The sequence below is a fragment of the Anolis carolinensis genome, chromosome 2 (genome assembly GCF_035594765.1).
Source record: "Anolis carolinensis isolate JA03-04 chromosome 2, rAnoCar3.1.pri, whole genome shotgun sequence".
Taxonomy (NCBI): Eukaryota; Metazoa; Chordata; class Lepidosauria; order Squamata; family Dactyloidae; genus Anolis; species Anolis carolinensis.
Genome location: NC_085842.1, coordinates 141546333 through 141690511, shown reverse-complemented (window position 1 = coordinate 141690511; position 144179 = coordinate 141546333). Strand labels below are relative to the sequence as shown.

The window sequence follows — 144179 nt, the reverse complement described above, 5'->3', positions numbered from 1 at the left end:
CCTGTATATAGTCCCAAAATAATTAATGACCAAGAAATTGAGCCATACTGGTTTAAAGATGGACCAGTTTGTGCTCAATTCGTTTCCAACAGTGGATAGCTTAATTGTTTCAGGAAAATTGCAAGCATGACACAAAACAGCCTTTCTCTACTGTTTGTTTCCAGCATCTGATACTCATGAAGGTTCCCTTTAGCAGACATTGCCAGCAGACACTGAAAGATCCAGTGCTTTAGGAAAAGGTAGGCTTGGGGAGTCTGGAAGGTGTAAAACATAACTTCGTCACTACAGTTTGGATCGATATGTTCTTTGTATGTAGCACATTAGCTCCAATTTTCTGGGTAGTTCAGTTTTTTAAAAATAAAATAAAGACAATCCAAGCATAACACTGAAATACAAAATCAATACAATGAATAAATCAATTATTATAGACTATAGCAACAAGTATTAATAAGCCTTTAAAATGTTAAATACTCTTTTGAAAGTGCAGTAATAAAAATAATCTTGACCACATGAGCTTTTCTAGGGAGAGAATCCACATTTCTTATTTGATAGTCACTCCCTTCACTCCATTTTGGGGGAGACACCACACCATAGAACAATAAAGGAGACCACAGCAGCCAATAAAATCCCTTGCCAAGCAGGAACACTTAGGCCCCTTCCACACAGGTGCATAAAATCCACATTGAACTGGATTATATAGCAGTGTGGACTCAAAGCAGTTCAAAGCAGACATTGTGGATTATTTGCTTTGATATTCTGGGTTATATCGCTGTGTGGAAGGGCCCACCATCAAAGCAACCCTAATAGATAGCCATTCAGCCTCTACTTAAAAACCGCCAGAGAAGGAGACTGCACCACACTCTGAATACCTGGCCGCTCTAAACAAATTCAAGCCCCCAGGGCCAGATCAACTACAACCAAGAGTATTGAAGAAACTAGCAGAAGTCATTTTGGAACCACTGGCAATCATCTTTAAGAGTTCTTGGAGAATGAACAAGTACCAGCAGATTGGAGGAGGGCAAATGTGGTCCCTATCTTCAAGAAGGGAAAAAAGGACAACCCAGTCCAGTCAGCCTCACATCGATACCAGGCAAGATTCTGGAAAAAATCATTACGGAAGTGGTCTGCAAACACTTAGAAATGAACATAGTCATTTCCTGACTTGTTTTATCAGAAACAAGTCAGGAACAAGCCCTATGAGGAGCGGCTTAAAGAGCTGGGCATGTTTAGCCTACAGAAGAGAAGGCTGGGAGGAGACATGATAGCCATGTATAAAGATATGAGAGGAAGTCATAAGGGAGAGGGAGCAAGCTTGTTTTCTGCTGCCCTGGAGACTAGGGCGCGGAGCAATGGCTTTAAATTACAGGAGAAGAGATTCCACCTGAACATTAAGAAGAACTTCCTCACTGTGAGAGCTGTTCAGCAGTGGAACTCTCTGCTCAGATTGTGCTGGAGGCTCCTTCTTTGGAGGCTTTTAAGCAGAGGCTGGATGGCCATCTGTCAGGGGTGCTTTGAATGTGTTTTCCTGCTTCTTGGCAGGGGGTTGGATGGCCCATGAGGTCTCTTCCAACTCTATGATTCTATGATTCTATGAGGCAGCATATTCCACTGCCATAGCTTACTATCAGGACATTCTTCCTAATGTTTAGGTGGAATCTCTTTTCCTGAAATCTAAATCCATTGCTCCATGTAGTCTCTACATCAGCAGTTAGTAAGCTTGCAGATTCGTCAATGTGACATCCTTTCAAATATTTAAACATGGCTGTCATGTCCCCTTTCTGCCCTCTTTTTTCCAAATGAAACATACCTAGCCCCCTAAGTCTTTCCTCGTAGTGCCTAGCTTCCAAACCTTTGATCATTTTGATTGCCCTTCTCTGGACACCAATTAAAATTAGACCTTGTAAATCAAAATGAATTAGTTGATGAGTTAACTCACACATTATATGAAGAGAAACAACACCCCATGAAAAGAAAATAATCTTACTGCCACTTGTAGTACCAATAAATGTGCCAACAGTGTGTGATTAGCTTCCACTCAATCTTTAGCCACAGGTGTGGGTGTTTGTGCATGTGTGGGTGTGCACACATACATACTCCCTTCGAGAGAGATCAGTTAGCAAAGAGTAATGTATCTGAGGGGTTGTTCCTTCCACTTGGGAGCCTTCAATTTCATGGCAGACTCAGGAGAGAGTGTTGGTGCAGCTGTGATAACACTTTGTAGATGGGCAAGCTGAGACTCTCAGCAAGGCAAGGGCATGACTGGATCCACAGAAGACTGGGAGAGGGAGGAATCCCCCCACACTGCTGGTGAATATATTGGAATATATTTAAATTTTGTAGCTGTTTTTCTAAACATTCAGAAATTAAATATTTCATGTCTGTAAGCAAATGAAGGCCAGTTCTCCCTTTTCTGGAAATTCAAAATCCAGCAAACTCTTAAACCTGGTTTTTAAATTATTTTTTTCTGCTGCTGCCGCTACTTCCACCATTGAGGAAAGGCGACTAGCTCAAATCCAGCATCTGTTGGGTTTTTCTTAAGGAGTTCTTGTTGCACTATTGTCAGAGTTCTAGTGAGGGAAAGGAAATAGTGGAAAGGACTCTGGAGTTTGAAGCTTGACTTGCACAAAGGACCTGTAAAAAGCAGTTGTCAGGAGAGGGAAAAGTCTGGGTGATGTGGACTTAGGGAATTTTGGAAAGCTCCAATTGTCTAGCCAATCCAGGACACACTCATCCTTCATATCCCACACAGCTATTTGGCTAGTGAGAGGAAAAGTGTGATATGGATTGGCTGGGCAGCTGGAGCTTTCTAAGATATCCTCAAAGGTGGAAGTGGTGGCAGCAGCAAAAAGTTTACAAGTTTTGTAAGCCAAGCTCTTCTCTCCTGGTCATGAAGGAGAGCACCTGGTGACAGCCATGAGCAACCCTTGATTTCTGTGACCATCTTTCTGTAACAATGGGGACAACGTGGACTGAATCCACCCCCTTTTCCCTGTGGTAATGAGCAGGGAGCCAGTCTACTGTCCACGCTGCTCAAAGTGTGGGGCTGCTCTGGAGTTTCTCCAAAATTCCAGAGCTATATTGACTTCTCTTAATGTGGGGCTAAATCATTGTATGTTGTGTGGACTTTCAGGAATGACTTCTGGTCCACTTTAGTTTTGGTGGCTCATGTCTTGAATGACTAGGGATAATCAACTTTCTCTGATGGGAAGATTCAGACCTTCCTTGCCTCCAAAATCAACCAAGCACACACTTTTCATGTTATGGTTGTCAGGTCACAATATGGACACATTTCTTCCTTGTATAACAGATTATCTATGGTAGTAGATGAAATAAATAATCCTACATAGGAGGTGTTAAACCCAGAAACTACAGGAAAAGCCTTAAGGAATTCAATCTTGTTTTGAAGACCCAGTCTCACATACACATGCTTCATACAGTTGCTGTGTAGGATGAAAATATATGTTGCCAAAAATTAGGATTTCAACAGTATGTGCTATCCACCCCACACAATAACAGTGTGGTGATTTGGGTGTTGGACTGGAACTCTGATTAAAAAAAACAACCCTGTGACAGGTTTGTCTTGGGAGCATCATAAGACAGAAATGATTTGAAGACACATAATAACTATACAACTTCTCCCTCTGACAGTTTGAGAGAGTTGTGAAACCATTCTTTTGACTTACTCTTGGTTATAACTGTTGCTGAATAAATCTAAGGATGAATCAATCATACAACAGAGTCAGCCAAGGGGCATAAATATTACATGAATTGTGTTAGGTCCTTGCATTCTTCATCACTTTGACAAAGGGAAAGACAAACCCTTATGCCTGGCCAATATTGGGTTCACGCAGTGAAGTCTGAAATTTTCATTGTGTTAGAGGGTATGTAAATATGTTTTTCATGCTGAAAAATGATTTTTAGGGGCAAGTCTTTTTTGTGGGGAGGGTATGCTTTTTGCAAGCTGGTAGGAGTCCCAAGGTTCCCACTGGATCTTTCTCCCCTCCCAAAATACAAGTAGCCCCAAAACATCAAATTTTTCTTCTTTTTCTTAGCTTTGTCTCCTGCCTTTTGAAAAAAAAAGAGAAAGGAATATGCATTTCCATACAAAAATATGTATTTCCTGATTCGTACTCCCTTTTGCTCACACCTGCCTTATAGTTTGCAGGTCTCAGAAGCAGGGCACTGGGTCTTTGTCAGTGGCAGCTGTTTCCTCCAGGTACATTTCAGCTGTGGAGATCTGTTTGCTTTCTTTCTTCACCATAAGTGTGATGGTTTGTGTTGATGATAGCATCGAAAAGGACAGTGTGTGTGCTCATAGAGCATGTAGCTCTTGGAAATATCACAGGCGCAACAGCAAACAGATGTCATCCAAGGGAGTTCATCAATTTTTGATGGTGAGCCATGAACCATGCAGCAAAAGAAAAGCACCACAGTTGCCCACCGGAGCTGCTGACTGTAGCTAATTGACTTGCCTGAAAATGTAATAGCATTACTGACAGTAGGGCAGAGCGTTGTTTCTAATGCTGTAGTTAGTTTGCTTTCCTGGGGCTTAATCTATTATTTGGAGATGAAAAATTAAAACAAAACAAAACAAAAAGGAAATGGATGTGTAATATTCCTGCCGTTCCTTACTTATTGGTGGTGTTTACGTGAGACTGCTAATCTTCTAACTACATCAGCACATAAGCAATATGGGATGCATACTCCAATGAGCTGTATTTATGGAAAATATATGACAGTGCATAATCAGTAATGGGCATATGCTGTGCAAACTTGGTAATGGAACACCAGAGAAGGAGTAGTCATACTAAAATATCCTGTGGCAAAAATCCTACAAGACTCAATAAACCCTGGTCTCCTGAGTCACAGTCCAACACTCGTCTCTGCAATACACCAGTATAACATTGTCTATGGTACTATCACACTGACAGGATGTTTTGTTGGAAGAAACAATGGCTGATCTCTGGAGATGAGAGGACAGCTAGAGAAGCATTTTGTCTTCCTTTTGCATCCTCTGTAAGTCACCTATCCCAGTCCCGTTGCCAGAACTTTTTTTGAGAGAGAAGTTGAAACTTTTTTCCCCCAAGATGACTTTTCAGGCCCGTGTCTCATGATCCAGCACGAGATCTCAACATGCCCTGAAATTACCATCATTGTGCAAAGGTTCTTCATAGGTAATAGATCCTGAATCATTGCTCCCTCTTTAAGTCGGTTCTTGTTGGCTAGAAAGGACAATAGTTTCCATAACAGGCAGAAGTTTATTTCTGTTTTCTTTTGCTTTCTTTTTATTTCTTTTATCATGATGATGGGTTACATCAAGACCACTGTGAATTAGCAAGAAATTATCAATAAAGCACAAGTTGTTCTGATGGTACTCTGTTTTGGTGCCTATTGCATGTTTCCATCACACCAATGGTTTAGCAACCAATGTACAAACCTTCTGATGACCACCCTTGCCATGACTTCTCCTCCAACACCACACCATACTTACAGAGCGCACCTTGTACATGAAATAAGTAGGCTTACCAGGGAAATCTGCTGAACCATTTGGGTTGAAATCTTAGATGGATCTTAGTGGATTTTGCACTAATTGGGCTTTCATTTGGTCATCAGAAACAGTCTTGTTCATATAATGTTCAAGTTCGAACACTGACACAATTTCTTGTCTTTGCTCCTGTTCCATGGTTTCTTTGACAGGGCTTGGATTAGATGAACCAGTGGTGGACACCCCAGTTTCCACAGTTTCCTCAGTTTTCATCTGCAATCCAGGTCAAATCCCCCCCCCCACCCTGCACCTTAGGCTTTGCCTGCCAGCTGTGGCCAATTTGGTCACTTATATTATGTCAGCTATTGCTGCTATTGCAATGTAAATTGGTAAAAAGGTAAGTAATGATAGTGTGAATAATAAATACTTGGTTGGGATAGTGTCTGCAGTTCTGTAGGGACACTAATTTTTGCTTCTCATAGACTTGTCATGGGGATTTGGTTAACCAGTGAAATTTCATGAGTAAACCAGGTTTTTTTTGTTACTTGAAAATGTTTGGGGTGGTTTGAACCTCTAGACCTCCTCCTTGGCTACAGACGTGATCTAGCCCCAAAGTGCAATGGGCAGATAACATTGCTGCAACATGTTTTCCTCCCATCTCCCCCACCATCCTAATATGGGCTTTTTACTATGACCCCATTATAATGCTAATGGAACTGCATTATATGATCAGTGTAGACTCATATAATGTGATTTAACTGCATTGAATTGGATTATATGACTTTATAATGCATGTCAATCTGTATTATGGGACCTGTGACTGGAGTTAAGATTCTAGAAGGCCCTTCATTCCAATAGTGTTTCCTCGCTATCAATTCCATCTCACTCTTTTTTGGTGGTAGCAAGCTTGCAGTGGAATTCCCTTCCATTAGAGATCTGATCATTTCTCAAACTCTCGTAATTTATTTAATGAATTTATATCTCACCTTTCTTCTTTCACAGGACCCAAGATGCTCATTAAAATATAACTATCTGTATAAGCTTCTAGAAAGTATTTGATTGATCTTTAACTGATGCTTCATTGCACTACTTTTATTGTATTGAGCTGACATCTGTCATTTTTAATACCTGTAGCTTGTGATTATAATTAGTGATGTAACCGTATGGACTTTTTAATGTGGATTTTTAGATGTACAGGGTTCCTAGGAGGAAGAATAAGATATAAAATGAATGAATACAACTGTTACTATGATAACAGATGGCTACGTTGATCCATTGCTTGGGAAGATATAGTGGAATTTCCATTTTCCAAAATGCTTGAGACCAGAAGTGTTTGAGATTTTTGAGTTTTTCATATATCTAGGATATTGGATATAATTTATTTACACATAGCCAGAAGGTATTTTTATACAATATTTTAATAACATTATACATGAAGCAAGGTTTGTGTATATTGAAGCATTTGAAAGCAGAGATGTCATTATCTTAGCATTCATGTGGGCAATTTTGGGTTTTGGAATTCCAGATAATGGATATTACAGCTTTCACTAGGCCCTTAAACTGGAAGAAGATGGAAATAGGGCACATGCACACATGCGGAAGATTTTGAAGCTCAGCCACATCTCTATTGAAACAGAGACTAATCCCTATCACTACAATGTCCCCATCTACATAGGCAATAAAATCCATCTTAAAGCCAGCCTGAGGTTGGGATGTCCAGAAGACCTCAGTGTGATCTCCAATTCACTTTCAGCCAGAAAAAGTGGGACAAAAATCTCACCCAAAATCCCGACTCCAGATAGAAAATCCAAGAAATTCCTCCCGTATATGAAGTAAGCACAGGAAGGAGCTGAATGCAAAAAACAGAATGCTCATGTAAATAGCAGTGAAAAAACAGTTGAAATAAAATGCATCTGCATCACCCAGCCAGAAGGAAATGAAGCCTCCCACTGTAAGGACACATTTTCCATGGGAGTGCTCAAACCTATTGCCTTCCTTTGCAGAACTGTGAAGGAAACTGTTTACCAGGAGGTAAGGAAAAAAGAAAAAGAAAATATTGTGGTTTGATGGAGGAAATTAATATGGATCAGAATATGGCTCAAGAGGTCCAGTGGAGCCTTGTGGACTGCCATTGAGCTTTCAGACGATTCTTGGAGTGCTTGCACTCCAGAGTGAACTGCTCTCTTAAATCCACATTCTGATCTGAATTAAATGAAGCAGCCAAAGTGATACTATGAATAAAATCATTTGGAAGCAGAGACTTTTTTTTTTTTTTTGCAAAAACTCTTCACAAATGGTTGCAATATTCTTAATGCCAAGAAACCATTAGAAGAAGAACTCTGATCTGGAAAAGAATATTTGCATTTTGGGACTTATTCTGCGCAAAAATCACACATAACTCATTTGCTTATAAAACATTTTCTGAGAAGATACACAAAACAACCACATGCAAATTTTGCAAAGAACAACCATCACACAATGCAATGGCATGGCCCAAAGAAAATGTTCAGTACTGTTCTGCTATCTGGGCAGAGGCCAAAAAGAGCCCTAGATAAAGAAGAATAATCCATTTACCAGGGGGTAGGGGGTTTCAAGGAGTTAAACCCTGTTTTCCTGTTATTCTTCCCATCCTTGTCATCTTGTCGAAACAATAGTAGTTTATGGCATGGGAATCTCTCTGTCTTGGTCCCCTTTTGGAGTCTGCCCAGATAATGGAATAGTACCAAGTGTTGAAAAACTGTGATTTTTTGAAGACTTTCTTGCAACTAAAGAAAAATAGTTGTTTTCCAAAGAGTCAGCTAAGGTTTTACCATTAGATTATGTTTCTGGTCTTCCCAAAATTTCTTGTAACTTGACTCTGACCATCTTCCCAAAAGACTGCAATAACCCAACACGAGTGTATTTAATCCCTCAGAGTTTACTCAGTGCTTGGCTTAAAAGAGCTTTCATCCATTAGCCCTCAATGAATAGCAGTGCTAATAATCCGACTCTAGCAGCACTAGATCATGTACAATATGATGACTGTTTGCACAGATCCCAAGAGGCACTTGTTCTACTTAAAGATGTGAGAGTTCTACCCTGCAGTCATATTCAGCAGCCAAGAAGTGCTACATTTACATGTTTGTTTTGTTTTTAGAAATCACTTTTTTGTTCCTGTGTAACAAACAGCATTTCTCTTCACAACCCCCATCCTCCTCTTTCGGCAGCTTGATTTTTGTCAAACATCATTATCCATCTGGTGGAGCCGATTAGCGGATTGCTGTGGGGTCGCAATTTGAGTGTAATTAATTCTGTTTTGAGTGTAAGTAATTCTGTTCTGGATCCCAGTTTAGCTGTGCTAAATAGCTCTCTGGTCCTTCTTTCAGGATTTCATAGAAAAAGGTGGCCAGTAGCAAAATTTAATCAGCAGATGATATCATTCGAAGAAGCCTTGCTCCACTCCTTCACCAGTATTTTGTTCAGTGGTGTGCAGATTTCCTCTATATTCATCAGGAACTTGGACTTTATAAGGATATTTAAGGCTGGCTAGATTAAATAGTTAACAGGACTGACATATATTTAATAGTTGTGTGAAAGTGGGGATTTTATCAAGTTTAGCTTGTCGTGACAAGCTATATTTGCTGAAAACCTCTCCTAGTTATTTTTATGTCATTTCCATTTTATGGTGAACAAACGTGTTATGGAGTTTTATTGGCAATATTTTTTCATAGAGGGTTTGCTATTGCCTTTTCCTAAGGCTGAATGAGTGTGACTTGCCCAAGGTCATCCAGTGGATTTCCATAGTTAAATGGAGATTTGAACCCTGGTCTCCCAAAGTCCTAGTCTAAAATTCAAAGTACCGCACTATGCTGGCTCCCCACAATGATAAAAGATGAAAAAGTTTTGTTCAGTTTTGGATCAGGCCACCCTAATAGTTGTAAAGTTCTGTGTCCTCTGTTGCTGTTTTTAAAGAAAGGCTGCACTGAATATATCTGAGGTTTGATTTTTGGTGTGCAAATTCATTTGCTCATTCCTTGGTCCCACTAAGAGAGATCTTGAGTGCTGAGAGATACAGAAGATAAATGGAACCTCCAAGGCCTGACATGCTCACACTGCTAGAAAGCCAAATATTGTTGTGGAGGTAAAAGAAGAACTGTTTGAGGCATAGGACTGAAATGGCATCTCCCCAAGAGAGAAGATGGTAGCAAAGGATAGTGTTATAGGGGAACCCTGGGGTCCAGAAGTACCAACCTTGATTGACAAATTAGGCTTAGGCCAAGTTTTAGCTTAAGGTCTATGTTCACTATCATTGCAGAATTCCATTCCTTGGTACAGCTGCCATTTTATTATAGATTTCAGGAGTTGGATTGGAAGATGTGGTTATGTATCCAGCGCAGGATCTCAGCTGTTATTGGGTTCATTAAAAATACCTTAAAGAATAGCGCATGAATATTCTCTGAAATGCATCCACCCTAATCTCTTTCTAAATGATGCAAACATAATATGTTTATGAAAAAGAGAATAATGTTTCAGTTATTTAAAATATCCAGTAGCAGTATTTGGAGTTCCAAATCTAGATACAAGTTAAAAGAACTGGGTCAAAGAGAATTGGTGCTGAATTGCTCTGAGCAGAGTGTTCCATCATCCAAAGCACTGGATCCAAGATCAAGAGGAATTGTGGCAGCTTTCTTTCCTTCAGCTTACAGGAGGTGGGTCAAATTCTCCCAAATGATATTATAAATACTAAGGTGTATCCAAAGGTATGCCTGTCTATGAATGCTTGGAAGACAAAGCAGAATTTCTAATTCACAAACAGGCAGTTCTAAGAAGGCTATTAAATGGCACTGTTTAAATGGTTAAAAACATTACAGATATGATAGGAACTGAAGCATAGATGTAAATATATGACTAGAACCACAGATTATTATTTTTTACAGACAAACGATTGAGAAGGAATTTGCCCACCCTTCAATGAAATAACGAGACCAGATAACTGTTTTGGGATAAATATGGGCAAATTTTATTAAATTGTTACCTATTTAAACTTTCTTCATGAACTGCAACTAGCTTAAGTGGGGTTTTGAACTTGATGTTGTGTAAGCAGTGGCCATCCCGGACCTACTCCTCAGCTGACATTGGACGTTATGTTCCCCACATAACTCACCATGAGTCGTAACCAGGGCAATTGCTTAGGGAAGTACTCAAACCCCAAGTTGAGGGACTTCAGTGATTAGAACTCCCCTGCAGCTCCAAGGCCATTTCTCTTTGCTCCCACCTTGGTTGAGCAAACCTGCTGGTGTAGGTCCCTGTTCCTGGACTTCACCAAAATGTGTGCCTTGGGAGCACACCGAGGTGTAAATTGTATCCCCATATTCTACATGACAGCCTGTTTAATGGCTCCACCTAATGCCAATTACCTATTAACCTCAACAGTATAGGAGAAGCAGAAAAAAACCCTATTAAAGGGAGGGGGGAATTCCTACCCCATCCTGAAGTGAGCTCTTGGTACACTGCTGTAGGTGGGAGGGGGGGGGCAATGTTTGTTGCTCTAATGCTGGAGCTGGGAGGGGGTGGACATCTTAAATGTTGTCCTCCACCCCTAAAATGGTCCAAAGTGTTCCACAACTGTATCCAAAATGCCCCCACACCCTCTATAAAAGAATTTTGGGTGGAGATGTTCTTTAAATAATTTAACTTAGTCTTTTTGTTTGGGTGGGCAAATAGCCCTCCCATCCAGGCATGACGGGAAGGGGAAACCCAATTATCAGCTCTTGCTGGTGCCTTTCTAAACCAATCTACCTAATAAATAGAGTAACATCCCATCATACATACCAGATGGGTGTGATTCAGCAACACCTATGCCAAAGCAGAACCATATCTGAAGTACAGTAGAGTCTCACTTATCGAAGATAAACGGGCCGGCAGAATATTGGATAAGCAAAAATCTTGGATAATAAGGAGGGATTAAGAAAAAAGCCTATTAAACATAAAATTAGGTTATGATTTTACAAATTAAGCTCCAAAACATCATGTTTTACAAGAAATTGACAGAAAAAGCAGTTCAACACACAGTAATGTTATGTAGTAATTACTGTATTTACGAATTTAGCACCAAAACATTGCAACATTTACTACAAAAACAATGACTACTAAAAGGCAGACTGCCTTGGATAATACAGAACTTTGGATAAGTGAAGCTTGGATAAGTGAGACTCTACTGTACTACAATATATTATAGAATTGGAATAGAGCACAAGGATCATCCAGTCCAGTCCTCTCTCACTCAGGAATACACAATCAAAACTCTCTGTTTAAAAATTTCCAGAGGAGGAGGCTCCACAACAGTCCAAGGCAGAATATTTCACTGTCAAACAATTCTTGCCATCAGGAAGTTTTTCTTAATGTTTAGGCAGATTTTTTTCCTGTCGTTTCAATCCATTGCTACATGCCCTAGCCTCTGGAAAACAAGCTTGCTCCCTCCACCATATGACATCCTTTCAAATTTTTCAACATTTAAACATGACTATCTGTTGCCTCTATTTTCCAGGCTAAACATATCCAGCGCCCTAAGGTGCTCCATGGGCATGGTTTCCAGAACATTTACCATTATGATCACCCTCCTCTGGGTTGCTGACCTGAAAGCTGCCAGGTTTGAATCCCACCCGGGGAGAATGCGGATGAGCTTCCTCTATTAGCTCCAGCTCCATGCAGGGACATGAGAGAAGCCTCCCACAAGGATGGTAAAACATCAAAACATCCGGGCATCCCCTGGGCAACGTCCTTGCAGATGGCCAATTCTCTCACTCCAGAAGCAACTCCGGTTGCTCCTGACATGAAGAAAAAAAACCCCTCCTCTGGACATGTTCCAGCTTGCCAATATATTTTTTGTATTTTAGTATCCAAAACCGGACACAGTATACAAAAGAGATAGTGTTGAAGAGCCTCCAGACCAGTGGTTCCCAACCTTTGGTCCTCCAGGTTTTTTGGACTTCAACTCCCAGAAATCCCAGCCATGTCACTAACTGTTAGGAATGGTGGGAGCTGAAGTCCAAAATGCCTGAAGGTTGGGAACCACTGCTCTAGAATGATGTAGCTGATATGCTAATGGGTGCATGATATCAAAAGCATGGCAGGTTGATTCTAGATCTCTGGTGACCTATTTGTTTTCTCATTTAAATTCAAACTGTGCGTTTTAGCACCTTATCACCTGGGGGACCCTCCTCCCATTCTGTTTCACCAGCAATTGTTGTGAAACAGCTGGTGAAAGGAGCAAATTTGTCACCCCATGTGGAGCCAGCACAACACAGGAAGGCCTCCATGTTTGGGGAAAAGCATTCAGGACACTTCAAACCCGGTTGGGAGCGGGGCCTCTGCTGGAAGCCACACAACATTGTGTGATGGCTAGCATGGGGATCCATCTCTGAAGAAGGCTCGAAGCTTCCTAGGATGCTTATTTAAGTATGATGAGTTTGTTAGTCTTCGAAGCCCTAAACAACTTAATGCCTGCCTATCAGGAGGACCACATGTCTGGCTATGAACTTGTACAGCTGTCCAGAACTGCAGGAGAGACCCTCATAGACACAAATGAGAGTGCTTTCTTCTATGTTACTTGTGTGTGTGGTGACTTTCCTTCAGACCTATGAATGGTCTCCATGTCCTGGCTGCATTTTGAAGAAGCATCAAGATAAATTGATGTAGCCTGGGTTTTTTAATTGTTTTATTGGCAGCAATGTCCCTATCATTGCAGTTTTAACTATTTGCCATTTCAATTCATTCATTAAAAGGATCTTGGATTTGTTAAGTGGGAACACTGCCTTGGTGGTTCTGGGTAATACTGCAAATGTAAACAAGAAACCAAACAAAATTAGGAAAACCTACTTCGCAGATTTTGAGAAGTAATTGTTTGCATTTTAAATTATCATTAGAAGTACATAATATATTTTTTGTGAGTGTTGGGAGGAATAATATTTTAACACTACATGTAAGCCAATCATAAGTAAGCAAGAAATCAACTTTATTTTGTGTGTCTGTATATATGTGCTCTGTTTACTTCTGGCAGATACAATTGTTTTTATTATATGTTGTTTTGCTGTGTTATATGTGGTTAAAGAAATGTGGACATATGTCAATATATTCATGCTTTATTTTTACTATAGTAACAAAAATATTAAGGAAAATTATCTACTTTCAGAGGGAAAGGGGTATACATACTGATCACAATGTACACAGAATGTACCTATCAGAAAAATATGCATTAAAATACATAGGAATTTTGTGAGGACTTTTTTTAAAAACCACAGCAGATCGAGAAATTGGACTGTGTGAATGTAATGGTGAAAAAAATTGAACCTTAATAGAATCAAAGGGAACAGATTAGTCCATTTCTATTCACAACATGAAATCAAACTGCCATACCAAATTTGCAGCTTATATAAATCAATAGAAATGGAATAACTCTAAGTGCAGAAAACATTATTACAACCGATGCAATGTTTCCCATTCCAGTGAGCTCTAATGGCAGGCTTTCTCATTCTGAGCTCATTTGTTACTGGCTGGCTGTGTGATAAAGTTGATCAAGAATCCTGTTCCTGTAGCATTCCTTGGTGGAAAATGTAGTTTTTTCCTAGTCTTAAGAAATTTTTAGTGGTAGGGATAGAGTTAGGTTGGGGTGTTTCTTTGTTTCTGGATATCCATGTTTCTTAGCACTATTTGTAACTATTACTGTGTCCTAGGAATGACTCTCTCAAGATCATGATGTACCTTGGCTAGTATTTTGATAAAGCTAAATGTAATTCAGCTCATCTCAACCACTTTAAAACTCGGTCTATATCTTTAGTATAGGAGTGGCAACTGTGGGAGGCTAGAAAGCTTCATTAGTTTCCCTGCTCCCTATTCATTGTGTGGTGACCAACTTCATAGTGATACAGATATACACATTGGAACAGGCTTGAAGCCTTGCCAATTTAAGAGAACCTGCCAGAGTTTGTGCTCCACTAGCATAGCTTTTGAGAGCCTTCAATGTCATGAGACAGAAAACATCAGCATTATTGTTACATATAATCAACAAAAAGCAATATCATAAAGTGCTTATGAATTAGAAAAAACAGTATGTGCTCTATATTTGAGGAACCTGACCCTGCTGTTGGTGCACAGTCTTGGATTACATAGGTACCCCAATAGTAACATTTAAAGGAGCACCAAGCTTGGGTAGATGGTTTTCCTTGCAACTTCATTATAATTCTTTTGCAGTGTTTGCTGTATATGCAACTTTGCATTGTGAATGAATGGAAGCGGAGAGACTAGGAAATTCCATCATGCTGACAACAAGGGATGGGTGAGGAAGGAAGGAAGGAAGGAAGGAAGGAAGGAAGGAAGGAAGGAAGGAAGGAAGGAAGGAAGGAAGGAAGGAAGGAAGGTAATGCGGGGAAGGGAATGAACCAGGAATTGTATGGGTAGCAACGAGTCCAACTAGAACCCCAGAGCATATGCATTTGCACAAAAATACCTTGAATAAGTTTCATACTTGGGAAAAGATTCTAGTTTCAATTCTCACAGTGGTCTTAGGGAAGTCACTTTTTCAGCTTCCCTTCACCTTTTTGGGAATAATCAGAAATCAGATTTAAGGATTACAACAAAACAATGTGTATGGCCAGCTTTGGGTGCTATATAACAGGGCAGGCAATGTCTGACCTTCAAAATGTTTCTGGACTGTAAATAGCATTAATCACAGCCATTGTGCCAGTGGTGAGGCATGGCAAGACAAGAAGATGAAGAACATCTAAATATCCACAAGTTGTCCATCTTTGTTGCAATGCAAGTATAAGTAAGTTTGACCCACTATAGACTAGACACAAGCCAGCATAATAAGTGATGATGGATGATGGAAATTATATTCCAACACATCTGGAGTGCCATATGTTCCCTGTTCTCCCCTACTATAAATTCTAAATGCTGTGTTACTCTTCCATTGCTATTCTGTTATTACAATCCTCTTCTATTTTAAAAAAATACATGCTTTGAGGGTTCCGGTCTCAGTCTGATAAGTATTTTTTCCAGAGTGATTCTTTAATCTGTTATGTTTTCTCTAACACAGCATTATTTTCAATTTCAGATGATAATTTAAAGCCATTCCTTCTTTCAGTATTTATCATAATTTTGACCCATACTCAAAGGCACTGGCTATTGAAATAACCCTTTGTGATCCTTTAGACTAGAGCTATCCTGTTACCTTCCAATGGACTATTTGTGTGCATATTAAAAGCAAGAAAGTGGAGCTGCCTTGGAAGAACTGCACCTCGTGCTGGTTCTTAAAATTAAAACACACACAAACATATGTGCAAAGATTATTGGTTAGTGTTATGTGTGCTGTATGTGTGTGTGTTAAAAGTGGCACATCTGGCAAAGTGAAGAGAGGTCTCTCTGAAGTGACTCCAACCTTCCCGCACACCCTTTCTCAACCACTGAGCTGTGACTCATTGAAACACTGGCCATTGATTCTCATGCAAATGGATGGATGATGTGAGCAGATGTGAAACATTTGATTCTGTTCTTGCTGGTTTGTAAAGAAATAATGCAAGTGTGTATGTGGAGGGAGAGGTGGCGTGCACAAGGGGAGCGGTGGGGAGGGGGAATATTAGAGTGTCGCAACAATGACTTTCTCCCTTGGTGGCCCAGAGCAATGAAGCCAATGTCAGCCTCTGCCACATTCTTCATGCTAAGCCGGTGGGACCGGTAGCGGCTGCATCTAGGTACAGCAGGCTGCACACAAATATTATAAACACTGGGAAGAGTAGGAGCTGCCTCTATCCAGAGGGGAATCATCAATCATTTCCTTCCTGTCCTGAGTTTATAAAGCAGTTCCTAACAGCACTTAAATGGTTTATTCAAGCAGCAGAGAAAAGGCTGACGGCATGCTCCAAGTATGTTGCCTTTGCAACAGTAGAAATGTGGTGGGGTTCTGCTGGAAATGACATTCTCTGCACCCTGTAGAAAAGCTCTGGGGATTTGTGCACAAATGAACATTATAATTCATGCCTTAGTCCTATTCCATGCAGCAATAACTAAATTTACCTGTTGATAATATTTAGTCCCATTCTAGATAGCAGTTAAAGGGGATTTGCCAGAGGTAGGCAGAAAAATGGTCTGGGTGATGGGAGTCAAAGGAAACAGCTGCAGCCTACTTGTAGCATAATGAGGTGACAGATGAGGGAGACCCTGAAGTAATATTAATGTATTGCTTGAATGAATCAATAATGTATACAAATAACAACAGCAGCAGAACTAAAATTAGTGCTTCTGTTGTGTGTGCTGAAAACCTCAAAGCACAACTCAGGTTATTTATAATTGCCACCCCCTTGTCTCTCACATACAAGCTGGTTGTAAGACACATGTTCCCAAGCAAAAAAGTGCCCTAGTGAGAGAACACTTGAACCCAGAATCACTCCGAGCAACACATCAAAAATGAATCCACAAATTGAATGATTTGCTTGAATTTGTTTCCTGTGAACCTCAGCTTTATACAGGATCTATGGTAGTACTAGTTCTCAGCAAGTAATATTCCCAAGAATGTGATCCGATGCATGTGAGCTCAGAAGAAAGACTTTCTGCATTTAGTGGGACCAAGTCTCAGGGATTGGTCTTGTCAAAATCTAAAGTCAGCAAAAATGGAGTAACAGGTGTGTAGTACAGTGTTGTCATCCAGAAGGGTAACTGATGTTGTAATCCTTATCTATCTCTTTCTATTTGAAGCTATACAGAATCCTTTGTAAAATTTTTGTACTACCTTAAAACTGATAAATCTAATTCCCAGATATAACTAGAAGTAATGCCAAAATCAGCAACTGTAAAAAAATTAATCTGCAACAGACACAACAGTACAAGTTTGCAGTGCATGAGAAATGAAACCTGTAATTTGAAGCATCATTGTAATTGGGTATAATGACAGATCTGATTGGAGTGCAAATGCATTACAATATTCAAAAAGTAAATCAACAAAGAGTTTTAGCTGTGTAGTCATATTGCTACAGTACATGTAATGAGATTTTATGCAAAATGTTTTCTTGGTTACAACTAACTGCAAATATATTTTTATTTTAAAAATAAATAAATTTCTGCTCCAACACCACACAAAAATGTTGTAGGCAATCATTTTGATTTGTCCTCTGATGGTATCACCACAACAGTCTATGGACCCTCCAGCCAGTTAGTAATGCTAGTAGTTTAAGGAGGCAAAATCTCCAGGGTTCATGTCTCTCAGAGTCCAGGCATTGAAGAAACATCAAAATATATTCTGACAGCTCAGGGAGTATGATGTAATGCTTTGAGCACTGGGCAAGACTCTGCAAGATTGGTGTTTGTATCTCTGTTCAACACCACTTTAACTGCCATGGTTCAATGCTATGAAATCCTAGTAGTTTCACAAGGTTTTTAGCTTTCTTCTTTCCCAAAGTTTCCTGGAGCCTCACCGACTACAACTCCCAGGATTCCATACCATTGAGCCATGACAGCTAAAGTGCTGTCAAGCTGCATTAATTCTACAGTGTAGATGCACCTTCTGCCTCAGCCTAAAAGGAAGAAATGATTAACATCCTCAGGCAAGTCACTCTGTCTTAGCCGAAAAGGGAGAAATGACCAATCTGCCTAGAAAATCCTATAATAGGGTCATAATCTGGAGTCAACATGAGGGTGCACAACAATAACAATAAGAACAGGGAAATGAAACAATTTTGACTATATCAGACTCCAAAATATTTTTGCCCAAATCCTGAGTTTCCCCCTTTTAAGGGCATATATTTGCTGGTACTGGATTAGTGTTGTTGCAGAAGCTTTCTAGTTATGAGACTTCCTGCCAATGTAGCAGAGGCTTTCACATCCATGTAATAACTCCTGATGGAGGTCAGAAGATGGGTACCTTCACTGAATCCTAAAACCTTCAGCTGCCAGTATAAAGGGCTTAGAATTGCTCCTAAAATCTTTACATTTATGAAGGTATGAACTTTTTAATCTCACATGGTACAATATAAGATTATGTTTTATGAAAAGAAGGGGAAAAACTGGCAGTTGTGGAGGGTAGAAAAAGGGGGAAAGACCAAAAACCATATAAGAAGCACAGGGAACACCAGGGAAAATCATTTGCCTCCTCCCCTCTCCCCGACCATTCAGGTAAGTGCTTACCCATCCATACAGGCACATTACAATCTTTGTGAGTTTATTTTGTGAAGCATTCAGGACCAGATTTTCAAAACATTCAGTGGGCAATTGCCTGCACAAATCGTCCAAATGAACACAACGTCATGGATGCTGCATATGCAAATCAGGCGTGAAATTGCATCGACAGTTTGTTGCCCTAAATGGTTGAACTGCTGGCCCGAGACATTTCTCCAGTAGACATCCAGCCCCTGAAGAAGACCATTTAATCTTGGGGTGGCTGTGCTTAAATCTTGGTGTGGTCTGTTTCCAATGACAGGGAAATTTGATTGCACTGGGGAGAAAAGACCTTTTGGGATTTACTGATGGAGAAAGGGCATAATCGCTATTGCCTTTATACTAATGATTTGTTTCTCATGACACATACTTCTTGGTAGGAGAAATTTTGTACGTTTAAACATCGGACTTCAAATAACTACCAAAATGTATATCTCAAATGCAGTGATGCCACAGTCTCATGAAAAGCAAGAAATATTTCATGCTATTGATGGTTTGCTCAAGAGGCTGATGAGTTGTTTGCCCTAGCTCAGCCCAGGGGAGGTTTGCCTGCTGAAGACTTGCTGAATGAACATAAAAATAGAAAAATGTTTCTATGGTCAATATGTTTGTGTCAAAATGTACTCAAGGCAACTTTAAAAATCAAACAAATAAAAAGTTAGAATACTCATACAAAACTTTTTAAAAATCACATCCATTACATCATCCAGACAGAAAACAGCAATCATGGTAGAATAGTGTTGGTATAACAAGCCAGGATTGCAAATAATTAGTAAGAAAAACATTTTAGAACAGCAATGGGAAAGGACTGATATTAAGATGATAAGAAAAGAGAAAATGTGCAGGCAAGGCTGGATGGCCATCTGTTGGGGGTACCTTGAATGCAATTTCCTGCTTCTTGGCAGGGGGTTGGACTGGATGACCCATGCGGTCTTTTCCAACTCTATGATTCTATGATTCTATCAAGGTTTTCTTGAACAGCAATGTTTTGATCAAATATTCTCAAGTTGTAGATTCAGTATCTGATAGTTCTTACTTGCAACATCATTTCCATAGCAATTATCAGCTCTCCATTTGCTGATATCAAAATCAGAAGGAAGACTTCTTCCAGATCTGAGATATGACTTCTTGTTGTTGTGTGTCTTCATGTCTGTTGCACCCCTAGGCTGAGTAGGCACCTCAAAACCACACTGGAGCCCTAAAATATAAGCAAGCAAGCTGTTTATTGAAGACTATATGCAAGCAATAGCAAATCAAAGTTCAAAGTCAATAAAATGGGTTTGAATCCACAAGAACAAAGTACTGAAAATCTTGAAGCAAGAGTCTATAAAAGTCACTCAAAGAACATAGTCCACACCAGATATCAAAGTAAGTCCCAAGAAAGGTATCACGAATAGTCCGAACAATATATCAAGGACTAATCCAAGGCATGAGTCAAACTGGAAACACAGGAAGCAAAACTGGAATATAAGAATAAAACTCCAGGTTTAGTCCAAGGTACAGAGTCAATGCTGGAACACAAGGCAAGGGTCTTGACTGGAACAGAAATCCAAACTGAAAAATTACTGGAACATTCAACTGGATACACAGAAACAAGAATGAAGCAGAGATCTTCCTCTCTTAGATAAGCAAAGTTACCACCTCTGACTCTGTCAGAGAAAGCAGCCCTTCTTAAGGGAAATTCAAGGTCCCTTCACATGAGAAGTCTGCTCATTATTTCGTTTCAAAAGCAATCGTTTACTCCTTCTGACATACTCCCTTCCTTTCCTCTGTTGAGATATCACCTTCCTTCTGTCAACCTCATTAGCCCTATCCACCTTATCACTTCCAGAATCCGAACTAGAATGTCCATCTGGCACCAGGAGATACGACCTTGACTGCTTTGAGGAATGTGGTTCAAGCTGCCTGCTTGCAACCATTATGTCTCTGGTCCCAGAATCCACTGGGTCAAACTCTGGCTGCATCTCAGGCCCAAACCCAGAGTCCTCTGACAAGACAGGTGAAGGGACAAACTCTGACTGCATCTCAGGGTCAAACACAGAGTCCTTTGCAAGTGCAAGGACAATCACAGGCTGAACAGGCCCAACCTCAGGCTCACCTGACAGCTCAGATGGAAGCTGGGCTACACAATGTCATTTGCCATTTATGGCAACCCTAAGGCAAACCCACCATGGGGTTTTCTTTGGCAAGATTTGTTCAGAGGATGTTTGCCTTTGCCTTCTTCTGATACTGAGAATGTGTGACCTGCCCAAGTCACCCAGTGAGTTTCTGTGGCTGAAGAGGGTTTCAAATCCTGGTCTCCTAGAGCCATAGTCTAACACTCAAACCACTACACCATATTGGCTCTCATGACTTCTAGGCAGGTTTAATAATCCACAAGTCTGTGTATTGTTTTAACATATTAATTTTCAATAAAATATGAAGAAGTGGGTTAGCTGTATAACATTTGATGGATCAACTTCTGATCAGGGGTCTGCTAAAAACTACATTGTTAATCCATGTTATTCATGATAGATAGCTACTCAGGCTATTTGTAAAGCATTTTTGTTATTTAATATTTGATAATATAGAAGATAATTTGTTTCTTCAGTATATTCAACAGGAAAGCAAAGACCCCTTGGGCATGCTCATGGCAACTTTCCATCTCTAACTGCTTAAGTGACAGGGCCACAGAACTGAGTGATGCAGCCACAATTTGAGACAGTAAAAAATGAAATCATGTTCTGAAGGTGGAGGGTAGGGCAGGGCATTACTTCCCATATGTTTCTTAAACACTAATCCCCATGGTCCATGCAGTCTGAGGCTGATGGGAGATGGAGGCCAACAACACCTTTGAAGGTGATTAAATGTTAGTACATTAAATGTGCACAGTTGTTACACATTTATTGCACATAGCCAAAGATATCTTTTCTCAACAATATCAGTTGTTGATGAAATTGAATTTTTTCAGCCATGGATTGTATTATACCTTGGGGTATTGTGTCAGAAAAATATCTTTCCTTATACTACCTGGCTTTATTGTTAAGACCAAGGACCCCTTCTCCACCTGCAGCAATGCTCTGCCAAGTTTCACTATGTTTTCACTTTAATTTTTTCACCCTAACTTTGCTACCATTATTAACAGACTACGTTACACTTTGTTGTTGTTACTCTATGCCTTCAAGTTGACTTTGACTTATGACAACTCTAAGGGGTTTTCATGGCAAGATTTATTCAAAGGGAGTTTGCCATTTTTTTTTCCTCTGAGGTGATAACGCTATGCTGGCTGTTATATTGTACTACGAGTCTTTGAGTTAGGTGTGGGGCAACATCTCATATCAAGGATGCTAACCTATGTGAACTTTGTAAATTATTGGGAACAGAACAATGGTGGACATAGCAGAATGCAAACACACACACACCCAGTTTGGAAGTGAAATCTAACAAACAAACCATCACTCAAAACAAAATTGTTGCTATAGTGAAGAGTGAGCAAGTAGCTGCCTCTCATTAACACATCTTTTCTCTTCAGGAGTCTTGGAAAGATTACTAGTAATGGAGATGCTTGGAAACATCAACACTACACAGCTATAGCATTAATGTTCCACTTTTACTTTTGTGGCAACATCCATGGAATTCTAGGATTTGCTGTTGTGCGAATGGGTGATTTTAGAGTTCTCAATTAGGAAGTTCCTTTGGTGTCTCTGACCAAACTGTAAGTCCAAGGATTCCATTGGGTTCAGCCACAACAGTTCAAGTGAGAGGGAAAACACTTTATGCAAGGAGGAGGCACTTTAGAATATGAAATACCAATTACTTGCGACAATTCATGAGAAAACAAGATCCATATAATCATGAGTGCTTTAGTGAAGAGTAAAAATGTATCTGCCTCCTCTTCGATCTTTCTATGTCTGAAGGCTGAGGAACAGGTGGCACTTCTAAGTGTTGGACTATAAATCCTGGCTTTTTTAAACAGCTTAGCCAATGGTGAGGGGTTAAGAAAAATGGCTGCTCACATCAGTATCCGTCCACATGTTGCCCAGCCCTGTTAGTCTCTGCCTTCAAGGTGTGGTGTTTCCGCCAGAGGGCTGGAAGAAAAAGCTGGATTTGAAGGAAATGTCAAGGACTCTATTTGTATATTCACTTGAAAAGCCTTAAGATCATTCGAAAAAGGGGAGGAAGTCATCTTCTCAAATATGTGGACTATTGTGCAAAGCATAGGTGGACAACTGCATGCTAAGTGGGGCCCAATTTTCTGTGTTTTGTCACTCCCAAGCAGGCTACAGAATCACATTGCAGGTAATCATAAATGACATAATTTCATCTCCAGCTCCATGTTTGGGTAACAAATTAGTGATTTGTGGAACTATTTGGGGATTGGGGGGGGGGGCAAATGTGGTTGCAGACAATTTTAAGCAATTTGCATTGTACAAAATGTGCCATGATTTAGACAGTTTTAAGGAATTTTAAGGCAACTTTTCTAATTAGGGACTAGAGCACTGCAGGGTAAAACTTAGGTGTGTAAGCACTCGACAAGCCACAATTTTCCACCATAGCATGAAAATTCAAATTTATTGCCTTGTTAAACATTTTGTAGGTTAGATAGACTTTCCTGAAATTGTTTTGCTATCCATTTAACTATTCTTTCAAGCTTGCCACAAAAGGTGCTCAAAATTTGCTCCATGTTGGCACTGTCTGTATGATCATGCTTTTTGGACACAGTCCACTACAAATTTCTCCAGTGAACCATTATAATATAATAAAACTTTATTTGTATACCACTCTATCTCCCCGGAGCCCTGGTGGCAAAGTGTGTTAAAGCATTGAGCTGCTGATCTTGAAGACCGAAAGGTCCCAGGTTCAAACCCCAGGAGCGGTGGGAGCGGCCGCTGTTAGCTCCAGCTCCTGCCAACCTAGCAATTCGAAAATAGGTACCGCTCTGGCGGGAAGGTAACGGCGCTCCATGTAGTCATGCCGGCCACATGACCTTGGCCGGCATAGACAAGGCCACATGACCTTGTCTATGGACAACGCCAGCTCTTCGGCTTAGAAATGGAGATTGAGCACCAAACCCCCAGAGTCAGACATGACTGGACTTAATGCCAGGGGAAACCTTTACCTTTACCTATCTCCCCACTCTATCTTTTAATCATAATTGTAAGCAACAATAACAATATTAAGAGTACATAAAAGGCAAATATTTCTACTGACTGTAACTGAGTAACAAAGTTTGCTGATCTGTTCTCCTCCAGATATTGCTGTTGTTCAATTACATTTGGATGGACAAAATTTCTTCACCCCTGCCCTTCAACAAGGTGCATTTGCACCAGCGTGTCAGATTTAACAAAAATGTGCTGCAGTGTGCTCTTTTCTTTAGCTTGATTGATATCCAAATTCTTCCTATTATAATAACCTCATCATTATAATTAAGGGTGGGTACTTTACTGACAATGCTGTTGACCTGGAAGAAAGGCAAGTAACTATGTCAAGGAAACGTGGTGTTTGGGTGACATTAGAAACATACCGGATATTGGCTTATAAATCTCCCTAGTTGATGTGTCAGGGGGAGTGATTTTCTTGTTGGATGCATTAGTTTATTAGACCTATAAATTCTTGGTGCTGACTTGTTATGAGAAATTGCACCAGTGGATAGAAAAGTAATTGGCAAAAATGTCCAAAGACCGACGCTTAACACTGGCTGAAATGTTGGATAAACAAAGGAGAAAGGGTGGCCCATTAGACAGAACTGTCTCAGGTCAGAGGTTTTAAAAGAGGGTAGGTTCATTCATGCAACAAATTTAGATATTGCTCTTAAGTCTCCTCTAGGTGTTTTCTTATACATATTTATACAAAACATAGCAGGAAAAACAGGTCTGCTTATGCTGATTTCCTGCTCACTTTTTCCCTAACTACCTTTCATGTATCAAAACTGAAAACCTCTGGGAAGATTCTTTACTGGATTCCAAACAGATTATTTTTTTCCAGGGAATAAGAAAAAAATGTTTTAGTGTGCTCAGATGAACACCAATGAATGCACAGTTGTTTACGGGATGATGGGTGGGTAAAGAACGAACTAACATCTCCACCACCACCGAACCCAAATTCATTGAAGACTAAATGTGCTCAATATCTCCCATGAGTGACAAGATGTTGAAGAGTCAGCTGGAAAATGGAAATTGAAAATGGGTTGGTAAGAAATTGTATCAGGAGCATTTTCACCAGTGTGTGAGGATGCACTGTGTTTTTTCCTGCAGTTTCACCTGCACTAATAATAATAAAACCATTTTGCATTTGCACTAAAACAAGCCAGAAAATCTAACTCACCAGGTCAGGCAGGTCAGTAGAATTTGTGGCCCCCCAGATTTTGTTGAACTCCAGTTCTCTTAAGACATAGTCAGCTTGGCCAATGTTGAGGATGGGGAGAGAGGTAGGTCATTAAGATCCAGAGAGCAAAGGATTCTTCACTCTTGAGACAGAGACTGAGAATAGGTTAATCTGTCCATACAGTTGTCAACAAGTTGGGAGCTATCCTTGGTACTGTAAATTCTGCCCCATCTCCTGGCTGATATTTGACACCTGGCTGGCCTTTGACATCTGGCAGAGCTCTCGATTGTATGGACTGTTCTGGAGAGTATTAGAACTTTCCTTCCTGGCCATCTGGCCACTTTCAAACCTCTTCTAACATGGACACCTTTTAAGGTGCCCACAATGACATCTGAAAGTAACCTCTCAAAACAAAAATATTGTTTCTCTTTTAAAAATGCATTCATTTTAATTTATCAAAAATATTCAGTTAACCAAATTACATTTTATCCAATTAGAGGATAACTCTAGTGATAATAATTTCATATGGTCTGGTCAGTATAGTGATCTATAAGAGAGGTTCCCAGCCTTGGATTTCTAGGTGTTGTTTGGCTACAGCTTTCAGAATCTCTTAACAATAGGGCTTTGGAGATTTAAAACCCAACATCATCAAGTGAGTCACCTTTGGGAAGGACTCACATGTAGCATATATTCAGCAGTTGTTGAGGTTTTATGGGAACTCTTCAGCATTCTTAAGTGGGTTGACAGCTTTCAAAGAAGGGAGCCTCATTCTCCCAGTTACTGCTTTGCTCAAATAAAAAGTGATGGTTCTGAAGAAGAAGCCTCCTCTGTCTGCAAGAACTCTCAAGACAATATGCAGGAAAGCAAGATGTTTTGGCTTCTGTGGAGATCATTCTTTTCAGTTGCATTACTTTTGGTGTATGCAAAACAACAGTGAAGAGGGCAATTCTAAAGGCTTCTCTGCTATGGTGAGTAAGCAAGAGAAGAGGAAGAGAAAGATGGCAGAAAAGAGAATGCCTCTCTCCATGACACCACCCTTGTCAAAACAGCTATCAGAAAAACAGCAGCTAGTAATTGGGTGCATAAATTCTTTGGGAGTTGGTGAGCAGCTTTTAACATCTTTAAACTCAATATTACAATCTGTAAGGAGGCATTATTTGCCTTCTTCTGAGATTGAACATAAACACAAAGCCAAAGAGAGTTCATACCTGGGGGACTCTTGTGGTGCTCTATGGATTGCACTGTACAGAGAATTCACCACAGCAATAACTGAATATTGAAAAGCTGCCTGGTGGCTTCCAAATATTGTTTCCATAATCTTTGACTGATGGCCAACTCTAGTGGTATCCAAATAAATTGAATCAGTTTTCAGCGCCGACAGCTGATAGCTTCCATCAGTGGAACCATCAGTCAGTTCCCTGTTTGAGTTCCGAATTTTAAAAAATACTGCCCAGGGTTCTGAATCCTATCATGTATCAATTTCCACTGGTGCACTGGGATTCAAACTTTAAAAAGCATTAAACTATCGAAGTCTAGGCATGAATAAGATTTAGTTTATTCCACATTTGAATATTTAAACAAATATTCTAAACTTCCCACTTTTCCAAATATAGAGAACATTTTGATCAATTTTCATTTTAAAATTCATCCTGGGTTTGAGAGCCACTGTTTTCTCAAAACAGTATTACAATATTTGCAATAGAAAGCAAGATAGTTGAGTCTCATTTTGGATACATGAAAGGAAAACGCCTAACAGTTGTTCTCTGTGTTTATAGCAAACAATACCCTTTTTCCATTTGATAGTTCCTTGGGAAGAAAAGGAGAGGAGTGCATTCCAACTGCCTCGCCTCAGCCAAGAAGCCATCTGGGAAACATGTGCCACCAGAACAGGAGAACCTGAACATGAATTAATCAAAGACAGTAAGAAAAGAAGTCTGAATGGGATAAAATGTCTGTTGTGATCCTTGATACAGGTATTTCCTTCTCAGAAAACCTTAGTACAGTGCTCCACAGTGTTATCCTAAAACGTAGGCGAAGATACTATGAAGAAACATAGAATTGTGGGTTTGGACATGGAAAATCCCCACAACAGATCAAATTCACATAAGTGGAAGGGAGAAGGAATATGGTTCTCGTTTCTATATTATAAGATAAGCCATTAATAACTGAATGGAAAAAAGTGAGTGAATGGTTTACAAGCTTGATATATTACGGAGAAGAGGTGTTGGTGGTTTCCCCTGTTTTCAACCTGAAATAAAATGGAAGAAAACTGGGTGGGTGGTGGTGGTGGGAGATGATAAAGGTCAAACATCAAGGAGAGAAACCACATATCGTTTTCTAACATGCAACTCTTTCAAGAAGACACAAAAACAACCAGAATTGCAAAACTAGTTCTAGAGGTGCCCAAAGAGCTTCAAATCCAAAGATCAGATAGTGTTATAGGATGTACAACAGAAGACATGTCAAAAGAAATTATATGGATAGAGTTGGTATGAAGGTACACCAGAAAGAAGCTTACTACTAATGCAAGCTATTCTTGTTAAGGCTTACATAAAATGGACATTATAAAGTTAAGGAAAAGGGTTTGCATGTTTTGTCAACCATTAGTGAACACAAAAATCAAATCAATTTGTTGGCTCCTTCCAAAGTGTTCTTGGAGGAGTTCTAGTTGCTTTCTTCTGGTACTTTTCAGAAACATACAGATCCCATATTCTTCTGCCTGGAGATGGTAGGATTTATAGTATAACAGATCTGGAAAGTGCCAGCTGGGGAAGCCTGTCCCAAAATGTGGTAACCAAACAACCTAAACAACCTATACAACTATGTGTTCTTAGTAGTTGGCTGCCCGTCTTTTTGTCTTAATAATACCCATACACTCCCAAAAACATATACACTGTTCATTGATTGAAAACTGGGGGAGAGGGGTAGTCAGACTTGGAAAATGCCTGTGACAAGATACTTTAAACTTACTGGGATGCAGGACTTACTACACTAATGTGATGACTCATGGGCCTTGTAGTCCTGTTCCTAGTAATATTGTGGCAGACGAAGAGGAAAACATGGGATTTTTGCCGGTTCAGCCAGAGCCGGAGCCTCTCCACCTGGAGGATGTTTGCCCTCAAGAATTCAGCCAAACAGGCCTTGGGCAGAACTCCCCCCCGTTTTCCCGGAGGGACAATTATACTAGAGATAGAGAAGTCAGAGAGGCTAATCACCGGAGCCTGAGAATCACTGCCAAACAACTAGCTGATTAGGTCTGCTTCCCTTGGGAAATTCTAAGGAGTCATGCATCTGGACAGAGTTGGGTTTCGCTTCTCGTTCTCTAGGGAAAGTGTTCTGTTGGCGGGAAAACGAGACCCAATATAGGTGTTTGTCGCAAGGGGAACTTTGCGGAGTCAATTGATCAGCTTGAGGAGAGAGATCGTGTGTGGACTTCGTAACCCCAGTTCCTTGCTTCCCGGATCAAGTTTCAAGCCTGCCTTGTTTCACGTTTTGCCACGGACCTTGTTTCATGCTTCATGTTTGCCTCGTTTCAAGTCTTTGATCTAGCCAAGAATCAAGTTTATTTTCCAGCCTTGTTGTCAAGCTACATTGGACTTTAAAGACTCTGTCATTTCCCCACACTATTGCTTGGCAAAGTGTGTGTTTCGGTCAAGTGGATTAAAACTTTGAACTCTAATATCTTATATTGGACAATACATTTCTGGACTATATTTGACCTCATCTGAAAGGTCTGCTTCTGAACTATATTCTTCACTTGTTTTTATTGACTTTATATATTTCTTTAATAAAGATATTAGATAGATTCTGGCCTCTGTGTAAGGTTATTGGTGCTCTGCGGCCTGGGTCCTGACAACTAACATGGGTGATTCTGTTGTAACTTGTTACTTTGCTATGCCCTCACTACATTTGTTTAAAAGAAAATAAAGTCTTACTTAAGTAAGGATTAACAATTGCAGGGAGTAAAGGACCAATCTACACTCCAACTCACCTGTTGACAGTATTCCTCAGTAGCACTGCTCCAAATACCCATATCTTCAACATATTTATTCCCAAAATGGCAACTAGAAATAATGTTGCTTCATTTCATCACCACTTTGAGAAGGACTTCATTGGAACTAAAGATATATGAAGAAGAAGAAGAAGAAGAAGAAGAGGAGAAGGAGGAGGAGGAGGAAGAAGAAGAAGAAGAGGAGGAGGAGGAAGAGGAAGAGGAAGAGGAAGAGGAAGAGGAAGAAGACATAATTTGTATTCCACCCTATCTCATCTAGGGGACTCAGGGTTTTCTGTGTGATGCTTTTAAGAGGTTTTCCACACTGCTTGGGTGAAATATCCAACATTGCACCTTCAATTTCTTTTTTTAGGAATTAGAGTCCTGAGCAACTGATAAAGCTGCTATTCCCCCATGCAAACCAATCCTGGCATGGATCCTAGCTAGCCTATTTTCTGGACAATCAGGGGAGGGGGTGGAAAGTCTGAATAGCTATCAGAAATGTATAAAATATCTTGTATTTCTCTGTATGTTTATACTTGTACATTTTGCCATCAGCTGTACATCCATCCTTGCTTGTCTTCACCTTGGTGAGTGTATTCTTATCCAGAGGAGGTCCAACCATAAGGCGAAATAGGCATTTGCCTGTGGCGCCATCATCCCGGGGGCACCATCGTCCTGGGAGGAGGGCACCACTCTCCACCTCCTTGTCTTTCGGGCCTTCCAGCGGCCGCGCTGGGCCTTCCGGCCAGCGCAGACCCACCTTCGCACCACGCAAGCCCACCTTTGGGGCCTTCAGAGATTGTGAGGTCTGTAGGAACTTGGAAGCTAGGTATGTGGGGTTTATATATCTGTAGAAGGTCCAGGGTGGGAGAAAGAACTTTTCTTTGAAGCAGGTGTGAATGTTGTAATTAATCACCTTGATTAGCATTTAATGGCCCTGTGGCTTCAAGGCCTGGCTTCTTCTTGCCTGGGAGAATCTTTTTTTGGGAGGAGTTAGCTGTCCCTGATTGTTTACTTTCTGGATTTCTTCTGTTTTCAGAGTGTTGTTCTTTATTTATTGTCCTGATTTTAGGGGTTTTTTTTAAATACTGAGGGCTATCTGGGTTATCTAAGTCCACACTGCCCTATATCCCTGTTCAATGTTTAGTGCTAAATTTGCAAATATAGTAATTCCTACATAACATTACCATGTATTGAACTGCTTTTTCTATTGATTTGTTGTAAAACATGATGTTTTGGTGCTTAATTTTTAAAATCATAATGTAATTTGATGTTTTATAGGCTTTTCCTTTATACTTCCTTATTATCCAACATTTTCGCTTATCCAACGCTTTTATTTTTCAGTGATTGGTTTGGGGGGGCGCCAAAATTCTGTTCGCCTACACTTGAAAAATACCTAGGGCTGGCTCTGTTCTTATCTGAAACTTTGGCCTGTTTGCGTAAAGGCTTGCCAGACATGAACCCTCCATATCTCCAGTTCTAGTCTAAATTCAACCCCAAACTGCCCTTATTATCAAGAAAGTTATCCTCATGTTCCATAAAGATTTACTCTCCTGTAATGTAAACCCACTAGACCTGGTTTTCATTTCACAGGCAGCAAAAAAAAAAAAAAGACGACCACTTCCTCTCTATGACATTCCTTGGGGTATTTAAAGAGTGTATTTATGTCTGTCCTTAATATTCTGTTCACTAAGCAGAACATGCTCACCTCCTTCAACCTGTCCTGATATGTAGTGTTCTCTATTGCTCTCATCACCTCTGTTGCCCTTCTCTGAAACCTGCTCCAACTTGTCTATATCCTTCTTAGAAGTAGGAGGCCAGAACTGAATGGAGGACTAAAGGTGAGGTTTAATGAACATGGAAGATAATGGGAATTTATTTCTTTTGACTTGGGACCCTATAACCTAGAATATCAAGGCAGATAACCCAGAATATCAAGGTAGAAAATCCCGCAATATCTGCTTTGGACTGGGTTATCTGAGACCACACTGTCATATATTCCAGCTCAAAGCAGATAATGTGGAATTTTATTCAGCTGTGTGGAAGGGGCCTTGGAAAACACACTTTTACGAATGAGAGTTAGATAGCATTCACCCTTTTTGCTGAAGCATCACATTGCTGGCCTAGGTCCAATTTATGATTAATAATAATTCTAAGTTTCTTTCGCCCTATCCATAAATAGTGATAAAACTGTCCAGTCAGAATGGATAAAGTACTTCAATGGTAATCACATTAAAGGGTTTAATTGGAATAGGAAAAACAAAAAAAATGAGGATATTTCTAGCAAAAGTTATTTGACATCAAAAGGTGAAAAAAAATATATCTGTATCAAGTATATTAAAAGAGTATTCAAAGTTTTAAGAACAGAGCTACGCAGTGGAAATAACTGAGGCAATCAACCCCTGGACCATACCAATTATCTAATACGGTGCTAGAATTTTGGATTGGATTCAAGCAAACCTTGAAGCTTTAGACAGAAAACCTGAAAAATAATGGCAGCAAACCTTGTTTTACACCCACAAAGGGATATTTGAGTCTGTATCTATTGCACAATATTGGTGGCCAGAGAGTATTTCAGGTGAAACAAACTGCTGAAGACAAAATCCTGAGTGACTTTATCAAAGAAAAAGTGCTAATACATATGCATAAATAATGTATTAAACACTGAAGATGGCCATGGAAAAGGAAATATTGAAATGCTCAATATACCACACAAAAAGCAAAATGAGGACAGAGAACATCTAGAAACTGTTACAGAATAGGACAATGGGGAAAAAACATTTGTGGCTCCAGAAGATTCTATTTTTGATTTTAAAACAAGTTTTCCAGCCATTTAGTGTTATAGAAAATATTTTTTTTTGGGGGGGGGGGATGCTCTGGACAGTAAATTTTGTTTATGCAAGAACAACAAAAGTAACTATGGATAGTAAATTTCTGTTTTAAAAACCCTGTTTATTACTGTCTTAGTTCATGTACTTAGATCATCCAGACTGAATTAAAAAATGTCATGATAAGGATACAATAACTCCAGATTTTGTTAACCTTCGAGGTAACAGGCAGGGTAAAGTCTAAAGTCATGCAATGAGTTTGTATCTGAGGTTACATTTTATCTGAAGACTTTGAACTAATTTAAACTGTTAGCAACTTTATGTGAGCTTAAAATGGATATTAATTTTAATGCAATATTAAACATTAAGCATCGTAATAAAGCTGAAATATAAAATAGGGTGCCTTAAAAATAAATTACCTCACTAAGAATAACTACCAGAAATAAAAATGGAGGAGATAATAAATTTATCATGATATTTTTAAAAAGATGCCATCTCAAACCCTGTTTGCATTCCCATATCCTTGTTTATTGTAATATACAGTATGACACACACACCCCAAATATCCCTAGTGAGACATTCCCAAATTTTGCATGGAATACTCAAAATAATAGATGAGAGACCCTTATTGGAATGAAGAATTTCTGGCTCAAATTGCCATAGAGGCACACTGGAGGATCTAAAAATTGCCTAGTAGGGACATATTTTGATATTATGTTAAATAAATGAAACCGTGACTATGTGGATCATACTATATATATTGAAAATAAAAAGTCTTATATCACTTCCAAAAGAATCTAGACCTAATAAAGTTCTGCACTGTAGAAATGGAGCAGGGGTTTGTCCAAACTGTACAGTTATAGAATTTAATGCCACTTTAGCGTCCATGGCTGCATCCTGCAGCATTCTAGGATGGGTATTTTGATTTAAAATGTAGAACATTCTTGTGAACTCCATTGAATGACAGTTTTAAAGTTCTCTGGCAAAAATAATAAATACAAATCCCAAGATTCTTTCAATACCTGCTAAAAAAAACAGTAAGATGAAGGTATAAGGAAATAACCTTCATCTTACTGTTTCTGCACAATTTTTTTCACTTTCACTGTATATATTACTTAAAACACAATAAAAATTATATATTTTTAAAAAATACCTGCTAAAGAGAGGAGGAGGAACCTTTGCTATATATTTTTCATATTAGGAGTGACTTGAGAAACTCCAAACTGCTTCTCGTGTGAGAGAATTGGCCATCTGTAAGGATGTTTCCCAGGGGATGCCCCGATGTTTTACCATCCTGTGGGAGGCTGCTCTCATGTCCCCGCATGGACTTAGCAGGTATTGAAAGCTGACAGACAGGAGCTCACCCCACTCTCAGCAGATTCGAACCACCGACATGTTGGCCAGCAGCCCTGCCGACACAAGGGTTTAACCCATTGCGCCACTGGGGGCTCCACCTTTGCTATTGAAAAAACTATACAGTTTCATCTCTTGAATGAACAAGAACTTTAGCAAAGCCAATCACATTTCATCCTAACCAAAAGGAAGGTTTATACCCACAATGAAGTGCCTGCAGTGGACAGAATGTGTAGAGAAATGTAAAAAAAAGTCTTTTTAAACTTTTTCTGCCCTTCAATGACCTCCCAAACTGTTAAAATCCCAACTCAGACATGGATGGGATGTTGAGTAAACCAGTCCAAGTGAGACAGTCTTCTTTGGGGTACAGTGAACTTTTTTGCCATTTGGAACAAAAGGCCCAGACAGGCTGAATTGAGGGCAAAAGCTTGACTTCAAAGAGCATCAAAGAGAAGAGGGACTGGCATGACAGCATTCCACTCCTGAGATCTCTACTTCTTGAAGCTCTTTTGGGTAGGTCATCCAGGACTCAAGTGGGACCATCTTGTTACCAAGCCAACGGATTTAATCCACACATAATAGAAAGATACACACAGCTATTCCACCCTCCTCATCCCTATCAAAAATCCTTGAACTTTCTCGTTAATTTCAAGGAGGGATTCCCTAAAAATACCCAGTTCAATGATGGATTTGGCTAAAACAGGGGCCTCCATTGAGTTCCTGGGCTCTCCGATGCTGCCACCGGCTCCTCCTCATTCACTGCAATTGTTCCCATTCAGTCTCCAGGATGAAGGGTCTTTTGTTAGACAGGCCCATGTGGGGTCAGATAGCCCTTTGCTTATCAATCTGCCTTTCTCTCCCCTTGGTAACCTCGGCTACCCCTCCACTCCCAAGGCACACAATGTCGTGTTTTCTTCTGGTGCTGTTTTCAGGAGCGATTGCCTTTGGCTTTTGACCTTGTAATCAGTTGTAAGGATGCATTAGCCTCTGTGCCCTTTCTCCCAAACTCCCCGTTTAACCTCTAGCCCTGCCTGAGATGATGGAAAAGCACCAAGTTGAGTTGAGCCTTCCAGTTTCCAGAGGAATGCCACAGATGGAAGGCTCTCTTCATAGCATCTTTTCTGGTCAAGGCATCTGTTATTCACTGGCCTGAAATAGCAGGGTCTTGTTCCCAAGCAGAAAGGGAAATAGCATCCCTCCTCTCCCCAAGAGGATCACAGACAAATGGAAGAAAGAGACAAGACATGCCATGGTTTTTAAAGGTGTGCAACAATCTTCACTCCTGAACTGAATCCTGGCTGTATCTGCATGCCTCAATTTTGTCTTCACTTACATTCCTGCATTTTGGAATATCAAAACCCCGATGGGTATTTGAAGCTGTATTGGGAAAAAAAACACCCCACAGAGATAAAGCTTAAAAAACTGATCAGCTACTTTTAATCTGAGCAGATTTAATAGCTCAATTTGAATAAATGGGCCAAAGTGCAAGCCATCTTGTGGTCATGCGCTCCAACTTATTAACAGTGGATCATGAGTGATGTGTGCAGGAACAGGGCATATGGTATTTTATATGGGGAAAATATCAGAAGCTCAGAATACTTGCATCCCTGTTCCATAATTAAAACAAGGCTTTATATTGGGGGTTGAGTATTTCCATGTACTCTGTTTCTGGTGCAACATGCAGTGTGCCAGCTTGCTTAAACTACAACAGGTGATTGACTAAATGAGTGAGGAAAATGGGAAATGGTCCCTTGCACTGTTTTGTCTAATATAAGGGAGGTAGTGGTAAGACCACAGGCATTTCTTCCCTCATCACGTGGATGATGGGTATGGGGTAAGGGCAAAGACATCATGTATAAAGCATTTTATGAACCCTGACATCTAACACGTCACGTTAGGCAAGTTGTTTAACAAGTTGGACCCTGGTCTATGGTTTTCTATATCATCTCTCCCATGCCAGAGGGTGGGACATAGTTGTAGCATTATTGATTCACGGTTCAGTGTGGACAAATTCACAGATGACATCTTTAAACAGAGCTTGAAAAAGTTTTTATTTTTTGGTTGAGAAGTGGCCATGCTGCTTGGGAAATTTTGGGGCATGTCATTTAAGAATATCCTTTTTAGTCTCTAAGGCCACTTAGGCTAGATCTACATACACTGTCGTATAATGCAGTTTGGAACTGCATTATATGGCAGTATAGATCCAGCCCAAGTGGGGCACATGAGCTGTGATAGCATCGAGCTGTGTAGCCCTAAAACAACTCTGCGCCCACAAAATAACCCTGACCCTGGTGACCACATATCCAGTCTGAATGTAAGAAGAAGACTTTGAACATAACAATTGTACTCTTAGGGAGCTCCAGGTGATCTGGGATCCTCTTCCATCTTTTGTGTGTGTGTGTGTGTGTGTGTGTCAGGAGTGACTTGAGAAACTGCAAGTCACTTCTGGTGTGAGAGAATTGTCTGTCTGCAAGGACACTTAGATGGTATTCTCTGCACCTATAGCTGTACATACAAAGGCTTCCTTCTCCCCTATAGATGCACACCAGAAAAATCATGGATATTGGAGGTAGGACCACATGCTAGTTGTGATGTTGCATAGAAACACAGGCATCATTCCAGCTCACCAGTGCTTCTAAGTGAAACAGACTTCTCTCTCCATCATATTTCAAGGAAGATTGTTAGTGAGGCTGGCTGGTGATAGAGTTGCTTATATTGTTCAAAAGATGTGGAAAGGGCAAGTTAAACTGAAGCATAATGAAGAACTACCACATTGTAAAGGGAAATTGGACAAATCACTGTATATAAGACAACCTCAAACTGAGAGCAGGTTTTGGAGTCAAAATTGTGGATGTTGATATAATCCCTGGATAGGCTGGGGTCATTCTATGGAACAAACACAAATACAATCTCAGCGGACCAGCCACCAATAGCCACTGTTGCCATTTCTCCACTAAGGCATTCAAAAAGCCAGAAGGGTTGCCACATTTGAGAGAATAAAGGATTGGTGCTTCTTTTAGGTTCTCCTAGTTCATACTATTCTCTTGCCTTTTGCCATTCTACTCAGTGAAGGGTGTGGTTTCTTTTCTTTCTTTCTTTCTTTCTTTCTTTCTTTCTTTCTTTCTTTCTTTCTTTTTTTTTTTACAATACTTACATTGACCCATGGAGAAGTCAACCCAATTTTGGGGGTCAGTTTTTGACCAAAACTTCTAGACTTACAAGAGTACCTAAGGACCTGGCAGTATATCTGGAACTGATTTCAAAGGGATTTACTGCTAGGATAGTGTACACTTGTTACAGCTCCACTGCCAAGTTAATATGTATGCAATTGTAGATGTATGTATGTATCCAAATCTACCATTGAAATAGACTGGACTTTGACAGAGACCCCTTCTACATTGTCCATATATCCCAGGATCCTATCCCAGATTATATGGCAGTGGAGACTCATATAATCCAGTTCAAAGCAGATAACCTGGGATCACGTCCTGGGATATAAGGACCGTGTAAAAGGGGTCAGAGTTGCAGTACCACTCTTTGCTTGCTCAGTCACAAAAGAATATTGAATATATTCTTCTAAGTCAGTGGTTCTCAACCTGTTTGGCCTACAATACCCAGAAATCCTGGCCAGTTTACCTGCTGTTAGGATTTCTGGGAGTTGAAGGCCGAAACATTTGGGGACCCACAGGTTGAGAACTGCTGTAAATCAACAAAGTTCAGCATTAGAGCTAAATTTAAATACCAAATAAACACGAGAAGATCTGAGTCAAATGTTTTAGAGCAGTAGGCACCATTTGTCTACATCTCTCAAAGCAACGAACAGCATTTCAAGTGAAAACGACTTTCCCGCAGGCTATGAAATAATGATGCTCTTACTATGAGGCATTTGAGGATGAAATGCAAAGAAGTTACATATTATTCACTTTCTGAGAAAAACTGTTGTGATGAGAAAAAATTAAAAAGTGTAGGCATGTGTATCCATGTACACACTGGCTTTCCAATATAGGCATAGTAGTCTGTGTAGGAGAAAACATGTCTCAGAAGTGCAATTGCTCTGAATTTCCATCTCTATGAAGAGGAATGCCAGAGAACGGTAAGTGTGGATCAGCTGTTGCAGAATTTACAAGGGAGATTCTTGAGCAATATAATACTTGCATGAGAACAACTTGCAACTCAGCTCATAGGTGTTGTGTTGGGAATGAATGTGGGAACTGGAAAGCAGTGAAACCTGTAATTTGCATGAGGGATGAATGATTGTGTTGTCGAAGGCTTTCATGGCTGGAATCACTGGGTTGCTGTGAGTTTTCCAGGTTGTATGGCCAGGTTCCAGAAGTATTCTCTCCTAACATTTCACCCATATCTATGGAAGGCATCCTCAGAGGTTGTGAGATAACCTCTGAGAATACCTGCCATAGATGTGGGCAAAATGTCAGGAGATAATGCTTCTGGAACATGGTCATACAGCCTGGAAAACTCACAGCAACCTACTGAATGATTCTTTGTACTTGTTTTAAGTGTGTATTTTACAGAGCAGAGCTCAAGCTTGTTGCTTGTGAAAATGTGCATAAACTACTTTCAACACTGCCTATGCAATTGTCTGTTTCATCCTCAGGTTGTCACCTTTTCTTCTGCCATAACCCATAACTCTATCAAGCAAGCTTTTTAGCTGTGATGAAAATGCTACACCAATTGGCTTTATTCTTCCTTTCCTAACAATGCTTAAAGGGAAAAGAAGTCTGCTGGGAAGCTAGGTGACAATCCAATTTCTCCTTTTTCTTTCTCTTTTTAAAGCAAACCATAACACGTTTGTTGTCCTTGCAGACGGTTGTATAAAATCCTATAATTCTGATTCACTGTGCAATTTCAGAGGACAGTTACAAGAGGACTATAATAAACTGGAGGGTGAGGGGGGATTATTTTGCTGTGGGATTTTATCTGGCAATTTGTTCAAGAGATCCTGTGTGTTCTTTTTCTACTTCCCTACTTATATTTCAACCTTCAAGGCAACTGGTGTTTGTTTTTTTGTTGTTTTTTTTGCTTGACTTATTCACTTTCCTTCATTCCAAAACAAGTGGTCACCAAGCCACAGAAAAGGGTCTCCTATTCCAACAGTGTGAAAGAAGGAATCCTAGCAGATTGCAGATTTGCTCATTATTGCATGGCAGACTGGGGTCCTGGAATGCTGTAATACTGACCATGAGGAATCTCTGCCTGTCTTCCCATTCGCAGGGGGATCTTGTAGCACCTTTGAAATGAAGCACTTGGTAGCATAAGATTTCATTGACTTAGGGTGCATCTACACCATAGAATGAATGCACCACTTGAATATGTCATGGCTCAATGCTTTGGAATCCTGGGGGTTGCCCTTTGATGAGGCACCGGCACTCTCCGGCAGGGAAAGCAAAGAATCTTCTAAACTGCAAATCCCTGGATTCTATAACATTGAACCACGGCAATGCTATGGAATCCAGCAATCATTCTACAGTGGTGTCAAACTGTATTCATTCTACAGTGTAGATGCATCCAGAGTCTACTTCATTAGCATGCATGGCCTATTTAGACTTAATCTAGTAATGTTTTTGCTACCCAATGTCTTCCTCTCAGTCTCAAAGGTCCTACAAAATTCCTTGACAGGTCTTGACAAATTTCTTGAAGGTTGGGTTGTTGTGAGTTTTCTGGGCTGAATGGCCATGTTCCAGAAGTCTTCTCTCATGACGTTTTGCCCACATCTATGGCAGGCATCCTCAGAGGTGTGAGGTCTGTTGGAAACTAGTTTAGTGGGATTTATATATCGGTGGAAAGTCCAGGGTGGGAGAAAGGACTCTTGTCTGAGGCAAGTGTGAATCTTGTGACCGATCACCTTGATTAGCATTTAAAGGGTTGTTGTGAGTTTTCCTGGCTGTATGGCCATGTTCCAGAAGCCTTCTCTCCTGACGTTTGCCCACATCTATGGCAGGCATCCTCAAAGGTTGTGAGGTATATTGCAAACTAAGCAAGGGAGGTTTATATATCTGAAGAAGGTCCAGGGTGGGAGAAAGAACTTTTGTCTGTTGGAGGCAAGTGTGAATGTTGTAATTGATTTGCATTGCCAGCTTCAAGGCCTGGCTTCTTCCTGCCTGAGGGAATCCTTTGTTGGGAGGTGTTAGCTGGTCCTGATTGTTTCCTGTCTGGAATTCCCCTGTCTTCTGAGTGTTATTTATTTACTGTCCTAATTTTAGAGTTGTTTTTTTTAAAAAAAATAAATACTGGTAGCCAGATTTTGTTCATTTTCATGGTTTCCTCCTTTCTGTTGAAATTGTCCACCTGCTTGTGGATTTCAATGGCTTCTCTGTGTCGTCTGACATGGTGGTTGTGAGAGTGGTCCAGCATTTCTGTGTTCTCAAATAATATGCTGTGCCCAGGTTGGTTCATCAGGTGCTCTGCTATGGCTGATTTCTCTGGTTGAGTTAGTCTGCAGTGCCTTTCATGCTCCTTGATTCAAGTTTGGGCAATGCTGCGTTTGGTGACTTGTCCATATATATATCTATATATATATAGATATACGGTATACGGTAGACTCCTGCAGAGGTGAGAGGATTCCTCTTGTCCTTCGCTGATTGGAGCATTTGTCTGGAGAGAGCGTTGGACTCCCGCTTGAGCGCACCTTCCCGGGAGGGAGCCTCCGCCGCGAGAGGGGGCGTGGCCCAATGAGTCCCCGCCCCTCTCTCCTCTCCCTCTCTTTATCCAGATCCCAAACTGAAAGTCCGACCTGACCCGCCTCCCTTTCCCCTCCCGCGAGCTCCCATTCGCTCTGGAGACGCCACTCAAGCGGGGCGGCGCCTTTTGGCGAAGTTTTTGCCACAATCAAGAGCTCCACGTGTGGCAGCCGCCGGAGCAGCGAGGAGAGGAGGCAAGCAAGGCAAGGAAGGAAGGAGGGGATCTCACAGCCAAGGGGGCAGCCGGGCGGCCAGAGGGAGCCTTTCATTTCCTGGGCGAGGAGCAAGAGAGTCAGAGGAAAGACTCCCGACCAGGCGCAGAGCTGTCATCCAAGGGAGGCGATCTCGCCGGGAGCCTTGCGCCACGGAGATGCGCCCCAAGGCTGGCTCGGATGCCCCCTGAGGAAGACGAGGAGGAGGAGGCGAGGGGGGAGCAAGGGTGCTGAGCGGCAGAGCCGAGGGGCCATGGGTGCCTAGCATGGCCCGGGGAGGGGCGCCCCCCGCCTCCTCCTCCTCCTTCTCCTCGCCTCCTTCTCCTCCGCCGCCGCCTTCTCTTCTTCCTCCGCTCCTGCCGCCGCCTCCCGGGCCGGAGCCCTTGCCCCGCCGCGCGCTCCGGAGGCTGCTCCTGCTCCTGGGCTCGCTCCTCATGTCTCTCTACGGCAGCTACTGCCTGGCCGGGGCGGCGCGCCTCCTGGCCCGAGACCCGGTCCCGGTCCCGGTGGCTGTGGGCGCCGCCGCCGCGGAGGAAGAGCTCTTCGGGGTGGCCCCGCTGCCCGGCGGGGAGGGCGCCAAGCGGCTGCCGCAGGCCGTGATCATCGGGGTGAAGAAGGGCGGGACGCGGGCGCTGCTCGAGTTCCTCCGGGTCCACCCCGACGTCCGGGCCGCCGGCGCCGAGCCCCACTTCTTCGACCGCAACTACGGCCGGGGACTCGCCTGGTACAGGTACGCTCTATGCAGGGAGAAGCGGAGGGGAGGGGGCCCTTCCCCTTGACTGACCTTTCCCCACCGCCTTCTCCTCCCCTTCCCTTCGCTCCCGTTCATTTCCATCCACTACTCATTTCTCTTCTCCTTTCCTTGACTTCCCTCCTAACCCTAACCCTTCTCATAAACTTTTCTTCACCTAAAAGCTTTCCCTCCTCCTCTTTCCCTTGGCTTCCCTTTCACTTCCCTTCTTCTTGGAGTCCTCCCGGACAACTAGTTAAACATGAGCCAGCAATGTCATGCGGAGCTAAAAAAGCCAATAGGGTTTTGGCCTTCATCAGTAGCAAGCAATCTAGTGTCAAGATCAGGTATGAGCAAACTTCGGCCCTTCAGGTGTTTTGGACTTCAACTCTCACAATTCCTAGCAGCCGGGAGTTGAAGTCCAAAACACCTGGAGGGCCGAAGTTTGCCCATGCCTGGTCTAGATCCAGGGAACTCATGCTACCCTTCTATTCTGCCTTGGTCAGACCACACCTGCAATCATGCTGTGTCCAATTCTGAGCACCGCAGTTGAAGGGAGATGTTGAGGAGCTGGAAAGCATCCAGAGGGGGGTGACTAAATGATCAAGGGTCTGGAGAACAAGCCCTATGAGGAGCGGCTTGAAGAGGTGGGCATGTTTAGCCTGCAGAAGAGAAGGCGGAGAGGAGACATGATGAGGACCATGTATAAATATATGAGGGGAGTCATAAGGAGGAGGGAGCATGCTTGTTTTCTGCTGCCCTGGAGACTAGGACCCGGAACAATGGCTTCAAATTACAGGAAAAGAAATTCCACCTAAACATTAGGAAGAACTTCCTGACTGTGAGAGAGAGCTGTCCAAACTGGAACTCTCTGACCTGGAGTGTGGTGGAGGTCCCTTCTTTGGAGGCTTTTAAGCAGAGGCTGGATGGCCATCTGTTGGAGGTGCTTTGAATGAGATTTTCCTGCTTCTTGGCCCATGGGGTCTCTTTCAACTCTATGATTCTTCTCCTTTACTTCTCTTTTCCCTGCCTTTTCTTTCTCCTTTCCTTTCTCCTTCCCACTCTCTCTCTCTTCCTCCCTTCCCTTCTGCTTTTCCTTCCCTTCACCTTCTCCTTCCCTTTTCATTTCCCTAAACTTCCTTTCTCCTTTTTTCTCAGCTCCCCACCTGATTCCTTCTGGCAGACCAGAAGAGAGCTGGGATTAGTCCTTTTTTTAGAGTTCCTCCAAATGCATCCTGGTTGCATCTCCACTTTCGAATCAGTGGAGTTTGACACTATTATAATTGCCATTGCTCAATGCCATGGGATGCTGAGAATTGTCGTTCTGTATGGTCTTTAGCTTTCTCGCAAATACAGTAGAGTTCCAGTTATCTGACTTCCAGATATCCGACCTACTGTATTATCCGATGTGCTTGCAGGAGGGATGAGACTCTTCCCTTTGGGAAGCACCCAGCTTAGGTTCGTCCCTCCGGCCATTGCCCACACTTTAGAGAAGCCGGGTGCGTGTTGCCTAATAACGTTCACTGGGCTTCCTTAAACCCGGTGGGCGCTGGCCAGAGGGACTTGGCTTGTCCCTCCAGCAACCTCCCAAGCTTGCCAGGAGGGGATAATAGGGCCTCCCTATTATCTGAAAATTCCAGTTATCCATCATTCCTCCTGCCCATTTATGTCGGATAACTGGAACTCTACTGTAGTGCTATTGCCTCACCAAACTGCAGCATTAAGCCATGGCAGCCAGGGGCATAGCCAGAAAAATGGGGTGGGGATGGGGTGGTGAAACTTTTTTTTAGCAAATTATGAAGAATAGTTCCATAATGCAAAATAATTTATTTCTTTATTTATTTCATCATTTCTATCCCGCCCTTCTCGCCCGAAGGGACTCATGGCGGCTTACAAAACTGGCAGAATTCTATGCCAATATACAACAATACAAAAGAATAAAACATAAGCAATTAAGAACTGATTTAAAATAATACAAAATACTTGAGCCATTCATCCACAAAACCTTGTACATAAACCTTAGTCCAGACCGAGTCGAAGCCAACAAAACTTATTCTTTGAATGCTTGCTCGCATAGCCAGGTCTTCACTTTCTTTCTAAAACTCAAAAGGGATGGAGCCTGCCGGATGTCACTAGGGAAATTTAGAAATCAGGCTCCATCAATAAACTTCAGTGGACATTCAAGACAGACAAACTTCAGTGGACACTCAAGTGAATTTGTTTAACCAGTTAAAATTTATGAGTAAACCAGGTGTTCTTAAAAACCTGCATTTGGGGGGGGGGGGGGGTTTAACACCTAACCCCACCCCTCGGCTACAGCCTTGATGGTAGCCATAGATCAGTGGCCCAATCTGTATATGATTCATAGTGCACAGATATAGATTGGCCAGTGTTCATGCTTTAGGTGATTGCTTGTTTTAAGGATAGCGAGACACCTGCACAATATATTATGCTTCAGAAGCTGTTACTCATTCCTACTCAGCCTCCCTATAGTATGTTGGGAGAGAAATATTTTGTGCATGCTCAGGATTTTCATTACTTATGTTAACCTTCCCTGTATCAGCACTGGATATGTTGAAATATTTGTGTATCCCCAGGCCTGCATCCCCAATCCACCCTGCCCCCTTTTTACTTCTCCAAAACTATAAAGACTGTGACCCTTCCTTTCCCACCTTCTCTTGGGCTAACCACAGTTCTCCACATCAACTATAAACCAAACCTTGATGTCCAAATCTCCCTGGAGTCTATTTTCTCACGTTGAAAAGTCTTGGCATAAACCAGCCGTGAGTTCCTCACAGCTTCTGTAATCTTCTCCGGTACCTTGCCTTTCGGGATAAGGTCTTTAAATTTCTACAGGAATAGCTAACGTTATACCCATCTCTCATTCTAGGTTTTCACTCTATTTTTTTGGTCCTTACAAGAAAATGTAAAGAAGGGAATCCATAGAACTTCTTTCACACAAACCTAGTTCCAAATTCTTGTGTAAAAAACCAGCAACTGCAAGGTTTCAACTCAAGAGAATGAGCCAAAAGCTGTTCTTTGGTTTAGATTGTTTGTTTTTCCTTCTAAGAAAAAATATATGTAAAGTGCTTGCCATTCTAAACTCCACCTTTTAATTTCAGCCACCACCCCCAATCTGCAACTGTACAAAGTACACTTCTCACCCACACACTGTTTCAGGATAAACTAGCACTGAGCTCCAGTATCATATTTTCTATATATCTGTCCTGGGTTGTATCTACCGCAATTAAAATTTCCCACCTTTGCCAAAAACAAACATCTCAGATCACTATTTAACACTTAAATATTGTGTTTATTGGGTCCTTTGGGCAACTAACGTCTACTGTTTTATAAATTCTTGTGTAAAAAACCAGCAACTGCAAGGTTTCAACTCAAGAGAATGAGCCAAAAGCTGTTCTTCAGTTTAGATTGTTTGTTTTTCCTTCTAAGAAAAAATATATGTAAAGTGCTTGCCATTCTAAACTCCACCTTTTAATTTCAGCCACCACCCCCAATCTGCAACTGTACAAAGTACACTTCTCACCCACACACTGTTTCAGGATAAACTAGCACTGAGCTCCAAACATCTCAGAGAACCATCCCTGAAAAAGTATCTCCAGCTCCTTATTTTCCCAGATAAACCCATTATTTCTTTTTCGATCTGGTGCCAGTATCTTCTCATGTGCACATAGTGATGGCTATTGTTACAAAACATCTTAACACCTTGATTCTAATTATGTCTACTGGAAGTAAAACAGATCTTATTGATTCCAACAGAAATTTACAGAGTCAAAGGTGTTTAAGATTGCAGCCCTTTACAGGAGTGCACATGCACCTCCCAGACTCTGGTCAGGCTCTTTTCCAGATCTCAGTGTTCCCCTATAAATATTATTCCTTGTTGTTAATTGCTGTCAAGTTGGCTTCAACCTTTGGCAATCATATGACTGAGAGCCCCTTAAATAAATATTATAAACAAATCAACTTGATTTGTAGCATTGCCCTGTCATTGTAAATAAATATTAATCTTCACACCTTCTCTGAACCCATTAAACCTTCCTGCCATCAATCCCATTTTCCATTGCTGACCTTTATCATTCCACCCTTGGAAATCACCTGGTATCCATCCTGGAGCCCTTTCACCTCTGCCTTCAGGGTTAAGGAGGAGATGTGTGAGAAGGATCAGGAATACCCAATTAATCAAGACATCCATTGGGATGAACGAACAAGAAGAAGGGAGAGGCCCTTGACAAACCCCAGTTTGGGGTATTTGCAGAACTAATCCCATATGTGCTGCAAGAAAGCACGTTGACATGACTTGATGTAGGACTTAAAGTAGAAGAGAGGCTGTTTCATATTGAATGTTTGTTCTACTTAGATGTATATAAAATCCACATTTCAGGTGTGGAAGAAGTATACTTCAGATTAAGAAAATAAAGTCACTTGATAAAAAAACCAACAGTATACAAGGGGATCATCTCTGCAAAAGGACAAGCAATTTCACCCCAGATGCAGGCTTGAAAGAAAGTCTTCACTGCTTTTAATGTCGTCTTCTTCCTCAGGATGGCTGGTACTATTAGCTGTTAAACTGAGTGCTTCTTCTTCGTTACTAAGTGGATTGTGCATAAAAAAACATGTGTGGACAATAATTTTGACAAATGTATTTAAAATTCAAAACAGGTATCAGCGAGAAGGCAGCAAAACCATGTATTCACTTCACTCTGACAGTCTTTCTTTAAACTCTTAGCAATAATCTCCTATTTTACTGATGGTGGGAAATTTGAACTATTAAATACCTCTCTGTTCTTGTAAATACTTCTGCCTTTTCATTTACTCCATTGTGGCTACATTTCATGCACTCAGAGCATCCGTAGATCTGGAGCCTTTGACAGCAAATTTGTCACACCCACTGTCTAAAGGGCTTTCAGAAAATTCTGGGCCCAGCTCAGAAAAAAGTTTTGTTGAGTGTAGTAAATCAGAGTTATATTAGCCACATTACTCAATGGGGCCAACTTTCAGTTAATTTCCTTTAGATGGGGACATATGAATCTTACCAATAAAAGAGAAGCTGCTGTAGGTTTTTCTTGCTATGTGGTAAGAGCCCACTCTTTTAGAGTCAAAGGGAAATGTTTTAAATGAGTCACACATAACTCAGTGTTGCTCACACGAGGGACTGGAATCTGTAGCCTTTCAGGTAATTTCTCTCTCACAGTTGGTTGTCGTTGGCCAGAAATCTCTGGAAGGCCGCCGTGTTGACCACACTGAGTGAGAATAGCTACCCAAGGTTTCAGATAAAATGTTCTTTTTTGAACCTTTCTCTCTCTCTCTCTGCCTTCAAGTCACCTGTTGACTTATGGTGACGCTATGAATTTCATAGGGCTTTCTCAGGCAATGAATATTCGTAGGTGGTTTTGCCAATTCCTTCCTCCGAAATATAACCAGAGACACCTGGTATTTGTTGACAATCGTCCATCCAAGTACAAACCACCAGGGACTGAACCTGAAATTTTCTTCAGGCAAGTAATGAACCTCTGTGATGAGCTACAGTTCTTCCACTGACTTTTCTCAAGGATTTTTATATTCTCTCCACTGTATGAGTGGTTCATCTTTTAATCACTTTCAGCAAAGAGGTATTTTTTTCCCAGAGAAGAAGTTCATGTTCATGTAACACAGGTTAGTTCATTATAAATCTGTCCAGACAAGATGGAACTGCATTGGCCTCTTTGCCACCGCCACTGCCACCTGTAGTTGGCTAGTGCTCACAGAGATCTATTGGAGTGCTTGCCGCCACAGTCACATCTGCTGATGTCTGAATGGAGTGCCTGTGTGATCAGCAAGATGTAGGGGTTTAACTGAAGGTTTCAAAATGGTATGAAACAGTATTTGAACACATAATCTGAAATCATAAAATCAAGATACTATATTTATGTTATCCTTATGAAAGATCGCAGTCAGAAGTGCACCAAGATTTGCCAAAGGTTGTGGGGATGTATATCTTCTACTTGGATCTATAAAATAAAATATATGTGATATCAAAGGGAGGTATATTGAAATATACTATGAAACTTTACTCTAATTATTTCTTTCCCCTTTTAACTATGTAACACAAATAAGAAAACCGAATAATCTTTTTTTTAAAAGGGAGGTATATTGTACAAAGGAATACAATTGGTTGTTATTCATTTTATGTCTATGATTACCATAACATTTTATTGAGGTGCATTTTAGGGTTGATTGATTTTATTGTGGTATTGTTATGTACTGATGATGTGAATTATGTTTCCCTTTGATATTTATGTATCTATATTTATTGCACTGTATGTATTGTTAAGGAGCCTCCAGTGGCTCAGTGTGTTAAAGCGCTGAGCTGCTGAACTTGCAGACCAAAAGGTCCCAGGTTCAAATCTGGGGAGCAGAGTGAGCGCCTGCTGTTAAGTTCCAGCTTCTGCCAACCTAGCAGTTCGAAAACATGCAAATGTGAGTAGATCAATAGGTACCGCCCCAGCGGGAAGGTAATGGCGTTCCATGCAGTCATGTCGGCCACATGACCTTGGAGGTGTCTATGGACAATGCCGGCTCTTCGGCTTAAGAAATGGAGATGAGCACCAACCCCCAGAGTTGGACTTGACTGGACTTAACGTCAGGAGAAACCTTTACCTTTACCTATGTATTGTTACATTACAAGTGCTTTGTAAGCCTCCCCTAGTCCCTTTTAGGTAGAAATAAATTATTATTATTATTATTATTAAATCAGGTGTCATCATACCAAATGTCCTGCAGCCAATGGTTGTAGAGCAGAGTTTGTGGCCTTTCACACTACTGAGTTATATCACTGTGATTCCACTTGAACTGCCATGGCAGCATCCTAGGATTGATGGTTGTGTGCAGAGTCTTTGAAATTCCCATCCAGAGAGCTCCTCTGGTGTCTCTGGCCTAACTATATACTTCCAACTACAACTATATGATGTGAGAAGGTCTGAAAGCATTTCCCTGCTTTATGCTTCAGTGTCTGTTCACAACACATTTTCTACTTTTTTTCCAAGGGCAAAATTATTGTTTGAATTGTGTGCGTGCTAGTATTGTGCTAAGATGAAAAGCTTTTCACAGCGGTTCAAATGGACAGAAATTTTGATATTAGCTGTTCTGTGAATCTGGTATGAGTTTTGGTCTGAATATTAAAGGAGCTAACCAAAGTATGGAACCTATTCTGGGGATGACACTCAACACTTTGGAGATCTCATTTAAAGCTCAGGCTACAGCCCAGAGTAGAATCTCCTCTCACAGCCATGGAAGCTACCAGTTGCCACTGGGCAAAGATGCCATCACATGCCAGATGCAAACAACCAGCGTCTACCTACTGTCTCTTGTGCCTGTAGAAAATCAACAGAGGCTGGTTTTTTCCTGATTGAATTGGGATTTTTGTTGGCTGACTGGAAACCAGGGAAGAGTAAAATGAGAACATTCCTTTCAATATGAATTATGCCCCCTTCAGTTTTTTCTTCATCCTTGAATTCCTGGCACTGAAAAGAGTGATACACTGGACATCATTTACACCTAGACTTCTGTCTGCCCTTTTCTTTGGAAGCCTAAACTATATTGATAAATACTCAAGTGGAGTTTTAAGTTACTGCAGTATTAGAAATTTGCAGAGTGAAGGTGTATTTTAAAAGTACTGTAGCTGGGAAAGTAAAATAGCCAAGGTTTAATTGAAACTGCCAAATCAGGGCAGAAAACTTTCCATACTGTGGTTGTACTGTTGTACAGAGGCCCCATCTACACTGCCATATAATTCAGTTTCAGGATTCAGTTTAACTGAATCCCATCCCCACTCAAGTGTAAGACATAGTAACATTTATTTTGGTCCTCAGTTAAAAATGATTTCTCAAAACATTGTGAAACACTATTGAAGAATGTTCAACTATTGACATGTCCATAATACAGTGTGTCCTAATAATAATAATAATAATAATAATAATAATAACTATTTTTCTACCCCGCCCCATCTCCCCGAAGGGACTCGGGGCGGCTTACATGTGGCCTGGCCCGATAAAACAAACAAATAACAGTAACAAAGCAATAAAACAATTATCCCAGTAAAAAACATCAACATCAATAAAAACAATCATTAAAATCAACAAGCAGGATACAGTGTTAAAAACAGGAGACTAAAAATGATTATTGTAGGTATTGTTTATGTCCCATCTTTCCCCCAAAATTGGGAGTCCAAAAAGTCTGCAAATTCAGAAAATTGTAATGTAATTGTAAACTTGCAAAAAGCCAACATTAAAGCAAAATGAAACAATTTAAAATGTACACTTGGAAAAAATTAAACAATACAGAACCCACATACAGTCCTTTCCTTGAAAACCATTAGTCATTTTAGGATTGTGCTCCATCCCAGAGTTCAAGAGAAGTAACAATACATACTCCATGAAATGTAGAGTTAGAGCAAGAGTGATCTTTAGGCCACTCAGGCCCCTTCCACATAGTTGTTTAAAATCCACATTGAACTGGATTATATGGCAGTGTAGACACAGATAATCCAGTTCAAAGCAGATACTGTGTATTATCTGCCTTGACATTTTGGATTATATGGCTGTGTGAAAGGGCCCTATGAGTAACCACAAAGCTCCCAAAACCACCAGATTAAAAAAAAAAAAAGGTTATTATTTGCTCCCGAAATTGTTCCAAATGTTCCCAAGCCATCGTTTCAGCCTGTGGGATCTTTGGATTTACAGTTACGTTGGTGTATGGATGTTCCTTCATACTAGTCAATGTATGGCAACCTCATAAGTTTTATTAGGTAAGGAAAACTCAGAGGTAGTTTGCCTCTTTTGTAATGCTCCCATTAGTAGACAAGCCTGTCCTTACTTATCCTCCAAGATTAGATGGAATCTGGTGCTTTCTGAATGTTTAGTTGGTGAGGTACTTTGAATTCTCCCCATAAAATCACTCAAGTAGACTAGACTTTTCTGTCAAGCAATTTTAAGTCTCGCATCATAGTACAAACAAACCCCAGGATTCTGTAGGAAGAAACCATGGGAATTAATGGTGTAATTTCTGATTTCTGGTAACTTTAAGGTAATTCTGTCATGCGGCTTTCTTAGCAACATTTGTACCGAGAAGTTTTTGTCATTGCCTTCCTCTCAGCTGAGACAATATGACTGGCTCAAATTCCCAGTGCATTTCCATGTCCAAGCAAGGTTTCAAACTCTGGTCTTTAGGATCCATGCCCAACACCAAAACCACTACACCACACTGGTTTTAACCATTTGGGACACTTTGGAATAAGCGGCCTATTTTCCTATCCACAGTTCCATACCATTTCAGCTGTTAAACTGTTGTACCTGTGACAAAGGTGCCTTTGTATACAGCACATATCCACAGGACCAGTTCCTGTGGTTTTGCTTATTCACATGCAACAATATCTCTAGACATTTTCTAAGTCCTCCAATGTATTCTTTGGCCATATGCATGTCATTTCAATAAGGTTTGATATTATCCATGGTTTTGTGTATTCATGTGAAGTCCAAGAACATTTCCCCTTCAGATACAGAGGATGCACACAACAAATGGTGTTGTATTCGAATTGTGACTTCTCTTCTTTCACTTCCTCTTCCAAGTTCTTCCATTTTTATTCCCAGAAGAGAATAATTTCATAAAGGAGGAAATAAGGAACAACTTCTGCTTGGTGGCATCAGGAGCCATCCATCTGGGATCATCAGTGAAAGTGCTTGTTATGCCCTCCTTCCAGACTTTTACTGATTCTTGTAGCCTCTCAGTCAGTGAAGTTTTATTATAGAATTGTGGAGCTTATTTCCAAAAGGTACCAAATCCATCTGAACCAATTTTTACAGGAATTGAAAAAATGTGCTGTGGATGTGCATTTTTTGCTGCAAAAATGCAATTTTCCCAGTCCTGTACTGAAGAGATTTCATGCACTTCAATAGTTTTTATCTGTAAATTATATTCTACTCCTAGCCAATAATGTGCTGCCACCTATAACTCATTTTTCAATTTGGGGGTGGGGGGGGGGGGTGATGGTACCGTTTGGCAACTAACTCCACAATTGTTCCCATGTTTTCTGCCACATACAAATGAGAGAGGCAGAGTTGTGGAAAGTACCCATTCCTGGCCCTCATTTATTTAAATAAATCATTTCACAACAGTAACATTTGGAGAAATCTAATAAACTCTGGCTATAAGAAGTACCTGCAAAGACGGCTTTAATCAAGTCCAATCAAATATTTTTAATGGAATACATTTTTCATTCATTGGGAGCAGACCTCCCCCAAACACACAAAAAGAAAGAAAGAAATGAAAGAATCTACAACATTGTGAAAATAAACATGAGAGCCATAGGGCAATTGTCTTGTTCGCAATTTGCATTGTTTAGATAGTTCTCCCATGTGCGTCTGTCATTTAAAGTTAATAAAGTTGTGTCCTCTGGCAAGTTAATATGAAAATAGCTTGTTGGCTCAGCAAGCAATTTGTCTTTGTTCCACAGCATAAATGCTTTGTTTCCTGTCAAGTACACAGGAGTGAAACAAAGGGCTCTCAGGCTGGGATCGGTGTACATTTAGCAATAACAAGGATGTCCAAATGATCATTAGCAGCTTTCCATCTTAGGCGTATGTTTTAGACTGGAGCACAACGCTTTGCTAAAGATCTGGACTTGGCTGAAATTATGAGTAGGGACAGGTGCATTTGTTAAATTTGCTTTCTCTTCCTCCCCCTTCTTTCTTGACATCTCTTTTATTGTTTAAAATATACAAAAACAGTTTTTCATATAAAAATGAACAAAAATCAATATATCACCCATCTGTCAAGAGTAAGCCGCTTAGGATTGTACTGTCCACTTCTTTATCATCCTCTAATGTTGTTTTGCCTTGTAGCTAGACTTGTTAACTTCTGGAAACAGTGAAGGCAACATTTTATATATCTACTGAGAAGTAAATCTGAATAAGTTTAATGGAATTTCTAAGTATGCCTGTAGAGGATTGCAGACTTAAACATTTTGAATGCACCGTAATGGGGACCCTTCTGAAGGAGGTGGGCAGCATTGTTTATCTTGATATCAACTTATTCACCTTTAATCTTAAAGATTCCATGGTATGCAAATGCCTTTTCCCTGAGAATAAAGACTTTCTATTCCTGAAACACCAAGCTGCCTGTTGAATGGTATTTTTTAAACGGTGCAATTTAGCATGCCTTGAAAGAGGATCGGAAAGGAAACATTAAAAATTCTGAGGGTTTTCATTTTTTTAAAAACACACATTTTTCTTGACTTTGAAAATAAACACCTGACTTTGGGGACAGCGCATGACCATAGGGGTCTGGCTGCTATTCAGGAATCTGTGGTCATGATCCTAAAGGGACTTGGACATAAATTCCTCTGCAATCCATGAAATGTGTTTGGGAGGAAATGGTAGTGCATAAAGTCCCAGAGTTCTTGCCAATATAGCTGTTAAGAATACAGAAACAGCCACATGTACCCTGTTTCCCCGAAAATAAGACAGTGTCTTATATTAATTTTTGCTCCCAAAGATGCACTAGGTCTTATTTTCAGGGGATGTCTTATTTTTTCCATGAAGAAGAATTCACATTTATTGTTGAACAAAAAATGAACATTTATTATATACTGTACAGTAGTTGCCATCACAAACCAGCATAACCAGACAAACTGTGAATCCTATCAAGACTTTCTTGTTACAGTAGAGTCTCACTTATCCAACACTTGCTTATCCAACGTTCTGGATTATCCAATGCATTTTTGCAGTCAATGTTTTCAATACATCGTGATATTTTGGTGCTAAATTCGTAAATACAGTAATTATTACATAGCTTTATTGTCTATTGAACTACTTTTTCTGTCAAATTTCTTGTATAACATGATGTTTTGGTGCTTAATTTGTAAAATCATAACCTAATTTGATGTTTAATAGGCTTCTCCTTAATCTCTCCTTGTTATCCAACATATTCGCTTATCCAACATTCTGCCGGCCCGTTTATGTTGGATAAGTGAGACTCTACTGTACTTCCATTATTTCCATGTACACGAATCTATGGTACATACTTTGTATATCTTACTTTCAGGGGAGGCCTTATATTTAGCAATTCAGCAAAACCTCTACTAAGTCTTATTTTCAGATGATGTCTTATTTTCAGGGAAACAGGGTATCACTGCACAATACAAATCTTGGGATGGCAATGAAATTTCATAAATAAAGGAAATGTTTTGATATGTTCATAGTATCTGTCTATCATATAATTTTGGGATGTGAAATCTATGCAACGAAGAAGAATACACAGGCTAAGAGAAGCTGCAGCAGTTTGCTTTTGCCCGAGTCTACTGGGAAGGGAAAGATCCCTCCTTTCTTCTCCTCTCTCTCCTGTTAATTCAGTGAAAATTACTCTTACATCTTGAAATCAGTTTGCAGCATGGGAATAAGCTAAGAACAAAAGGTGAAACTGGGAGGTAGAGAGAGAAACAGGGACATTATTAAAGCATCTGAAAAGGGGAGGGCAAAAATGATAAACAATTAATTGAGATTAACCCTGCCAAATCAGGGCAGTTGAACTGTGTATATTGTTTCATTAAAGCTGTCATCATTTCCTATTTCTGGTCATTTTATATTTAGTCAGCCCCCATTCTGCTAAGGGCTACCATGTGAGATTTCTGTGGGGGACAGACAAGATTCAGCTTCTTCTAATTGTGAAATTATACTAGGAGTGGAGACAGATTTGTTTTTAAAATTTCTTTCTTTCTGTCCTTCCTCCTGTTTGTTCTATCTTACCATGGTTGCTTGAAAGTGACTTAACAATAAATAAACAAAAACTAATTAAAAAAACTATAAAATGGGAATAATTCCTCTCCCAGCTCAGTGAAGTCAGTTTAACTAATGAAAATGAAAAAGAACTCAAAAATCATGATGCAGCAAAAGAAATTTCACTTGGTATTGCAAGGATGGTAAAAATGGCCATGCAACTTACTTTTAAGAAGGAGTTTCATTGGTTTGAGCACTATTACAACAAGTTTTGCTTGCCTATAGTCCTCTAAGGGCTCATCTATACAGTCAGTCTGGGACCATTCCGGAGCATTGCTACTTTGGACCATCCTGAATTCAACAGAGCTGCTTCTAAATTATAGCGGCAGTGGCAGTGGACTCCAGAGTCAGCATGAACTCAGTTCAGCCCCACTTGAAGAGCTCTCTTACCAGGATTGTCTATTGTTGCCATGGATCCCTTTCCCTTCCTCAGGTTGCATAGGTCTCTTGCTGATGTCAGCAAAGGTCCCTGGTGATGGTCGAGATCTCTCCAGATCTCTGTTCCCAGCGGCTGCCCACATAAGTTCCAGCTCCCGATCCCTGTAGCATAGCATCGGGATGTAGGGTTGCCAGCACTGGCGCATGTGAACAGTTGGAGCTGTTTGAATTATATTCAGTCCAGCTGTCTGCAGCAAGCACAAAGTGTGAGGTTGCTCTGGAATCTAGGGAGTCTCCAAATTCTGCTAACATGGGGTAAAACTGGGTTAACTAGTTCTACCCCACAGGCTGGAAGATCCTGGACGTTGTACAGACATGCTGGAGTGACCTCTGGTCCAATTTGGGGTTTCTAGCCAGTGTAAACCAGCCCTGAGTTTGTGTCCATGGAGAAACAGATCATATTTGGGTGAAATATTGCACATTTACCATGCATGCAGAGCACATGAGTGCATTTCTAACAGTCAGCTGGTGTGTAAACAGTAAGTAAGCTAAGCACAGAAACTCTTCTGCAGTAATCACGTATGGTCTAAAACATGAGATGTCATTTATATTTGTCTCCAAGCTTTTCCTAAAAGCTTCCCCTGAAAACTCACCATAAGAACATTAATCTGATGCTAATACAAAAGTTACTGTGCCTCTGGGCATTTGAAATACAGTTATTTATCTGGGATTATTTGTTTAGGGACCCAGTTGAATCTATGAACAATATTATTTACACATGACTGTCTAGTTCCTAAACCCAAGTGACTTTAGGAACAAGTAAAGCTTGGGAAATTATTTGTAAGAAGAGTGAATAAAATGACATGTGGAGGCCATCCATAACTGAGCAGCAATGATGACACATTAGACCCCAGAGTATCACCTCCCACTGCTCAGTTATAGATGGCTCCAGCATGTCATTATGTCCTTTATGTTTAAAAGAAACTGAAAACTTTTGGAATAAAGGACTAGCATGAGACGCAGCTTTTAAAATTCAACTGAAGAGATCTTGTATGTGCCTTTGACTATGGTAGATAAACTGGAAGAGCCACAAAGTCAGAATCCTGAATCCAGAATTTTTTCCAGCTCCTCTAAAGTGGCCCAGCTTCTCTCTCCTATTTTTACTTTCACTCTTTGTTCTCAGCTTACTTCATTTGATGCCAGTTTTATTCAAACTGCAAAGCAGCTTGCCTACAATTAAGTTAGCAGGGATGACCGGATAGGAGGGAGAGGAATATTGCCCTTCTTTGTTGTCTCGGGCAAAAGAAAACTGCTGCAGCCCCTTCTGGCCTATCTGTTCTTTTTGCCTCATTCTGGTGTTGCTTGGCTGCACACACTTTACATCTGTGGTGGACGGCATGGGATTCTTAAATGCAATAATTATTTACCCAAAATGTATTATGAGAAAAGGATAAAAGTACTTCTGAACTCCAGAGTGAGCCCCCGGTGGTGCAGCGTGTTAAAGCGCTGAGCTGCTGAACTTGCAGACCGAAAGATTGCAGGTTCAAATCTGGGGAGCGAAGTGAGTACCTGCTGTTAGCCCCAGCTTCTGCCAACCTAGCAATTCGAAAACATGCAAATGTGAGTAGATCAATAGGTACTGCTCTGGCAAGAAGGTAACGGCACTCCATGCCATCATGCCGGCCACATGACCATAGAGGTGTCTCTTCAGCTTAGAAATGGAGATGAGCACCAACCCCCACAACTGGACTTAATGTCAAGGGAAAACCTTTACCTTTACCTCAGTTTAATACTAATTCAAAGAACAAAGTGATGCCCAGTGCTAGAACCTGGAGTCATCCAACAGAGCTATATGGTGATAGATACAGAACAAACAAAAACTAGTTATTTTTTATATACTGCAGAGTTAAGCTAAAATTAATATCATGAGGATTGAATGATAGCTATTGTCTCAGATATCTATAAAAGGGAATTAGACAAATTCATGCAGGATAAAAGTATCAATTAAACCAAGTAGTGCTGTCTCTGGGTGGTCAAATGCTAAAGATAACATGACTTCTTTGTATTTAATAGTTCTTCATAAGTGGAAATTTTAGAAGAGATGGTGGGCATGACATAGAATGATAGAATGATAGGATTGGAAGAGACCTCATGGGCCATCCAGTCCAACCCCCTGCCAAGAAACTGGTAAATCACATTCAACCTGAAAAGAAATATCCTCTTTTAAACTGATATTAATGAGAAGGAGACCTATCCTCTCCTGTACCTGATCCACTAAGTTTTCATAATGTCAGTATGTTAGCACTAGGAAATTTGGAGGTATACCATTTATGTCTTAAGGTCTTTTCACCATATACAATGAAAGCACTATGATTCCACTTCAATTGCCATGGCAACATCTTATGGAATCCTGGAATTTACATTCAGTCACAATGCTCTGAACAAACCGCAAATCCCAGGAATGCACAAAATGTAGCCATGTCACCGAAAGAAGAATTATAATACTATAATTGTACAGTAGACTTTCAGTTAACTGGCAGCCATGCAGGTTGATAGATGCTGGATAAATGCAGTTTCTGGTTGCGTGAGAGGTCTAAATAATATCGTATCCCATCCTATACCATACAATAAAATATGTATTAATATTTACATACTGTAATTAAAAGAAAACAAAGACAAATAAAGACAAGTTTAACATTCCTATTAAAATTGATTATATTTTTATTTAAAGTATTATTTCTTCAGGGGTTTTTTTACTGGTTGCTTGAGAGTTCCAGTTACATGAGTTCTGAGAGACTACTGTATATTGTAAAATGGCCTTAAGAAACAAATGTAGCAGCAAGCAGGACCGAATACTGGACTAAGCAGGCTGTGTCTTGATCCAGTTCAGTTCTTTTTCTCTTTTTCCTTTACCACACCAGCCTATTGTTTTGATACAATTGTGTTGTTTAAGCAAATTGAACATAATGGAACCATTTACTGAAATTGTGCTATACCAGTATTTTGATGATGCAAATTCCCACAATTACTCTTCTGCACACCCTCGCTTCCCACCTGTTTTCATGCTACGTAGCATATGCATATTGTGGGTTTTTTCACCCTATTTTGCCATAGCTGCACATTCATGAAGTTTCAGTATTCTTGTGAGACCTTCATTTGCTTCGCAATATCCGGACTGTGGTGGAAAGAAACTATAACACAAGAAATAGTGGTGGAGAAACAGAGATATTGGATTCATTGATGTTTTTTTCCCCAAAAAAGTGAAAGGAAACAGTTCAGTTCTGATTCAAGAACAAGGCTGCTATGAGACAGACAAACTGTCGAGAAATATCCCCTGAACAAATGCACTTTTATCCTACTGTAATTTGCTTTATTAGCCTCATGTAATAAAGTCCTATGTCAACTGGATTGGGTTAACTCACTTGGTTAGAAGTCTGGACTATTCAAGTCAGGTTTGAGGATTGTTAATTAAAAGTCTATTCTTTTCCTTTGCCAAGTTTAGCTTTAACTTTTCAATCCTATGTTTAACTCTCCAGACAAACTCCCACTATTTCTAGGTTGGCCAAGTACAAAAAGGGACAGGGCTCCTACACATATGAAAGTTGTTTAAGAGCAGGAATTTCAGAAATAGTGTGCATGGTAAGGCATTCCCTTTTATAAATAGCTATTAAATATGCAGGAACCTTGTCCTCTCTTACACCTGAACACCCTAATGGGGTTCAGTAGAGTTCATCCTATTTAAGGCAACAGCCTAAAGGCATGCCTTTATAAACATATGTTTCTTTTTCCTCCATAACTGATGACTTGTATTTAAAAAATTGGCACTTTTAATAGTTGTTTCAAAGTTGAAATTTCGTGATATCTATATGTCACCTCCACATCAGAGGGTCCATAATTCGCAATTCTAGCGCCTGAGATGCACAAGCAGACCACTGAAGCTCCAGACAATTAAAATACAGTGTGTCGATGTTTATACTAAAATACATATTTGGAAAGCATTTGAGATATTTTCAATTTCTTACTAACACTAGAAGACAACAGTGACCCCTACAGTTGGAAAATGATTAAGGATGTTGAAGTCAAAATCCATATATTGTAATGAAGTAACTGAAGTTCTTTGTGATGATGGATAGATTTTTTAAAGTTGAGTATGTGTATGTAGCCAGTCTCTCTGTCAGCCAGCTAAAGTTCTGCTTGCTTATGGATCAGAAAAGGAAATGAAACATATATAAAGTGCTTTGTGTTGATTCAATGAAATGAAATCTCCCCCACCCCTATGGCTTTTGAGTGCATCCCTTCTGTACAAAACCCAGATCACTTACAGAGATGTTTATTTAAATTCCAAACCCAGTCCCTGAACTTTAAAATTGCAAGCTGAAATACCTATGTGGGTGGATCAGTATGGATCAGAATACTGTGAATATGAGTGCTTGTAGTAGCTCATTCCTTCTCTCTCTCTCTCTCTCTCTCTCTCTCTCTCTCTCTCTCTCTCTCTCTCCCTCCCTCCCTCCCTCCCTCCCCCCTCCCCCCCTTTTCTCTCTCTCTCTCTGTTTGGCATCTGTAAGTTACTAAGTTAAACAAGGGAGCAATGCGAGGGAGGGAACCAAGTCACAATGGCCTCATTGATTTTTTTAAAAATGAGAAATTGCTGAACAACTCTATTGAGCAGGCAGAGTTCAATAGCAGGTGAAGTCACCCCCTCCTTCCTTCATGTGTAATGTGACTACAAAGCCCAAGGGAAGAGAACACCATATGTAGGTTGTATTAAAGTGTTTGGGAGCAACCTGGTGTACTAACAAAGGAGGGAAAGAAAAGAAATTGTCATTACCAAGCACATTAGGGCAAAGGGGTGTTTGAAGACATGCTGCCGTGTTCTCTGATCCTTTGTTTAGCCAGCCACTAATTCGATGGCCCACTGGAATCCCATTATCCCTGTCAGTCACACCGAGAGTATCTATTTTGTATGTTTTAATCTTGCTTGCCTTTTGTAAAGCTGCCGCCAGATTTGCTGGAGGGTGTGTGTGTGTGTGTGTGTGTGTGTGTGTGTGTATGCACATATGTCACTGTCTTCGGCAGCATACTGCAAGAAGATGAAAGATTATACAATGGGCTGTTCTTTTGTGGATCTGTGTGTGAGAGGTTAAGGACTAGCACTCCTTGTTGTCTCAGATCTGGTAAGTTCGGGTGTCTTCTAATTAATACTTCATCTTTTCCTCTCTGTGCCTTCCCCGTCAAACAGGGATGGTGGGAAGCAAAGCCAAAGACGATATTTTCAGTTCCGTGAAAGGGCTGAGAGAGAAGTTTGTTCCAGCAGCTGGCAGCAGCTGTGGAATACAGTTTCCTGTACAGCTTCTCATCCGCAGGGCTTCAAGCACGTCTGCCTTTGAAAAGTTGAGACGAAATCTGTGTCTTGGGGGACTCCATATCTGGCTGCTGGTATAGGCTGTACATAAATGACATGGCTTAACAAATACAGGATTGAGAAGGCCAGAACTGTGCCCATCTCAGCAAAAGAAGAATCATGAACACATAAAGCCAGAGGGTACTCTGGAGATCAACTTGTCTCTTGCTTAATGCGGGTTCTGAACAGCTGGATAAACCTGCAGCATCCCTGAAACCCAGCAAGACTTACATGTTGCCTACGCAGGGAAAAGAATTCTACTTCAACTCTCATTTTCTTGGTGCATAGTGACTACATTAACACTACACACATCTTTATTAAAGTGAAGATGAAGAGGCATTACAAGCCAGACATTTCCCCTATGCAAGCTCATAGAGCTTCCCCATAGATTCTGGTGCTAAAGCAAAAACTGCTTTGTTACCATTGCTGCCTACCGGTTCCAGTCTTGTTCTCTGGAGCAAAAGAGAGCCTATCTGTTCCACCCTTTGTAAGGTAGCCATTCAAGTGAAACTACTGTCATATCCCCCTCCATCAGTCTACTCTGAACTAAACACATCTAGCTCCCATGTTTGTTTTTATTATAGGCCTCAAGGGTTTCCTATCCATACACCATCCTGACTTCTTTTTCTGAACACACTCCAATCTGTCAATGACCTTAAAATGGAGAATCCAGTATAGGACAAAATATTCTAAGTGAAATCTAATACAGAATGGAGTCAAAGCAGAACTTGAAATGCTGCTTTATAAAAGAGGTGCCTAAGGTATTCATTCTGATCCCTTAAAAGGCCATCACACTGTGATCGTAGTCCAGAAAGTAATGCACTGAACTACACATCACTGTTCTTGCTGTGATGTTGAAAAAAAAAAGGAGAATGATCTCTGTCTCTCCACATCTTCCATCAAAATTCTGGGTAGATTACCTTTTCTGGCATCTCCCAGATATTTTGGATTGCAACTCCCATCTTCTCTGGCCATCAGCTGTACTAGGAATTATACAAAATGGAAGACATTAGGTTTGGGAACAGTGGTACAAATTCATTTACTATGTAGTTCCTCCCATGATTAATCTGAAGGATTAATCACCCCAATGCCTAATTTCTCTCATGATAAATCTGAAAAATAGCCAAAAAAAACCTATACTGTCATAACCTAAACACTTTGTCTTTACATGGAACAGATATTTCATATAGAAATACCCTTTTCCTGGGGAAGGAGAGGACAAACCATTTTGGTGTTTGTTATAGTGCCCAGTGTTATTGCCTGCCTATTGGGTTAGTGCTCTCTTTTCTGTATTTTATGGATCTCTTTGTTGGGGGCACTTTGTGCTCTTTATTTCAAAAAGACCACCCAGTATTGCTGTGTTATTCATTAGTACTATAAGTCTTTAATCTCTGTACATGTACAAATCTTGCACACACTTTTTAATGATGATGAGTTTGGCTATAAAGTGGTTCTTAGAGCATCCTGAGCTTTTTGAGTGTGCATTTTAAAGAAGCTGATGCCACACAATTATCTGTATTCTGTTGTTCATCCTCCTCTTGTCGAAGGACAGTTCACACTGACTTGGTTCCTTGTCATCATGCCATGTGCTGTGGAGTGCCATCTAGTGTAGGCCTTTGGTGGAAAAGAATGAAAAGTGAGACATTCCTGTGTATTTTGAATGATCTTTTTTGAAAAAAATGGAATAGCACTCTTTAATTGTGAATGTGTTGCTTGCAGATAAACATTAGTCTTGGAATCAGTAGCTTTTTTTCTTCTAATTTTGCTTATAAGCAATGAATTGGTGACTGCTGTCTGAAAAAGTGAGTGGACCCTTTTGATCAGAATGTTCCTAGGCTCTCATAGTGCCATGCAGATATGCCTTGAAAAATAGATGCCAGACAACTGCACATGAACAGCAGAGGGGCCTGCTAGTGGATACCAGGGCCCTGAACAAGCTGACCTGCAATAATACTAAAAGTCTTCTGTTAAAGTGTTATTTATATAAGCTTTTGCTATAAAGCTTGCATTTTTGCTTTTAACAGGACTGCTCAATATTGGTAAAAGATAAAAATGCTTGATTTTGTGGGAGAAAGGAGGATTGCTATTGAGAAAATTTGCTTTTTATCAGACTATCTGAAATATCCTATCTCCCTGCATGAGCCTGAACAGGGTTTGAGATCAACAAAGAATGACATTCTCATGTTACCACCATTGCCATAGTCCTGTTTGGGAGGAACACATGAAAGGGTCTTTTTGGTAACTGCTCCCAGGCCGTGGAATTTCCTCGGTTGTTAGATTGACTTCTTTGTGCTCTGTTGTTTGGCAGGTAAACATCTTTCAAAAGCCTAAACTGTCATGAGGCATTTAACTGCTTATACAGACAGGTTTTGAATGGTGTATGTGTGTATTCTCTATATTTCTTGATTGCTGTGGATTTTTAAAAAATATATACTGTTTCATAATCATTAGTGTTTTAAAATGAGAATTAATTTAATCATTTGGAAACTGAGGTATTACCAGTTTATTAGCTGTACAGTATGATTCCCCCCCCCCCAAAAAAAAAATTATGTTTTCTCTAGGAATTTCTTAGGTCCTTCAGGCAATTCTATAGTATGCTTTCACCATAGAGCTACCATAGAGGACTCAGACATTCCTAGCTATTATATCTCTCTAGGAATTATCTAGATCCACCACAGTGACTCTGTGATATTATTGGGGTGGATGTCCATCATTTCAGAAGGATTTGCTATTTTCCTTATTTCTAGAATAAATTCAGGAATGCATCTCTTATGGATATATGGAACATAGTGCATCTTGTTTTACCCTTGAAAGCCACCTTTGGTACCATATCAGCAGAAATGCAGGATAGAGAAAATAAATGAAATTTAGTGAAATAATATATATATATATATAACCAAAAGTTTGCATCTCTCTGAATGATATCTGACAGAGGACAGGAGACTGTAGAAATCTCTCTCCTCTGAATCCTTCTTGTTATTTATGAATATTTATTACAGTGCCATCTATCTTACACATGTTTGGGGAGAAATTTGTCTCTATGAGTTTAATGAGACTTACACCAAGATAAATCGGATTGTAGGGTTAGTTGTGAATATAGAAAGGTTCACAATTCTATGAAAAGTGTTTAAATATAGCATATTGAAATGAAATTATTGGAAAAGTTCTGCTATCATAGTGCTCCAGATCACGAGAGAAAATGGATCAGTTTCAGCCTGTGTTATTTGTATAGTACACGACCCGTGTATTTGCAGATCAGTACCTGCTGTTTAGTTGACCACATCTGACAAAAATATTTCCTCTCTAGACATTTTCTAGGTGCTGCAGGGTGTTCCTATGGTATTATTGGTCTAGAGGTTTGCTGTAATTTCCCATATCTACAAAAAAAAAATATCCAGGAACATATCCCTTGTTATACAGGAGTTATACTGTACTCTGTACTCACAACAAGAAAGAAAGAAAATAATGTGAAAAGAAAAAAAGTTGTTAAATCAATGGAATTTATGAGGTTCAACCTCTCTAATTGAATGTCTTTTGATATCTCCCTAGCCTCTTTCCTGAATTATAGCCCATTCTCCCTCAAATGCCCTAGTGGATAACAATGCTGAAATTGTCAAGTCGAGTAAAATAATTGAAAATGCTTCTTCTCTCTGCTCCACAACATTAAAATCACAATTTTTAAAAGCCTGTCTAGACACTGGAAAAAGTGAGTGAAAGAAACGACAGGAAACCATCATGTACAATGCAGAACCTGGGTAGACTGTAATGGTTTGGATGGTTGTTTTCCATTTCTCCCCATCCTCATCTACTGGGAAAAGCAGATAATGCTGTGACAATACCATGGGCAAAGAGGGAAATGAGAATGATAGTGTTGAGGGTTTGGGGTTTTTCTTCTTCTAAAAACCTGATTTCTTCTTACTATGCAAATGGCCCACTCTCTGTTACAAGTCTACACATTTCTCCAGCACCATATGAAGAAGAGCTTACCCAAACTAAGCATGCCCATTGCCCCATCATTTTCTTGTCTTAATCCTCTAAAGTTGTATTTATTTATTTTTTTGGTTTAAAGTCCTGAAATGGAGGAAACTCTAAGACTGCTTTATTAAGGTGTGGAAAAGAGGTGAAGAATTGGAGTTATCTAATGAGCCCAGAACACTTTGCAGCCTGAGGCCAAGGAAAAAGATAATAATAATAATAATAATAATAATAATAATAATAATAATAATAATAATAATTATTATTATTATTATTATTATTATTTATACCCCGCCCTATATCCCCGAGGGAACTCATGGCGGTTACACAAATGACACATTTACATTTACACAAATGTCTGAGGCAAGTTTGAAGCAGAAATGCTCTGGATTGGCCTGGAGTCCATGGAGCCAGAGGCTTCACCCAAACCTGCAATGGAAGTGAGATCCAGATGGTCCAGTCAGGCTGAAACAGATTTGATTCAGCTGGACTATCATCCTTACCTGTCCTGTTGTTTCCAGTGGTGTGGCAGCTGGCCAAAGAGTCCCAGAGACTCTTGGTGGTGTAAGCTCTCCAGCTGGCTGCTGTGATGATGGGTACAACATAGCCCTGATCCATCCCCTTTTCTCTGCACTGCTCTACATACCCTACATTAAGGACTTGAAATGGCTGGATACCATCTGGACATCCAGATTTGACTTCTGGTCTACGTCACACACTCAACACATAAATTAAAGTGCATAGTGCTTTTATAAGCATGATTCTGCCAAGCAGGATTGGTAGTAAAGAATTTGAGAAGTACCTGGTTTAAGTAAGACACAGAGATTGGCCTCTCTCTCTCACTCACACACACATACAACCCAAAATCTGGCTAACTGACTTGGCAGACAAGCTATATGTAAGTAGTGGGAGGCTGTATAGTGTATGCCTTTATAATGAGGGTCATGAAAAGGCCTTTAGTCTGTTTTTTTGCAAATAGCATAGGTGTTAATCCCAGTCTCTAGGCTGTATCCCCGGACAGGTAATTCTATTCTTTATGCTATGAAAATGACCCAAAGGTTTTCACTCGTATTTCCCCTCTGTCTTTCTTATTTGCCTACTGTTTTGCATTGTTCTATTGGATTCCAGTAAGGGAGGGGGGATCTGGGATGTAGCTGAATTTCATTGTTGACCCTTTGCCTCTAATTGGCTGCATTTTTGGGTTGAAACGTAAGTAAGGAAAATTGTATGCAATCAGCCCAGAAGGCGATAGCTCTGGAAAAGTGATGTGGCCTCTCTTTGAGATATGCAGAACTCCCAGAAGAAAGGGTCTAAAGTTTGAAAGCTGAATAGGATACTGAAAGGTGCATGAAGCTGTCTTCTCATCATAAAAGGATGGTTCAAATGTCTCTCACCATGCTCTGAGTGAGCACATTCTTCTGGCTGCATCCTTATGATGTGTCTCTTAGCCACAACAGTTGGAGATTCTGGGAGTTTCAGTCAGCATCATTTTGGGGTCCAAGGGCAGGGCCAAAATTAGACCAATGTACACTGTCCTTCCAGTCCAGAAGAGTTGTCAGGGTTGGTGTCAGGAGTGTCTGAAAAACTCAAATGAACCATACATATTCATTTAGTCTTTATTTCCTCTCATCTATTGGTGTCATGCTAATTTGTTGTGGCAACATGCAATTTTGCCCAACTTTTCCCCTGGATCAGCAATAGCACCTGTCTTCTATGCTAAGTTTAAGTGCAGAAGGGGATACTCAAAGTAGTTGCTTCCACAAATAGGAGTCTCTGCACCATCACTGGTTCCCAAGCTTCTTCATAAAGCCATATAGCATTGGCTACACTGTCATTTGAGCCTTAAAGTAAAATACATTGAGGGGAATGGGAGAAGAGAAGTCAAATTGCCAAGATCCTGTAGAATAGAGTTGGATCCCTTCATTGCTATGTGAGCCCTGCTATTGTTTAAACATAAGAGCCTTGAAAGCTAAGCAGGGTCAGCCCTGGTTCATAATTAGAAACTAAGCAGAGTCAGTCCTAGTTAATACTGGCTCTATTTCAGAGGAAGGAACTGGCAAAACCACATCTTAAGTATTCCTTGCCTAAGAAAACACTGACATCCATGGGGTTGCCATAAATTGATAGGCAACTTGAAGGCTGACGTACATGAACATGTGTCTTGTTTAAGCACATTTTGGCTGTTGTCCCCTTGTTTGATAATGAACACATTAATTGCTCAGGCCATAAAGATGAAACCCTATCCACTCATTTGGGCATCACACATAATTATCTTCCCATTCCACCCTCTGAAAACACAAGCAGGCAGTGTGACAGTTCATCCCCTGGTACCTTTGGGAAAGGGGTGACTGAGTAATCTGGCACTATGAAGAACACCAGTGTGCCCCTTGATGACCTGCATCTCCTCTGGCGTTTGTCATTAGATGCCTCTTTAGCTCTCTTGGGCACTTGAGTAACTGCCTATTATCCCCAGTAATCCTTACAATAACAAAGTCAGAATGTCAAGGAATAGACTGTAGTGTGAAGGCAAGCCCTTGTAGTATTCAGTATGGAAAAGAATAGTTGGAAATTGCAGCAGCTGTCTGAAATAACTCCTGAAGGGACTGAATCTAGGAATGTATTGTACACTCTGACCTACATATGTGGTGTGAGCATTTAATTGAGTCTGATGGGCTTGAATGCCCCTTATCAGGCACAGCTTTCACTCTTCTGCAAGTTTGTTGAAGGAATATGATGGAATTCGTCCCCCAACACCAGTCAGATGCACTCAAAAACTTGTGAGGTATCCCTTACATTGTCTTTCATTTTTTCTTTTTTTCTTTGTTGACAGCACTACTTACAACACAGTATTGCATACACAATTGCAGTTGTTGGGGTACAAAAACAGGACTGCAGCTCTAAGCAAAGGGGATATTTGAATGACTAAAATTTCACAGATAAAATGGTAATATGCATGGACAGACAACACAGTATTGCATACACAACACAATTGCAGTTGTTGGGGTACAAAAACAGGACTGCAGCTCTAAGCAAAGGGGATATTTGAATGACTAAAATTTCACAGATAAAATGGTAATATGCATGGACAGACAACATTAGAGTCTCGTCAAGAGGGCAGAAATTATTAATAAGGAAGAGCAGATAAGCAAGAAATACTACCCCAGTTTGCTTTGGCCTGAGTCTATTGCAGTGGTTCTCAACCTGTGGGTCCCCAGATATTTTGGCATTCAACCCCCAGAAATCCTAACAGCTGGTAAACTGGCTGGTATTTCTGGGAGTTGTAGGCCAAAACACCTGGGCACCAGCAGGTTGAGAATCACTGGTCTATTGGGAAAGACAAAACTCCGCTTTCCTCTTCTGCTCTCTCCACCACTGAGTTAGTCAAGTGCAAGCTACTTTTGCACTTTGAATTCAACTCATAGCAATTGAGGCAAACTGAGAGTTTGAAAAGTGAGAGAACAGAGGAGTAATCAAGACTGTCCTTACCAAATTGAGACAAGTGGAGGATATGTGTTGGTATGGAGATTTTATAGCTACCCCAAATGGCAAATGAAGAAGAAACAGTGGGCAGGCTAGCAATTCAAATCGTCCTTAGGTTGTTGAACACTCATACACACACATCCCTGGTGTCTCAACTACAACTAATATCCAACCCAAAGGGAAAGTGGCCTCTGTGGAAAGTATGAAGAATTCACCAGCTTTGGAATGCCTGTCCATGGTAGCAAAATCGCTAGCAGATGGTTTCCTGCTGGCATGGAAAGTGACAGTTTTTTGGCCTAGTTCTGGCTATTTTGATCCACCACTGCCAGCACTCTGGAAGCAAAGAGAAGACTGAAACTTCTTTCCCAATTGCATTCAAAGTTCTACCAGGAATTCTCATTATCAGATAGTTTGGTGTGTCTTATATGTAGGTATATGTAATTTATCAGAGCAGAATAACATGCCAGAAGAATAGGTGGTGGCCTTGAGAAAATATTTCACTAGGGCTCTAAAATTTTCCATGAAATATTTACTTTCCCACCTCCTAGAAAGATGACTCTGTAAGGATTCTTGCATTCTGAAAAGCCTGTTTCTAGTTCTCATCCATATAAAGCATATTTCAACATTCTTGACAAGTTTGCAATCCACAAGCCTATAAGCCAACTGTAAGCATTTACTCACAGAACATGAATGAACATTTGGTGTCAGTAAGGGCCCATCTAGACAGACCCATAATGCAGGATTTGTCTCAGTTTTACTGGAGGTGTCCAAACAACGCCTCTGATAAAATTGAATTAAGGTTTCCCTGCTTTGTTCTGAATTAATCTAAAGGTATGATCCAGGTCTTTCCAGATGTGGACCCTGTGTGGATTTGGTCCAGGAACCACATCATGCAATCCCCAGGCCCAATCCACAGAGCCACCTAGGTTTTTCAGGCTCCGGGAGTCTGAAAAACTAAGAGGTCACCCACTTCCTACCCCCAAACCCTTAATGCACCCTTAAAAATTAAATAAAAATAACCTGGCCACCATTAAGTTCCTCCTGGCACAAGGAAAGACTTGCCAGGAAATTGAGGGGGGGAGGGATTTTCCTCCTATTCCTCCCCTCCCCATCTCCTGGAGCATCATTTCCTCGCACCCTCCTGACATGAAGAGGAACTTAATGGCAGCCAGGTAAGTTTTATGCAGTTTTTACAAAAAACAGCTGGTAAACTGGCTGGGATTTCTGGGAGTTGTAGGCCAAAACACCTGGGGACCCACAGGTTGAGAACCACTGATCTACAGGGAAGCAATTATATTGCAACCTTAATGTTCATGTCATGAAGAACCCATTTTCATAATTCATTTTCTGTTATGTTGCAAGACACAACAGATGAGAGAAAATTGCTTACTTCTTCTCCTCTTTTTCCATTGCAAACTGGGTGCAAATTGGTCCCGAATACAGAATAGTTGTACTTGGCAGGCAAACTACAATGTATATTTCAGAGAAAAGAACTAGAAAAAAACCCACCTCCGAGTATTTTTTGCCTGAGAAAACCATATGGAATTCATAGGGTCACTATAAGTCAACAGGTGACTTGAAGGTATGGACACAGTCAGAGTAGTTCACATGCACAAAATATTCATAAAATAGACACAGTCCTGGACAAAAAAAATGTTTAGGAGGATATGAGAGAAAAAAAAACTTTTTGCATCTCTAAAGTCTAGGACACAGAGCTATGGATTTAGACTGCAGGAAATGAGGTTCCATCTAAAATTAAGGAAAAAATTTCCCATGTTAAGTGCTGTCAGTGGAATATGTTGATCTGGAACTTGGAGGTTTTTCAGCAGAGGCTGGATGGCCATTTGTCAAGAGTACTTTGATTGTGTATTCCTGCATGGCTGAATAAAGACGGGCTAGATGATTTTATGTTTTACTAGCAGATATCTATGTTGGCTTTCTGACATTTTTTTCATAATTTGTCAATACTTAAAAATATTGCATATCTTATCATCTAATTAATTAAAAATGTTCTTTATAGAATTTACTTTAAATTGAAGCTGAAGTTACTGTAAATTGTAAGGATTGCTTAGAAGTGTTGAATTGAGCACAGAGCTTTTTTGTATGTGTTTGAGTCATGATTCTTTTTTCCACCTAGTGTTTTTCCATCGTGTAGAATATTTAAAGTTCCAGCCCATAAATCCAAAGTCTTACCCATCAGGGAATTCCCGAGGTTGGGGCAGGGGAGGAAATGGAAGTCAAAGACAGAGAACTCAGAGTACCTTAAGGTTACACTCTGGAGTTGTGTTTCTTCTTCTTTTGAAATTGCCTTTCACACTGGACATTTTTATAGAACCATTCAATCTCAGGATGTAAGAGATGACAGGAGGCATGTAGGGGCTGTAATGTCAGGAATTGGATCAAATTTCTATTTTTTCTCCTCCTTCTATGGTTTCATTGGCAAACACAGTACGTGAAGGGATATACCATGTCTACCAGAATACACTCATCTTCCCTTATAGGGAAAAACTACTTTGAAATTTATTTGGTTTGTAGCTTTGGTTAGGCCTTTTGACTGAAGCTGTGACATTTTATTTACTCATTTGGTTCTTGCTTACTTATGACCTTATCAGATGTGTTCCCCCACCCCAAACCCTAACATTACAGCAGGGAGAGGAAGGCAGCTGGGCCCACAGGCCACACACTCACCCTTCCTCCTTCCTGTGTGATGGGAAAGGAGGGGTACAGCAATTGCTACGGGGCACATGGTGCCCCATCACTTCCCTTCATCAGACAGGGGGAAGCAATGTTTGTGCTAAATAGAAAGAAAATAGTGAAAACCTTTTTTAAAAAAGTAGTATTGACACTTGACACCTCTACTTTATCTCACATGGGATTTTTGTAGTTCTAAATCCCAGGTTTTATTCATGTGAATTAGAAAATTAGATAGGCTATACCAGGGGTCCTCAAACTTTTTAAGCGGAGGGCTGGTCCACAATCCTTCAGACTGTTGAGGGGCTGAATTATCATTTGGAAAAAAAACCCGAACAAATTCCTGTGCACACTGCACATGTATTATTTGTTGTGTTATATTTAAAAATAATAATTTTAACCAACATAAACCTATCAAGATTGCAATGGGAAAAGTGGGCCTGCTTCTGGCCAATGAGATAGTCAAGTTAATTAGGGTTGTTGTTGTGTACCTTCAAGACATTTCAGGCTTTGGGCGAGCCTAAATCTAAAACTGAGGGCAGGAGCCAGGTAAATTACCTTGGAGGCCTTGGTTCTTTTGAACTGATTGCATTTATTATCCATCTCAAAAACTCACACACAACTAAAATGTTCTCTTTTGAATCCGAGTTATTTTGTTTAGAGTTAAATACTTTCCATAACTTTTTATCACTTTAAAAAGCGGTTTACAAACATATCAATAATTTTCCTGATTTAATGGTTCAGTGTAGTTGATGTACTCTTTGCCTAACATACTTAGAATAAATGGCTTAGCTGAAAATCAAACTGATGTGCTAAATAATACTGATGAATATGTTCCTCAATTGAATTCAGAACAGTGTGATTTCCAGTAAAAAAATTAACAGTCTTGAAACTGGATTTGAGCCAAATTGAGGACTGAATTTTGTTGATATTTGTTCATGCTTCTAGAATTATCAAATTTCCAAGAGAGAGGGTTCAGTGTTTTGTACAATTGCTTTTGCAATTGCTTCTTTGGTGTGATTCTGAAACTTCCACATGGCATCAAAACACGGGGTGTTTTCCTAGATGTGCATTTTGATACATTTTATCATAAACATCTAGGTGTAAATATTCTCTTTTACTCATTGGTAGAAACTTGCAATGCACATTTGAGAAGGCTTGGTATAAGCCCCTGGTGTAGTGGGAAAAACTGAGGCTAACATATGCCCATAGCTTGTAAAAATGTCCCCTGTCAGTTGGTATAGCCTTGACTGGTTTGGTTTCCCTGTGACAAGACAGTAAATAGAGACAAGGCTGCAATGTCTGTTTATTTACAAATATACAAACAGAACATGAGGGAGAAGGCAGATTTCCAGAAGGATGGGGAAGTCTTCAAAGGACCATCAGTTCTTGTAAACATCATAGGCATAGAGCCCCATGGCCAGATGCAAACAATCATATTTTCGTTTCTTCGGGTGGCCGTGCTTCATGCCCAAACTACATTTCTTACCTTTTTCCAAGGGGTGTTCAATACATGGACCCTGGAAAAATGTGCCCCCCCTTCCCAGGCAGCAGCTCTGCAGCCCCTGGAAGAGAAAGGAGAGAAATGTGGTCCCTTTAGCATCGGGCCATCAAAACTGGATGTTTGCTTATAGTCCTATATATCTATGGCAAACTGCAAAATGCCTACGGTTCTTGTTAATTTAAAAGAGTTATTTGTGATTTGGCATGGAATATTGCTGTTGCAGCAGTGGGTTGTGGTGGCCCATGGTTGGCGTCTGCTTCAATATGTCAAGTGAGGGAGAGCTAGCCACTTTCAAAAGTAGTCTGATGCAAAGTTGAATAGTTCCAGTCCTGGAAAGTTCCAGGCACCATCTGCTTTCCTGCATTTTTAGATCCTTTGGCTTTTCTGCTACCCAGGCATGTAGCCGGGGGGGGGGGGGGGGGGGCTTATGGGGCTTCAGCCCCCCTCCCCCAAAATTCTCAGGGTGGTCTGTGAGAAGGCCTTACATTTATTATTTAAACTGTTATGTTTATTCATATCATGATCTGATCACCATGCTCAATATATCCCATATGCATGTGGTATTGGGATAACGATACAAAAGGTTTGCTAGGGTAGATTCTCTCTCACCCAGACTCAGCCCCCTGCCCCCCGCAACCAAAATCCCAGCCCCTCCCGAATCAAAATCCTGGCTACAGGCCTGCTGCTACCCACTGGAGCAATTGAGAACAAGCCTGCTCCATACTTTGCACAACAGCCCTTTAGATCATGGCTCCCAATAAGCTTCTCTTCTTTAGGCTAAACAACATACTCAGCTATTTCAACTATTCCATTCTCTTTGCTCTTCTCTAGATGTATTCTAACTTGTCAATGCCTTTACTATAATGATATGTCCCAAACTGGACAAAGTACTCCAAATGAAGCCTAACTAACATAGAATAGAGATATTACTTTCCATGGCTCGAATACTGTGCACATGTTAAAGTTGTCCAATACTCATATGGCCATTTTACCAGCCAACTTGCATTCCTCTTTTCCACTAAGACAACTACTACAGGTTTTACAGGTACTGCTGTCAGGCTGTATCACCCATTCTCAATGTGTGTATTTAATTTATGCCTGAAGAAGTTAAACTTGTTAAATTTGGCCAGGTGATCCAGTCTATCTTTATACTTTTGAACATGTCTTTTGTTGAGCCTTTAGTTAGCTTTCCCCCCCCCCCCCGCCCCCCTCAGTAAGATTACTCAGCTAGCTTTGGATCACATGGCTCATGTTTTACTATCTTGTCAACAAACATGAGACATCTTATAACTTGACCAATAACTTTCCCCTAACTTCACTTAGCTAGGCACACAAGTTGATTCCTAACGATGAAGCTGGTGTTGTAAATGATCACAGTTTTTTGAATCTGCCTTTTCTCATTTAGTTTTCTAGAGTCTTACACATTGTCCATAAATTTTCAAAGGCTACAGATAGATTCTTAACAACTACAAGTTTCCCCAGCATCCAGAGATGCAATTAATCTGGAAATGAGACTTAGGTCCTTGTCATATTCTATGATTATGTCATTTTGATTCTACTTCAACTGATGTAATTTCGTCCAATGGACTCTTGAGATTACTAGTTCAAAATGAGAAATTTAAATTTTTAGCCAAGGTACCCTTGACCAACTTACAAATGTAGAATGTAACTATGGCAGTTGAAGTGGACTCATAGTACTATGATTACGTAGTGTGAAGAGACTCATAAAGTGGCCTTCATTATTTGCTGACCTATCCTGGGCTCCAGGTCCCTCTTTTATATCATTAGTTTTGCTTGTCTCTGATTGAACACAAAAATACATTTTGATTGCACTTCACTAGAAACATTCCAGTTTGTCAGTATCATTTGTAAATCGTGGTTCCCAACCATGGTGCTGTGATAAGAGTTGTGTTATCACATTCTTTGTTCCAGAAAAACTCACAGTGTTCATTACTAGATCATTTATGTAGATTAGGTTGTCTTGTTTCCGTGGGGAGTAAGTCCTTTTTTTTGTAATTTATGCTCATAACATAATTTTCATAACATAGACTTGGGTGTGTGTATATATCCAAAATAAATTAGACTTACCACTCAGCTACTATGGCTGGATTCATAATCCAGTGTCTGCATGAAACCATCATCGATCTGTATCTATGGAATACAGTGAAGCCACAGTTTTGATTGGGTGGCAGATGGATCAGGCCAGATTTGACCTAATCCACTGTTCATTCTACAAAGGACCAAGACCAGCTGACCATGTCCATGGTGAAAGGTTTCTAGTGATGCTTCTGAGCTGCACCAGAGTAGTACTGCAGCCTATTACACCAGATTCATCTGGAAGGTGTACATGCAGTCTTAGTTTCAAAAACTTTTGCTACTAGTTTCATTCTTCTAGTTAGTCTCTAAGGCACCGCAAGATCCCTTTGCAACTTCCAAGCTACTTCAGCTATTCAATTACAACATTTATGGTGCATCTCATTGATGTTGCCGCCCCAAGGTTTTATGGATAAAGAATTTCACTTCAAGAAAATGTGCATCAGAATGTATATAAGGGTAGTATTTCAAAATGTAGCATTAAATGTTTCTTCCCTCTGTTTTGAAGGGAGAATGTTTATGCATCCATGTGGATTTCCCTTGCTCATTTTATAGCTATTTCTGGGTTAGCCAGGCAATCCACTAATTATCCAGAAAGCTGATCCATACTGAGCTGGTTAGTTATATACTCTGAACTTTTTCATTTAAATATATTGCAAAGATATCAGCAGGAGCCAGGGACGCTCTGCTGGCAAATGTCAGCCTTGCCATGACGCTATCTTTCCAAACTGAGTAAATTCTTCACTCCTGTGGTGAAAGCTTTAATTTCTCATTATTATTGCTTTAATAAGACCGATACTTACTGTATGTTGCTCATTTCCAGCTAAATCTGGAACTATTAGAGCAGTAACTGCCAATTACCTCCAAAGCAGTACAGCATGGAAATATGTCCATTAGCTACTCAGAAGTCTAACACAGGGGTAGGCAACTATTTCCTGCATCAGGACTGATAGCTGGACTCTAACATGGGTATTAGTTATACTTATAGAATGTCTCAAAATGTAACAAAAACAGACAGCTCCATTGTCTTAGAATCACAATGTTGGGAAAGAGGAAGAGCAACTGTTGAGTCTCATTGGTTGACTACACAGTGCCAGATCTCTGGGACATGCACTTCATTTCAATGTACATTTGTTTGACATTTCCTAGGCCCAGCATTCTATCACATTCTAGTGTAAACAAAACACAGTCCAAGACATGGGTTTGAAGTTTGTTTACTTTCCAAACAAATAAGTTATATCTTTATTTTCCTTTTAAGATATGACCAAAGATCTGGATGGGCACAATTCTGAATGGATCTCATATTGCTATTTATAAACAACAAATAAATAAATAAATACATAAAGTTTCCATTTCAAAATATAGCTGGAGTGTCTATCCTTCGGTATCCTACCAGTCAAGCAGAACCCTTTAGCTGGTATTTCACGGATGTCCTGGATATGCATGGCTTTTCCCTCCTGTACTGAGTCCCTTTCAGGGTGAGAAGGGCAGGATAAAAGTATAGTAAATAAATAAATAATACTATTTTGCTATGGAAAGGTAGAATTAGAGACCGCAAAGAGAAGTGAAACTATAGTCTTCTTTCAATTGTTTTGTGTGTTGTTGTTTTTTTAAAATTAAAACAAGATTCATGCCAGTGAACTCCTTCTTATTTTATTCCTATTTTGTCAATATTCTATATTTCCTCTAGAACTGATGGAGAAGAGTATACTCTGTCATTTTAGTGTAAAAGCACAGCCGATGCCTGATACAGTTAGATAACGCCAGCCTGAATTGGTACAGTACACAAAAGAACATCAGATGTAGGTTAAATATAAGAAGTAACATCTGAGCCCTGTAGCAGTGCTCTGTGGTTCCTCCTACCATTATCACTCCCTAATGCCTACTAGTTTATTAGGACAAGGTAAGTAAATCCCATTCTATTTGGAAGCATGCTGCTCAGAATAAACTAGTGTGGTTTGAGAAAATAGACCCCAAAGTTCAGGGGCTTGGGGAAAAAATGAATGGAGTAGGCATTAGAAAGCCAAGATATTCTTGCATTTCTCCTCTGAACAAAAAAGCAGTATTGCCAGTCATTTTTTCCAGGGAATCTTCCTGATCCCAGCAATAGCTGAATGCTTGTCAGTCAGACAGAGAAAAAATGTCTAATTCAGTCTGGAATCCTGGTTCTAGGAATCAGTGGTCCTAGAGTACCAATCACATGATACTGCTTGCTATATATGTCCAGCTTCTGCATTGTTTCCCCAAACGTTTTACTGACCAAAATGACCTTGGCTGTCTTTTGCTGTCTCAATACTGCTATTTATCTTTTTCTCTATCCCTGCTAGCTTAGGGCTGCATCTTGCCAGCACTTCAAGTTGGTTGTCTGTAGGGATGGGATAGGTATCCTACAATTTTCCAAAGGTGGGTGCAATTTGGGAGTCAACTGCATCAGCCAGTTTAACTATGCCTCAGAGCAGCCCTGTAGCCATTGTTCAGATAAATTACGCTGGAGCACCTAGTACCTTACCTTCTAGGTGTTACTACTGCTGCTGTTTCTGGCAGCCATGGAGTTCTGCCCAAGGTTCTAGTCATTCCAGGTAGCTCTATTGACATCAGAAAAGGGACATCTGAGTTAGGAGCAAGAAGGAGGAGGAGTGTTGATGCTCTGTCCAGTCCGAACAGCAGATCGGTCTGAATCAGACTTGATCCCACTGCCTCAAAGCTGTGGGTTATTCCAGAGTTCCCAGGAAGGTTGAGGAAACTCCAGAGTATCTCTTGACTTTGCCCAAAGTAGGGCAAAGTCAGTTTAAAGATTTTTTGATGACAGGGGTATTCACTGGAATTCCTTGTACATTGTGGGGACAGCCAAGACAAGTCCTTGGTGTTCCAATCAAGGTGTGAGCTTACACAACACTCAGTCTTCAGAATGAACTAGCCAGAGGAAGAATTGTATTTAAGGAACCCATTTGTGTTGTTTACATAGGCATGGCAGGATGACAGCATTATGCTCAGCTGGAAAAAAAACCCAACTACATATAAGTAGTTAAGACCTGTCATAGTGCCCAAGTTATATGGTTTTGGTGACTTAAACATTCAGCCCTCAAGCACTGCCAAAATCACCATTCTAAAATCATAACTAGAGAATAAAAAAGCACAGGATGAACAAGACAATGTAGATTAATGTAGGAAATTTACCACCATGCCACAATATTGCATGGAAGAGTGTGCTGAAGAAACAGAAGCATTATTGCCAAGTTGAAAAGTGGCTCCTCTTGAGTATTTTTTAAAATTATTGGTTTTATATACTACCTTTCTCCCAGAACAGGATCCAAGACAGCTAAAAAATAATATTGGTTAAAATCTAACAATATTTTTTTTTCAAAAAACAATTAATAACACCTTATTTAAAACAGTATTACATTATTTTAACACCAGTACTACACCAGTGCATTGGTTGAATAAGAACATGGTTGTGTGAAATACCGAGCCCTTGGGCCCAAAGCAAGATAGGATATCTTTTTTTTTTCTTGCTTGAGACTTTTGGAGTCAAGGGTGCCAGAGCAAATTTCCCTTAGATTATGTCGTCTTGGATTCAATGATCCCAAAGTAAGTTTAGGCTGCTAGTTGGTCAATAGTCATGCAATAGGCCAGGGTCAATGTTTTAAGAGTCCTGTAGAAAACAAGAAGGTGTGGAGAGCTGCTTTTGTAAGCAGTCAATGCTGTTCCCTTAAGGGTGCGTCATCGCACAACAGCCTGGGGCCTATGTTCATTATACACATCCCTTTCTTATGGCCTTCATTACTTTCCCGCTATCTCATGTCATTAAGATATCAAGTTCATTTAGGTACATCCACATTGGCAGTTTAATTATGTCTGAGTATCAGTCCGTATTTTATTCATAGGCTAACACAGGGTGGTTGTCAGACATGGGACCCTAGAGATAAAGGCAGAGGAGCTACCGAATGCTAATGCCCTGCTGGATCCTGACTGACAAACATGCATCCTGGTTATTACCCACCTGATTATTTCATTCATTAACACCACATACATCAGCTCTCTTCGTCTGGGATTATTGTGTACATTCATCTTTCCTCAAACAATTACCTGACAAGGTTGAGACAGGAGGGGCAGGGAAAATGAATGCCCTGGTGGGATTTTGCTGATTTGGCTCAGCAACAAAATGTTGAGCGCAAGAATACCCTGTTGACACAATCACTTCATTAATCACATTAGGGACAACTGTGCTTTGCACTGGCTGTGTGTTCCCAAACAATGCCAGACCAGGATTTTGATTGTGATGCCCTGGTGCCTCAGCAGTGACAGAGGCATGTGTGTCATTTGTTGACAAGCGGGCAGAGATCCCAATAGTAAACCATGAGAAAGATGCCTCTTAGGAATATTAGAAAAAGATAGAGGCATTGCCTTGCATTTCCATCCTGATTTCTTTTGACATGAATGGAGGAGATGGGGCACTTACGGCCAGCATACCTCTCTCATTTTTAGTCTTTGGCTCTTTCAAGATGCTTTCTGGGAAACGCACCTCCGCCTTGGCTTCATAGTATCATAGTATTAAGACCCCCTTTCCTTTGTAATTCCAAGAAGCATAGGACTCCATTCCAGCATGTGCTTCCTCTCTGATCAGAATGCCAAGCATGGTGTCCTTTGACAAAGAAAAGCCAATGTTGTCACCATTTGTCCAGGGGTATAAAGAGGGCCAACTGCCCTGGAGTTGTCAGCCAGTGAGAGCTTCTGTAAGCTGCTCTCCTCACCTTTCTACTATGGAAGAAAGAAGAGGATAGACAATGGAACATAGAGGCAGCATCTCTAGTAGTTCTTACTTGTTGAGGGAAATGCAGCTTGGTACCATAATGATCTCTTCCACCTATGACAGAGTGGAGGGTGTGGAGATAGATATGTGCCCAGCAGTGGGAAAGTGCACTAGAACTGTAAAGTGGCTGTAATGGCTGCTTTTTTAAAAAAAGAACCACTCATCCTGGGGCAGAGGTGAGTGGATAGTATTCCAAATCATCTACCAGCCCTGAAGCTTTAGTGCCATTTTCCACTTTGGATGACTGAGCAATAGATAAAACCAATCCTAGGGTGGCAATAAATTCAGCTCTGGTTTTGTCATATCTCATTTTTGCCAGAAAACCACGTGAAGACCTCAGAAAACTCATTCCCATTATTTACTGTTTCTCATTAGCAAGGGAGATGATCATCACTGGTTTTTGAGAATATCTTTCAGGACCTTATGTTAATCCAGGCCCCGCAGGCTCATTCTCAGTGTCCCTAAAGCAGTCTGAAAATAGATTTCTGCCCCTTGGCCATAAGGTTAGATAGAGAGGCTTTCCCTGAATGAAAATGGAACATTTGAGAAAAAAGGTTATTCTGTGTGCAAAGACACTCTTAACTTTTGACCTTTTCAAATGTAGCTGTAATCTATTAAGTTAGTCGGGCACTAATGAGTCCTCAGTAAGATTCCTCATCTTCTGTTCTAACATTTTCTTTCCTCAAATTACATTTGCAAGTATGTATAAAAATATACTGTCTTTCCGTTTTAAAAAAGTGTGTTTTAAAAAGATATCTTTGTTCCCCTTGACTCCAGGGAGCCCTTTGCTTGTAATAAAAATTGCATTTAAGAAAAGGGGAGCATTACAGGACTAGAGCTATGAGAAATGGCTTCAGGAGTACGAGAATGTTGATCCATATATTTGAAACTGTAGCCCAAGGTCAGTGGCTTTAATACAGATAAAGATTTTTGTTTGGCCTTGCAGCGCTGGAAATATATTGCAATGTATAAAAAAGTTACACTCCAGAACAATTTGAGAAACTTTATTCTTGGTGGGAGGAGGTCTCATGGACTGTAAATCTACCCTGTGATGAGATCAAGCACTTAAATGACAAAGGAAAGGTAAATGTTTGCTGTTGTGTGTGTGTTTTAAAGCAACATGATGACAAGCATTTTGTTTTATGTGGTCTGAGTTGGAACAATATAGGGCAGGGGTGCCAAACCCGTTCTCACCCAGGATACATGAGTATAATTACTCCTTAACATATTGTTAAATAATCTGAGACACCATATCATACACCATCCTCATCTGGTGGTGATTATGTTCTGAAAATAACAACAAACATAAAACAAAAATGCACACACAACCATTCAAATGTATCCAAATTTAGATTTTTTTAAAATGCGTATTGTTTTCCCATGGTCAGTGTGTAAAAGACCAAGATGTCCTTTAGGACCAGTTAGATAATAGCTAACTTCTTCCACCTCTTTAGCACCAAGCTTCCTACCTTGGAGAATAGCCAGGATGCCTGGGTAGGGTTATCAGAACTGTGCCACCACCTGTGAGTTGCTGAACACAGTGGTATGGAGGTCTGCACTGGAGCTCAGAATCCAAGATGGCACCCACCCCCTGCGCTGGTGCTACCCCCTCTGCTAGGCACTGGTTACACCCCCTGTGTCTGCAGAGGATGCAGTCACTGCTCGGCAAAGAGGGTGGCACGGTTGGAAATGACAACCTTTTTCAAGCCTTTTCTAGTAATCTTTATTTATGATCCTGTTGTTTACTGTTTCCTATGTGTATGTTCTGGTATGCAGCTTTCTTTACTCTGTGGTTCCTGGGAGTTTATAAAAGGGGCTGCAGACCACATGATCATCACAGACTACTTGAGACCTCAGATCACACACTTGCTTATGTTTTGCTGTAAAAGATGTCCTGGCCAGATGGCAAAGAATTATCTCAAATATATCTGAAGCTGGACTGATAGGTTTTGTAGCTGTGTATGCTGAACACATGAAGGTTGTGAGTAAACCAAATATGTTATTTTTTATCAAAGTCTATTTAATTTTTGTCTCTTGAGTGCATGCTATAAAACAAGTTGTTTTATGGGTGTGTGTGTGTGTGTGCCTATATATATATATATATACAGGGCACTGAAAAACCCTTCTAAAACACTGCTGTTTTTATGCACTGGCAAAATTTCTGTTTTCCTAACAGATCAGAGATAACAGATTATTCAGTCTAACATAGAAAACCCACACCCATTTGGAGCCATTTGACTGAGCCTCTATGTTCGACATAATGTAAGAATAATGTGACTGGTACCCCAATGTATTATTGTGAATGTCATAAAACTACTAACAATCCCTGAAGCAATATTACAGTGCAAAACTAGACCCCTCTGTGAGTGTGTGTGCTTAGTGTAGATAAGGATTTGTTTTGCATCTGCAACAGACACTTCTGCTAGTGCAATATTTTTAAAAACCAAGAAACACAACTACTCACTGAAAACAGTTGAGACCAGGCATCTCAAGCAGGGGATGGAAGATAACTTTGGATACTTAAAGTGAGTAGTGATGGTGGGGGCCTAGGACCCTCCTCTGCAACATAAACCTTCTTTGAAGAGTTTCCTGTGGAACTCACAGAACCTCTCTTCAAAAGCCCTTGCTTAGATCCTTTTTCATGAGCAATTCAAACGTTCTCTTTAAAGCTTGCTGGTGCCTGAGATCAGCTTGAATTTTCCTCTGCAGAAGATATCTGCAAATTCCAGGAAGGCCCCAGTTGTCTTTAGCACCCAGAGGAAAAATCGAAGGGAAGGCTTCAATTACTAGCATGAAAAATGAGGTGGCTAAGAGGAGGCCCTTTCCACCAGCCAGCGGGGCTTGTTTTTAAAACTGAATTACAGAGATGCACTATTCCCGTCCCCCTCCTTCCTTCTAGAGACAAATGCATTAATTTTTCTCAGAATAGACAAGAAGGAAACAGAGGGAAAATAAGATAATAAGAGTTTCTGTAGTGATTTATATGCCTTCATGAAAAATAATGTGGATTAGGACAGCCAGCATATCAACAGCTAGCTGGGGAGGGGAGGATGGACTAACTATTCCGCAGCAAACAGAGGAACGCTGTTGCTCTTGAGTCTTCTTGTGCTGCTAGCTGATTTGAAAATATATTCGTAGATATATAAAATATATTGCTTTACTGTGTGTGTAGATGAGCTACGTGTTATGCTTGCCGCATAGAAAGTGCTGGAAGCAACTTCCGCATTGCCACCACTCCAAGCTGGAGTTTTAACATTTCTACTAATGAATTGGGCCATTATTTGGTTGTGTTTTCTGGTGACTTCCCAGCATCAAATATAGAACTATGGTGTGGACATATTCCATCTAGTTGGGTGCACATTACTTCTGTGTTGATGTTACATCAAATAATGTACATAAGTGGATCCCTTCTTCCCAGCCTCTGTTCCAAAGTTGGGCAAACATATGGATCTAAGGAAAGTGGTTTTTCCCTTGAAGGACTGTATCTCCAACCAATTGAAAATGTATTGTTTCCCAAAATGACAAATAATGTCCCAGGAAGCCTCTGAGGAGTGTCATTTGTCATTTTTGCATAATTTGTGCTATTTAAGCCACAAAAGCTCCCCCCTCTTCTTTTTTCTGGTCATATCACACTAGACCTGAAAGAGTAGGCATATTGCATCCCATCTGAAATCCTGTAGCTGCCTCTTGCAGAATTCTCCTGCAGAGTTCGTAGTTTAGGGGGGGGGGGGGGGGAGGAGGCTTTAAACTGCTCAGCCAGAGAGGACTTGGGTCTCACTAAATTACAAGCCCCAGAATTCTGCAGGAGGCAGACATATGATTTCAGATGGGATGCATATTCTTTTCCTACTCTTTCGGCTCTAGTGTGATAAGCAGCCACAGCAATGGTCTGAACAGGAATGCACCTTGTATAAGCTGCACACATACTTGGCTGGTCCCCAGTCACATGGAGGGAGTTATGTTCATATATGCAGGCAGGCCAGCTGCCTTTTTAAAGACTGGGCAAATAATAGTTGTAGTAGTAGTAGTAGTAGTAGTAATAATAATAATAATAATAATAATAATAATAATAAAAACTTTATTTATATACCGCTCTATCTGCTCAAGGGACTCAGGGCCATTTCCAACATAGCAAGGAAACCATACTACAACTTAAAACCATACAACAACAAAACATAATACAATAAGGAACATAAACAGACAAAACATACAAATCAATCAATTAACCACAGACTTAAAACTAATATCAAGATATTCCATCGGTTGGCCAAGATACAGTAACCAGGAGTTCAACGTTGGAATGGCCAACTATAAGGTGCTAGGCAGGTCTTATGGATGGGGCCAGGAAGTGGATAAAGTGCTGAGTAGGGTCATAGCCAGGTGGGCCAAGAATTAGCCCTGCTCAAAGATCTGCAGGAACCACCAGGTTTTCAGATCCTTGTGGAAAGAGGATAGAGAAGGCCTAATCTCTCTGGGAAGGGTGTTCCAGAGCCGGGGAGCCACCACCACTCGTCCCCACCAGCTGCACTTGTGATGGTGGCAGCAGCGAGAGGAGGGCTTCCCCAGAATATCTTAGAGCCTGCGCAGGTTCATAGGGGGAAATGCAATCAGGGAGATAGACAGGGCCCAAACCATACAGGGCTTTATAGGTCATCACCTGCACCTTGAATTGGGACCGGAAACTTATCAGCAGCCAGTGGAGCTGCTTTAGTAGAGATGTTGCATGCTCCCTGTAGTTAGTTCCAGTTAAGAGCCTGGCTGTCAATCTTTGAACTAGCTGGAGTTTCTGGGCCACCTTCAGGGGCAGCCCCATGTAGAGAATATTGCAGTAATCCAGTCTGGATGTAACTAAGGCGTGAACCACCATAGCCATGTCTGACTTCTCAAGGTACGGTCGCAGCTGGGGCACAAGTTTTAGCTTTGCGAAGGCCCTCCTAGCCACCGCTGATACCTAAGCATCAAGCGTCAGCGCTGAATCCAGGAGGGCCCCCAAGCTGTGGGCCTGTGCCCTCAGGGGGAGTGCAACCCCGTTGAGCACAGGTTGCCACCCAATACCCTGATTGGCCCCACGACTGACCAGGAGGACCTCTGTCTTGTCTGGATTGAGCTTCTAGACAAGAAGTAATTGCCCCAAAACTCACATGGGGAGTGAGAGCAAAACTTAGACCACTCTAACTGAGAAGTCCCTTAGGGGTACATCTGCAATGCAAAATGAATGCAGGGTGACACCACTTTAAAATCCATGGTTCAGTAGTAGGGAGTCATGGGAACTGAAGTTTGGTGAGGCTGCTCCCCTGTGACCTCTGTGAAAATGCTACTCTCCTTCAGCTATGTTTCACCAGCCCAATCACTCCCAACTTGATAATGAAGGACATTATCAAAGCCAGACTGCTTTTTCTCCCAAGTTGGTATGCACAAGAACAATATAAAACATTCCATATGCAGCAGCATCATAGATTTATAGAAAGTCATAATAATACTAGCAAACATTAGTATGGTGAATTTGATGTGTTCCATTCATTTAATTTTAACTATTGAAAAATCATTGTAGTACATTAAGTTTAATGATCACAAATTAGTTTGGCTAGTAAATATATTTATATAGCCATACTTAAGTAATCACATTAATTTAACAAATAAACAAAAGGGCATTTTAATCACCCCCAAATGAGAAATACAATAACTCTAAGACAATCTGGTTTACAGCTAAATATGTTGGAGGCTCAGCAGTGTCTTTATATGGGTCAGACTTTATGGTCTAGCCATCAGAGAAGGTGTCTGGTTTGCTTGGGGAAAAAGTTCAAGCTTTTTATGTGACCTTGGCTAGGGACAAAACCTCCCTTTAAGGACATTGGGTATTTCCATCAATTGATATGTTTTACTCTCCAGCACTAGGATTTCTTTACTAGGACCCCCCCCCCCCCACACACACACACACACACCAAACAGGAGCAACCAAATAGACACATACATAGCATAGTCACATTTTATAATGTTTACTGTAAAGATGAAGGTCTAAAATAATTTTATTGTACCACTGTCTGTTTACTTCCAGTAACAGCTGAAATTATGTTGGAACTATGCAGACTTTTTGGCAGAGATTAAACAGAAAAGACTAAGAAATGGAGTCTGAAATTTAAAGAGTTATTTTCACGGAAGAGAGCAATAAGAAAAATGTGGAAGGGGAGGGTGGGGAAGTTTCCAATTATGTGAGATTACAGTTCTTAGTACAAAAAATTGTTAATCTTTATCCTTCCTGTCCCAGTACATCACAAAAAATTATTTTAACAAATAAGTGGAAGTTAAAAGAGCTACAATAAGGAAATCTCACAGGTTTGCTTACTCCTCTATTGTAGATTTTTAAATAAAAAAGTTGTAAAAACCTTTTTTAAACTCCTAAAAATCAGTGGATGACTGAAACGTTCTGAATCTTGGCAGGCTTAAAGTCATAAATGTTGCCTACAAGTGGACCAAGTTTTATCCTGATCACCATAAAACTAACAGAAGAATGAGCCTTGAAATTGTCCCCATTTCCACTAATGGAACAAATCTTAATGAAGCAATTACGGAGTTTTGGAGATTCAGATGATAAATCGGAATGAGATCCCTCCAAATCTTTGTGAAACTAATCTGAATCTCCAAAATGAATTATTAATCAGATTTCAGCAGTTTTGCATACCTCAAGTAGATAAGCCTTTTGAAAGCTTACGCTAGCAACACCTTTCTTTTACTATTTTCAAAGGTGCTAGAAATTTCCCCCTGCATCCTGAGAATATTTTAGTGAGTGTCAAAAGAACAAGAATATGCACAATGGGGATGTTAGCAGTTTCAATTAAAGTGTTGAGAGAAATATTGTAACTGGACCATCTGAAAGATTGGATCTCCCTTGGTGAGATTGCCAAATTTGGAGATTTTCAAGGAAAGTTTTTCTTGTGGTACAAGCAAGGTTGGTGAAGACCTTATTGGTGGTGTCTGCACTTGAGCTGTGGAATTCCCTCTCAAAAGAAGCTACACACACACAAACAAACACAGGGATTTTTTTTTAAATTAACTAACCTTTGTCCATTAATTGGTTATTGCTATAAGTTCTTTTAATGTGGTATCCTGAGCTTCTTTTCCTTACTATTATAGGTAGATTTTTCTAACGTTTCTTTAATTCAGTACTGGTTTTGAAATGATCCTTATTTTATTTTATTTTTTAAATTGTTTTTTAATGTTTTTATTGTTTTTAACTACAGTAGAGTCTCACTTATCCAACGCTCGCTTATCCAATGTTCTGGATTATCGAACGCATTTTTGTAGGCAATGTTTTCAATATATCATGATATTTTGGTGCTAAATTCGTAAATACAGTAATTACTACATAGCATTACTGCGTATTGAACTACTTTTTCTGTCAAATTTGTTGTATAACATGATGTTTTGGTGCTTAATTTGTAAAATCATAACCTAATTTGATGTTTAATAGGCTTTTCCTTAAAGCCTCCTTATTATCCAACATATTCACTTATCCAACATTCTGCCGGCCCGTTTATGTTGGATAAGTGAGACTCTACTGTATATTATGTTTCAGTCTATATTAGCATAATAGGCATTGGGTCCTGGATGAGACAAATGTGGAAATAAATGTGTGGGCCACAGTAGTGCAATGGGTTAAACTGCTGAGCTGTTGAACTTGCCGACCAGAAGGTTGGCAGTTCGAATGTGAGGAACAGGGTGAGCTCTCACTGTTAGCTCCAGCTTTTGCCAACCTAGCATTTCAAAAACATGCAAACGTGAATAGATCAATTGGTACCGCTTCAGCAGAAAGGGAAACGGCGCTCCATGCAGTCACGCTGGCCACATGACCTAAGAGATGTCTATGGACAATGCAAGCTTTTCAGCTTAGAAATGGAGACGAGCACCACCTGTCAGAGCCAGAAGGGGAAGCCTTTACTTTTATCTGTTTTTCGTTGTTTCTAGTCATTGAATATTTGTATTTGTGTTTGTGTATGCTGGAATCCAGAGTCCCCCTTGGGCAGAATAATAATAATAATAATTGTTATATAATTGTTACTGAAACAGGCAGTAACGTTGCCAAGTCAGGAAAATCCGAGGTACAGTAGAGTCTCACTTATCCAACATAAATGGGCTGGCAGAATGTTGGATAAGTGAATATGTTGGATAATAAGGAGAGATTAAGGAAAAGCCTATTAAACATCAAATTAGGTTATGATTTTACAAATTAAGCACCAAAACATCATGTTATAGAACAAATTTGACAGAAAAATTAGTTCAATACGCAGTAATGTTATGTTGTAATTACTGTATTTACAAATTTAGCACCAAAATATCACGATGTATTGAAAACATTGGATAATCCAGAACGTTGGATAAGCGAGTGTTGGATAACTGATTCTCTACTGTACTTGACACCTTGGATGCAAAATCTGAGACATAGGGACATCTGCTCACCTCACTAAGCATGATACATTAAGCACCAATCACAATTGCTCAGATGACTTAGTTCAAATGATAGAAGTCAATTTTAGCAAAAAAGAAAGTGTTTCTATGATTGTAATTTCACACTATGTATTGCATTAGAAAAAGAGAAAGGGGAACAACACATATACTTTGGGATACCTCTGCAAGAATTACTTTTAAGAATATATGGACATTGTAGTCCAACAAAAGAAAGCTTCCCTCCCAGACTCCTCAGAAGCAGAAAGAAAGAAAGAAAGAAAGAAAGAAAGAAAGAAAGAAAGAAAGAAAGAAAGAAAGAAAGAAAGAAAGAAAGAGAGAGAGAGAAAAGTCTTCAGTGGTTGCACCAAAGTAATCCAAAAGAATACACACACATACATAGAGATAATTTTCAAGTTGATGCTCTTCCCTTAAGTTTCCTCTCCTTTTTTCTTGGAGGTCAAAGATGAAGATCTAGTGCCCAGAAATCTGGGAGCAATTACAGGCTGCTATGCTCTTCTAGATCTTCCAGATCTATGTTCCTTTATCATTGGTTACCCTGGTTAGAGCTGATAGAATTTGGAGAGTCACACATTGCCATCCTCTGGTTACAAGATAGTAAACTCATCTAGAGATAGTCTGCTATATAGTCTGCTATCCATGGCAGCATAATAACAGGTTTGCATATTAACCTTAATCTTCCCAGTTCATTCCCAGTCTAATTTCATTTGGTCCTTTCTTTTCCCTTTCCTCATCAACCTTATATGGCAAATACTCCCTCCTGCCAGAACAGTTGATTTAAACAGTTAGTCAAATGCTGACTCATTGAGCTGGTTGAGCGGGAATATGTCTGATGGAGGCGAGCAACTTCCCAAATGGACATAATTGAAGCCTAAGGAGATTTTTCCTCTACAAACTCATGGGTTTTCAGATGCAGATATTTGCATATTAATAACAGGCTCTTCAGACTGATTGGCTTAATGTGTTTAGAGTAAGTATAATTAAATGTCAAGGGAGATATATTATGAAGTAATGAAGCTGGAGGTAATTTTTCAGAAACTGAACCCCAACAAAGACACTTCAAATAATAAACAGTTTTTAACCTTCCTTTTAAAAGGTAATTTGCGTAGTCTGTACTAAGACATATCATTTTTAAAAGTTACTCAGCCAAACAAACAATGGTCGGGTTATTTCATCTCCAGGAAGAATTTTTGAAAGTGGCTTTCTCTGCACAGAGTGGCTTTCTTTGCATAGATACAAAATTCAATCAATCTGCCCTAGAATTAAGTTGTCATACTTTTTATATGGGATATGACTCCATTACTTCTGTCTCTTATTGCATTTTAGAAGTACAGTGGTTCCTTGGTATTTGCTTGGTTTTGGTTCCAGGATCTTTGTAGACACCAACATCCATGGATGCTCAAGTCTTCTTACATAACATGATATAGTAAAATAGTAGGTAAAGGTAAAATGGTGAACAACTTAAACGAGTGCCAGTGAAAGCCTGAGGATATGTGAAATGGAAAGACTTCACATCAGTGTAGTGTTTGGTGCACAGAAAAATTAAGGTTTGCTTTTGGGATTTTTTTTTCAAATATTTTCCATTTGTGGTTGGAAAATAGTTCACCAAGGAAAATAGTTTTCTAGATTCAGATCTGTTTCCTCCAGCCACGTGTCTTAATAGTATAGTCTTAAACATTTTTGTTTTGTTTTGTAGTAGCATGTTTAATTGTGAAAATGGTACAGAGTACATTTCTGTACAGCGTTTCAGCTCAAGGTGTATCTGCACTGCACAGTCAGAGCAGACTGGTATCATTTTAACTGCTGTGACTGCTTTCAGTGGAAACCAAGAACCTATAGTTTACCTTTTAATATAGTTGTAGTGATAGTCATGGAGCTCCGGTGGCAAGGTGTGTTAAAGCACTGAGCTGCTGAACTTGCAGACCGAAAGGTTGCAGGTTCAAATCCCGGGAGCGGAGTGAGCGCCCGCTGTTAGCTCCAGCTTCTGCCAACCTAGCAGTTTGAAAACATGCCAATGTGAGTAGATCAATAGGTACCGCTCCGGCAGGAAGGTAACAGCCCATGCAGTCATGCCGGCCACATGACCTTGGAGGTGTCTATGGACAACGCCGGCTCTTCGGCTTAGAAATGGAGATGAGCACCAACCCCCAGAGTCAGACATGACTGGACTTAACGTCAGGGGAAACCTTTTCCTTTACTTAGTGATAGGTGTGATCTTGGGCCCCATCTACACTGACATATAATCCAGATTATCAAAGCAAATAATCCACATTATCTGCTTTGAACTGGATTATATGAATTTACACTTCCCTATAATCCAGTTCAGAGTAGATAATCTAGATTTTATATGGCAGTGTAGAAAGGGCCTTTTATTCCACTTGCAAGAGCAACTTATTTACTCTCGTCAGTAGAAAGGAGGACTAAAACAACACGATTGATTGATTGCAATGTTTATAGCCCATCCTGTATCTCAAGATCGCCATTTCAATACAGTCAGTTTAGTACAATTAATGGTAACATTTTTAAAAAAGTTGGAAAATATATCAAATAGTTTAGTTTAGCTACAACAATTTAAAGTACTGCATTCATAACAGATGTAGACCACGTAAAATCAATTACAGGTAGTCCCCAAGTTACAAACATCCAACTTACAAATGACTCATACTTAAGAATTGGGGGTAATGTAGACTATAATGGAAGTGGGAAATTGTTGATTTTCCACTTCCATTATAGTCTACATTGTGTCAGTGTCTCTTCTGGGCACTGTATCAAGGTTAAAATTGAAAGTTGAAAATGGTAAAAAATAGTTTCTTGAGTGCTGGGAAACCTAAGCAATAAGAATCCTGGATTGAGGAGAATCTTTACGTTTCAGAGATTATTCTGTGTAAGAAAATTCACACATGGGTGTTTTGAACAGAAAGGAATATTTTATTTAGAAAAAATTGCATTTTCATCATACATAATATTATTTTCTGTTTAAGAAATGCTGTCTTATGCGAAAATTGCAAATTTTGCCAAAAAGAAATTCTGACCTTTCCCATAACAGGAAGAATATTGCTAAAATTACTTATAATGCCATTGAGAGCAGATTTCTCCTTTGTGGAGAGAAAAAGTGGGGTATAAATAAACATGATGATGATGATGGTGATGAAAAATTTCAACCCTTTCAAGTTGTGTAGGGGAAAGCCAGAAGAAGTCATAAATGCAGCACAAGATATACCTGATATATTGTGATACACAGACTGAGCAAATGTACTCTTAAGTTTGTTTTTGTTTTTTTTGTTTTTTAAAAAAAATTAATTTAAGGGCTAGTCATAACCACCATCTTCATATAGAGTGAAGGGAAACTTTTTGCTGTCTTTCTTCCCAAATTTCAACTCACAAAAAAGCCTAAATGAAAAAGAGATCATTGATCCTTTAAATGAATTGTATGTATTTTCCCGCTTCTTCACACAAACACACATTGAATACATACCCTGTTTCCCCTAAAATAAGACATCCCCAGAAAATAAGACCTAGTAGGGATTTTGCTGAATTGCTAAATATAAGGCCTCCCCTGAAAGTAAGACCTAGCCAAGTTTTTGTTTGGAAGCATGCCTGCCAAACAGAACACCAGAGCTTGCAGGACTGGGAAATGTACGTACCATAGAGTGTTGTACATGGAAATAATGGTGGTAACAAGAAATTCTTGATAAGATTCACAGTTTATCTGGTTATGCTGGTTATGTTTATCTCAAAAATGTCATGTTCTATCACTGTAAGAAAAATATCTGTTATGTTTTTAATTACATTTATTTCCATTCAAAGGGATCTTAGTTATATATAATAATGTTCCAGTATAACAAGAGCAGAAAAATAAAAATGCAAAAGGAGGAAAAAAATAACCATATATTATCTGCTGTAAATTTCTATTAAAAGCTACTTGCGGGGATGCATGTGTAGGTTTAACATCAGTTGATACTATTTATTTTTAATGTTTATTTTATAGAAAAACATGTTAATATGTATTTTTGTAGAAATACATTTTAACGTGTATTTATAGAATTTTTACGATGTTTATGTGTTTTAATTATGCTGTAACCTGCCTTGAGCCATGAGGAGAGATGGGAAAGAAATTGGATTATTTATTTATTTATTTATTTTACTAATAATAAAGATCACCACAGTCACTACACGCACCCCACCTGAACCCAGATATGAGATCAATGGTGAAAATGTAGATCAGGGTTCTCATCATTGAAAGGGAAGAGATGTCTCTTTCTTCTTGTGGCCACTGCTGCTGCCCTCCTGTCCAAGCACCTCCCCAGCAGAGCCCCGCTGGCAAAGCCACTTGCTCAGAAGACAGAACAAGGCACCTGACTATGTGGTCAATAGGGAGGCGATAGCCCAATTGATTCCTTCACCATTGACTGTATGATTGAGCACCTCTTTTTGAACTCAGAATAAGTGAGCTTGGATGCAGAGCTCTAGCAGAGAGGTGCTTGGCCGAAAAGGCAGCAGAAAGACAAACGATGGGGTGGGGGTGGGAATCAATGCAGGGCTGACAGGAGAGGCTGGTTTTCTTCCCCCTGGGCAGTTGTACAGATGAGAAGCTGCTTTTTCTGGAGCAAAGGAGAGGAGTAAGGGATTTCCTCCCCAAAGTCATTATGGCATGAGTGGAACTGCAGTTGACAAGGCAACATTTGGCCACAGTGCTGAAATAGCTAAATTTTGCCTTTTAGAAATGAAACAAGAACAAAGTGGTGTCCATTTGAATAAATGTGCCAGAAATGATGACTCTTAACACTGGCCATGGTGGATTACTTACTTCTAGTGGATATGACCCAGAATTAATACAAAATAACAGATATGCCTGGTTGTATTTAAGAAGATCTGAAGGTTGGTCCTTACCACCTACCTTCTTTGAATGAAATTTTAGAAAAAGATAACCATCTAAATTATACCCTTTACTTCACAAGATTTAGAGAGATGAGTCTGGAACATGAACAATAGTGATTATCCCCCTCCTTTTCCCCTCAATCACACTTTTGCTTGGTATATTACGTTCCAATTGTTTGTCCGTGTGAATCCCACAGAGTTTTTATGTCACAATTTTGACAACTTTTCAACCATATATTTCCAACAGTTGTTTGTGAGTGGTAAATAATATTTTTACAAAGATTTCAGCATATCATTGCAGCTACTTTATTATGGCATTTCCTTTAATCTGTTTGATCTTGCTACATGATCTGATAAGACATTAAATAGTTTCATATTTCTCTTTATCACAGAAAGTATTTGCTATATGTATTTTTTCAATATTTTATTCAAAATCTTTTGTCTGAAGAACCTATTCTTGTGTGACAAATATGTTGCCTTCTCTTCCCCCCTCCCCCCAGTGACCCATTCTATACCTATTTCCAGATACTCCCCTTCTGGGCTTTTCTGGGTATACATTTAATGTACTCACCATTTAGTGGTTTGATTTTCCATGTTTCAAGATAATTTCTCATGATCTCGTTTCTATATATGTTTTTGTTGTTTTAAAGTTCAAACTAGTCTACCCGTGTACACTAGTTAATATTGCATTCACTCAAGGACCTTTTTCTTTTCTTTGCAATTCACTTAATTCCCTGACCATCACATCAATATGATGTTGAGATAAAGCAAGGTTTTCTGTCACAGTTTTCTGAGTTTTTCTGTCTATTACATCTTATTATTTTTGATCTGGCAATCTTGGGTGATTGCAGAATGGAAGGCAAAGAGAGAGAAAAGGTTATGAATTAACAAGACATACACATTAAGTTTTATTATTCCTGGGGTTAAAAAAACTGTGGGTCAAATATTGATAGGTGCCCTAATCAATTACAAAGCGACTGACAAAACATTGAAATTAATTTAAAATAGATAGGATCACAAAAGGACAATTGCAAAAATTAACACTAATTGAAATGAACCACACTATAATTGATGCAATATCACTGATTCCTACATTCTTAAATTTATAGAATCCAGTCATTGACAGGCCAAAACTTCTGTCAGTTACACTTGATAGACTGTGAAACGAAAAGTATTAATGATTTATAATAACAATATATTATTAGTACAGATAACTACAGTAGAGTCTCACTTATCCAACACTCGCTTATCCAACATTCTGGATTATCCAATGCATTTTTGTAGTCAATGTTTTCAATACATCGTGATATTTTGGTGCTAAATTCGTAAATACAGTAATTACTACATAGCATTACTGCGTATTGAACTACTTTTTCTGTCAAATTTGTTGTATAACATGATGTTTTGGTGCTTAATTTGTAAAATCATAACCTAATTTGATGTTTAATAGGCTTTTCCTTAGTGCCTCCTTATTATCCAACATATTCGCTTATCCAACATTCTGCCAGCCCGTTTATGTTGGATAAGTGAGACTCTACTGTATTTACAAAAATGAATTATTCCACCAAGCTTAAGCAGTGTCCATGGTGTCCATGGTGGCTGGACCTTAGGGCGTTGTAGTCCAAAAAGATAATTTTTTAAAGTTCCGAACAAGGGGACACACATTGAGGACCTTCGGATACCTCTGGCTTCTGTCTTACGACCTCATCAGACGAGTAAAATTACCCGTCCTAGACACTTAGTCTTCAGTTGAGGCATGGAGCCTGCCGGCTCCCATCACACAATATCAATCTATTTCTGGCAGCACTCCATGCTGTAAGTGAAGTCCAAGTGTGATAAGAGACTGTATAGGAAATAACAGAGGAAGCTGGGTGGCGACGTTTCCAACACAAATTCTCAAGTTACTTTCTAAACAGAGCAAAGTGAGGGGCAAGGTGGGTGATGTGAGGTGTGGGGTGACATGTTCCTCTGCCCCCCTTGTCAAGGCTGCAGTGAAAACTTGTATTTCTGTCTTCTTTTGCCTATCTGTGATTTAGATTTGAATGAAAATTCTGTAAAGCAGAAGAGCTGGTGATGCAACAGAAGCTCTTTCTTCTTAGCAAAACCCAACACTAAACAAACAGTGTTTGCAATCCCTAGAGGAGTTTGGGAACAAAAGGTTGTTGAGTGTCAGTTTTCATTAGAAAGCTCCAGAGTTGAGGAGAAAGGAGCACAACTTGGATTAATCAAAGTAGGTCTCAATGGGGAAATGAGAAATCTCTTCTAATTTGAGAGTTGCAAAAGTGACGTTATTACATAGAGAGGGGTTGGCTTGCTTCATTGTCTAGAATTGGCAATTTCCATAAAGCACCAGCAGCTCACACTAGACTTGGTCCCAGATTAAATGGTTATGACTGAGATGTTGAAGTCAACCTATTTTTTCCTTTTTCAGCAGATGTCTGTGGAGTCAGTAGTCTTTAGTGAATTCTGTGAATTTAGTGATTGAATTCCTATCTACCTATCATCTGTCTTTCTTTCTGTATATCTGATTTCTGGACATATCATGTGAACACTATGTGGATAGTTCAGAAAGACTACTCAACACACCAAAATCTATTAGAAAAGTAAAATGTCAAAGATAACAACAAAAACTGTCATGCTCTGCTTCTCTGGGTATCGGGGCCAATTATCTGAACTGAAGCTTGAATAATATACATTTGGGGATGTAAACCCATTTCAGGACTAGAGTAGAGATTGTCCAGCCCCTCTCTTGTTTTAGGGTCTCTACGTCAAACATAATACTCTTTGCAGATACAGGCTTAATGAATCAAGAATCAAGATAGTGTCAACATCATCTGGAATTATAATTTACAAACTAACAGATTTGGAAGATTTGCTTTACTGGGTCATGTTGCCAGGGGATTCTGATAGAGTAAACCAATAGCTTTTCCAAGCCTTGCGGCTGATTCAAGAGGCAGAGCAGTCAGGCTTCCAGCAAACCAGAGGAATGTGAACTTCCGCCAACTCAAATGCAAAGTGGCAACTGCAGAAATGTATAAGAGGTGGAAAAAACGAAAGAACTAATGTGCCAAGCATTCAGGTTGTATAAAATGTAATGATTTCCTTGTTAAAGCAAAGAAAATCAATGAGGTGCACAGTTAATGGCATCAAAGGGATCCTTCTTGTCGATAACACTTAAGGAGCTGACTGCCTTCAGGAGGTTTGCAGATGTGCTTCTCGGAATAACCTCCATCTGGGAAACTCAGAGGTAGAGCACAGTAGGACACTGCTCTTTCCTTCTCTGACAGCCAGTTTTAATTCCTTAATTATGTGGTCCAACAGGAGAGAGATTATGGAAAACCTCCTTAGGCTTGGAGCTCTCATGTTGTCTGACATCCTAAATAAGAAAAGGGTTTTTTGCATCAATAATTAATCACAGCAATTAGGAGAGAGATTGTAATCTGCAATTAGCTGTGATCAGTGTTGATTCTACCAATTCTTTGCCCTAAAGGCCAGCTGGTTCCCTGCAGTTCAGGCTCAACACTTCTAAAGGCCAATTGGCATCATTTCAGAAGATGAGAGCTTACCTGTCAGGTCCGATAAAGAAGGAAATCAGAAGGGAATTTAACTCTCTTCTTCTGTCCTGAAAATCTCAGAAAAGATCTCAGTAATCTGCAGCAGGTGTATCAGTAGATTTAGTCAATGCCCATTTGAGACATATGTATATGCAGATGGTGCTAATCTTTACCAGCTGTGCTGAAATACATTGGAACTGACTATGAAATAACTGTGCTGGAGGAAAAATCATACTACAGTCATGATGGGCAAATGTAGGCCTAAATCCAGTTGCTAGTCCCATTTGATAATTTGCAAATCAGTACTTAGGTATATCTCAATAAGTCAACGATACTTCTGTTTGTGCATGCCTTCAAGCTGGCTGTACCCCATAAATTTCATAGAGTTTAGGCAAGGAATACCTTCCAACATTTCACAGATAAAAAATGTAGCCAAACAACAGATTATTTATAAGAAAGAAGCTATGAGAGGTTGCGGTAGTTTGTCTAGATTTCCAGGAAAGGCAAGCTTCCATCCCCTCCTCTCCTGCTTGCTGAGTTAATGGAGTGCAAACTACCATTGTCCTTTGAAATCAGTATTGAACTCAGTTTCCAGCTGCTAAGGTAAGCTAAGAACAAAGGGGAAAAGTGAAAAGAGAAGAGAAACTGGGGCATTTTAAAAGCAGAAGTGTTGTAGCTCAGCCGTCACAGCCTGTCATTCAGTAGGAGATGGAGTTTGATTCAGAGCGCAAATCAGATTACTGACCTGTTCAGGACTTGGATCGAAGCTCGGGCTTTGCAGGTGCCCAAGGTTGTGGTTGCAGAGGATCCGTTAACTGGGGAACATTTTGATGACCAGTCAAGGTTGAGTCCGCCAGATGTTGTTGTTGCAGAGGAATGTGTTGATTTTGATCAGAGAGAGTCCTTCACGAGGGATAGGAGTAGAAGGGAGGGCGTGAGACGAAGCCAGTCTTGGCTCTCAGATGCGCTAATGAGTAAGTTTCTCATGTGAAGTTCTGGCTGTCTTAATTCTCACCATGCCGCAGCCTTGAGAACTCTTTAAAGATGGCTTGCTCCTTGTTCTCGCTGTAGTGTCAACTTTGCCATCCTTGGGAGAAGAATCCAGGTTCCAGCTCCTTGCTCCTTGACTACCTTGTTCCAGTATCTTGCTCCATGTCTGCCTTGTTCTGGTGTCTTGCTTCATGACTTCCTTGCCAAGATCGTGCCTTGTGACTCCAGAGTACTTCTTGCCTTGTTTACTTTGGCTGCAATGATACCTCGTTGCTCTTAGCTCATGTGGATTACAGTTCGTGGATTACCAGTGTTCTGTTCTTGCTCCTTGTGACTTTCAGCTGCTCCTGTTTGGACGGTGTTTATAGACTAGTTCTGATTGTGGATTACAGCTTTGAAAGACTTTATTGGACTTAACATTTGAACTGTGGAAAACATTTGATTATGGACCCTTTACTCTACTGACTTTAAACGCTATTTGCTTGCATCCTTCAATAAACTGCTTGTTTGCTTATGATTCTGGCTCCAGTGTGGTTTTCAAGGTGCCCACGCAGCCTTGGGGTGAAACAAGAGGATAAATTGAAATTTATTTATTTATTTATTTACAGAATATCTATCCCAAGGAAACTCAAGGCAGCTTACAAAATCTGGAAAAATTCAATGCCAATAACACAACACAATAAAATAGAACATAGCACATTTAAAACAATTAGACATTAGTAAATAAAAACAGTATACAAAGCTTAAAACATATAAAATGCTTAAATCCATTCATCCAGGAACCTTACGCATAATCCTTTGCTCAGACCGTGTTGAGCTATAAGCTTATTCATTAAACGCTTGTGCACATAACAATGTCTTTAGTTTCTTCCTAAAGCCCAAAAGAGATGGAGCCTGCTGGATGTCACTAGGGAGGGTGTTCCACAGCCGAGGAGCCACCACTGACCTCAGAAGATATGCAATAAGGCTACCTAGTTAGATTTAGGTCACAATCTGATTTTCAGAACAGTTAATACAGACTGTAATTTTGTAGTAAGCGGAGTATTCCAGCTGGTAGAAATTGGGTTAACTTTACAGTATAGATGTATCCTATGACTCTGGGAGCTCAGGATTTGAATCTCCACTAGACCCTGGAATCACACCAGGGGGTTCTGGGCAAGTCAGAGATTCTCATCCTCAGGCAAAGACAATGATAAACCCCCTCTTTCGCCAAGAAGCCCATGTGATAGATTTTCCTTAGGATCACCATAAGTCAGAAATGACTTGAAGGGGCACAACAATATTTGCTTTGCATGGAACCATCCCATTTTGCAAAATACTTTCATGAAATTGTCACAAAACAAATCTCAAAATGAGAAGAATCTTGTGAACTTTTAAAATTTTTCGCTTAGATATGAAATAATGAAATAAGTGAAATTTTACATGTTTCAGGTGCAAGTGAGTAGCTAGCTGCTTATCTTTCATTAAAAATTCTGTAATTTGTTCAGTGTATATCATTGGCCAATCACATGGAGTAGAACTTTATTTTCTTCTTCACACCCCTTTTCTTCTGGATGTTTTTTCATTGCTGATTAGCTATGTGATAAGAATGCATTTGGTTGTTATCCATTCAGCTATCCTTTGACCCAAGGACACATTTTGGGGCTTGAATGGTTTTCTGAGCAAACATAGTCATGGTTGAAACTAAGAATTCTGCAAATGGACAAGAGGAATGGAATCTAGTATGGTGTTTTAACAAACAAATATGGACAGTTTCATACTCTGACTTTCAGGTATTTAATTTTAATCCACACCATCCAGGCAGTGCTTATCCACTGTGCATCCATATCCTCTTAGGGCTGTTGAAGGCTGACAGATGGTAGAGTAAGAATTTCTATGAAAAACGAACTCAATATTTTTGCCAGTGAGTCCATCCATCTCATTTGTAATTTGCTATTGAAGCAAGTACACAAAGCAAGCCTCTTGAAAATTTTCTCAGTCCTAGTGCAACAGAATAGTCAATAGGCTATGCTGTGGGGAATGAAGTTGAAGAGGCAGAGTAACAGGAGCACAAGGAAAGCCACTGTGTACAATAAATAACAGCTAGATATACAGTTAGACATATATAATCAGCAGTGCCAGGGTGGGTGGGATGAGAATCACTTTCCTGATCATTCATGACATGATTGGAACCTAATTGGGCCAGCTTGTTAGGACACAGGATGTTGACAAATGCAAGCAACTAAACAGACTGCTATTAAAAGTCCAAAACAATCAGGCTTCAATTTCTACCTTTAAGCAGTGACTCTTATACCCTTGTCAATTGGATTCTAAATATACTTTTCCCATGATTGAATTACAGGAAATAGACTGAGGTGGGAGCTACTCAATATGAAGCCTCTCATGTCCATGCAACATAACTTTTGGTGTATACTAGATGCTCCTGGCTCTTAGGAAACAGACTTCCTTGGGGCCAAAGTAGCAGGCACACACAGAGGGAGGTGTATAGGTGAAATCATCAGAGTTTAACATGGTAAAGGGATTCCACCCTTTTGAAAAAGAGGGAAAGAATACCAGTTTCTTGGGTAATATAAACACATAGCTGTGTTACTCTAGACCAGTGTTTCTCAAACTCTGCTACTCCAGATGTTTTGGACTTTAGCTCCCACAATTCCTAACAGATGGTAGGCTGGCTGGCATTTCTGGGAGCTGAAGTTGAAAATACTTGGAGGAGCAGAGTTTGAGAAACACTGCTTTAGACTATTAGAATGCAAAGGGATCTTATACCCTTTGCATCTTAAATCCCCCTTCTTTCAGAATTTAGTCCAAACAGCAGCCTCAAATTATGGAATTTAGGAGGGGTGGTGTCCAGATACCCACCCATGCTGATCCGAGATCAGCACGGGTGGGCAGGGACACTGCCAGCCTCCCCCTCCCTGCTCTCCATTTCCCCCTGCACTTACCACAAGAAGGCTCTGACACAGGCCTGAAGCTTTTCTTCCTCCCCCCTCCCTTAGAAGCCATCCTATGCTAAAGGATGTGCTTAAAAGAAATCATATTAGCAGCCTGATCTATACTAGAGGGCTAGACACTGTTTCCATCATTAATATTACAGGTACAACAAGAATTCTCAAGTTACTTTCTAAACAGAGCAAAATCATTTGTCCTATTGTGTGCCTAAAGATGTCTGAGGACAATTGATACGAAACAAGAAACATAGCTGTGAATCAATTACTAAAGGGAACATGTGTCTCTTGAGAATGCAGATTCTAATCCACATCTCAGTAACTTTTATCTTCTTATTCAAATGATCCCATTTGCACTCTCATCAGACTGATTTCCATTGTTTTCTTCAAGGAGCAGAGAAATATCCAGAAGACCTTTTTATTTCAGTTTGTCAATGATATCAGCAGCAGCAGCTGATAGTTTTCAAGTCAGAGGGGTGGTGTACCCATTGTGGGTTTTCACCTGAACCTTAGATACCTTCCTTAAAGTTTAAACTAAAACCAGAGCAGATTTGCCACCTCATTGTCATAGAAGGCACTGGATATTTGTTCTTATTTTGTGCTATTGCTACTAATATTAATACTGGTGTATTGCTGCTCTACTGTACATTTTTTGGGGGGCACATTTTGTTCAGATGGGATTTGCCATTGTTTCTGGAGCTGAGACAATGTGATTTTCCCTAAATTGGTGGGTTTTGGAACCATGGCCTTCCAGAGTCCTAATTCAACACATAAGACACACTGGCTCAGACAGAAAGATATAAGGAGAAAATAATTTCTGCTATTCTAGAAGAGTCCGTGTGGTGTAGTGGTTAGACTAAGGACCTCATCACATGGCAATTGGACTCCATCCTAGGACACTGCCAGAATAGAGCCAGGACAGAGCCCGGCAGAGCCCATCACATGATGCAGAGCTTCATCTGGTGGGAATCCATCCTGGCAGCATCATAGGATGGAGCCCTGATAACATGGGTGGCTATCTGTGTTCTCATTAGCTAAGCTGGGGACTCCTGGGCAAAGGGGGGGGGGGGGGGGGAGGAGCCAGGAAGCAAAGTTTTTCCCCCATGTGATGGGGAAGGGGGCGATGTGGGGCACTTAACACCAGTTTGCCCTGTTGCCCAACAGATTTCCCTGCTGTCCCCTAGCTTAGAGATCTTGGAAAATGCTGATCCTGAAACCCATTGGGTCACCTTGGAGGACCTTGCCTTAATTCACAGACTTGATGTTAGAAAAATGTGGGAGAAAGAAGAAACACTATCTGCCTTGGTCTCATTAGAAGAAGGGCTGTAGATATAACTAATGTACAAAGTTTCATATCCTCTAAGCTTGTTAAGACTTCTTACAGTGTCTGGATAAGCAGCAGTCCCCCTTAAATGCCAAAATTATGTAATTGTTCTGCAGGCCTGAGTCTGCCATGTTGAATACCACTGATCAAGTGATGTTTGGCAGCTCACCCCCTCTGCACTCTTCCACTCTTTTTTCATTCTTTTGCAGGCTGTCTGCTGAGCCGTGTCTGTTTCCTATGCTGTTATTTTAAAAAGACTGTAGAATGAGCATCAGGTTACTTATCAGTGAGGTAAAAGGAGAGGCAAGTATGTGGTGCGGAGAAAGAGAGCTTCTCTGATAAGATGTAGCTTGACAGATATAGCATGGAAACAGATGCCACAGGTTACAGCTGTAATGAGATACATAAATACTGAGGTCTGCTTAAATAAATGGAGGCATCCTCTTCCATAAAGATGTCTGCTGGAGCCCCAGACAGCCATACCTGTGTATTTCAGCACCAGCAGTCAGATCTGTTTGATATCGGAGGCAGAAAAATACATTTAGCTTTGGGGTTTTAATCAGTAGGTTTTATTTTCCACCATCCAGAGTGGCACCTCACATTTTAACAAGCATTTGAGACTTGCTCATGCTCAGTGACTGAACTGCTAGGGACCTAAATGGAGAAAGCCGCTAAGGTTTTACAGAGCTTCAATTCAAGAAGAATATTGACATGTTATAATGTATCCAGAATAGTGCAACCAAGATGGTAAATGGTCTAAAAACCAAGTCATATGTTGTTTCATACAGAGAAGAAAATCTGTTGAGAGGGTAAAGTAGTCATTGTTAAATATTTGAAAGGATTTCATGTGGAATAAGCATCAGAAATTAGGACACCAACTAACAGAATTACAAGGGAAACAAACCTATCTAAAAATAGGAATAACTTCCTGACAGTAAGAACTGTTTGAAAATGGAATACTGTAGATGGCTTCAGAAACAGATGGACTTTTGTTAGGAAGTCTTTAAACCAAAGTCTTCTTTTGAGAGGGCTTAGTTTTGTATTGTTTTGGATAGCATGGATTTGGACCAGGTGACTCTTCAAACCCAATCATTGTATCAGACTTTCGAGAACCAGTGACATTAATCTTTTAGCAAATCATTCAAAGTATTTGAATTCTCACCCCGCCCCTCCCTTCTTTCAGCCAAGAACATAAAGGTGCAAGACACTGCTCTTAAACTCTGGCATTTCAGGGCCATCCTCTCTACAAAGTGCTGAATGCATTTGACTATTGGCAAAGAATGGCTTGCCAAAGAGTGAATGGGGTTGTTGTATGTCTTTCGGGCTGTGTGGCCATGTTCCAGAAGTATTCTCTCCTGACGTTTCGCCCACATCTATGGCAGGCATCCTCAGAGGTTGTGAGGTATGGATAAACTAGGCAAGGAAAGGAAAAAATATATATCTTTGGAGAGTCCAGGGTGTGGCAAGAGTCCTTTGTCACTGGGAAGCCAGCATTAATGTTTCAGTTAATCACCCTAATTAGCATTGGAAAGGTTTTGTCTCTTGCCTGGGGGGCATCCTTTGTTCAGTCATTAGCCATCCTTGGGACTCCTCTGCCCTCAAAAAAGAAGCACAATCAAAGCCCTGACAGATGGTGCACAAATAATCTGTGAACCTCACCTCCCTAAGGTGAACGAAACCACCTAAACTGGGCTCTACAGGCCAATGGATACTCCACCACAGACATCAGAAGAGCTGCAAGGCCAAGAACAAGCCATGAGAGTCAAGACAAAGATCCACCCAGAGGAAAGGTGTTCTCACCATACATCAGGGGAACCACTGACTGCATAGGCAAACTGATGAAGAAGCACAACCTACAAACTATCTATAGACCCACAAAGAAAATCCAACAAATGCTATGGTCAGTGAAAGACAAGAAGGATCCTCTCTCCTCTGCAGGAGTCTACCGGATACCATGCAGCTGTGGATAAGTCTACATAGGGACCACCAAACGCAGCGTCCAAACAAGAGTCACTGCAGACTAATTCAACCAGAGAAATCAGCCATAGCAGAGCACTTGATGAACCAGCCTGGACACAGTATATTATTTGAGAACACAGAAATGCTGGAGCACTCCAACAATTATCATGTCAGACTACACAGAGAAGCCATTAAAATCCACAAGCATGTGGACAACTTCAACAGAAAGGAGGAAACCATGAAAATGAACAAATCTGGCTACCAGTATTAAAAAAACTCTAAAATCAAAACAGTAGATGGGAACCAACACTCTGAGGGCAGAGGAGTCCCAAGGATGGCTAATGACTGAACAAAGGATGCCTTTAGATGTGCCATAGATGTGGGCGAAATGTCAGGAGAGAATACTTCTGGAACATGGCCACACAGCCCGAAAGACATACAACAACCCTGTGATCCCGGCCATGAAAGCCTTCGACAACACAAAGAGTGAATGAGCTGCATGTTTCAGAATACAATCCAAGGCAATGCATAGCAACATTTTTTAGTTAAATAAAGCCAGTCAGGAAACAATTCATGTTAATCGAGTCATTAAAAAACAAAGTGAAATGGTAGTTGATATTTTGATGAGCATCATTTAATGTGTGGTAAGATCTTGATTCTGGTTCTCCTGAATACACACAATGGACCTGATTTGTAATCACTATATCTCTGCAACTACACACCATGAATGAAGTAATAGAGTTTCAAATGATTGCTGCTAGGTGCCTCTCCCATCACACAAAAAGCCCCCAGCCTCAGCCCTTCACAAGATGGTGGTCCCGCAACATAAGGCATAAGGAGATATTCCTGGCTTGCAGAGTTATTTCTTAGATTTGTTTCTGGCTCAAAATGGTTAGTAAAACTTAACAACATGATAACTCATCAAACCATTTGTAACTTTTTGTGTAATTGTAACATGTTGCCATCATAAAATATACTGCTTTGAAATTGGGTCCATCACTATAGTTTAAAGACCTTTCGGAGACATATACTTTCATTAGAGAAAGAAAACACTTGCTCTCTAAGATGTCCAAGGCAATTTAGTTTTTTGATGTGATTCTCTGGTTTTCATTCAATCCAAACAATTGTTCATTTTCCCCCTTCAAGTTCATTTCTCCATTGTTTACCATGACTTGAATTTTAATATCTGCTTTCATTGCAAAACAGTTGCTTCTCACTCTCACACAGATACCTACAAGTACCTAAACATACACACCTATATAAGCCTGAGACCTACTGTAGGTCCCAGTTAGAATAGCCCCACTGAGTCAATGGGATTTACACATGTGTTAATAATCAGTGATTCTATTCTAGCTGGAATGAATGACAGCATCTAGGCCAGTGGCAGGAAATACATACCCTTTCAAATGTTGTTTGACTGTACTTTCCAGCAATCCTTACTGGCATAACTAGTGGTGGTGAATGCTGGGAGATATTGTTCAACAACATCTAGAGGGCATAACATTCTTAAACCCATCTAGGAAAGAAAAATAACAAGCTTATAAACTCAATATAATTGTTTCAGTCCAATTAAGGTAGAGTGTTACAGGAAAGTAAAGTATAATGGAGAGAAGGAAGACTAACACGTCTCGACTTACATTCTCATCTAGATATGTTACATCTTGTGTAGATACTGGAATTGATTTCAGCTTGTTGGTTGTTGAAAATCATCTCATCTCTCTAGGTTTTAATTGTTAATTTTAGATGTTTTATCCAGTGATCAATTTATACTATGCATTTATGTCTGTATGTTTAAAAGCAATGACAATCTGGCAAGATGGCACTACCTGGAGGAATCCTCCACCCAGAGGCGGTTCAACCGCCAGGCGAACCAGGCACTTGCTTGTGGCGCCATTCTGTAGGAGGGCGCAGTTGAGGCACTCCCGGGTGCACGTGCATGCGTGCGCGCACACCCCTGCTTCCTCTCGGCTTTGGTCTGGGCCCACTCAGCCGGCCGAAGCCAAGCAGGCCAAGGCCGAAGCGGCGTGTGTGCATGTATGCACATGCACCCGGGCACACACACCCCCCCGTTTTCTCTTGGCTTTGGGCTGGGCCCGCTCATCTTCGGGGCCTGCGCCCGGCCTTCAGGGCCTGGCCCAGGACCAGGTCCACCTCTGGGGCCAGGCCCACACCTATGGCAGGCATCCTCAGAGGTTGTGAGGTTTGTTGGAAGCTAGGTAAGTGGGGTTTATATATCTGTGGAAAGTCCAGGGTGAGAGAAAGAGCTCTTGTCTGTTTGAGGCTAGTGTGAATGTTGCAATTGGCCAGCTTGATTAGTATTTAATGGCCTTGCAGATTCAAAGCCTGGCTGCTTCCTGCCTGGGGGCATCATTGGTTGGGAGGTGTTAGCTGGCCCTGATTGTTTCCTGTCGGGCATTCCCCTGTTTTCAGAGTGTTGTTCTTTATTTAGGCTTTTCCTTAATCCCTCCTTATTATCCAACATTTTCACTTATCCAACACTTTTATTTTTCAGTGATTAGTTGGGGGGGGGGGTGCCAACATTCTGTTCGCCTACACTTGAAAATTACCTTGGGCCTGCCCTGCCTCCACCTTGTGTGACTGTGGAGCTGAACAAACAACTCCTCATATGTATGCTTGCCCACAATGCCTTGCCTCATGCATGGAGGAGGAGTTGTTTAAAGCTACGGACAATGTGATTGCTGCTGCCCGCTTTTGGTCCAAAACTATTTAGCTGTTTGTGATTCCTTTATTTTATCACTTTTAAACTTATTTATTATGCAGTGCTTTTGACACTAAATAAAAAATAAAATGTATGTATGAGTAATTTAAGTTTTTTTCTTTGGCTAATTTTGTCTGTTATTAAGTTTAAAGTTAGATCGCTTATATTGCTTGATGTGATCTGTTTTGATCTAATTTGTATGTTTTTCTTTGTTGGCTTTGAATGTTTACCATATATGCTGGAAACCGCCCTGAGTCCCTTCAGGGAGATAGGGCGGTCTATAAATGAAGTTTTATTATTATTATAACCCACATCCATGGAATGTGTCGTTTCATATATCCACATCTGACAAAATACATCTTCTCTGGGTATTTTCTACGTCTTCCAGCACAAAATTATGATAATCTTTGACAAGAACTCCTTCACTGCAACAGGCTTTGCTATTATCCATAGTTTCCCATATTGTGTCAAAGTGCTATAATTCTCCAGTGTGGATACAGCCTGAATAACTGATAGGTCTAGTCTATCTGCTGTTCAGGTACTTAACTCCCGTGTTCAAAGCAAACTTCCCGAAGTGTAAATTTAATCAGCATAGGTCCCCATGTAATACTTTCAAATTCAAAATAGTTCATATTAATTATTTCAGCAGTTCTTATATCAATTTTAAGTCTGGCATTGTGGTGACTTGAGTATGTATGTAGAGTTGGGGAAGCTTGTAAATTGCATCAATTCTTAACAGTGCAATTCTAAGGAGACACATCTCCTGCTTTACAAACAATTGCCCTTTATTTTATATCATTCTCTGTATAAGGAATGGCTAACTTCAGCAGGCTTGTCTCCTCCTGGGTCATCCTAGGAACTAGAGAGACTACCAAAGGCTTCCTAGTTCATGGCTTGATCTTCCATCCACACATTCTGCCTTAGCCCTCTGGCTTATTAGAGCAAAACAATAAAACAATAAATCTTGAATATGTGATCATGAAACTCAAAAGTGCCTCTCCCATTTCTGTTTCTATAACTGCATTTGGGGCCATATTAATTTCATGTGTATAAGAGACAACTACAAAACAATAGATGTAACTTCCATGCTAAAAGAGTTTCGGCATCCCTGCATTGCTAATCAGTGTCTGCTTACTTTCAGTACTTATAAACATTGTGATCCAGTAAAATATCTATATCTGAGCACTAGACACTCAAACCAAACTCTACAATGCAAACACAAGAGCATGTTTGCAAGTTGAAATGCAAATTCAAATCCTGTTTGCAGTTTGCCAAAGGCTGAGAATAATGGTTCTACAGAACTCGTATTGAAAAGCTACCAGCAAACGAGAGAGGTGGATACATTACAGAGAGATACATGTGAAGCCTCCTTTACTGAAAACCACAAGCATTCCATGCAGTTGTGAACAAGCCTAGAAAAGGACAGAATTCATTACCAGCAGTTTTCTTAATAAAATGGAAGAACACGGTAGTGTTTACTTGACACTATGTGTGCCAGCAAAAAAATCTCCATAAAGCTTGATAACAATTCCACCATATGAAGGAAAGGGTTAAGTAGACTCAGAAAGACATCTTTCCCACTTCTGTTATTTGAGTCCCCTTCTACAGAGCCATACAAACTCCAGATTATCTGCTTTGAACTGGATTATTTTGCAGTGTAGACTCAGGTAATCCAGTTCAAAGCAGATAATGTGGAACATTTGCCTTGATATTCAGGATTATATGGCAGTGTAGAAGGGCCCTGAGATCCTGTCACCAATGCAGGTTGAACCTTATACAGCATATGTTTAGGATTTTAAAGAGTATTTTCTATGTTTTTAAAACATTTAAAATGGTTTTTAATCTTTGTTTTAATTTTTTTCTCTTTTCGTTGCCTCAGGAACTTTTGTTGGTTAGGAGGCAATAAAGAAATACCTTAAATAAAAATAAAATCAATGTTCTATTAAGAAGTTCTAGCTATATTCAACAAGAGCTGTGTTTGTAACTGTAGTTTACAGCTGTGCCTTGTGCTGTACTGCAGTTTGGCTATCAGACTCATTGCATTTCAATGAGCTGTGTCAAGCTATATCAAGAGGGGGAGTTATTTAATATACAATTTCTGTATGTATTAGTGTATTTGCACAAGGTATCATTCTGTCAGCTGAGTTGGGCTAATAGTACAGGTCCCAGTGACATGTGTGAGCATAGTGCAGTGACTAGCTATTTGTGACAGTACAAGATGGCTGTTTTATCCTAGCAAAAGGGCACGTAATAATGATAAAATTATATGGTGGACAGTTTTGAATACATTTCACTAGTCCTGAGCGTAGGCCCATCCAGCTATTCTGGAGCAATTTTTGAATAGTCCTACAGACAGTGGTCTGTCTGTTTAGTATTTGATTTTTTAAAAACCCTTTATTTCTTTTTCCAAACAGAGCACAACCATCTTGGCACTTCAGCATATTGCTTGAAATGTAAATAAAACACCAAGTGAACAAATGCTGAAGGCAAGAAACACTGTGAAGTAACAGCAAAGAGTGTCAAGATGCCACACTCTGATGGCAGATTGATGCTTTCATCAGAATCTCCTTCATCTTTTCCCTCTCCCCCCCTCTGTTTTTAGAGCCTTGCAATAAGTGGGAAGGTGTTTTGTTTTATCTCCTTTTGCCCGCATACGCAAAAACCTGATAATTCTGCATTAACAAGCAACTTTCATTTTTAACCCTACTACATCTGTCTTAGGAGCAGCAAGGCATCTCCAGAAAAAGAGAGCCCAGCTAAATTATGCTTATGTCATTTTTCTGAGATGAACTCCCTGATACACAGCATTTGCACTGAGGACATAAGTATTTCAAGAAAAGTCGCTTTTCTGTTGCAAATGAGAGTTGAAATTTTATTATCTGTCTTGTGGCTTTTTTGTCTCTGATCTTCTCAAGCCCAGTAAGGAAAGTGGCATTTGCCTGCATTGAAATCCCCAAGTGCCATCTTTATTGACATCAGAGTTGTGCACCCCCCCCCCAAAAGCCATACTCACCTCTACTCTGATACAATAAGAAGGTAAAGGTAAAGGTTTTCCCCTGATGTTAAGTCCAGTCGTGACCGAAGGAACACACAAAGTACAACCAGTCTAAAAGTGAAAGGCACCATCAATCTTAACCAAAATCTCCTAGCCCTTTTTTGAAGATGGTGCCCTTTGTTGACACTGTGCTGTTGTACATACTACCCTCTTGTCTTTTTGCAGATTGGCCTATAGTTTGCCAAGCAGATGAAGACTATCCAGGACTAAAGATGTTTTTTCTTGTGTCCAATCATGCCTTAAATCCCCACAATTTTACTGAAAAAACCTAAGCTCTACTTTGGCTATTTATTCTGTGTACAGGAACTCCCATCCAAACATTATCCCAAGGAGAGCCAGCCTACTCAACCTACAAGAATGGTGTGCCACAATGAGAAAACAATAGGGAGATGACTATGGCATGAGTATTGTAAGCTAGCTGTGACCTGCAGAATGTTTCATGTAGATTAGGCAGAAGTAGTTCTGTGGAGTTCCTCAGCAGAAGAATGGGTAAAATAACATAGGCAATGCACACCTTTCTTATTTATTCCCAGTGGTTTTGTAACCACAGCATTTTCCTCTCTGTTGTTTAATGTCAAACAGAGGCTTTTGTGTCAGAAGATCTGAAAAACCCAGAGGCAAAACTAAGAAATGTAAGACATAAAATTAAAAGAGCGTAAAAGTAGCACTGTCATGAGCACATTGTTTGGGCTTAGCAATCAAGAATAAAGGAGACCTTGAATTTTAAAAATCCTTAGAGGTTAGGCAAAAATATTTTGCAATGGGAAGCACACATTGCATGCAAATATGTCTGTAGAATCCAGCAGCTCTTTTCCTAAGGATGAGAATTTTGACAGGGTGGCTGAGCCCTTTCATCATCTACAGTTGGAGTTAGTCACACATTTGTCTACTTGAACTGTGCCCCAAGGACTTTTATCTTGCAAGGTCCCAAAAGTAAACTGGAAGAATATGGTAGAAAAGAGGGCAAAAAGGTAGAGCTTACCACATTATGAATGGGAAAAAGGTCTAAGCTCCTTTCTATAGCAGTTTCACCATCAATCAAGAAGGCATTGTGTTTGTCATACCCCAGCCACCTTTGGCTTCTGAACCTGATCCAGAAATGAACTCTGACCAGGATGAAGCTTATTCTGACTTTTTACCTAGTCCACAGAGCTCTTTCCAATTACAGCTGCCGGCTGTTGATAGCTCGGATGATTCCTTAATTGGGAGAGAAAGTGAAAATATTCCTCTCATGGCTGAACCAGATGTTCTTAGTTCCCCAGAGAATGTGTCCTTCAACAGAAGGGAGTTTCTGCATCGCCAGAGATCTGAGAAACAAGAACTCCGCAGGAGTAACCGCTTGGCATCTTGAGGGGATAATGGATAGAAGGTTTTCCCTTGGGAACCTTTAGGAGTTTGGCTTTTCTTGTTTGTGATCAAATCTAAGTTCCATAAAAGTGCTTTGCACCGTGGACACTTTGCGGTGTCAATGTTGCTATTTCCTGAGAAAGGTTCATCGACTCTAGCTCCTGTTTCTTCCAAGCCAAGTCTCCAGATCCTGGCGGCCAAGCCGAGCCGCGACTCCCGAGTAGACCTGGATTAAGTCTACTTCCTTGCCTTGTTCTTGAACCAAGTACTGCCTCAGCTTCGTCACACTCCTGCCTTGATATCAAAGACTTCCTAGTGACTTTGGACTTTGTTATTCAGTCTTTCTCCCATGTTTTCCCCCGCTCAAGAACCTTCCAATAGTTTTGTGCGTGTTTCGGTTTCTGGACTTTGGACCATAATATTGGACATTTCCCTTCAATTCTTTGGACTAATTCATACCTTTTCATAAAGGACTATTATCTGCTCAACCTTTCCACCTATTCATTCCTGGATTTATAATTGTTTTAATAAAGATATTATATGTTTATTGGTCTCTGTCTGGTTTTCAGTGCTCACTCTGCCCTGGGGTGCAACAGTGTTTTTGTGTACATGTTTTCATACAAAGATAGTTCAGTGCTTAGAAAAGCCACAGACAAGCTTGGCAATTTTGAATGCTCTTGGTTGGAGTCAACTAGCTGCCAGTGCCTTGCACTCCCCTGAGCAGGGCTGGAACCTTGTTTTCCAGTAAATGAAACCGGGGGAAACTTACGTTAAAATTTGTATATATGTGCCTTCAGGTTGCCAAATTTTCATAAGGTTTTCTTAAACAAAGAATATTCAGAGCTGGAATGTAGTTCATGACAGGACTTCAGAGATATTCCTTCAAATCAGGCTTCAAATTCTGGCCATTTTGGTAACATTAAAATGATCACATCCATTTGAAAACTTAAGAAATATGCCATGCCACAAAACATTACTTTTGATAGCAGTGGCTTCCTTTTTCTTAGAGTGTGGTTCCAAGCAATACAAAAGCCACCCTGAAAGGTTTGTTTTAAGCTGCAGAGAGCCACAATCACGCCAGTATCCCAGGTGGTATCCATGTCAAATTAGAGTAGTCTTTTTAACACAATCTTTTCCTTGATGACTGTGTTCCCTTGCCTTTCATTACAAAATCCCTTCTACACTCCAAGTGGAATGTTGGCAAGGCCCACTTTACAAATGTATAAACATCATTTTCTCCAGTCAAGACTATAAAAATTATTGTCTGAATTCACACTGCCATTTCCATGTGGATCATGTTTTGCTTCTGTGATAAGACTTGCAAGCCTATGGGACTTGGAAGCTTGTATGGAGAAATGTGTGAATAAGTCACTTTGTGGGCTGAACCTTGTACCAAGCTTGTCTCTGTACACATAATTCTCTCTGTGTGTTTTCCTGAAGCATTTGGCTTTTGTTTCTTTCCCATTGTTTCCTTGGCAGATATTTAATGGCCCACATACCCTTTGGGGGCCATGGCCAGGTCAGTGGTAACAAAGCCAAAGATAAGGATAAATGATTGTGTCAGTGTGAGAGAGCGTTCAGGGATGGTTCTGCTGTGAGGGCCTGTGTGCAGTGATATGCCATTCTTTGTTCCTTGTACCCAAGGGCATTTGCATGGAAACCAGATCCGTGCTGCTTATGAGCTTACCTGCTGCTGCTCTTTTCTTCTTCACTTGGCATCCCAAGCCTATATCATTCAAGACACAATTGTCCATTCAGTTAACCACCATGAACCATAGAAAAGTAAGGAACAGATGACTGGAAGGAAAGGAAGGAGATTAGATAGAGAGAAACTGCCATAGTAATAGGCCTGGCAATCGTTTTTCCTCCTCATCTCACCACCTGAGCTGAAAGATGACTGATAGCACAACCCTTCAGTACAGATTTTCATCAACACCTGTTCACAAAGTTGCATATGGAGGAAATAGAGACATGGTGTGATGCAAAAAGGGGGCAGGAAGAAATCCATCCTTTTCAGTTTTGTAGAACCATGCTGGATTGAAGGGAAGGGGTACTTTCAACTCATCCAATTCCCAATCAGTTGAAGGCTGAATGAAAGATGTTCATGCTGCCTCTGCACTTTCCTCACTGAATAGCAGCAGTTCAGAGGTGAAAGCTCTTGGTTAACTGGCCTCGGGATTAAGGTCCCATCTACCCAGACATTATAAGTAGTACTCTTTGTGAATTTGATCCTGGATTTCATGATGTTCCTGCACTTTCAGTAGCTATCACATCCCCACATTGAGAAAAGTAAGAGAATGTTGCTGAATTTGCCTGAAACTCTGAAAAAAACCCACGTTTTTAGATGGCATTGACAGAAAGATCAGGTCTGATTCAGTCCACTGCCTACATGGTGAACTGGCACCATCCCCTTTCCTCTGTGTTTGCTATGCCCCAGAGCACTCTATGAGTCTCTGACAATTGTGCTGATGTCTGCACAGGATGCCCATGATGGCCAAGAGTTCACATAGAGCTTAAGGAGAGTCTATGCCAACATATAACTGATTTTGTGGGTAATATGATTGTCTTTGTGATAGATGTGGGTACATTTGTGTTTGTAGCAAGTCTTGTCCCTTTATTACCACCCATGTTTGTGCATCTTGTTACAAGCGGGTTGTTTAAAATTCTTAGCCCATATGTCAACCAATAAAGGTCTATCCATATGTGATGAGAAACCTGTTTAGGAAACCCGCTAACAAGGATAGATGAATCCGATTATGCAACAGCTCTGCTAAATGCTTTTTAATTTTTCCATGTGGCCTGAAATATTGACTCTGGGGGAGCATTTTCGTGAAATGCTGATATCCATTAGTTTGAATACTGTTAATATATATATTGAGGATGGTTCTCAAGCTGCAATCATTGAATATTCCACTGCTTCAATGGAGGCACTACACTCTTCAGTACCATAGCCAGCACATGGCTGTAGTATCAATTACATGAGGCTTAGGAGTGAGGCTGTTCTGCACCCTCAATTTAATGTCTACATCTAAAGAGCAGCTGCCATCTAATAAGTAATTAAGCAGAGCTCAACAAAATGAAAACAGCACAAGTACATTTATTTTGGCAAAAGCCAATTTGAAATTGTGTTTGTAAAACATTTATGCAGCTCTGATCTCTTTGGTGGCTCCGTTTTAATAAAATTCAGGCACCACATCCATCTATAAGGCCTTATAAGCTTCTATGTATGTCCGTGAAAGATGCTTTTGTCATTAATTAATCTATCCAAAGTTGGGTCAGAACATTCTTAATGGCTTCTGGCATGCAATTGGTGGTTTCAGTCTACCAGACTCTATTCATCTCCTAATTCTAAAGACCATCATGCCATAGAGATGCTACCTAAGCATTCATTTCTTCCAGTTAAACTGGCTATAATCACAGGACCTCTTCTGTGTTTGCTTTGCTTGGGTAGCTTTACAGTAGTTACCCCCTGCAATTGATAATTCAGGTAAGACATGGGTATATCTGGCTCTATTGTGACTCATCTGTAGAAGTCCTTATTTGCTATTTTGAGATCAGGTTTTGGATGAACTTTCTTGCAAATGTCATTTTTAAGAAAGAAAGCCCACCAAAATCCTTCTTATAAATTAGATAATCCTGGTATTACCCATTCGCCACCGATAGTTTTTACTTTCCTTCAAACATTTAAACTTTAAAGAATAGAAAATTCTGAGACATGTTTCGATGCTTAGATAATGTTTTGTGTCCTGCAGGGAATCATTGTTTCTCCAGATGTTTTTGTTTTCAGCTTGCCAAAGTCTTAGCCAGTATGGCCAATGTTAAGATATTATGGGAGCTGAAATGTGAAACATCGGTAAAACAAAGTTTGCACACACTTTATCTATGAAGACTTCACTGCAGGTTCTGTCTGCATAATTAGGCATTTAATCACACAGTATGATTTAAATACATGTAGGCCACTAAGGTTATTTTCTTCAAAATATATTCTCTCTACAATTCTCGAGTTCTGAATTGCTCTTGTAACTGCCCTTTTATCAAATCTTCACAACATCTTACTTTCCTTTATGGCAAATCTCTACCTAACTACTCATATTGGCCTAAAGTCACATTTGTTCTGCCCCCCCCCCCCCAATCTTCCTTGAACTGTTTTGAAACTCTAAAATGTCTCCAGTCCCTCACCAATGCAGAGAAGTTAGTGGCTCTAGGAATGGTTTTAGCATTGAAGTTTTAATGGTAGTAGGGTTAGGGAATTACTCCTTTCAGATATACCTTCATTATAGACACAACTTGGACATAATGGGAATGTGGTGTGAGTAACCTATTGTTTGGTCAGAAAAATGTGTGGATATATTGAACTGTATGAGCCAATCATGTCTGTTATGGAGACATTGTACTGCTTTGCAACCTCTAGCAAAGACAGTGGCCTGAAATATAATTTCTTCAAAAACAACCCAAAGGGAACATCTTTCTCATTAGAGTTAGTCAACAGAATTCAGAAAATCCTCTAGAGGGAAAGATGTAAAAAGACAAAGGCTCAATTCTGCACAGTGACAAAGAATGTATTTGTTTATCCTGGAGGCTCCTTATACATTATAGTATTGTGTTTTCTGTCTCTGACCTTGCAGTTTCTAATACTGTATAATGTAAAAAAAAATGCAAGATTCCTTTGCTGAGAGGTAGGGTAGAGCTATAGTCTACAAAATTTTAATTAATGTATAAGAAGAAAATAAGAGTAGACCTACTAATTCAGGTCATGGTTTCTAACAATAGTCAATCACATGTTTCCAAGAAGTCCACAAGTGGGACAAAAAAAGTCATAGCCCTCCTTGCTAGTAGCCATCTGGTATTCGGAATTATGCAGTCATTGGATGTAGGAATTTCCTTAGTTACCTTGAATAACTGTTGTGAAAAAGTGTGATGACTCATGGGCCATGTAGTCCCGTTCCTAGCGCTGTTGTGGCAGATGAAGAGGAAAACTTGGGTTTTCCACCATTTCAGCCAGAATTGGAACTTTCCCAGCCAGAACTGGAGCCCTTGCACCTGCAGGAGGTTTGTCTTCCAGAAATCTGCCAAACAAGCCCGGAGTCAAAATCTCCCCCATTTTCTCGCCGTAGTTATTATCAACAACAAAAAGGAGTTCAACAGGCTAATCGCAGAAGCCTGAGAATCGCAGCCAGGCATTCAGCTGATTAAGACTGCTTTCATGAGAACCTTTAGGGAGTCATGCATCTGGACACAGAGATTGACTTTCGGTTCTGGTTCCCCAGAGAAGTGTTCTTGGTGGGAAAACGGGACCCTATTTAGGTTCCTTGCCCTGAAGGAATTTTGCGGAGTCAATTCGTCAGCAACTGGAGTAGATTGTGTGTGGACAGCGCTACTCCCGTTTCCAAGCCTTCGTTCCTGTTTCCAAGCCTCGTTCCTGTTTCCAAGCCTTCGTTCACGTTTCCAACCTTGCCTTGCTTCCCGGACCTTGCCAAGTATTTACCACGGATCTTGTCCTTGTTCCTCGTTCCTTGTTGCCTTGTATCAAGCCTTGTGTTCCAAGAATCAAGTTTACTTCCTAGCATCACATCAAGTTCCTTGGATTAAGAACCTTGTCATCTCCCCTCACTTTGCTTGGCAAAGTGGGTGTTTCGGTTATTGGATTACAACTTTGGACCTTAATATTTCATATTGGACATTGTTTCTTTGGACTAATTTTGACCTTTCCTGAAAGGTCTATTTCTGAACTATTTCCTACACTTGCTTTTATTAACTTTATATATTTCCTTAATAAAGATATTAGATAGATTCTGGCCTCTGTGTTTGGTTATTGGTGCTCTGCAGCCTGGGTCGTGACAAAAAGCATATGTTATTATTTATACTCATTAACACACCTGAGAAGGAACTCTGTTTTCAAGATCATCCACAGATATACACATATTATAGCCAATTACTGGTTGTCCTTGGTCTCCAAGAGTGCTGAAGCCTGCATTGCTGCTAGATAGCTCCTTGGCCTATCCACCACAACATCAGGGTATTTGGATATTGGTTATCCGCTCTAGATATGTGATAATATAAATGGCTTCCAAGGTAAATGGGGACCTTAAATGTTGGTCCTATTGTTGACCACATAAGAGCCTCTAGACTAAAGGAATTATGAGGAGAAATAAGTGGCTGCAATGCCCACAATGCCCTGCCTCATGCACATAGGAAGAACTGTTGCTACAGACAGTGCAATGGCTGTTGTCCCTTTTTGGCCACTTATGTTCCAAGTGACCAAAAACTATTTTATCAGGCTTATACTTGTTTATTTATGCAATGCTTTGACATGAAATAAATAAATCTATAGTAACTGAAATCCTTTGTGTTGTCCCAAATGCTAAAATCCCAATAGCTAAATCAGTGAGCTCATCCAAGCTTTCTGCTACAATGCTGCAGGAATAATTTACTCCACGTCTCTTTTTTATTTTAGGGAACTAATGCCAAGAACTCTTGATGGGCAGATAACCATGGAGAAAACACCCAGCTACTTTGTCACAAAGGAAGCACCCGCTCGCATCTCTGCCATGTCCAAGGACACCAAGCTCATTGTGGTGGTGAGAGATCCCGTTACCAGAGCCATTTCTGACTACACGCAGACACTGTCCAAGAAACCCGACATCCCCACCTTTGAGAGCCTGACCTTCAAAAACAGGACTACAGGCCTTATTGATACCACCTGGAGTGCCATCCAAATTGGCATTTACGCCAAGCATCTGGAAAACTGGCTCCTATATTTCCCCATTGGGCAAATCCTTTTTGTCAGTGGGGAGAGGCTGATCAGTGATCCGGCTGGTGAGTTGGGTCGCGTCCAAGACTTCCTGGGTCTCAAGAGGATCATCACGGACAAACACTTCTACTTCAACAAGACCAAGGGTTTCCCTTGCTTGAAGAAAGCTGAAGGCAGCAGCAAGCCCCACTGCCTGGGCAAAACGAAAGGGCGGACCCACCCCAGCATCGACCAGAAGGTGGTCCAGCGGCTGAGGGAGTTCTATAGGCCCTTCAACATGAAGTTCTACCAGATGACAGGACACAATTTTGGCTGGGACTGAAGCTGAAAAATATAATTTAAACAAATAAAAAGGAAAAATATATTTTTGTACATATTAACAGAGAAGGGAAATTAATATTTGTGCTAATGTCTGGTGGCCCCAGTTAATATCTTCATTTGGAAGCAAATACCATGGTTTTCTATTTTTCTTGTTTAAATTGTTCAGGATTTACAATGTCCAATCCAGAAAACTCTCATTTGGGGTCTAGCTGATGACACCAGTATGTGGCCTAGACAAATATGTTTCCAGTTTTCTATGTGACATCTTTTCTCTTTTTCTTATTCTTTTCTTTCTTTCTTTTATTCTTTTTTTTTTTTGAAAAGTTGTTTGGAATCATTCAACACTTAATCCCAATGTTAGTACTCAGATTTTTAAACATGGCACAATATTGGTCCCATTGTTGACCACATTAATCAAATATGGGTAGGATTTTTGACTGAGTCTTATGATATAAGTTAAATACATAGCTGATAGCCTGAAATTAAGGAGCTCAATCTCTACCTATTTTAAGAAACCCACTGTAGAAGCAGAAGTGAAGCAAACATGTAGCCAATCAAATGTAAAGCTCAGGGCCTGGGTTAGGCCTGTGCGGTGCTTCTATTCATTGGAATATGTAAGTCTGACTCTGCTCTATCATCCACAGTATCCACAGCTTCATGGCCATGAAAGATTTAGGATTTTGTTTTTCAACTTCCTCCTAAGATGTATGTGCAGATCGTTGGAGCATCTCTTCTTTGATCATTTTTGCCATATGATGTGGTTTACATTGGTGGGTGCTAATGCACATTACAGGACCTATCTTGGAGTATCCCTGGTTTAAGGACTCTAAAGCATGTTTCTGTGTTTTTCATGCCCAGTGTCATTTGAACACTATGTTTTTGGGATGCTTCAATATACTTTAAGTGGTCAGTGCAGATTTCCCCTATGACTCCCAGAATGCTCAAGTCAGCATGAACAGAGAGCTCCACTGCAGAGTTATATTGTCCTAACTGCTTCTTTGTTTGTACTACTAAAGCTGAAGTACGCCCTTGGGGTTGCGCCATGAGGCATTAACCGAAGAGTGGTGTGAGGCCTTGTCCAAACATATGACTCCAAATCTGTATGTTTTCCCAAGGAAGATCCAATATCCAGGCTAATTAAGATAAAGTATCTTCATTATAGTTTGAAAGGCTTTTCAAAGCCTTCTTCCTCAACCCTCAGCTGATCCACCTGTTGTCTCCCTAAAGCCTTATATTAGCTCAGATTTTCTGTCCAGAGCCCAGTGACAGCTGGGTTGAGCTGAAGAGTCAACAGTAGGGGAAAGTAAGAAGGAGAGTAAGTCATTTTCTTTGTCATCTCCCCCACTCAAGTTTGAAAGGTCATGAGGTCACTTTTAACCAATCTGCTCAGCCTTCTGTCTCCTCAGAATGCTCTGTCTCTAGCCTTAAGCCCTTTTCTGGCAGAGGTTTGTGCCATAAAACATCTGGGTAAACATGTTAAAATCTCCCAAACAAAGAGAGAGGAAAGTAGTAGCTATAGGTCACTTGAGAATGGAACATGTGACAAACCTGGCTTGCTCTAGCTCACACTAACTCCTACCAGAGGTCCCTCAAGGAGCTTGTTTTTGCCCAAATATAGTGTGATTTCCCATTGGATCACGGAAGTTACAGCTTTACCAAGTCTTTATCCTTTTGTGCCAAAGTAGTAGTAACATTTGGCAAGGCAATATTTTAGCTAGTATTTTGCACAAACATCTGTGCATAAAATTATTTTTTGTAACATTTTCATTAAAATGTCACAGAATAAAAAAGAGAAATCAACAGAAAAGAATCCCTTTTTGTAATCTTCTCTGTCTTGAAGAAGACTTTTGAAATTCATAATTTTTATGAGCAAGAACAAAATGCACAAAGATTTATATCCTAGTTGAAGTAAATATCATGCTGTAGATTACACAAGTGTTAAATTCCACCATACACTCATTAAATATTTTTAAATAAATACATTTTAAAGAAAAAAAATCCACTTTAAAGCAGTAGGCTGTTTCATAAATTAAAAAACAAACTTTAGAAAGTATTCAAAAATGTGAAAGTATATCCCCCAGAATCATGTTGGTGTTATAAGATAGGATAACCTTTATGTTGTAGAAGAAGTTACCCAGTGCCTTCTTCTGTAATTACATATACATACACAAGCATGCAACTCCAGAAGGTACCAGGGCACATCCCTACATATGATATTTAGCCAAGGGCTGGAAAACTCCTGGGCACTATCTGGTTGCTGTTATGCAGCTGTTTAGCTGCAGCTGAATAGTACCTTGAGACTTCACCCTCCTAATCATGGATTGGCCATGGGAATGTATCCTGGAGCATTCAACAAGGTTTGCAGAGCCAGTGATAATATAAACCCAGCAGAATTACGTTGCCATTGATTTCCATTCCACTGAAACAGGATTTTGGCCTATGTTTCTTCTAATCTGCTAACAGGAACTGATATGAGTGGCAATTCAAGCCAATTGATTTTCAGTCATCCCTCTGCTAGAAAGGGACAGCTCAATCCCAGTCAATTGGATCTTTATCAGTTTCTGGAGTCTTGTAAGACATGAAAAACGTTATCTGCACCACAGGCATATTGTTATGTTTGTCCATTCGCTTGACCACCATGTGTCCAATGTCGTACAGTGATTTGGTGGCAGAACAATTTGTAGATCAATTGCCACAGTGGACTCACAACAATAACCTCTTCATTTCAGTTAAGCTTTGTTACACTGCTTCCAAGTCCATAAATGGAGCCCACATTTCGATCTTCATCGCACACTCACTGCAGTTGATTCTTTGTTTCTCATATCTCTGTGCTGTTTATATAAGTAAGTCATCCCTTACAATAAGACTCTTTCACCTTATATAAACAGCACAGAGATTTAATGTAGATTTAAAGTCTCTTTCTAATAATGAATGGATCTATATATCTTTTTAAAGTCAAGGAAGGATCCCGCTCATAATGAGCTTAGAACAGTCTGGTTTAGTTATTCCATGAGCATGACTTGTTGGGCTGTGGTTAATAGTTTGGGCACCTTGACACACTGGTCCCCATAGATGACTTGAAATCTTCTAAAATGGAAGATTTCAATTATGTTTTGCAGAGTTTATAAAGCCATCAAAAGATCAGAAATAAATCTCTGTAGGTGAACAACTTCCAATGCACCACTGTTTGTGTGTGGGATTACTTAGAACAATTGCAGCAGACAGTTTCAGTCAAACAACATACTGATTCACAATCTCTAGATCTCCTTAATTTCCTTTTATGCAGGGCTTAAAACAGAGCTTTGATTCAAGTGGAATTTACTCTGACCCTATAAAGGGCTATTTCATAGGAACTAACCATAATCTGTTTTCTGTATACTGTAAATTCTAAATAAATTATGCTCAAAGTCTAAAGGAGAAAAGTTTCAAATTTATTCCAAAGCATTTTTTCTTGCCACAATGGATAAACAATAAACTCACAAACTAAAACCTAAATACAATTTGAAACCAGGTTGTTAAAGGTGTTGATGAATGGATTTCTTACCTTTAATGTAACGGAAATAATAAATATAAATGGATAGAACATCAGTTTATACCTTGTGGATTTTATAGTTTCTATTCATGAGCATACCTTCTAATGTTTATTTATTTTTAATAGTTATTACTTTAAGTTTTCTTTTCTATTTAGCATATAGGATATACCATGTAAGGCCTGCCAAGAGAGATATCAATGCAGTTATTATTATTATTATTATTATTATCTTTTCTTTGTATATACTGTTTTATGTTATTTCTTTGTGTTATAATCCTCTCAATTCTTCACTTTGATGCTATTTCTGTAAGAGCTGAAATACTTTTTAATTTAACTTAAGGCTGGAAAAGCACATATTTTAATAAAGTTTACGGGTACTGAGAAACTGAGCTGTTTTAAATTTTTTGATGTACAGAGATGGGGAGCAGCTAGGTGCAAATGTGGGCTGGTTCATGTGCATAAATATTTTAATAAAATGCTCCATAATTTTATATGAGTTATAAATATCAAAGTCCTACTTAAAGAAAGGAAGTTACCTTACTGGTATGAAAAGCCCACATTTTGCAAGTGGTAATTGATTTTGAGGAGATTCAGCATAGAGCAGTGGTTTGAGTGTTGGAGCAAGACATTGGGAGACTTATCCTGCTTAGCTGTGGAAATCCCTTGGGTGACCTTGAGTAGGTCGCACTCTGTGGGCCTCAAAGGAAGGTAAGGGCAAGCACTCCCCAACCAAATTCTACCATAGGTCAGAAATGACTTAACAGCACACAACAACAAAAATGGTATTGTATGAAAGTTCACCAACTTTAGTCAGGTTTTGTCCATGACTAACTACATTCTGCCAACTGCCCTGGCTATATCTCTAGCAAGAATGAGATGGCAAGTCTTGAGGTAAAGACTTCTACAGATGAACTAATATCCAACTTGAAGTTGACTTCAGGCCAGGGTGTTTACAAACTGTACACCCCCATGAGAGCTACAACATGCAACTTGTAGAAGAAAAAGAAGTTCATGAAGTCAGGAACTAGGAAATACTATGGACATATACCTGTATTTAAGGTCAACTCTCAATTTCTTAAGTTTTGATTTTTAAAGATTTGATTATTCTCAGATTTGATTTAAAGTGTTCTTTCTACGAATTTCTAGGCCTTCCAGTGTGATTCTATGGTCAACTTTCTGCAGTTATTCTGGAGGACTTAGAGATTTTTTAGAGAAAACAGCTCTCTAGGAATCTGAATGGAGGTTGACCATAGGACTGTAAGATCTAAAAGTATTTCCTCAGACAACTTCTTTATCTTTTTTCATAGGGGGTTTTAACCTCTAATTCCAGTGAATTTGGAGGATTGAGTGTACTCTAACTTCATTCTGATAAAGTAGTGGTTTCAAACCTTTTGTCTCTGGGTGTTCTGGGCTTCAGCTCTCACAATTTCTAACAGCTGGTAAACTGGTTGGGATTTCTGGGAGTTGAAGTCCAAAACACCTGGAGGACCAAAAGTTGCTAAAGAGATTGGTGAAGAAACTGGGAATGGGGGATCACTGTGTGTCTGGATAGACACTCCCTGTCTATCCAGATCCCATTCTCATGTCCCCAGTTCATCTTATGACAGCCAGCCTTTTGCTATTCCTCTGTTCAGCAACAAGAGCAGTATCATTGTGAATCTTGACTCCTTTCTTCCATTTTAGGATGCCTTTAGGGTTGCAATTTATTTTTTAAGATGCCACGGGTAAGTCACATTTTTGGCATTGCAGGGTTCTACATAAAATGCAGCAACTCTCCTTCCTTTCTTTTGAAAGGGTGGGGGAGATGTGAGAGAACTCCAAATTGCCTCCCAAAATCTCTGAGCCTATAATCTCCAAATTACCCATCTACCTTTTTATTTCTTTCCAATTCTCTGTCATAAACCCCATCTGTTTCCCTTGGCAGCTCTCTTGTGATATAAAAATGCAGCATTCTGGTGCCCACGGCTTCTGGATCCTAAGCCTGGATCTTAAAATAAGAAAGAAGATGTAAGCACATTACAGATGCTTTCTGGGGAAAGATTATAAAATCTATCTTTGATGAGGTTGGCTAAAAAAAGTTGGAGAATCTACTCATCACAAGAAGCTTTTCCCCTATTTCTACTATGCCCTTTGTGGTACTTTCCAAATCATCAAGTTGAAATGTAAGCACACTATAGGACTTCTTCCACTAATATTGCATGTTTAAGTGTGGCAAGAGACTATGCTGGTGTCAATAGTGATGTTTGGTCTCTCATGCTAGTTGAGTCTCCTGGGTGGCTTTTGCTAAGGAGACATACTAAATATGGCAAACAACTACTGGGCAGTAGCAGTAGTGAGGGAGTGACACTGGTAGATATTTCAGAAAAAAGGCAGTGGTCCCATAGCTAAATCTTATTAATGCTATGAAGAAGGAGGGACAGTAAACTCCCTTTTGAATGAGGAGTTGCACTGGGAAGAGGAAGGCAGGACAACATTACAAGATTTATTCAAGTTTTGAAAGTAGTTGAGTTGTAAAAGAATGGGTGGACACAGCTCAAGTTCAAAATGCAAATATACAACAGCCTTGTAGGAAGTAGGAAAAAAGCAGCTTTGAACACACCCACAGAGTCCAGAGATGAATATTCTGTCAGCACTTAGCATGTTGTTGGCACTGAATAATCAAACACTGAATAATAAAAAAGTTGCTGAGGGTAGGCATCAAAAGTAACAATCTGTGAAGCAATCAGGGGAGGTGCAGGGGGAAGTCAACCATTCATTCTTGCTCATGTCTATTCCTTTCTGCTCTTTAATAACTATACATCATAGTCTGGCAGCTAGGTAATGTGTTGAGGGAAGGAAACAGAATCCTACACTCATGTAGAAAAGGCAAACCACTTCAAGAGCTCAGCCGCTCACTAATTTGCAGTCTCTGACCTTATGCACAGCCCAAACATGATACTGAAGCAGCAAAGGCAAGAAGGGGCGCTCACCACATCACTGAATTGCACACATCCACCCTGACGGAATAGTTGCCAAAGCTGGGGGAAACATAAAGGCCCCCATTGTCCTTTGCAAGCCATTGAGATGCACAGTCGGTTAAAAAAACTTAAAAATAAAATGGGGGGCATGGTATCAGCCATTCCCCAGCTCCCTCTGGTGACACAAGGAGACATTCTCCAGGCTCTTTGGTCTCTGTGTTTAGATTCACTTCACCCTGAAATGTGCCGACATGGAACAGCAGTGTCAGGAGGCCATGAATAAAAGCTTTCATCAGCTGTCACTTCCCATTACAATGGGCATGACATGGAAATGCACTCGCCCTGGCCTTGGTGATTTGGGAATTCTATCAGGACTCTGCAAAGGGGACTCTGCCATTGCTTACCAAGACACTCAGTAATTGCCTTCTTTCATATTTCCTCTTTTGCTCCATTGATCCTTTCAAATTGAACCAGTTGTATCTGCTCCTGGGAGGTCAAAATTTCCAGCATGAGCTAACTTGACCTGCTTCTTCTCTCCTGTTTTGCTGATGAGATAGTTGGAAGCATGAACCTTGAGCTGTTGTATCTGGGCAGCTCCGCTGACACAAATTCCAGGAAGATCTGTTCAGCCTCTTAGGCTGAGTGTTACACACTTCATTGCATAGGTCTTTTCCACAGGACAGGGCAAGAGTTGGAGTCTGGTCTGTTCATTATGAACAAGAAAGATCCCCTGGTACCTGCTGTCTGAGAGAAGCAGTTTGATACTTTACCCTAAGGGTGCTCTTATCTCGTATTTTTCAATTGCAGCAGCTGTCTACTTACATGGCAGACCAGCACTAGCTGACTGAAAGCTGATTTTGTAACTCCATAGAAATAGAGCTTAGAAATAACTTTCATAGTGAAAATTAGATAGCTGGTAGTTCTGGTATAATCCTGTCCACCCTCCACCCGAAATGCCCATTTTAAATGCCTTGGTTGTTCACTTACAACAAATCCACAAAGGTTATTTCTTATATCCATATTTTTAGCTGATGGGATTTTAAAGGAGGGAATCAGTGGATGTAGAATGCATTCATCCACTTTCCAAGAGTGCTCTAAAAAAGACACCATCACTGCCTTAGCATTAGGGGTGAAAGGCCAAGTTCATAAGCCCTAATTTGGATCCAAAAGGTAGTGTTGTGCATGATCCCTGTTTTGGTTTTGTGGGAAGGGTAAGAATATTCCTACTACAACCCACTATTTGGGGCAGAACATGGTCACATGATCTATTTTACAGATGACAGCATTTTACTTAAAGGAATCTCAGAAAGTAGCAGTTTGTTCCAAATTCAATTGAAAGATGTAAACCCATCAAAAGGTAGAATAAGAGCTAAAGTGTGTTACATGTGAACAGCAGATTGGGCAATCCGACAAGTCACCAGTTCACCATCTCTTGATATGATGACATATATTTCTATTTAAATTGCAGCAATTATTTTTGCATTTGCTTCTATACAGATAAATGATTGTGTGTAATTACAACATTCTCTCCTCCTCCCTTTCCCTGCCCCTCTCTGAGACACATTGCTTCTTTTTTCCTTCTTATTTATTTCTTTTTATCAATGTTAAATGTTTGTTCTACTCCAACCTTCAGGATCTCAGAGAGAAGGGTAAGTTATGAAAAGTTCTCTGTTCTTTTTGTGAAAATGAAATGTTGTGTCCTATGTTTTCCTCCACTGAAACATTTTCTTTAAAAAATACAACAACCTTGCAACACTGTAACAACTGGGATATACTTTGCACTAGAGATGTGTAAAGTTTCAGACCTCCGTTTCATAATTCGGAGATTCATATGATTTGTTAATATGAAACTCCAAATTATTAATTGGAAAGGGACATTCAGAAGTGTTTACTAATCGAAACAGCAGCCTCCAAAACTTTCAGAGAGATTAGTAAAAATTTGTTGTTGTGGAGCTTTTTTTCAATGTAAAACATTAACATGCACTGTCATACGTAATTGTTTGGGGTGGGAGGGGGCTGATGTGATTGACAAGGGAAGCTGCATGCTGGTTTTTTTCCTTGTCAGTCAATCAGAAGAGGAAAGGCAATCACATGGCTTTCTACAAAGCTGGTCTCCTCCTCCCCTCAGCATCTCTGTCTTTGTGGTGTTTGCAGGAGAGACAGAAAAAAATGTGTTTTTGGAGATCTGTACTGTTTCTGTGTGTTTCTTAAAACTTAAACTTATAGTAGCTTTTTGATAATTCTGTTTATTTCTGTCCTTTCAGAAGAGCAGAATTCTGGGAAATGTAGTTTGAGAAGGCAAGGACCTCTGTAGCAGAGTGTTTAAAAGGCCCCACCCTAAACTACATTTCCCAGAATTCTGTTTGTGGCAAAAGAACGGGGCTGCCTATGTTAAAGCCCTAGTGTAGGTTAAAAAAAATTCTTTAAAATCAGTGGATACGTTGATTGTTTTGAAACTTGGTAGGCTTGCTACCCGGCTCATGTTGTCTCACTGTGTCTCAATTTAAGGGGATACTTTTGAAGTTTCTTTACAAAAATTAACTGGAAAAACTTCTTAAATTCTTAAAATCAGTAGATGAAAAAATCTTTCTGAAAATTTGCACAATTTAGGCCCTGCATATGTTGTCTCATTCTGCAGAAATTCAAATGGATACCTATTCTAGGTTTATTTTTTAAAAGTGTAGAAAAAAACTTTTAAAATTCCTAAAAATCAGTGGATGAGCAAAATGTTCTGAATCTTATGAGGCTTAAAGTTGTAAATGTTGCCTACAAGTGTGCCAAGTTTCATCCTGGTAGCCATAAAAAATACAGAGAAACAAGCCTCTAAATTTTCCCCATTGCTGCTAATGGATTATGAATCTGAATGGGACTCCTCTGAATCTTTATGAAATTAAGAGGTGGCCACCCAAATCAAATTACTAATCATATTTCAGCCATTTCACACACCTAAGCTTTGATGAGCCAGGGACAACCTTTGTTGGTGTATTTTGATTTTACTACTACTAACTAACTTGGTTAATTCCCTCCCCCCCCCTCTTTACCGGAACTGTATCCATTGAGAAAGGACTGTAACTAAGTAATTTCCTTCAGCACAAAGGTTCACAACTGTTAGTTACCCAGGGTTTTATTTTTTTTTACTTCAGCTTACAGAAGTCAGCTGTGCTAATAATCAGGGATTCCGGGATCTGACATTTAAAACAACTGGATAACCAAAGTTTAGAAAACACTGATATAGAATAATGTTATTTTAACATACATGATTTTTCTTTCTGGGAAAATAAACAACAGTGCCCAAGATTCCACATCAAGTAGGTTGAGGGTAAAGACTGATCTAAGCAATTACATGTCCTTCCTCTTGCTCTGGAATTGCTACTACTTACTGTTGGCAGGGAGAAAGAAGCAATTCAGATGATGAGGCAGTAGTCAGTTCAGAAGGAGAAAGAAACAAGAGTTGTGCTCAGGGATGGCACATATGCCTGTTTCCTTTTCTCTGGAGCCTTCAGCACTTGAATTTCTCTCCTTCCCCTTCCCTCCAGAAAGCAGAAGCCCCTTCAAGGCTTTTCATCAGCACAGCAGAGATGTTCTGTATATGGAACTCAGAGCCAGCAAATAAATATATGAGCATACATCACATTAATACATGTGAATGTCACTTACAGGAACCCAGCCAGTGTCTCCCAGAAGGCATGGTGGTTTTTCTTCGTGTACTCTGTGAATGCACACTAATGGAGAAGCTGCGCCTGCGCAGGTTCCGACGGAAACTCTTCCAAGCTGAAGTTCAAATTTTGGCGGTAACCACGCCCCCCTTCCCAAGGGGCATATAAGGCAGCCCCAGGCGCCCGCTCTCCAGTTCCTTTTTTTCCGCCGCAAGGTTCACTTCGGACTCTTCGCATGTCTACTACTCGTTTCAAGCGTTGCACGCAGTGTGCTGCTAAAATTCCTGACTCGGACGGCCACGCCAAGTGCCTCTTCTGTCTTGGCGAGGCTCATGTGGTCAGTACCTGCCGTTTCTGCCTAGCTCTCACAGCTCAGGCCAGAAAGAACAGAGCCGCTCGGCTTAGAGCGGCGCTCTACGAAAGATCTCTCGCGCCAGAACCGACTCCGTCGACGTCGGGTACGTCGTCTTCTTCAGCTCTGAGAGCGATGTCGGCGCCGCCAGCTAGGCCCCCGACAACTAAAGCCTCCTCGGTCTCGTCCAAGGCGTCCAGGGCTTCCAGGACTGCTAAACCGGCCAAACCGCCATGTACCGTGACGACGGCTACCGTTTCCACCCGTTCCGGCAAGGTGGGGCCTTCCTCGACGTCGAGCTCTCTGGCTTCGGTGACCTCGGTCCGCTCCCGTATTGGTTCCCCGCCGTCCTCCTCAGCCATTAAGATAGCCTTTAAGAGGGCTCACGAGGAATCTCGTCGAGCGCAATCTGACTCAGCTGTGGTTCCTCCCACACCTGGCAAGTCCTTGAGGGTTGCATCTAAGCAACCGCCGGCAAAAAAACGGCTAACTCAGCGCTCCTCTTCCTCGGCCTCCTCAAGGCGAGACCTGCCGTCCTCCTCGGCAACCTCCTCGAGAAGGTCTTCTCCAATTCGGCCAGCCCAGAGGCCTAGAGATGTATCTCAATCTCCATTGCACCCCCTGTCTGACGGGGAGCTGCAGGACTCACCCCACCACTCTACCCAAACGGTGGTCAGGGTGCCGGTGCCGGAGCCCCTTGCGCCGCCTCACTCGTCGCGCCAACAGCTCTTCCCTCCCACCTCGACACCGGAGCGTGGCAGACAAACGGCTCGCCTGGCTCGAGCAGCCCAGGCCTCAGCCTCTAAGGATCCTCGGCTCCCGACCCTCTCTTCCCGCGAGGCCATGCCTCCTCCCGAGACTGTGCTTTCTTCTCCCCCTCAGTCCCCCCAAGGGGCTGAGGAGGAAGATGTTGATATTGACCGCCCAGACTCTGTCCTCTCGGCCTCGGTGGTCTCTCTCGGTCTCGACCTCTCTCCTCCCCACGATGCGTATGAGGCGGACCCGCCTTCTCCTACTGACAATATTCGTGCTTTCTCTGATCAAATGGTCAGAATGGCCGACGCCCTGGGTTTGGAGATCAAGCAGACTTCCAAAGCAGTGTCTGATCCAGTTTTCAAAAGGGTGGAGGCCCATGCTCCGCCGGCCACGCTACTCCCTTTCCTGCCTTATCTTTTGGACGTTATCCAGGCCTGCTGGAAAACCCCTTCCTCCATTCCTCCGACCTCGAAGAGGATCGAGACTTGGTACCGTACCGACGATGATACCTTGGAGTGGCTCAAACACCACCCCGACCCCAACTCCCTGGTCGTTAAGGCCTCTCAATCCTCAGGTCGTCAGTCGAACACTCCGGCCGACAGAGAAGGGAAGCGCTTCGACGCCGTGGGTCGAAAACTTTACTCTGGAGCCCTTTTGCTTTGCCGCATGGCGAACTATGGAGCCTGCATGGGTGCCTACCAGCAGATTATCTGGGAGAAGGCACAGCCCTTCTTCGCTAAGATGTCGGACGAAGACCGCTCCGTCCTCACTACCCTCCAACAGGAAGCAGACTCGCTTGCCCACCACCAAATACAAATGGCGAAACATACAGGTGATACTGCGGGCAAGATGATTGCCCACGCGATATCCATCCGCCGTCACGCCTGGCTGAGGTCTTCGGGTCTCTCCTCATCTTCCAGACAGGTCATTGAGGACCTTCCCTTTGACGCGCTCGGACTATTTAACTCCGGTACCGATGACAAACTCAAGTCTAACCATGACTTTAAAATTCTTGCGTCTAAATGTGGCGACCAACCGCAACCTCAGCGCACCCGCTGGTTCCCGCACCGCTCCCGCCGCTTCCCGCCGCAATCTTTCAGACACCACTCTTTCAGGCAGCCCTCGGGCTCGAATAATCAGACCCATCACCAACCTCGTCGGGGACCTCATCCGCAAAAGCAACGCGGTCGAACCACCCCCGCTCCTCCGCAGGCTAACCGGCGTGCCTGACGCCAACCCCTGCCAAAGCTCCTCGCCCGCTACTGCTGTGGAGCCCACGCTGCCTCGTCCCTCCTGTGCCTTCGCCGACCGCCTAGCCCCCTTTTACAATCAATGGGAGTCCATTACTTCAGATGCATGGGTTCTTCGCATTGTCCAAGACGGCTACGCCTTAGAGTTCACAGACCTCCCACCTACAGGTCGCATTCTCTACTCAACTCCTTCTCCAGAGATACTGGCCGAAGTCGATGCATTACTGGCCAAAGGCGCCATCCGTCCCTCCCCTCCCGAACTGGACCCCTTAAGTTTCTTCTCCAGATACTTTACAGTCCCGAAGAGGGGGGGCGGGCTACATTCTGGACCTAAGGGCCCTCAATATATTCATTCGCCCTTCCAAATTCAGGATGGTCTCTATTGCCTCTATCCTCCCGATGCTGCAGCGGGGAGACTACTTTGCCTCCATAGACTTACGAGACGCCTACTTCCACGTGGCGATACGGGAGGCGCACAGACGGTTCCTCTGTTTCAAAGTTCTCGACCAAACCTACCAATTTACCGTTTTACGCTTCGGTCTCGTTACGGCCCCGAGGGTCTTTACCAAGGTCGTCGCCGCTGTAGCGGCCCACCTCAGGCTACATGGCATCACGGTCTTTCCTTATCTGGACGACTGGCTTCTCGTCGGGCCCGATCCGGTTCTTCTAGAAAACCACGTCTCCTTCACGCTGCGTCTTCTAAAATCTCTCGGCCTCCAACTCAACTCCGAGAAGTCAAATCTCTCCCTGTCAACCCGAATCCGGTTCATCGGGGCCCTCTTCGACTCCGTCACAGAGACTGTCTCACTACCGTTCGACAGATTCCTAGCTCTCCGCCACCACATCGCCCTTTGTCGATCCGCCAGGAGGGTCAGAGCCCGTGCCATTCAAGTCCTTCTGGGCCACATGGCCTCCACGGTTCTCACGACCCCGTTTGCCAGGCTGCGCCTTCGGGTCCTACAAAGGTGGTTTATAGACACTTTCAAGCCGTTCTACCACCACAACTCCAAGTACTTGTCGGTACCGTCGTTCGTCCGCCAGTCCCTCTCATGGTGGACGTCTCACCAAAACGTGTGCAGGGGCCTCCCATTTCATCCAGCCCCGCCGTCGCTAACCATAACCACGGACTCCTCCACCTACGCTTGGGGAGCCCACATGAGCGGTCTAACGGTTCAAGATCTTTGGTCCCCATCCGAGAGGGCCAACCACATAAACTTCCTCGAGCTTCTCGCCATTCTCAAAGCCCTGAAAGCTTTCTCCCGCCTCATCCGTCACAAGTCCATCCTCATTCAATCGGACAACCTCGTAGCAGTATTCTACATCAACAAACAGGGCGGTACGGGTTCGAGGAAATTGATGCTCCTCTCCTCCCGTCTCTGGGTTTGGTGCATAGCCCACGACGTACAGGTCTCTGCAATCCACCTGCCGGGTGCCCAAAACGACTTAGCAGATGCCCTCAGCAGGATGACATCTTCCTCTCACGAGTGGAAGCTCGATCCCGAGATCCTCGACGGTCTGTTCCTCCACTGGGGACGCCCTACTCTGGATCTCTTCGCGTCTCCCCACAACGCTCAGCTACCCCGCTACGGAGCGAGACTTCCCCCGAACTCCTTCCCCGGCTGTCTAGGGGATGCCTTTCTACTGGACTGGTCGGCGGAGATGCTTTATCTTTTTCCACCGATTCCCCTCATACCGAAAGTTCTCGAAAGACTTCTCTCGATCTCGGTCACAGCGATTCTCATAGCTCCGGCCTGGCCCCGCCAACCGTGGTATCCAGCCCTTCTTCGTCTCTCCAGAGGAACGTTTCGCCCTCTGCCTCCCTCGCCGCACCTTCTCTCAAGGGAGGACGGCAAAATTCTTCACCCGGACCTCCCTTCCCTTCATCTCACTGCATGGAGGATTCTCACCTAGCCTCCCTTCCGCAGAACCTGCAAGATGTCCTTCGGGCAGCCCATAAGCCGTCTACTACCAAGGCTTACTCTTATAAACTCTCTCGCTTTCACGCCTTCCTTCGATCCCGTAATGTCGACACCTTTCCGACCTCGGTACCGGTGGTCCTCGACTTCCTCATGACCCTCGTCGAGAAGAAACTCTCTCTCGCTTCTATTAAGGCTTATCTCGCAGCTCTTTCCTGGTCCTTTCAACGCCACGGTCAGCCATCTCTCTTTTCTCACCACTTGATCAAAACCTTTCTCCGAGGCTACAATAACATCTGCCCGCCGTCGCTACCACCTATGCTGGGCTGGAACCTCGAACTTGTACTTTCTCAACTCACTTCTGCTCCCTTCGAACCGCTTGCCTCGACCGATCTCCGTCTGCTTTCCTGGAAGCTGGCCTTTCTAGTGGCGATCACGTCGGCACGAAGGCCATCCGAGCTTGCTGCTCTCAGGGTCGACGAGCCTTATCTACGTTTTCACCATGACCGCGCTGTTCTTCGCCCGGACATTACCTTTCTCCCTAAGGTGGTGTCAGCTTTCCACCTCAACCAGGACATTGTCCTACCAGCTTTCTTCTCTAACCCCTCCTCTCCTCTCGAGCAAAAACTGCACCTTCTCGACGTTCGAAGGGCACTTCTCTTCTACAGGGACCGTACCAAGGGCATCCGTAAGACACAAAGACTCTTTGTCGCCTATGCCCAGGACAAGTTGGGTAATCCCATCTCTTCCCAAAGACTGTCCCACTGGATCGCTCAGGCCATTGAGTTGGCCTACGAACTAGCCAAGCGACCTCCTCCTCCATCCATCCGCCCGAGGTCGACTAGGGGCCTCTCGGCCTCGACCGCCTTCCTTAGGGGTATTCCGCTTGACTCCATATGCAAAGCGGCTATCTGGTCAAACCCTCTTACGTTTGTCTCTCACTACAGGCTGGACAATAAAGCCTTAAAGGACTCGGCCTTCGCAAGATCAGTACTCTCATCTTGCCTCTCCTGACTCTCAAACGTCTTTTCTCCTTATACTCACCCGCAGGTGACTCTCTGTACCTCTCCTTCAAGTTTGGGCCGGTCCTTTTTCCCATACCTATCTCTAGGGATTTGTTTTTCCCTGATTGTGTTGAGCAGTTGCTCTGTTGCTTTATAGCGCCTTATTAATCCTGGCGGTTATGTCAAAGAACATGATGTTCTTCCCCTCTCCCCCCCGGGAGAGCGTTTATATGCACTATACGCAATTGCGTGTTTTCTATTATGTTTATTGAATAATTTCTATGTTATGTTTCCTCTTCTACTATGCTCATGTTGCATTGCACTGGTCCTTTCGGACAAATTATTGCACTGGTCTCTTGGGACTGTTATCTCAATATGTCCTAATAAACATATGTTTGGACATTCACTGTTTGTCGAGTTTGCCTTGTCCCACCATCCGGGACCTTAGCGTGTCAGTCTCCATTAGTGTGCATTCACAGAGTACACGAAGAAAAAGGACAGGTTGCTCACCTGTAACCATGTTTCTTCGAGTGTACTCTGTGAATTCACACAAACCCGCCCTTCCTTCCCCTCTGGCAAACCTCTCCCTTTCTCGTTGCCTTGGCGGCGTAGGAACTGGAGAGCGGGCGCCTGGGGCTGCCTTATATGCCCCTTGGGAAGGGGGGCGTGGTTACCGCCAAAATTTGAACTTCAGCTTGGAAGAGTTTCCGTCGGAACCTGCGCAGGCGCAGCTTCTCCATTAGTGTGAATTCACAGAGTACACTCGAAGAAACATGGTTACAGGTGAGCAACCTGTCCTTCTCAGTGGCCTTCCATAACCATGAACAATTGGATTCTTTGGCACTACTTACTATTGTGAAGATGAAAAAAAGATTTGCTGGGGCAGTTTGCTGTCAGAAAGGTAAGAAGAAAAGCAACACCCTAAAAATTAAGTCCCTTTCAGTCGTAAAAATGCCTCTTCTAGGTCTGAGATAATCCGGAGGAGAGGGAAACATCATAAAATTACTTCCTGTACTCCCACAGGGGATGAAGGGACATATTGAGTTCAAAATGTCTTGAAATAGGGGATTAGGTTATAGATATAGTGAAGCACTGTTCTCCATGTCCTAATGAGGGGCACCTTTTATCATGTTCTCACTTTGTGTTAGGAGATGAGAATGTCCCTCCTTGCCTTCAGGTGTCAAGCAATAGGTTCAAGGTTGCTGTAACCACCCCCTCCCCCTTTTAGGAGGGTTTGAGCAGAAGTGCTCATTTTCCAGCTGAAACGTTTACAAAATCCTCATTAGAGCTTTCTGAAAACATTACTAGAAGCAGTTAAAGGACTAATATAATTAAGTTACAAGCCTGCTTATGGAAAGTATATTAGACAGTTGTTTCATGCATGCACACATAGGCATTCGTACATCCAGCCTGTGTGACAAGTGCTTCTAAATTAACAATCAACAAAGTTTTAGCAAGCTGGATGTAACATAGCTATTTTGCATCATAAACAGACATCTATTTCTATACAACATCTGACAAAAAGCCATCTATCCTCTCAATACAAAGCTTTGCCTTGCCTCAGTGGACTGGATACCTCTGTGGTGAAATGCACCTTATGAAATAATCAGGCTGTTTCTGAGTATTGTGATCTCTCCTGAGGAATTCAAAGGCTTTTGGCAAGACAGAATGGTCTCAGGTAGATTTGAGGTGGACTGTGGATGCTTCGATCACATGTTAAAATATCAAAAGGTAATTTCCATTTTGGGGAAAAAATCCCTGTGCTGCTTGAACAGAACCCACATTGCTTCATCCAATCAAAGCAAAGCACCATGGTTGTCCTCTTTTTGAAAAATCTTTGAAGTGATATATATGATTAGGCATCTGCCTTCTTTTTTGCAACAAAAGCTACTGGTCTGGGTGAATGAATGAATGAGAGTGGGATGTAGCAAAGGGAAGTGGAAGGAAACAAAGCAACAAGCAAAGCAAGAGCTGCTTCATGGCCAAGAGTTCGGAAATAATCAGAAAACAAACATGGAAATGAAAGACCCGTGATTCAAGCAGAAAAACCTCAAGCTGCCTAGAATCAAAGAACCCACACATACATACGATAAGCACACACATACATGCTGAAGGTACCAAATGCTTTGAAAGGCCAGGAACTCTTGACTCTAATATTTATCAGCTCAGGACAACGATGTTACTTCTTAGCCTTGTTCCAGAATCAGGAAAATTCATCCTTTCACAGAAACTCCACCATTTCTAGTGCCAGTGCTTTCAGACTTTACTCTTTTCCTGAAGGAAGTAGCTATTCTTTTATCTCTCCATCCATCCATGCTAAGTGCACTAATAACAGTAGTATCTTCAGTATGTATGGAAGGAGAGATGGAGAAGTAGTTGGCCCAACTCTCCCTACTTCATGGAAAAGGATGATGTCTGAAAGTAGTGGTCTTACACAAGAGAAATGAAATCATCTCAGCTGAGCCTCGGGCCTTCATGGAGCAAGTGATTTTCATATGCTGCAGTGTCCAGCCCACTTTGGTGTTCACTTTGCTATTGGCCTGAACATGATATAGTCCTTCTATTATCCCTGAAGACTAGTAGGGACTGTGCGGATATAAAGGATATGTTCCAATTTTTGAATCCTCACTGAGAAAGCCTGCAAGTAATGTAAAAAAGTATGCAAATTATAGAGGTTTTGCATAAAATATATTTGTGCAACATGTTTCATGCCCAAATGAACTCTTTACCAAAATAAGAAAAATAACTGAAAATGGTGTCAGAATGCCAATTTTTAAATTGCTTTAGGCATGCTTAATGTGTTATTTTTCTCCCTTTCCTTTTCCTTCCAGTTTCAAGATCAAAATAATAATGAATGATAGATGGAAGAGCAAGAAATAACCAGGGAGATTAGCCATGCTCTTCTTCCAAGCCTCCCAAAGATTTCAAGATATCCACTCTTAAAATGCATATGCTGGACTAAATTGGGTCAGATCAAACTTTTGGTTTAATCTACTTTGGTTTTTCTTATAAGTCAGCAAATATAGTTTGCCATAGTTGAAAATAAACAGTTGGTCTTTAACCATTGGGGTGGGAGGAAGCAAGACAACTTTCTTACATTCTCTTCAACCCGTATGCCTAAGCGTGAATTCAGTGGCAATGGCCTTTTCAGACTTGAGTGTATTCTTGCACAATTTGTTTCATCGATTGGCATTCAAAGGAAATACAATGATAAGCCACAAGTCTGCAGTCTTGTGGTCATGTGAACACTGATCAAAGGCAAAAAAGAAATATGTGTGGTTGGATTTCTTATAGTACAAAATGATACTAGATCCTCATGAGGTTGCAAAGGATTTAGGTCTGCACACTTTATCTTCATAAAGTCCAGAATAAGCCAAATTTCTTTCTATTATCTGCAGCATACCAGCTGCTTCTCTGTAGCTACTCTTTTGTTCTTGTGAATGAAAACCTCAAAAATGTAAACCAAGGGTTTGGACAGATGGTATCAGATATGGGGAAATGCTCCTGTCTTACCACACTTATTTCCCCCTCACTTCTGGCAGACTTCGAGGAGTTTAGTATGTAGGAATATAAATCTTCACTTATTCTGAAGAGCTCAAGAGTTTTCTTTCTTTGGGGACAGATTGGGGCCACATATTTATAATTGGGAAAATTTTGCCATTGGTTTTGGGCACAAAACACATTTTTTGTGCAAAATAAATTCAAGGGAGTTATATTAAATCCAATAATTTTGGTTATTACTGCTACAGATGGAACGGCTTTGATACTGTTGACAATTTTTGTGAAGAGGTCTCAAGGTTGTCCCATTGGCCATGCTGTCTTAATCTCATTGTAAAAAATATAATCTGGACATCAGATTACCTTGATGTTCTCAAAGTGTTTCTCCCTGAACTGATTCCAGTTCCCAAGGCATCTGTTGCCAGTTCCTAGTGAATTTCCAGAAATGAAAACAAACAAACAAAAAGAAATATGATTATGGTCCCTGATACATGCAAGTCCTCCACAAGAGATAACCTGAGAAGCACTGGTTTGGATAGATAGCTGTTGTTTTTTTACATGTCAGGAGCAACCTGAGAAACTGCAGGTCACTTCTGGTGTGAGAGAATTGGCTGTCTGCAAGGATATTGCCCAGGGGACAGCTGGATGTTTTAATATTTTGCCATCCTTGTGGAAAGCTTCTCTCATGTTCCCACATGGAGAGCTGGAGCTGACAGAGGGAGTGCACTTGCTCTTCCCAAATTCAAACCACCGACCTGTCCATCGGCAGTCCTGCTGACACAAGGGTTTAACCTATTGTGCAATCAGGGGCTCCTGGACAGATAGTAAAAAGAAAGGCAGACAAATTCATACAAGTCTTGTAGACAGCTGCATTGGTAATTGATTCCTCTATTCCAATACCTATATATTTTCTGTGTTGCTTATATTATCTGAAGGGGGAGAAGGAAGTCACCTCTCCCACACCACTTTAAGACTATTCCAAACATCTGAAGGATTCCATTTAATTAATAGGACACCAGCAGAGTTAAGATTAGCAGGCTATAGTATAGCCCTTGTATCGGTAGGAACAGTATCTGCAGGAGCAATATTCATAGTTTTTAATGTATTCTCTAGGCATTTTCTAAGTCATTCAGCACATCTCTATGGTATTCTTGGGCTGGAAGTTCTTTATTTCAATAGGGTTCATTATTATTCATGGTTTTGCATATCCATGTGAAGTTCATGAACATATCCCCCTAAGATACATTAGTTAATGGACTCTGACACGCTGAAAGAAAGTTTATTGTAAGAGTTTGCGGATGAAGTGACACAATCTTGAATAACCTTTCACTCCATTTTCAGGAAGACATACAAAATATGTGTTAATTCCATCATGTTCCACATAAGCTCCCTCTAAAGGTACTTTTCTCATCTGTGCCAGAATTGCTGGGTTGGATTGTGAATACAGAATTCAAGAGCAATGCAAGTAAGGCTTTTTTTTTTTGAAATCCTCTGTTTTTCAATAGTTTACAGACTTGGCTATCAGTGAGCTAATTTGGCTCTTCTCCTTTAGCAGCTGGACAAGCAACTAAGCATATTGACAGCAGCTTTCTCCATCAAATCAAGAGAAGACCAGCACTTTTTGCTTTCTCTCCTTTTTGTAAGCTTGCTAGTATCTTTTGCAAAACTAGAGACCAGCACGAGGGATGCAAGGCATTTCTAGATGATCACTTTACTAAGTGCAGTAAATGTACAGTGTCTGAGCATTTGTTGCATGGAATCTTAATCACTCCTAGTAATAGATCATGTTATTTTTCTTCAGACAAATGTTCTGTTTCAGAGATTCTATGCAAATCCAACTATCAAGCCATACAATCTATTATTTCTGATGAGTTTTCCCCCTCCAAAACTGGTAAAGATACTGGTATTTTATGTGTCATCCACAAATTGATACATCTTAAAGGTCCTTATGGGACAGTATCTATGATTTCTCTGATTAAAAAGGCACACAACTGTCTCCATCCCCATTCATCCCATCTTTCATGATTGTGAAAGCTGGGTAGTCTAAAGGGAAAGTGTGAATAAAACTGGCATGCATATGCACACAGTATCAATATAAAGTTGTTAGATTTTATATTGACACACTTGATTGTCCTAGAAATTACATCTGAAGTGTTGCCAATTTCACTGAGAGGAGCCAACTTCTTATTTGGGAAGACAATGCCCTTATCTTGCTCCTTCCGCTATAGTTACACTGCTGGGAAGGGGAAAAATCTGTGAACATGATATATGTCTTGGGTAAATTATGGTATCTAATTTTTGATTTGCAAACCATCTTCCAAAACAGGAATGGGGAAACATAGTCCTACAGATGTTTTGGATTTCAACATGCATTAGTTACACCCAGCATGGCCAATAGTCAAGCATGATGATAGCTGAAATCTAAAATATCTGGAGGACAAAAACTCTCATATCTTTGACACAAATATTCTGATGTCTTCATCACTAAATACAGAAAAATATAAAAACGAATTCTTTCTGTAATTCAGGCAAAAGCTTAGAAATATTACTTACTTGGATCATCAATACAATGATCCTTCAGTCAGCAAAAGTTAGAGCCAAAAAAAAGGATCACATCCTAATTCTGGGATCTGCCTAGAAAAACTACTTAATTCTATACCACTGAAAGACCTAATTCTGCCCTGTTATTCGTATTTATTTCAGGTCATTCCAGACTCTGCTGTGTTGCTAAGCAGTCCACAGAAGAAGCAAATCAACTGCCTGCCATAGGCTCAGATTCAAGTCTCTCGGCTTCACTTTTCCTGGAGGCACAAGCCTTTGCTCTGTTGGGGTCTTACATTTCACAAGCTCCCTTGCAGATGCTGTTTGTCAAAAGATTCATTTAGAACAGACATAGCTTTGATACTGTTGTTTATACTCACAGTCTCTTATTTCAGTGTACTTCCTGGCCAACCGGTCTGCCTGACCCCTATTTACCTAGCAAGATACTGCTCTGCATTTTACTCAAGACTCACCTCTATTGAAGTCTTTCATCTCTATTTACACATACAGTCATGATTACAAAGTCAGGGCCGAGGTTTGTGTGATGTTATCTTGATGTTATAACAACAGATACTGGACACTGATGAAAGAGACCGATGTCCAAAGTCAATGCTTGGTGTTCAGAGAAGGAGAGAGAAAATCAATTCTATTTGAAATGGATTCCATTAAAAGTATCTTTTCTGTTTAAATAGACAAGATAGTACCAAAAGGTTCTACAAAATAAAAAAAGGAGTGAGAGCTTAAGAATATGAGAAGAGATCAGACCAAAGGCCTATCTAGTTTAGCCTCCATTTTCAAACAATTTTCCAGCAGGTGTCTGTAGGAAGCCCATGGACACACATTCCCCTATATTTCACAGATAAAAACTGAGACATATATGGACAAACAAAGTCAGAGTGTGGTCAAGATGACAAAAGTCATTAATGAGGAAGAACAGATAAGCCAAGAGAGCTTGCAGTTGTTTGTGTTTGTCTGAGCCTATTGGAAAAGGCAATGTTTTGCTTCTTCATCTCCTCTTCTCTCTTTCCTTCTGAGTTAACTGAGTGGAAATTATGTTTGTTCTTTAAACTCAGTTGCAGTGGTTGAAGTAAGATGAGAAGGAAGGGTAAAAGTGGAAGTAGAATGGGACAACTGGGACATTTTTCAAACAGCTTGAAAATTAGGGACTGGACCTGTCAAATCAAGAAAGTGAAGGATGGCCATAAACACAAAGTCTTTCAGTTTACAAAGTCAGTGTGTTCAACGGGTGTTCACTCAGAGACCTTCCAACTCCTGGTTCCAAGACATATGGCATCCACACCAGGATCTCCTAACCTGTCTCTGTGGTGGGAGACCAGCCAGACAACCCAGCCACGCTAATGACAATTTGGCAGGATTGGGCATAATCTGGCTTTTCTACTTTCCCTGCACCCCCATTCCAGTGAAAAGACAAGCATGCCTTACAATAGCTACAGGCTATTCCCTGCCTGGATCTGGATCATTAGGCAGCAAGAAAGTCCAGGAGCAGGAAAACCATTCATCGCCTCCAAAGCTCCCATAGTATTCAGGAGGGAAAAGGTCTGCAGTGATTGTGACACATGTTTTCTGTAGTTTCTTTTTGCTGGAATAGGGGAGCAGGAAGGTACTGCCACCCACCATCCCAGGCAGCCTGTGCTCCAGGAGTGTAGGATAGCTGTGGGAACATGATCAAGGTTCCTGCATGGCAATCTGAAATAGTAGTCTCCACTGCCAAAATACTGGCACAGGTCTGGATCTTCCTGGACTATTTGGAACTTTGCCATTTAAAAAAAAACCTGAGGTCTAACTGTCTTACCCTGTGTTAAATTGCATTAGCATGGGCACATCATGTGAATGCACCAGGTTATGGTATTTCCTACACTGCATTATATTTCAGTGTTGATGTAGTACTAAATGGATGATTGTCAGATTGAAAAGAAGCACAATCTCTAAGTATTTCCATCTATGGAAGGGAGATCCTGAATACAGACCAATGCATGGAAAACTGTTTTGTGTTACTGCACATTATTCCCCCAAAAGAATACATTTTTACTTTTCAGTAATTTGATTAACTACCTCCTAATAATTATCCATTTTTGTAATACAGTCAGGTATTGATATCCATAGATCTGCATCCACAGCTTCAGCTATCCACAACCTAAAAATAAAATAGAAGTCATTTTACTATTCACTGTATATAATTGGACTGAATTATCTATGGATTTTGGTGTTGGTGTTAAAAATCCCAGGAGAAGTGGATTTTAAAAGTTTAATTTGTCCTGTTTGTGTTTCCTTGTGAAGAAACATATTTCCACAGAAACCAAGTTATAAAACCATCCTTTGAAGAGAAAAGCCTAAGCCTTTAATGAAACCGCTAAGCATCTTTACAGTTCAATGTTAATGAAACCATTACACATATTTACTGTTCAAATCCAAATAAACAACAACTTCTTGTTTTTCCTCATATAAAGTGTTGATGTTTTATATTTTATCATTGTTTGTATTTTGAGTTTGCTGTAAGCCGCCCCGAGTCGGGAGATGGAGGCGGGATACAAATAAACTTATTATTATTATTATTATTATTATTATTATTATTATTATTATTATTATTATTATTATTAAGTGTCTTATGTGTCTCTCTCAATATCCTAACACAGCAAAGGCTCCTGAATAAAACATTGGTGGCAGCATTAGTAGAGGTAGCGAGATTGAATCCTCTATATTTTGATGCAACAGAAACAAAAGCCTTTGCAAGTTTGGCAATTTGAAAAATCCTCTCTATTTTATATATATCCCCCCCCTCCCCAGTCCTCTATACCTGTCTGTTGACTTTGTTGTCTGAACTGGCTTCAATTGTCCCTGAACTTTCTGTCAGCAAACATGAAGAATGAGAGAAGTATTTGGGATTGTATCTTCAAGGTGCTCTAGGTAAAATTAAATTATTGCTGGCAAGGGATTGGATGTTATTCAGCCTAACAGACCTTCCAGAACAGATTAAAAAAAATTCTAGGTCAAGGTACTGTATTTGAGAACTTAGAGATGAAGGCTCCAACTAAATGTTCACCCCTTTCTAGGAGTGAGTTCTGAGGTCATCAGGTAATGTGGCCACTGGCCACAACCAAAATTTTGACAGAATGAATTCAAATGTAACTTGTCGATATATTTGGAGGGTTTTCTTTTTTCTTTTTCTTTTTCTTTTTCCAGAATAAATAAATAGAACTGGTGTAGTTGTTTGAGTGATGGACTAAGATGCAGAGAGACTAGGATTTGAATCGTTGTTCAGCCATGGAAAATCAGTGAATGACCTTAGGCAAGTCACTCTCTAACAACAGCAATGGTAAAATTTCAGTGAAGACATGTTGGCCAGAAAACCCCATGAAAGGGTCAACATAAGTAAGTCACACAATAGTAGTAAGACCTTGAAGTCACACAACAGTAGTAAGAAGAACTAAAATCCATGTTTATAGAGTGAGATTCTGGTAGACTGGACCAGAATTCCTACAATAGGAAGCTACCCAAGAAATCATTTCTTCCATCATTTTCAATTAATCCTTTTAACTGACTTATTCTTCTAAATGTGAAATGTTCTTTCAACAGATTTGAAAACCACTTGTACTTAGAGAGGAAGACAAGGTGTAAATTAACAGGTGATAGATATAAATGAGAAAAACCATTAAGCAGAACCACGTGAGAGGTGATACATTTCACAGTATATAGCAGAGTGTATGATTTAATATAATTTCCTTGAGAATATTCTTGTCAGACTCTTTTTCTCCCTGACATTGAGGTCTAAATTAGAAATAACTTGGGTCATAGGATTAGATCTAATCTACATGTTTGATTTGCACAATGCAGCTCTAATTTGCATAAAATTTTCTTGAATATGATGGATGGTAGCCCATGCCTGTCCAGCATCATGCCTGATATAGTTGGTTCTATTTCTAATATTAGATTCAATATAGTTGTTGCCCATAGGAGTTCCAGAAATGATCAGTCTCCTGTGGACAATGTCTATTCAGACTTACTGAGTGTGTAGAGGACATCTTTCACATCTCCACAGGTACATCCATTATACTATGACTATAATTCACAAAACTGGTCCATTTCCCAATTGCTATGATCCCAGGAGCTGCCCTCATGAAGCAATGTTCATTTCAAGGAAATAATGATTCATGCAAATATACCAGATGTGAGAAGTAATGAAGGAAAATGACAGAATTACTCCCAAAATTACTTTTTGTTATCAAGTAACAACTGAGTTGCATTTCAAGAGTAAGGAAAATGTCATTACCAGTTTTAGTGGTGCTTTGAATATGATTTTCCTGCTTCTTGGCAGGGGGTTGGACTGGATGGCCCACAAGGTTTCTTCCAACTCTATGAGTCTGTGATTCTTGTATTACAAGTAATATATTTTATTAGGTTGTGTGTGGGAGAGTGACATTTTCTTTGGGAAAAGTAGTTTATCAAGGCCTGGAGTGAACAGACAAAAGGCTAGAGGATTGGACAAACACAACAAGTACCACACAGTGAGGGGACAATAATCTCAGATAAACAGTTAAGGGAAATGTCCCATGGGTTTAGATGTCTGTACACTAATGCTCAGAGCATGGGAAATAAGCAAGATGAGCTGGAATGCTTAACACAATAAAATAGTTACGATGTAATAAGCATAACTGAAACATGGTGGAATGAGTCCTATGATTGGAATGCAACAATGGAGGGGTGTAACCTATTTCAGAAAAATAGACCAAACAGGAGAGGGGGTGGAGTAGCATTATATGTCAAAATATTTATACCTGTGAAAAGATGCAAGACCTAAATCCTGGTTGAAAGCATCTGGGTAACAAATAACTGACATATGTAGGGAAAAGGTTTGTAAGGCTAAGGCACAAAATAAACTCAGGCTTGCCAGAGAGATCAAAACCAGTAAAGAAAGGCAGAAAAAGGAAACTGTAGAGCCTCTGCATGGAGGAAGTAGTGAGATGCTATCAGAGAATAGGGAAAAGGCAGAACTGCTCAGCACATTCTTTGCCTCAGTCTTCTCCCAAAAGGAGATTGGTGTTCAATCTGAGCAATACAGAACGGTTGAGGTAATAGGAGAAATGCAACCCAAAATAAGTAAAGAAGTAGTCTAGGAATACCTGACTACTCTCAATGAATTCAAGTCTCCAGGGCTGGATGAACTTCACCCAAGAGTATTGAAGGAACTAGTAGAAGTAATTTCAGAATCACTGGCAATAATCTCTGAGAATTCTTGGAGAACATGAGAAGTCACAGCAGACTGGAGGAGAGCAAATGTTGTCCCTATCTTCAAGAAGGGAAAAAAGAGGACCCAGGCAATTACCATCCAATCAGTCTGACATCAATACCAGGAAAGATTATGGAACAGATCATTAAGGAGACAGTCTATAATCACTTAGAAAGGAATTCTGTTATTACTAAAACTCAACATGGATTTTTCAAAAACAAGTCATGCCAGACTAATCTTATCTCTTTTTTCGATAGAGTTATAAGCTTGCTACATGCAGGGAATGCTGTTGTTGTATGTCAGCCTTTTCAGCCTGTGATTATGTCTGATGTTCATAATGGGAATGATGTTCATATTGATCTGCATAATGGGAACAGAGATGATGTTCCTATTGATGGCCCAGGCTGGAATTAAGTTCAGAGAAAGTGGGGTCTGAGCAAGGTAATATTTTTGGGAAAGACCTTTCACCGCTTTTCTCAGAGCAACAGTCTGACAGTAACTTGGAAAATGATTTGCCAGGTGCTGGCAATAATGAAACCTTGACCAGAAAGCAGAGTTTCAATAAACATAGACAAAGCAGTCAAAATTTCAGGCGTTCTGCTCATTTACAGAAAGGAAAAGATAACAACTCATTATCTAATGGGAAAGTGAAGAAGAATGCTTTCTTGTCAGTTCCAGCCCTTGGAAAAGGTTTAGAATGATTCATGTGAGACATTAGTTCAGTTGAGTTAACATTTCTTAACCTTGCTGGTTTCATTTCAAGTTCCATGCTCCAAATTTCAAGTACCAGGTTCTTGTCAGGTTAAGCTTACACCTGAGGATTCTTGCTGTTTTGGTTCCTTGTATTTTCATGTACCTTGCTCTATAGAGATTCCACCTGACCTGAAGTTCAGAGAATCAACTAAAAGATGACCATGATGATCATAAGTCTGGAAACCAGGCCTTATGGGGAATGCTTAAGGATCTGGGTATGTTTAGCTGAAAGAAGAAAAGACTGAAAAATACTATTCATCTTTAAATGTGTGAAGGGGTGTCATGGAATAGGAGAATCAAGGTTATTATTCTACTGCTCCAGATATGAGGACATAGATCATTGGATACAAATTACACAAAAATAGATTCCACTTAAACATTAGGAAGACCTTCTTTATTGTAAGAACTTTATTGTAATAGTGGAATGTATTACCTCAGAGGATGGTTGGCGGTCTCTTAGGAATTATTGACATTTGC

The 144179-nt window shown here is 40.6% G+C and overlaps 1 protein-coding gene across 1 annotated transcript; it reads left to right on the top strand.

Annotated features, from left to right (window-relative positions):
* The first annotated feature begins 39910 nt into the window (after positions 1–39910).
* LOC100555456 (heparan sulfate glucosamine 3-O-sulfotransferase 3A1) lies at positions 39911–119080 on the top strand. The gene is made up of 2 exons (XM_062970682.1): positions 39911–40782; positions 115625–119080. Exons 1-2 carry the CDS (start codon positions 40319–40321, stop codon positions 116241–116243), a joined length of 1083 nt encoding a protein of 360 aa, XP_062826752.1. The 5' UTR covers positions 39911–40318; the 3' UTR covers positions 116244–119080.
* The last annotated feature ends 25099 nt before the right edge of the window (positions 119081–144179 follow it).

Coding starts and splice junctions, on each gene's coding strand:
- LOC100555456 (XM_062970682.1), top strand. CDS start 40,319: ATGGCCCGGGGAGGGGCGCCCCCCGCCTCCTCCTCCTCCTTCTCCTCG. Junction 40,783..115,624: donor CGGGGACTCGCCTGGTACAG/GTACGCTCTATG, acceptor TTTTTATTTTAG/GGAACTAATGCCAAGAACTC.